Source organism: Rosa rugosa, chromosome 5 (assembly GCF_958449725.1).
Source record: "Rosa rugosa chromosome 5, drRosRugo1.1, whole genome shotgun sequence".
NCBI lineage: Eukaryota > Viridiplantae > Streptophyta > Magnoliopsida > Rosales > Rosaceae > Rosa > Rosa rugosa.
This window is the reverse complement of record NC_084824.1, coordinates 21,323,232-21,466,748: the sequence shown is the minus strand read 5'-3', so window position 1 is coordinate 21,466,748 and position 143,517 is coordinate 21,323,232. Positions and strand designations below refer to the sequence as shown.

At 40.1% G+C, this 143,517-nt stretch overlaps 10 protein-coding genes, 3 long non-coding RNA genes and 1 pseudogene across 32 annotated transcripts in view; 2 read left to right on the top strand and 12 right to left on the bottom strand.

Annotated features, from left to right (window-relative positions):
- Positions 1–3,963, bottom strand: part of LOC133709833 (putative disease resistance protein RGA3) — a 5,537-nt gene extending 1,574 nt beyond the window's left edge. The window contains exons 1-4 of the mRNA XM_062135750.1: positions 1,769–3,963; positions 1,569–1,670; positions 1,334–1,449; positions 695–813 (exon numbers count right to left, since the gene is read on the bottom strand). Of these exons, the coding sequence (XP_061991734.1) occupies positions 2,261–3,856 (1,596 nt within the window). The 5' untranslated portion in view covers positions 3,857–3,963 and the 3' untranslated portion in view covers positions 695–813; positions 1,334–1,449; positions 1,569–1,670; positions 1,769–2,260. The remainder of the gene's footprint in view (positions 1–694; positions 814–1,333; positions 1,450–1,568; positions 1,671–1,768) is intronic.
- A 1,156-nt stretch (positions 3,964–5,119) lies between these two features.
- Positions 5,120–20,324, bottom strand: LOC133709828 (putative disease resistance protein RGA3). Of its 5 annotated transcripts, none has more exons than XM_062135730.1 (7): positions 19,049–20,324; positions 16,036–18,949; positions 15,805–15,946; positions 15,558–15,694; positions 15,054–15,170; positions 14,024–14,399; positions 5,120–6,910 (listed from the first exon to the last, which is right to left on the bottom strand). In XM_062135730.1, exons 1-3 carry the CDS (start codon positions 20,207–20,209, stop codon positions 15,939–15,941), a joined length of 4,083 nt encoding a protein of 1,360 aa, XP_061991714.1. In that variant the 5' UTR covers positions 20,210–20,324; the 3' UTR covers positions 5,120–6,910; positions 14,024–14,399; positions 15,054–15,170; positions 15,558–15,694; positions 15,805–15,938. The 5 variants fall into 5 exon arrangements, with proteins under 5 accessions (XP_061991714.1, XP_061991710.1, XP_061991712.1 ...); XM_062135726.1 differs by having other exon boundaries at positions 15,606–15,694; XM_062135728.1 differs by having other exon boundaries at positions 14,024–14,108; positions 15,606–15,694.
- A 27,379-nt stretch (positions 20,325–47,703) lies between these two features.
- LOC133709830 (putative disease resistance protein RGA4) lies at positions 47,704–55,217 on the bottom strand. Of its 4 annotated transcripts, none has more exons than XM_062135734.1 (8): positions 53,698–55,217; positions 51,116–53,594; positions 50,915–51,016; positions 50,685–50,798; positions 50,052–50,157; positions 49,176–49,333; positions 48,957–49,017; positions 47,704–48,466 (listed from the first exon to the last, which is right to left on the bottom strand). In XM_062135734.1, the coding sequence occupies exons 1-3, from the start codon at positions 54,847–54,849 to the stop codon at positions 51,009–51,011; spliced, it is 3,639 nt and encodes a 1,212-aa protein (XP_061991718.1). In that variant the 5' UTR covers positions 54,850–55,217; the 3' UTR covers positions 47,704–48,466; positions 48,957–49,017; positions 49,176–49,333; positions 50,052–50,157; positions 50,685–50,798; positions 50,915–51,008. The 4 variants fall into 4 exon arrangements, with proteins under 4 accessions (XP_061991718.1, XP_061991717.1, XP_061991716.1 ...); XM_062135733.1 differs by having other exon boundaries at positions 50,685–50,795; XM_062135732.1 differs by having other exon boundaries at positions 50,915–53,594.
- Positions 55,218–63,263: 8,046 nt separating this feature from the next.
- LOC133711353 (uncharacterized) lies at positions 63,264–67,526 on the top strand. Its single transcript, XM_062137486.1, has 2 exons — positions 63,264–64,049; positions 67,419–67,526. Exons 1-2 carry the CDS (start codon positions 63,264–63,266, stop codon positions 67,524–67,526), a joined length of 894 nt encoding a protein of 297 aa, XP_061993470.1.
- Positions 67,527–68,401: 875 nt separating this feature from the next.
- On the bottom strand, positions 68,402–71,202 carry LOC133709834 (uncharacterized). The gene is made up of 3 exons (XR_009846389.1): positions 70,981–71,202; positions 70,764–70,825; positions 68,402–68,665 (listed from the first exon to the last, which is right to left on the bottom strand). It is a non-coding gene; the product is annotated as an uncharacterized LOC133709834 (long non-coding RNA).
- Positions 69,656–70,232, bottom strand: LOC133708367 (uncharacterized). The gene has a single exon (XM_062133823.1). The coding sequence runs from the start codon at positions 70,139–70,141 to the stop codon at positions 69,755–69,757; it is 387 nt and encodes a 128-aa protein (XP_061989807.1). The 5' UTR covers positions 70,142–70,232; the 3' UTR covers positions 69,656–69,754.
- Positions 71,203–72,797: 1,595 nt separating the features above from the next.
- Positions 72,798–74,809, bottom strand: LOC133711352 (disease resistance protein RGA2-like). Its single transcript, XM_062137485.1, has 2 exons — positions 72,904–74,809; positions 72,798–72,805 (listed from the first exon to the last, which is right to left on the bottom strand). The coding sequence occupies exons 1-2, from the start codon at positions 74,807–74,809 to the stop codon at positions 72,798–72,800; spliced, it is 1,914 nt and encodes a 637-aa protein (XP_061993469.1).
- A 7,954-nt stretch (positions 74,810–82,763) lies between these two features.
- On the bottom strand, positions 82,764–84,401 carry LOC133711351 (putative disease resistance protein RGA3). Its single transcript, XM_062137484.1, has 2 exons — positions 83,244–84,401; positions 82,764–83,141 (listed from the first exon to the last, which is right to left on the bottom strand). Exons 1-2 carry the CDS (start codon positions 84,399–84,401, stop codon positions 82,764–82,766), a joined length of 1,536 nt encoding a protein of 511 aa, XP_061993468.1.
- Positions 84,402–85,865: 1,464 nt separating this feature from the next.
- On the bottom strand, positions 85,866–88,927 carry LOC133708343 (uncharacterized). Its single transcript, XR_009845762.1, has 6 exons — positions 88,739–88,927; positions 88,508–88,649; positions 88,289–88,377; positions 87,742–87,858; positions 86,712–87,087; positions 85,866–86,216 (listed from the first exon to the last, which is right to left on the bottom strand). It is a non-coding gene; the product is annotated as an uncharacterized LOC133708343 (long non-coding RNA).
- A 12,819-nt stretch (positions 88,928–101,746) lies between these two features.
- On the top strand, positions 101,747–102,542 carry LOC133710647 (uncharacterized). The gene is made up of 2 exons (XR_009846789.1): positions 101,747–102,316; positions 102,486–102,542. It is a non-coding gene; the product is annotated as an uncharacterized LOC133710647 (long non-coding RNA).
- Positions 102,543–104,287: 1,745 nt separating this feature from the next.
- Positions 104,288–127,224, bottom strand: LOC133709831 (putative disease resistance protein RGA3). Of its 13 annotated transcripts, none has more exons than XM_062135737.1 (12): positions 127,013–127,224; positions 123,445–123,559; positions 115,465–115,600; positions 113,694–114,617; positions 110,958–112,213; positions 108,379–110,853; positions 108,176–108,280; positions 107,944–108,065; positions 106,571–106,884; positions 105,770–105,902; positions 104,936–105,094; positions 104,288–104,867 (listed from the first exon to the last, which is right to left on the bottom strand). In XM_062135737.1, exons 5-7 carry the CDS (start codon positions 112,119–112,121, stop codon positions 108,245–108,247), a joined length of 3,675 nt encoding a protein of 1,224 aa, XP_061991721.1. In that variant the 5' UTR covers positions 112,122–112,213; positions 113,694–114,617; positions 115,465–115,600; positions 123,445–123,559; positions 127,013–127,224; the 3' UTR covers positions 104,288–104,867; positions 104,936–105,094; positions 105,770–105,902; positions 106,571–106,884; positions 107,944–108,065; positions 108,176–108,244. The 13 variants fall into 13 exon arrangements, with proteins under 13 accessions (XP_061991721.1, XP_061991726.1, XP_061991722.1 ...); XM_062135742.1 differs by having other exon boundaries at positions 105,779–105,902; XM_062135738.1 differs by having other exon boundaries at positions 104,936–105,902; positions 127,009–127,224.
- LOC133711349 (pentatricopeptide repeat-containing protein At1g12775, mitochondrial-like) lies at positions 125,156–127,002 on the bottom strand (annotated as a pseudogene).
- Positions 127,225–134,860: 7,636 nt separating the features above from the next.
- Positions 134,861–136,398, bottom strand: LOC133708226 (uncharacterized). The gene is made up of 2 exons (XM_062133685.1): positions 135,303–136,398; positions 134,861–134,991 (listed from the first exon to the last, which is right to left on the bottom strand). Exons 1-2 carry the CDS (start codon positions 136,336–136,338, stop codon positions 134,867–134,869), a joined length of 1,161 nt encoding a protein of 386 aa, XP_061989669.1. The 5' UTR covers positions 136,339–136,398; the 3' UTR covers positions 134,861–134,866.
- A 1,717-nt stretch (positions 136,399–138,115) lies between these two features.
- On the bottom strand, positions 138,116–140,330 carry LOC133710544 (putative disease resistance protein RGA3). Its single transcript, XM_062136645.1, has 2 exons — positions 138,846–140,330; positions 138,116–138,742 (listed from the first exon to the last, which is right to left on the bottom strand). The coding sequence occupies exons 1-2, from the start codon at positions 139,995–139,997 to the stop codon at positions 138,224–138,226; spliced, it is 1,671 nt and encodes a 556-aa protein (XP_061992629.1). The 5' UTR covers positions 139,998–140,330; the 3' UTR covers positions 138,116–138,223.
- Positions 140,331–143,517: the final 3,187 nt, after the last annotated feature.

Sequence of the window (143,517 nt, the reverse complement as noted above, 5' to 3'; positions counted from 1 at the left end):
TGAAGGTAAGAATTTTGGATAGTTTACAGTTGTTGAGTTGAAAGGGATCTCAAAAGTTTACAGTGGATTTAAACAAAAATCCAAGCATCTAGGATATGAATGTTAACTTTGGCATCTATCCAGATTATTGTAATACAAGTAATCTCACAATTGGGACCCCTTGGCATAACTTCATATAGATGGTGAATACCAAGAATTTCAAGATGCAGTAATTTGGTGAGGTCCCTGCTAGATTGAGTGGCAAGTAGTTTTTCACACCATTGCTGGAGGGATCACTATTGTCTGACAACTGCAAATGAATGAAGGTCTGAACTGTTCTGGCAAATACTTTACTTACAATAAATGCCATTGAACATCTCTCCCTCAACCCAAAATAAGAACAATAATGTTCATCCTTATCAATGTCTTTTTTGTTTACACTAGAGGATGAACTTCACCATCACAAAAACTAGTACTTATAAAGGAAAAGATTAATAGGACACAAAACATGAGGATAACTGATAATTTAAATAACTAGATGAGAGCGATAGAGGGAACAAGAACCCCTATCACAAAAACTGGTACTTACAAAGGATAAGAAATAATGGGACTCAAGAAATGAAGATAACCGATAAGTTAAATAACTAGATGAAAGTGATACAAGGAACAAGAACATACACAAAGTACTCATTTGAGAAAGATACTTACAATCTACCTTTGTAATATTAGAAGTCAGCCACTCATGTCAGCTGTCCTCATCTTTTGTTTGCATACCTTCCACTTTAGGTGGATACTTCTCAATTTCTCACTCTCATAGCTGATGCTGATTAACACCTGAGACAAAGAAAGTATAACAGGTTACAATGACTATACAACTTATGAATATAAACCGAAGCAAAGTAATTAAGCAATCATCCTAGTGGGGTGGCATCAATAAATTCCAAGTTCATTAAACATCAGAAGAAAACAATGTTGTGGAAACTTCTTTATCAAGTCACTGCACCACTGATTTCAGATAACTCTGTCAGCAGCTAAAAGAAATCCAATCCTTGTAAATTTGTAAAGGAGAGTTACTTAATATTAAATCATCAGGGAATGAAAATACAAATGGGAATCGAGGAATTGACTATTAATCAAACAGGGTATAGATATATTTTTATTTCATTGCAAGTCTTCCATAAAGAATGGAACATGGCATCCAAACCAGCACAGCATTTCATGGAAAAGATGTCAAATTCTAAGTTTATAACAGAGTAAAATGATTTCTAATAGTATGTCTATACTCCATGAGAGAGTAAATATGATATAACTAGATTGAAATGATTAAAGTATATTTTTCCAGTATCATGGTCACCTTATCTTCAATGAAACACAGCAGACAAGCCTTACATGGGAGAGGTGATTGAACTACTGGGACTGGATCATCACCTATTCAGCATCATTTGATGTTCCCGTCAAGTATGATAGAGCCTGCTACGATATAATTTATGCCAAGAGGAAAAAGTACGATTGGTTAATGCATTACTGGTTAAACTCCAGTGAAAAAAGAAATGTGAGGAGAAGAAAAGATGGTGCTTTGAAAAGCTTACCCTGCTTTAGGGATAAATTTCTGGCAATTGGGAATTGATTAACCTTGTAATGTGAACAGACATTCTAGTTCAGTATGGCAGGCATTCCGTAGCTTCATAACACTGAGTTAAGAAAGATGAAAAATGAGACATAATAATAAATAAATTTGTAGGAAAAAAGAAAAGAAAATGAAAATAGATTGATTTGGTTAAAAAATTACAGTAAACGGCTGGGATGTGAGAAATCTTGGGCCATTCTGGGCCAGTCTCCTTGGTGCATCTTTCCTTGAGCAGGGGACATGAAGAAATGTCGAGGTGCTTCAATTTGGTGAGGCTTTTCATAGCATTTTGTGTAGGTAGATACTTGAGATTCTCACAATAATTGATGCACAGAGACTCAAGAGATGTAAGATTTCCCAACCACTCAGGAAGAGCTTCTAGTCCGATCAAATTTTGTGAATCATGTGGTGGTGGAAGCTCCTCCCACAACGGACCAATATGCAATTCCTGAAGAGAGGTGCAGAATTGGAGCCCACTCGGTAGGCTTAATAATCTCTGACAATTACGAATCGTCAACTTACGGAGAGATGTGATGCCCTGTGTGATTGGAATTGATGTTAGATTATAACAATGCACTAGCTCCAATTCCTGAAGAGAGGCGCAGTAGTTGAGCCCACTTCCTAGGCTTGACAATCCCTTACAATATACGAGATTCAATTTCTGGAGAGACGTGGAAAACGACTCGGAGCATTTCTCAATTTAGGACAGTTACTGAGATGCAACTCATCGAGGCAAGGAAATACCACGACTTCTCCTTCAGCTGATATCCTCGGTGCTTCCGTCCATTCAATGAGATCTTTGCACCCCCAGATGGATAGTGTTTTCAGAGCTGGAAATAAAGTTGTGCTAGTATCACTATAACCATAAAACTCAGCTCCCACACGTGTCAGCTTATACATATTAATTTCAAGAGATCTTAAATTAGGTAGATGGCCGAGTGTTGGGATTCCTTCACAATTGTTACAGCCAGCTAATCGAATCTTCTTCAAATTTTGGAGATCCGTTATCCATGACGGAAGTCTAGCACCCATGAAATTCACAATCTTCAAGCTTTGCAAATTAAGATGAGGTTTCAAGCCATCTAGTACATCCGTCTCATTGTCATTAGGTGGCCTACGGTCTGTCCAGTCACATGTTAACTTGCTCAAGTGACTCTTCTCCGCTAAGCAAGCATTCTTTGCTTCTTCTCCATCCCTTACATGTTCTATCTTCCAAATATATAAGTGGCCTCTCAAATGCTTCAACCCACCCAACTCCTCGATTGCAGGACCAGTCCCCTTGCCCACATTAAAACAGGGTAATTTGGTCCCCTTACCCACATTAAACAGAGGTAATGTTTGGATTTTAGTTAATCGCCCCACAATTCCAGCCTCAAATTTCATTGTGCTGCCATCTTTATAAAGATGCCTCAAGTTGATCAAATTTTGAATCTCCTTTGGACATTTTTTAAGATACCACGGTAATCTCAGTGTTTGGAGGTTATAGAGCTTGCCAATAGACTTTGGCAGTGCTTTGATTTTTGTATGGGAAAGATCTAGATACCTCAAGTGCTTCAACTTGCTAAGTGAATTTAGCGATTCCTGGTTCTCTGCCTCCCTCAAGTGCTTCAACTTGCCAAGTGAATTTGGTGACTCCTCGTACTCTGCATGACAGAAACTTAAGACCCGTAAAGCTCTCAACCTTGGTAAAATGATATTAAGGACCTTGACACTTGAAAAGAGTGAACGTAGTCTGGAAATACTTGTTTCTGGAATCCTTTTTAGTTCCGAAGTCGGAATCCGTGCAACATGTCGAATCTCATGACCATCCATCTCATGATTGAGGTCTGGTGTCAAGCTCTCACACTTGGATACTTCTATTGCAAGATCATGCACAAGATCGTGCATCTTGGATTCGGTGATAACGCCATCCTCATCCTTTTCAGCATCCTGAAACAAGGAGCTCTCCAGTAGAGCAACAAAATACCTGCTGCCTATATCCTCCATTTCAATCCCCTGGCTTTGGAGATCATGAGAAGGACGGAGAAAACCTTGAGCCATCCACAGTTGGATCAGGTTATCTCTTTCAATTGAGGAACCTCTTTTGAGCATCGAGCAATATGCAAAACATTGTTTCAATGGTGATTCCAAATTGTCAAAACTCAACCTCAGAACTGACATGATCCTGCTATCGTTTTTGTTTGATGATACTTGCCATATTTTACTTTCCAGAATTGACAACCATTCGTCGCTACTGTTCTTAGAACGCATCAAGCTTCCCAAAACCTGCAGTTATTTAAGATCCAAATTTTAGCATAGCTTCATCTATATATACCAAATAGTTCATCGACACATTGAATAATCAATAAGGTGATCGAAAATACCGTACCTTTGCTGCCAATGGACACTTTTTGGCAATTTTCCCCCCGATTTCCTCTAGTTCTGAAGGTATCAGAGCATTAGGATCCGCAAATGCTCTATCCTTCAATATGGACCAACATTCATCATCCGATAGAATCCCTAGATCGCACCTAGGAAGTGTTTCCATTATGGATGCAACCTTGGCACTACGGGTGGTGACGATCACAGAGCTTCCCTTGGCAGAATTTAGTTGCGACAAACAACCCATCAACTTACTCCAATTATCACCTTCCTCATTCCAAACGTCATCAAGTACAAGAAAATACCTTTTGTCTTTCAACTTCTGCTGGAGGCTTTCCATCAATGCTTGCTGATTTGAAGAGTCTATTCCCGTCACGCCACATGATTGCACCATTCCATGTAAAATTGAGTTGACATCAAAAATATTAGATACATACACCCAAAACGTTGTATCAAAGTACTTTTTCATTTCACCTTCTTTCAGTTTGTTGGTAACTGAGCGAGCCAAAGTTGTTTTACCTAGGCCTCCCAATCCTACGATAGCCATCACCGAAGGAATATTTTCTTGATTGTGGGAGGTGGTCAAGGTTGCAATTATATCTAACACAACCTGATCCCTTCCAACAATTTTTGCATCTTTCCTGGTGAATTCAATTATCTCTGGGAATGCCGTTGTTTCCCTGTCCCGCCTACGTTGACTTGCTGCTGCACCTCCATTTGATCTGCCGTGTCCCACAATGGCTGCTTGCTTGTAGAGATCATCCAAGGAAGTGTTGATGTTGTAAATCTTGCGTGCCATCTTGAGACGAGATACAACATGATTGTTGCAGAAGAAGCCGAGTATCTTCTTATCCAGGCTTGTCTCCTTTATAACGATCCGATGAACTTCATATTCTATTTCATCAAGAATATCGTCTGCATTATAAGCTACGCTTATAAGCTTCTTCATCCAATTGGCCCTTGCCCGCAGTTCCGAATGTTCAGGTTCATGAGAAGCATCTTGGATTATATCTCCAATCAGGGTTGAGGTTTCTTTGAGCTTATGTATCTCTTTGCGGAACCCCAAGACGATATCGAGTCTCAATTGATCAGTAGCGAGTGCAGTCACCTTACTCACTACTTCGCCGGCAGCGGATTCAAGGATAAACATATTTCCGGGGTTTTCAAAATCACTCTCAATCTCAAGGGTCGATCAGGCAGGCGTAGTGAGTTCCAAGTGTTTTTCTTGTAAAAGCTATAGCTGGACTGTTGAGAATAGATGCTGCGTATGGTTGGCTTGGGATCACTTTGCCTTCACTCCATGTCAGCTATAGCTTTATGAAAGAACAGTACACTATTCTATTGGGGATAGCTTTATAAAAAATTTGAGTTATCACTACTCACTACCTATGTAGAATTCTTCACGTCTGTCTGTATAGAACATATTAGACTTGCAGCACAGGCAAAGAACCAAGTGAACCCACCCTTACAAGACTTGGGTAGCTTAGATACCTATTTCCAATTGTATTCCCAAGTTAACAACTGCTCTTCTTCATTAAGCAATGATTAACTTTTTGGCTAGGTAAGAAAGGGACCAAGTAGCAGTTATTCTTGACTTGGAGAATCAAATATGCTAGAGATGCAGAACACCAAGTTGTAAACTAACTTGACTCCAAGAAAAAGAATAAAGCCCCCATTTTTTTCTCAGATTTTGAAGAGTTCCAATGTCCATATTCCTCAAACTTGGGGCAATTTTGGTGATTGCATAAACCAAATTTAGAGGTTACGTGTGCTTGATCGTTAAATAATTTAGCTGTAAGTAATTGGAGTGTCCTATATTACCCTGAAGTTTTGAAATTTTGAAGTCTAGAACCATTAAATTAGCTCTGAATACACCAAAAAAGAATTATCTCAAATAATCTAACTGATAGCCTATGTAAGAGGGAAAAGGATACATCCGAGGCAGAAGTAGGGAAAAGATGACGGAATGCTTCGATCGAGGTGTCATATACTTGGTGTGGTCAAACAGTGACCCCATTACATGTATGTTCCAGATTATGCATCTCCTTTGAATCGGTTCAAGCAGGCCAAATCAGTCAATTCTAGAGATAAGTCAGTTGCACCAATACTGCAGCTGGAACTTCCACTACATATCTTTATCAAAAACTAGAGATGTCTCAAGTTGATTAATCTTTGCACTTCCATTGGGAACTTCTTTAGATTTTTGGTACTGTATGTACATTCTCAATATCTGCGGGTTATAGAACTTGCCAAAAGACTTGGGGAGAGCTGTGATTTTTGTCTTGAAAATTCGATCCATCAACTTGCCAATAGAAATCAACAACTCATCAATATCAGCCCCATATAACTGTAAGCCACACAAACCTTGAAAATGCTATCTTCTGGGACATTGTCATTCGACAATAGTGCAAAATCTCCCAACACTTGTTTCTCGCTTGATTTCAAGTGTTGAAGTAGGAATCCCTGAAACATGTTGAAGCTCAGTTGTATACCGCCTCAAGCTCTCACATTTAGACACAGTATTCTAATACACTATCAAAATAACCACTGCATGTATCCGCCATCTCTTGATTAGTTTTGTCAAGCAATCTTTCTGCCAATTAATCCAGAGTTGGATCCAGTTAGCCTTGTCTATTAACTTTTACAAACACTGAGCAATATGAAAAACATGGCGATTTCAAATTTTCAAAACTCATCTTCAAAACTGACATTTTGCTTTCCTATGCTCCTGGCAATTCTGAGATCTCACTTTTTTTTCTTTTTCTGACCATTCACTTGCAGTATTCTAGAAACCATGCATGCTTGACTAAATGGCTTATCCAAGATGCAGATGGAGTTTGTTCTCAATATAGCGCAAAGTTACCAGACTTCGCAAGAACCAAACCAAACAGCAGCCACCTGAGATCATTTTGGATGCTCCAATTCCTTGATCTTTGAGACAATCTGAGTAATAAAGGAGAGGAGTCAGAGCGGACATTAGGTAAAAAAATAATAATTGTTGAAGGAATATCGATTTAGTGTGCCTTATCAAACTAGGAGTAGCAATAGGGGAGAATGTTCTAGATTTCCCAATCCTACACGGATTGGTATTCCTTGTAACATTAGAACTAGTACTTTGTAATCCCTATATATAGGGCTCCTATTCTCAATAATAATACACACTTCTCTCATCAATCTCTCTCAATACCAATATACTTAAACACGTTATCAGCACGACTCTAGCCACAAAAACCGAAACCAACTATTCTGCCTACCTGCGTGCCTACTTCCCCAGCAGCCCCTAGCCCGAGCTAGCCAAGCCTTCGCTGCAGCCTGCTCCTTGCGCGCCCAGCGCTACACGCCCCTGCGCTCCGTGCTGCCCGCCTACGCGCCCGTGCGTCTGCAGCCCCGCGTCGCTGCACTGCTGCTCCTACAGCTCTGCCGCACATCTGCTTTCCCTGCAGCATCTACTGCCCCTGCAGCACCAACGCACACCGACTGCACCTTTCCCCTTTCCTGTGCACGTCCGTCTGTTTGCAGGCTCCGAAACATCTAGTTCGGAACCTCGGATCAAAATCTTTTCTTCATCAAAGTTGTTCATCTCTGTCTCTTCCATCTGACCTCCGAATTTCAGCCTTATCGGAGTTATTTTGAGACCAGTACAACAATCAAAGTGAAAACTGTTCAGAAGAGAATTTGCTCCGAATTTCAACAAGCTTGACCTTATAAACATTCGCTGCACGCCTCTACTTGGATTGCTTCGCTCCATCACGCCTACATCGACACGCACGTGATCCAAATACATGTAAGTATTCAAAAGAGTAAGTTTTGAAGTTCCTATAATTCGGAATTTATATTTCTTCTTCTTTTCTCGGGGACTTGAAAACCTCCCTTCTTCTACATCCCACCTTTCTTATAACGTGGGTTCGATCATTGAAAAGCAGAATCGTGGGGATTCACGCAATTAACGAACTAAGAGCGTTCGTAAGATTTCGGACTAAGAGCGTCTGTAAGCATCGATTTACGACCATACAAACATCATTGTTTCGGTCTAATCCAATCATTCTTGGAAATCGATTTCTTGGTAGCATAGCTCGGAAATCTTATTAGTTTTTGTGGAAGCATTGACTCCGAAACTAACTTGTCCCTGTTTCATCTTTCAGGATGTCAAACATGAACAAACTCGATTTTGTTTCATTGGATTATGCAGGCAAAAGGTACTTAATTTGGGTCACTGATGTCGAGATCCACCTTATTGCCCGTGATTTATTGCATACAATCCAAGAGCTTTGTCCTATAGAAACAGCTCCAGACCCTCAAACTGAGAAAGATAATTCCAAGGCACTTGCCTTCATGAAACGTCACATGGATAGTGACCTACAGTTTGAGTTCATAAATGAGGATAGCGCCATAAAGCTTTGGCATGCGCTTCGCGAACGATATGGCAATGTTCGTGACTCCATACTTCCGAATACAGAAGCAGAATGGAAAGATCTTCGCTTCTCTAAATTTGACACTGTCATGCAATTTTATTCGGAAGCTCTCAACATCAGAGCAATGATGCATCTTTGTGGAAAAACAATCACAGAAGACCAGTTGATTGAGAAAACCCTCAATACCTTCCCCGTCTATGCTATGAGGTCCTCTGACTTACTCCGGACTCATGTAAATGCAAGACGGATCACAAGTTTTCAACAGCTTATTGAAGCTATGGCCACTACTGAAAGACGTGGCAATGAACTTGTGCAAAGAAGATTTGATAGGCTTCAAGATAGCTATCAAGAGCATCGTCCTATGGCTAGAGAAAGTCGCCACCGACGTCATGATCCATACGATCGAAATGCTCAAGAAGGTAATCGCTCAAGGCGAAAATCCCACGACCGTAGGAGGCGTGATTTTGAGGGACATAGGGTTGGAAACCATGGAGCCAACGTTGGCCATGGGCACCACTTTCCAACGCCACCAGTCCTAGGGACTATGCATATTGCGCCAATGCGCCTCAATCAAGGGAGAATCCCTCTTTATGGTGTCTATTTCTGATATGGAACGTCTGATCAATGAACCTGAATTTGCAATGTACCTACGAAGGTAGTCGCATCAGGGTGATCAAGACATCGAGTTCACAAAGACTTTAACTCTGGCGATGAAGACAAAATGCCGCAGATTTTTATAGTCTTTATTATTTCCAAGAATCATGTAATGGCAATTATGCCTTAAATCAATACAATGACTTATTGTATTAACTCTTTCCCTCTAGGCGTACTCAAGAGTAATTGTGATGTCTAGGCAAGGTTTGATATGAGAGAACGGTTTTAAAAGTGAGCAACGCTCCACCAAAATCTCGCCTTACCTTACCTGGTCACAACTAAATTGAAATTACCGAACGGATTGAGTGACTACGATTTGTCTACGGTTTGATTTTTATATTGGATTAGATTTTGGTCAAGAAACTTTGATGTAATCATTGGCTATTATTAATAAAGTATCGATTTATTTTTCATGTCATGGACATATTTTTTCGAACTTTATTACTTCAAAGATATAAGAGCCAATGGTTTTCATGTGGAAACATATTGTGAGAATGGACAAGAGTTCCTTTGCATCAGCTCTAATGACTACGGACATAAACGAGTCTTAGAGAAACTTATGTGTCGCTCTAGTGGGTTGTATGCAACCACTATTCGAGTCATTGAATCCAACCATGTCATGAGAGATGATTTATGGGATTCCGACACATATAGGCTTTGGCACGACCGTTTGGGACACCCAGGTCGTGACATGATGATCCGTATATTAAAGACTTCACACGGACATCCCTTTTTCAGAACGAAAAGAAGTAAAACTCGGTTTTTGGACACCGAATGAGCCCCTGCGCCTCACGGCGCCGTTCACCCCCAAATCCGGCCATCCTTGGCCGGCGCCACCTTCCCCCTGCGGCCTCAAGGTGGCATTGACGCCACCAAGGCTCCTTTGTCTCGAACTTTTACTTCTAAAGTCACTTGTGATTTTGTGGCTCAACCAAAATCCTCATTGGTTGCTTCTAAAGCCCATCATTCGTTCTGCAAAGCCTGCTCTTTAGCAAAGTTAGGATCGAGACCATCCTATGCAAAGGACACCAAAGAAAATATACCATTCTTGCAAAGAATCCAAGGTGATATTTGTGGACCTATTCAACCATCATGCGGACCATTTCGATATTTTATGGTATTGGTTGATGCATCGACACGCTGGTCACATGTCATGCTATTGTCCACAAAGAACGCTGCATTTGCTAAATTCCTAGCACAAATAATTAAGTTACGGGCTCACCACCCTGATCATCATATTAAGTCTATAAGGTTAGACAATGCTGGGGAGTTTACATTAAAAACTTTTGATGAATATTGCATGTCCATTGGGATTGATGTTGAACATCCAGTTCCTCATGTTCACACCCAAAATGGTCTCGCAGTAGCCGCCATTAAACGACTACAAATGGTTGCTCGAGCATTGGTGATGCGCACCAATCTCCCTATTTCTATTTGGGGCTATGCAATATTGCATGCAACTGTGCTTATTCGTCTGAGGCCCACTGCCACTCAACCCTTCTCTGCGTCCCAGATGGTTACTGGGTATGAGCCTGATGTCTCACACTTACGCATATTTGGGTGTGCAGTTTATGTGCCTATTGCGCCTCCACAGCGCCCCAAAATGGGTCCTCAACGAAGATTAGGCATTTATGTTGGATATGATTCTCCAACGATTATCCGCTACATAGAACCCTTGACAGGCGATCTCTTTACCGCTAGATTCGCGGATTGTCACTTCGATGAGACAGTCTTCCCGTCGTTAGGGGGAGATAAGAACATCAATGTTCAACAGGAACGACAGGAATTGTCGTGTTCTGTCCCCACTCTGTCTCATCTTGATCCCCGAACCGCACAGTCTGAAATTGAAGTGCGGAGAATTCTCGATCTTCAGAACGTAGCAGAATCGATGCCTGATGCGTTTTCTGATATCGCTAAAGTGACGAGATCACATATACCTGCTGCAAACGTGCCTACAAGGATTGAAGTCCCTAAAAGTAGAGGACATGACGCCATCTCAAGAATGCATGAGCATGGCGCCAACGTCCCATCTCTCAATGATGGTGACGTTATGGCTAGGCCCACGGCTCCTGCCAGGAAGCGCGGGAGGCCCATAGGTTCGATGGATTCTCGCCCAAGAAAGAAAGCGAGTTTGGCACAAAATAATCCATTAATCATCGATGTGAATAATCCATCTCATGAGAATATTCCGGATTATGGTTATGTCCAAGAGACATCATTGGGGGACGCTCCAATGCCAGAACCAACTCCAGAGAATAGAGAGATCTCCATAAATTACACTAGTGTCCATGAGATGATGGATAGAAATTCTATGGCGATTGATGATGCATTTGCATATCATATTGCAAAAGGAATTAAAGAATATGATGATATCGAACCTCGCTCTGTTGAAGAATGTCAACGAAGAGCAGATTGGCCTAAATGGAAAGATGCGATCCAGGTTGAATTGGATTCACTAACAAAGAGACAGGTATTTGGGCTTGTAACTCAGACACCCCCAAGTGTAAAGCCTGTTGGCCATAAATGGGTCTTTGTTAGAAAGCGTAATGAGAAAAATGAGGTGGTAAGATATAAAGCCCGCCTTGTGGCGCAAGGTTTCTCACAACGCCCTGGAATCGACTACGAGGAGACATATTCTCCCGTAATGGACGTTATAACTTTCCGCTACCTTGTCAGTTTGGTAGTTTCCGAAAAACTTGACATGCAGCTTATGGATGTGGTTACAGCATATCTCTATGGGGATCTAGATTCATAGATATATATGAAGGTTCCATATGGACTTCAATTACCCAAATCAAGTGGCTCTAAACCACGGAGCGCGTTTTCAATAAGATTAAAACGCTCACTATATGGATTAAAACAATCCGGACGGATGTGGTATAACCGTCTAAGTGACTACTTGATTGGGAAGATATATATTAACAATGAAATATGCTCATGCGTGTTCATTAAAAGAACAAGTTCCGGATTTGCAATCGTAGCAGTTTATGTCAATGACATGAACCTAATTGGAACTCTAGATGAGTTGAAGGAAACTGCTAAATACTTGAAATCCGAATTTGAGATGAAAGATCTTGGGAAAACACGGTTTTGTCTCGGTTTAGAACTCGAGCACCGTAGTGATGGGATTTTGATCCATCAGTCTGCATATACTCAGAAGGTCCTAAGGCGCTTTAGTGAAGATAAAGCGAAGCCTGCGAGTACTCCCATGATCGGCCGTAGTCTTGAGCCCGGAAAAGATCCGTTTCGTCCAAGGGATGAGGACGAAGAACCATTAGAGGCCGAAGTGCCTTATTTGAGTGCAATAGGCGCATTATTGTACTTAGCTCAATGCACAAGACCAGATATCTCATTCGCAGTGAACTTGTTAGCTCGACATAGCTCTGCGCCAACACGCCGCCATTAGATTGGTGTAAAGACCATTTTTCGATACCTAAGAGGTACGATTGATATGGGCCTATTTTATCCCTACAGAGAGAAGAGGAATGACGGAAGAATGGGATCGGACCCCATTAGGCATGGAGCCACCGTCCACCATGACAAAGTGGCCGGCCATATTGCCGCCAACGCCGCCACCAACACCAAGGGTGGCCGGCCTCACTCTACTCCCTTCCATCAAAACGACAATGATGGGATTTGCTGATGCAGGGTACCTCTCTGACCCTCACAAAGGTCGCTCCCAAACTGGTTATGTCTTTACCATGGGAAGCACTGCGATATCTTGGAGGTCTACGAAACAGACCCTTGTTGCTACTTCCTCGAATCATGCAGAGATTATTGCTCTACATGAAGCCGTTTGTGAATGTATATGGCTAAGGTCTGTGATTCGACATATTCAAGGAAGTTGTGGTTTGAAGTCTACCACAGATGAACCTACATGCATTTATGAGGATAATGCAGCTTGTATTGAACAAATGAAGTTAGGTTTCATCAAAGGCGACAACACCAAGCATATATCACCTAAGTTCTTTTATAATCAGCAACAACAATCACTTCTAAAGATTGAAGTGAATCAAATCCGATCAGAGGATAATGTAGCGGACTTATTCACTAAGTCGTTACCTAAATCCACCTTCGAGAAACATGTGAAGAGCATCGGATTGAGAAAGTTATCCGAACTCCCACGATTGTAGCAATCAGGGGGAGATATCGACATCAGGGGGAGTTATGATGTCTACATGTTCGATCTCAAAGAGTGAAGGACGTGTTGTGCTCTTTTTGTCCTTCGACCAGGGTTATTTTTATCCCACAGGGTTTTTGTTATCTGGCAAGGTTTTTAACGAGGCGACGGATGAAGCGTCACCACCAAGTTTGAAGCGGCACAAGGGGGAGTGTTGAAGGAATATCGATTTAGTGTACCTTATCAAACTAGGAGTAGCAATAGGAGAGAAGGTTCTAGATTTCTCAATCCTACACGGATTGGTATTCCTTGTAACATTAGAACTAGTACTTTGTAATCCCTATATATAGGGCTCCTATTCTCAATAATAATACACACTTCTCTCATCAATCTCTCTCAATACCAATATACTTAAACAATAATAATAATCATGTGATTCCCCAAAACGACTAGAACAATGATCAAAAAAATTTATGCAAACGAACATAGAAGAAAGCAGTAAGTCGACCTAAAAGAAATAGCTTGCACAAGAAAAACTTAATCAAGGTTTTACCTTAGATAAATGAATGGTATCAAAAGGTGAATCAATATTGTACCACAAAGTGCTACTTGGAAGCAGATGATTGCAAAGATTGGCAATACAGAGAATAGTTGAAACTAACAAAAGGTAACTGATGGTACATTCTATTTTGCTAAGTTTAATATACAAGATGCTTGGTACTTGAAAGTTTATGAAACACTTGACTACTAAAAAGGAGAAGAAAAAGAAAAACCTGTTAAAAGAGGGAAAATAAAAGGAATAAAACAGAACATGAGACAGCATAACATTCAAAGAAACAAATACATGCATAAGATGGAGAACTGAAGTACCTGAACTTAGTTCGCACCAGGTCTGGCTAAGCTGTTCTTCCATTTGATCAGGATAGAGAGGTCTTGTGAGATATTACAAATGATGCTAAAACAAACGGGAAAAATTGTAGCAAGTAAATAGCATACAGAGCAGAGTACAATGCATTTGAAAACTTGTGAATCAAATTAAAGAGGAACACCAGGAGGGAAGAAGAGGTAAAGATTTGAAAAGCTTAACATGATTTTAGGAACTGGTTGCATTTAGAACATGAACGGAAGTAATCATGCACAACTGAAATTTCAAACACTCAATGCACATGTTTCCCCTGAAACTTCAACCCCAGGAAGGTGTTACAACTGTGCTACTTTAGGGAGGTGTTAATGCTTCAATGTAGACCTGATTTCGAAAAGATGATTTGCCAGTGCTGAGGAAAAGAAAGAGAGAAGGATGAACAAGTTTAATTCTTTTGAATAATGCTTCAAACAGCTTTTCCATAACAAAGCAGTCACACACTTGCTACACTGAATAGTCATGAAGGAAGAATTGTGGATAGTTTACAGTGGATTTTAAACAAAGATCTGAGCATCTAGGATACAAATCTTTACTTTGGCATCTATACAGATTATTGGAATACAAGTAATCTCACAATTGGGACCCCTAGGCAATATATGGTGAAAACCAAGAATTTCAAGATGCAGCAATTTGGTGAGGTCGCTGCTAGATTCAGCGTTAAGTAGTTTTTCACATCATTGTTGGAGGATTCACAATTGTCTAACAACTGAAAATGATTTAGGGTCTGAAGTGCTCTGGCAGATACTTTACCTGCAATAATTGCCATTGAACATCTCTCTCTCAACCCAAAATAAGAAAAATAATGTTCATCCTTATCAATGCCTTGTTTGGTTATACTAGAGCATGAACTTCCCCATCACAAAAACTAGTACTTATAAAAGAAAAGAAATAATAGGGCACAAGACATGAGGATAACCGATAAGTTTAACTAGATGGAACTGATAGAGGGAACAAGAACTAACACAAATTACACTCTACCTTTGGAAAATAAGAAGTCAGCCACTCATGTCGGTTGTCCTCAGTGCATCTTTTGTTTGCATAGCTGCCACTTGAGGTGGATACTTCTCATTCTCATAGCTGCTGCTGAATTAACACCTGATACAAAGAAAGTATAAAAGGTTACAATGACATACAACTTATGAATATAAATTGAAAAAAAAAAAAGTAATTAAGAAATCATCTTAGCAGGGTTGTATAGATAAATGCCAAGTTTATTAAGTGTCATAAACGAATGAAGAAAACAATGTTGGGGAAACTTCTTTATCAAGTCACTGCACCACTGGTTTAAGATAACTCTGGATGCAGCTAAAACAAATCCAATCCTTGTAAAATTGTAGAAAGAAAAGTTACTTAAATTTAAATCAGTAAGGAATGATAATGCAAATGGCAATCGAGGAATTGACTATAAATCAAACAGGGTATTGTTATATTTTTATTTCACTGCAAGTCTTCCTTAAAGATTGAAGTATATTTCTCCACTACCATGCATGGTCACTTTATCTTCAATGAAACACAGCAAATAACTCATACATGGGACTATGGGAGAGGTGATTGAACTATTGTGACTGGATCTTCAACCACTCAGCTTCATCTGATCTTCCCATTAAGTATGATAGAACCTGCTAAGATATAATTTATGCCATAGGTAATGCAATGGAAATCTGGTTAAAAATCTAGTGAAAGAAGAAATTTGAGAAGAGAAGAAAAGATGGTGGTTTGAAAAGCTTACCCTGCTTTAGGGATAAATCTCTGGCAAATAGGAATTGATTAACCTTGTAACTTGAATGAAATCAATCGATAATACATTTTCCTCTTGAAATATGACCAGGCATTCTAGTTTAGTATGGCAGGCATTCCGTAGCTTCACCAAACTGAGTTAAGAAAGATGAAAAATGAGACATAATAAGAAAGAAATTTGAAGGAAACAAGAAAATATAAAGAATTTGGTCAAAAAAATTACAGTCAAGTTCTGGGATGTGAGAAATCTTGAGCCATTCTGGGCCAGTCTCCTTGGTGCAACTTTCCTTGAGCAGGGGACATCCCTCAATGTAGAGCTTCTTCAATTTGGTGAGGCCTTTCATAGCATTTAGTGTAGGTAGATACTTGAGATTCTTGCAAAGCCAGATATGTAGAGTCTCAAGAGATGTAAGATTTCCCAACCATTCAGGAAGAGCCTCTAGTCCTATAAACTTTCCTATCCAGAGAGTTTTTAAAAAAGTAAAGTGCTGAATTTGTTGGGGCAGAGACTTGAGCTTAGGCCACCCCACCAACTCTAAGCTTTCAAGTTGTGAATTATGTGATGGTGGTGGAAGCTGAAAATCAGGGAAGGCGTCCAGCTCCTCCCAGAACAAACCAATTTGCAGCATCTTCAAACGAGTGAGGCGGTGAAATCCTATGGGCACATATTTGAATTTCCCACAATGACATATCAACAACTGACGGAGATTAGGTGGAATAGATTCTAGATTACAACAATCCTCCTGTATAGACAAATACTCAACAACACCCGTAGAGACTTCCGCCGGTTCATTCGTTGAGTCCGGGTGGTCGCACACATATGATACTGAAATGGATACTAGACTAGAGCAACCAGTTATACGCAGATGCTGAAGAGAGGTGCAGAATTGGATCCCACTCGGTAGGCTTAATAATCTCTGACAACGAATAATCCTCAACCTCCGGAGAGATGTGATGCCCTGTGAGATTGGAATTGATGTTAGATTGTGACAACCTTTAATCTCCAATTCCTGAAGAGAGGTGCAGTAGTTGAGCCCACTTCCTAGGCTTGACAATCCCGCACATCCTTGAATCCTCAATATCCGGAGAGACGGCGTGCCCTGTGTGATTGGAATTATCTTCAGATTTGGGCAATAATATATATGCAACGCCTGAAGAGAGGTGCAGTAATCGAGCCCAACCTCTAGGCTTGATAATCCCGTACACCTCCAGATGTACAATTCACGGAGAGATGCAATGCCCTGTGCGATCCGAATTGACTCTAGGCTGTGACAACGAGTTATTTTCAACTCCTCAAGACAAGGGAGCGTGTCAGATACATCGAGAGCAATACAAGTCAACTCATCACAATTAACTATCTGCAAATATGTGAGACTCTTGTTATTGTTCAGGATCCCTTCTGGTAGACAAGTTAGTCCCTTTACATGATCTATATAGAGATTGGTGAGAGTGGTAAGCTGAGTGCTTATATTTTCTATTGGCATGTTGTTGTCCATTTCGTCTATCCACAACCTCTTGAGACGTGGAAAACGACTCGGAGCATTTCTCAATTTGGGACAGTACCTGAGTTCCAACTCTTCGAGGCAAGGAAATACCACTACTTCTCCTGATATCCTCGGTGCTTCCATCCATTCAATGAGCTCTTGGCACCCAAGGATGTATAATGCTTTCAGTGCTGGAAACAAAGTTGTACTAGTACCATAAAACTCAGCTCCCACACATTTAAGCTTTTTCATCCTCTTAATTTCAAGAGATCTTAGATTAGGTAGATGCCCGAGTGTTGGGACTCCTTCACGACTGCAACAATTGAGTAGTCGAATCTGCTTCAAATTTTGGAGACTCGTTATCCATGACGGAAATCTCACACCCATAAAATTTTCAATCTTCAAGCTTTGCAAGTTACCATGAGGTTCCAAGCCACCTAGTACATAAGTCTGATTTTCATTAGGTAGTAATGAACTAGCATCATCTAGTACATCCGTCTGATTTTCATTAGGGGGCACGTGACTACCTAATGAACCATCATCTAGTACATCCGCCAAGCCATCGTCTGTCCACTTAAATGTTAGCTCACGTAAGTGATTCTTCTGCACTAACCTAGCATTCTTTGCTTCTTCTCCATCCCTTACATGTTGTAGCCCATCAATAATTAAGTGGCCTCTCAATTGGTTCAACCCACCCAACTCCTTAATTGCAGGACCTCTCTCCTTACCCACATTAAAGGAAGGCAGTGTTCGGAGATTAGTTAATCGCCCCAAAATCTCAGCCTCAAATTTCATCCCCTCACCAAAATAAAAATGCCTCAAGTTGATCAAATTTTGAATCTCCTTTGGACACTTTTCGAGATCCCAAGGTAACCTCAATGTTTGGAGGTTATAGAGCTTGCCAATAGACTTTGGTAGTGCTTCAATTTCTGTATCGGAAATATCTAGATACCTCAAGTGCTTCAGCTTACCAAGTGAATCTGGCAATTCCTGATTCTCTGCTTTTTGGTCTAACAACTTCTGATTCTCAGTCTCACAAAAACTTAAGACACGTAAAGCTTTAAACTTTAAGAAAATAGTATTAGAGACCTGGACATTTGAAAAGAGTGAGCGCAGTTTTGAAATTCTTGTTTCTGGCAACCTTTCTAGTATTGGAGTAGGAATCCATGCAACATGTCGAATCTCATGAGCATCCATCTCATGATTGAAGTCTGGTGTAAAGCTCTCACACTCGGATACTTCTATTGCAACATCATGCACAAGATCATGCATCTTGCATCGGGTGATAACACCATCCTCATCCTTTGTAGCATCTTGAAACAAAGAGTTCTCCAGTAGCGTATCAAAATACTTATTGCCTATATCCTCTGTTTCAATCCCTTGCTTGCTTTGGTGATCATGAGAATGATGGAGAAAACCTTGAGCCATCCATAGTTGGATCAAGTTATCTCTTTCAATTGAGGAACCTTTCTCGAGCATGGAGCAATATGCAAAACATTGTTTCAATGGTGATTTCAAATTGTCAAAACTCAACCTCAGAACCGGCATGGTCCTGTTATCCCCTCTGTTTGATGATACCTGCCATATTTTACTTTCCAGAATTGACGACCATTCGTTGCTACTATTCTTAGAACGCATCAAGCTTCCCAAAACCTACAGTTGTATGATTTTCAAATTTTAGCACAACTTAATCTATCCCTATCAAATAGTTCAACAACACATTAAATAATTAATAAGGTGAAGGTACCGTACCTTTGCTGCCAATGGAAGACCAGCGCACTTTTTGGCAATGTTCCGTCCGAGTCCCTCTAGTTCTGAAGCTATTGGAGCATTAGGATCTGCAAACGCTCTATCCTTCAATATGGACCAACATTCATCATCCGATAAAGTCTCTAGATCACACCTACGAAGTGTTTCCATGATTGATGCAACCTTGGCGCTACGGGTGGTGACAATCACAGAGCTTCCTTTGGCAGCACATAGTTGCAACAGACAACGCTTCAAATCATCCCAATCATTAGCATCCTCATTCCAAACGTCATCAAGTACAAGAAAATACCTTTTCTCTTTCAACTTCAGCTGGAGCCTTCCAATCAATGCTTCCCGACTTGAAAGATTTGCTACAGTCGCGTCATCATATGATTCCAGCATTCGACGTAAAATTGAATTGACATCAAAAGAATTAGATACATACACCCAGAATGTTATATCAAAGTACTTTTCCATTTCACCTTTCAGTTGCTTGGTAACTGAGCGAGCTAAAGTTGTTTTACCTAGGCCTCCCAATCCCACAATGGCCATCACCGAAAGAATATTTTCTTGATTGTTGGAGTTGGTCAAGGTTGCAATTATATTTGACACCACCTCATCCCTTCCAACAATGATTGCATCTTTCAAGGTGAATTCATTTTTCTCAAAGAATGAGGTTGTTTCCCTGTCCTGCATACCTTGACTGGCTGCTGCACCTCCATTTGATCTGACGAGTCCCACACCGGGTGCTTGCTTGTTGAGATCATCCAAGGATGTGTTGATGTTGTAAATCTTGAGTGCCATCTGAAGACGAAATACAACAGGATTGTTGGAGAAGAAGCCAAGTATCTTCTTATCCAGCCTTGTCTCCTTTATAACGATCCGATGAACTTCATATTGAAGTCCATCCAAGATATCTTCTGCATTATAAGTTACACTTATAAGCCTCTTCATCCACTCAGCCCTTGCCCGCAGTTCCCGATCTCCAGGTTCGTGCGCAGCATCATGTATGATATATCCCATCTGAGTTGAGGATTCTTTGAGCTTATTCAGTTCCTTGCGGAACCCCCAGACGATATCAAGTCTCAACTGATCAGTAGCAAGTGAAGCCACCTTACTCACCACTCCTCCGGCAGCCGAAGTAAGGAGAGAGAGTACAAACATCTTTTCCGGGGTAAGAGTCTCCCTCTCAATCTCAATGGTGAATACTAATCACACAGGCCGAGAGCGATCAAGTAGTCTGTTGTTCTATCCTTTTTTCTAAGTCAACAGAAGATTCATAGAAAAGGTCCAAAGGCCAGAGAGGTAATGGAGGGTCCAGCCGTCCAGCAGAGGCACAAAATAATTGAAATTCAATTATTGGTTCCAACACTTGATTTTATTTATTTAATTTTTTTTTTAATCTTTACTTCTGCTTTCTTATTTCTAACACCATATACTCATTAGGTATGTAATGGTTTCAGTTTTGCATAAACCAAATCTAGTGGTTACTTGGGCTTGATGGTTAAATAAATTAGGAGCAGGTAATCTAACTGATAGCATATATATGAGTTACCCTGTTACATGTATTTTTCAGGATTATGTATCTCCTTTTAATTGCACCAAATCTAGTGGTTAGTTGGGCTTGATGGTTCAAGCAAGCCAAATCAGTCAATTCTAGAGATGGTGCAACTCAATACTGCAGCCGAAACTACCACTATATTTCCTTATCAAAACTGAAGATGTTTCAATTTGATTAATCTTAGCACTGAACTTTAAATTTTTAGTACCGTACGTACACTCTCAATGTCTGCAGGTTATAGAGCTTGCCAAAAGACATTGGGAGAGCTGTGATTTTTGTCTTGAAAATTTGACCTATCAACTTGACAATAGAAATTGACAACTGCTCTGTATCAGCCCTATATAAATGTAACCCATGCAAAGCTCTAAACCTTGGAATGTGTTATCTGCAGGGACATTGTCATTCAACAATAGTAAGCAAAATCTCCCAACAGTTGTTTCTCGCATGATTTCAAGTGTTGAAGTAGGAATCCCTGAAACATGTCGAAGCTGATGCGTATGCCACCTCGAGCTCTCACGTTCAGACAGTCTACGGAAGGGATTCTAATACACTATCAAAAAACACCTGCCTGTATCTTCCATCTCTTGATTACTTTTGTTAAGCAATCCTTCTGCCATCCAGAGTTGGACTCTAACTATGAATAATATGTTGAAATTTAATATCCAAGTTGTTTCAATATGTTATGGTTGTTGCTTTATTGTCTAAAGGTTCAAGTTGCTCTAGTAATTTTGACATCTTATATCCTTGATGTGTGACGCAAATATATATGACAATTGACAAAGAAAAGAAAAAGAAAAAAAATAAGAATTCAAATACAGCATGCAGATTCAAAATGAAAATGTTTAATGGTACATAGCTTTGCCACTGATGGTACGCCCGCACACGTTTTAGCAATCAACCTTCCAATTTCCAATTGATCTGAATCTATCAGAGAACTACTACCACTTGGGAATGTTCTATCCATCAAGATGGACCAACATTCTTAGTTGAATAAGTTTCAAATCACACATATGACTTCGAAATGTTTCAGTGATCAATGTGACATTGGAAATGCAGGTACTGACAATTCCCATGTTTACCCGAACGGATCTGAGTATTAACAAACAACTCTTCAAATCGTTCCAATTTTTAGTCTTATCATTCCAAACATCCTCAAGTATGGGAAAACCTGACAACTCTAATTGAAGGTGCTGAAGCAATCCCTGCTGACCTTCCACCCCTGCCTTTGCTCAGTTAAGTAATCCTCAGATCCGTCTTAACATTGAATTGAAGTCAAAAGTCATACATAAACACACCCTTATTTTTATTAAGGGTTATTATCACAAATGGTATCTGAACTTATCTTCTATTTTATCGATGGTACCTGAACTTCAATTTTGATCACAACCAGTACCCGAACTTTTCGATTTCATTTTAAATGGTACCAAAGGCCACATTCCGTCACTATTCCGGTCAAAAAAGCCAAATCTTAAAAATAAAAAAACAAGTTCAAGGCAAGTCTATTACCAAAAAATCATCACTATATATGATTGCAACCCTTGAAATCATCAAAAATCATCACTATGATTGCCTCCCATGCCGTTTTTAGTCGGAATAGTGACCGGAGGTGGCTCTAGGTACCATTTAAAATGAAATCGAAAAGTTCGGGTACTGGTTGTGATCAAAATTGAAGTTCAGGTACCATTGATAAGATTGAGGTATAGTTCAGGTACCATTTGTGATAATAACCCTTTTATTAAAGTGCAGTACCATCTTCTTCATCTGCTTTGAACTACTAGTCTCTGAAAACCTCATATTGGAATCCATCTGAGACATCATCAGCATCATGGGCAATCGAAAGCTTATTCACCCAGTCTTCCAATGCCTCACTTCCATCTTCAGGTTTCTCTGCAGCATCATGAAACACTTTCCAATCCAGTATAAGGATTCACCCAGTTTCTTCAGTTTTTCTGTTAAGCCTCAGGCAAGGATGAATTGTTCCAATGCAAGGTTACTTTAGCAAGTATTCCCTCAACAGCAAAAGTAAGCAGAAGGTCTACAAGCCATCTCTCCTTCTCTTTGCAACAGAAATACTAAATTTCTAAACTGTGACACAGACACAGACCAACTGTTTCTCTCTTATAACCAAGGTAAGAATTTCAATTTATAAAGTGAGAGATGTAGGCTTGACAATGTTGCCTTTTATAGAACTAGAAACTTCAATTTCATAATTGAGGATCGTTTCCTGCGCATTCACATGGCACAAGCATTATAAGCAACCAGACCATATTGTTCAATTCATTAAGTTGATGTATGATCATTATATTATGGAGGAAGATGCCTGCAAGCTGTTAAGGCATAAGCAGTCAAGTCACTGTTTAATCCCTTTCATTTCTAGGGTTGACAATTTTATATCATGATCATATATTATAACAATTGCAATAAGAATGCAGGGGAGGTGCCAACCTAGGAATTTCAGTCATATCTGTTTAGAATGGGTTACTGTCACACTCCTAATAAGAATCATATGTCAAAGAATCTCACTTAATTATAAACAAAAAGTAATTAAAAAGTATTGCAAATCACTACACCAGTGGAGTCGTTTTATGTTTAATTTACTCATAATGTTTTAGCAACTAACATCACCTTGCAATGAAGCAGGGTTCTTCCTCATCCTAATGTAGTCCCCTCAAAACAGTTTATTTTCTAGCAAATATAAGATACAAACTGACACTTTCAATCTATACCAATAGTTTATTGACAAATTCATATATAGTGTATACAATGAATGCTTCACAAACAGGGTATCTGTTAAATCGTAATAATTCAACAGAAATATCAATGAAAAATTCAGGGTTCATAAAACTTCAGCCTAAACATTTCAAAAAAAAAAAAAACTTCAGCCTAAGATAGCAAAACCAAAGCATTGAGAGATAGGACATTAAGTACACTTATGTCACAACGAAGGTCTACAGTATTAGTCATCAATAATCTTTAGCCAGTGAAAGACTGAATTGGGCAATAAGCATCACAATCCACCTAACTCTCTGCTTCAAAAATGAAGCGCCACCCATGACAAATTTAAAAACACAGCACCAAAAGAGTTTCAAGGAAAATAACCTGAAGATGATGAGAAACCTCTATGTTGTCCATATCTACTTCCAGTTCCAAAAACCAGACAGAGCCAGGTCCATGAACAGCTCACATTGCAAAATTTTCAAGAACAAATTTACAAAAAAAGCTAAGCGAGAAGCCCAAAACAAAAATCAATAAATATATCAGAATGTCCTGAAGATAAGGGAAGGGGCAAGAAGGATTCGCTTTTCACTTTATTTTGCGAACCAATTTAAATTCCAACGCTTAGATAGAAAGTCAAGAATGAAAAGTATGTCAGTATATTAGTTTCTAGTGTAATCATATAACTAAATGAATTATGGTAAATACTCAATAGTCTATAAGCATTTCCTATAAAGTAAAATGTAACCAAAGTATCCTAAATTCAAAACCCAGAAATCAATATCAAATCAACTTTTGAGTATTCAAGACAACAAAGTCACTAATTACAGCCACGCTTTACCACCTGAAAACAAAATCCTAAAGTATAGCTAAGAAACTGCACCACAAAACCAGAGCTACAACACGGATCATAAATGAAGGTTACTATAAAGCTGGAGGATCAGAACTTGAAAATGCAATTCACTGAATGTTCTTGAAAAATATTAGGGACGCAACAAGGGTGTGGGTGAGTTATATCATATAGGATATAAGAATAAAATTTACAATGGCATAAGAATGTTCTTGATGTTGTAGGAGAATAGAACTGTGTTTATTATTGATAATAGGAGCCCTTTAAATAGGGAGTTACAAGGTACCAAAAAGGTAATAGAATCCGATTACAATTGAATACCTAGAACACATTCCTATTACAACTCTAAACCCTAGTTTGTAGAGGCACACATTATGTCGATATCCTTCAACACTCCCCCTTGTGCCGCTCAAACTTGGTGATGACGCTTTGATTGTTGCCTCGTTAAAAACCTTGCCAGGTAACAAAAACCCTGTGGGACAAAAATAACCCTGGTCGAAGGACAAAAAGAGCACAACACGTCCTTCACTCTTCGAGATCGAACATGTAGACATCATACCTCCCCCTGATGTCCATATCTCCCCCTGATTGCTACAATCATGGGAGTTCGGATAACTTCCTTAATCCGATGCTCTTCACATGTTTCTCGAAGGTGGATTTTGGTAACGACTTAGCAAATAAGTCCGCTACATTATCCTCAGATCGGATTTGGTTCACTTCAATATTTAGAAGTGCTTGTTGTCATTTTGATGGAGGGGAGGAGGAGCACGGAAGGTGGCATTTTGCCTTGTGGGGTCCGATCCCACACTTCCGTTATCTCTTTTCTCTGTAGGGATAGAACAAGCCCATATCAATCGTACCTCTCAAATATCGAAAGATTGTCTTTATACCAATCTAATGGCGTTGCGTTGGCGCGGGGCAATGTCTAGCCAACAAGTTCATAATAATTGAGGTGTCCGGTCTTGTATTGTGCTAAGTACAATAATGCGCCTATTGTACATAAGTAAGCACTTCTGCTATTAACACGTCTTCGTCATCATCCCTGGGACGAAACGGATCCCTTTTAGGGCCAAGACTACGGACGACCATGGGAGTGCATCTTTGACTTTATCAAAATGCCTAAGCATCTATTGACACGGTATACAAAACCGTGTTCTCCCAAGGTCCTTCCTCTCAAACTCGGATTTCAGGTGTTCAGCGGTTTTTCTTAACTCACAAGGGTTCCAATTATGTTTATCAACATAAACCGCGACAATTGCAAATCCGGAACTTGTCATGGAAACGCGTAGGCATAGTTCATCATATCCCTTCCCAATCAAGTAGTCACTTTAGTGAGCGTTTCAACTTCGTTGCAAACGCGCTCCGTGGTCTAGAGCCACTTGACTTGGGTAAATGAAGTTCACAAGAACCTTCATTATATTCCGTATCTAGATCCCCATAAAGATACGTAGTGACCACATTTGTAAGCTGCATGTTCAGTTATTTGGAAACTACCAAACTGACAAGGTAGTGGAGTGCAATGACATCCATTACGAGAGAATATGTCTTCTCGTAGTCGATTCCAGGGCTTTTTGTGAGAAGCCTTGCGCCATAAGGCGAGATTATCATCTCTTTTTCTCATCACGCTATTTAACGAAGACCTATTAATGTCAACAGGTTTTATGTTAGGAGGTGTTGGCATCTCAGGCCCGAAATCCTTCCTCTTCGTTAGTGAATCCAATTCAACCTGGATCGCATCTTTCCATTTAGGCCAATTTTCTCTACGTTGGCATTCTTCAACGGAGTAAGGTTCGATGTCATTGGTCTCAATAATTCACGTCCCCATGTACACTAGTGTAGTTCGTAGAGATCTCTATATTCTCAGGAATTGGTTCTAACATTGAGGCATCCCCCAACGATGTCTCTTGGACATAACCACAATCCAAAATATTCTCATGAGACGGATTTTGAGTATCAATGATCAATGGATCAAGTTGTGCCAAACTCGCTCTCTTCTTAGGGCGAGAATCCATCGAACCTATGGGTCTCCTACTCTCTCTAGCGGAACCCATGGCCTATGACGCCATTATGCCACCTTTGTGGCGTCACCATACCACCATCCATAGTGGTGTTGCCGTACCCATCTTCTGGGTGGCACCATGTCCTCTTGTGGGGACATCAATCCTTGCAGGCATGTTTACAGCAGGTATATGTGATCTCGTCACTTTTAGGGGATCAAGATGAGACATAGTGGGGACAGACCACGACAATTTCTGTCGTTCATGTTGAACATTGACGTTCTAATCTCCCCCTAACGACGGGAAGACTGTCTCATTAAAGTGACAATTCGCAAATCTAGCGAAATAGAGATCGCCTGTCAAGGGTTCTACATAGCGGACTTATAGTTGGAGACTCATGTCCAACAAATATATATATGCATTCGTTGCAATGACTCATGTTGATGCGCTGTGGCGGCGCAATTGGCACATGAACCGCACACTCAAATATGCATAAATACGAGATATTAGACTCGAACCCAGTCACTAGCTGTAACGCAAATAAAAGTTGAGTGGCTGCTATGAGTCGTAGACGAATTAGCATAGCTGCATGCGATATTGCATAACCCAAGCGGAAATATTGGTGCGCATTACCAATGTCCGGGCTACCATCGTAGTCGTTTAATGGTGGCTTTTCCGCGAGACCAATTGGGTGTGTACATGGGAATACGATACTTAATATCAATATCCAATGATATGCAATAGTCATCGAAAATTGTCGATCTAAACTCTTTAGCATTATCAAGTCAAATTGACTGAATCGGATGATCTGGGTAGTGAGCCCGTAGCCATATGTTATGTGCTAGGAGTGTAGTATAAGCAGCATTACGAGTGGATAATGGCACAACACATGACCAGCGTGTTTGCGTATCAACCAACACCATAAAACATCTATACGGTCCGCAAGTTGGTTGATCAAATCCATAGAATTCCCTTAGATTCTTTGTAAGAATGGAATTATTTCCTCAATCTCCTTTGCATAGGATGGTCTCAATCCTAAATAACAGGCTTTACAGAACGAAACATGGGCTTTATAATCAACCAATGAGGCTTTTGGTTAAGCCATAATGTCACAATAGACTTGAGAAGTAGAGAGAGGAGTTTATGGCGTCAATGCCATGTATTTGCCGCAGGGGGTAGGCGGCGCTGGCCATGTATGTCCGGTCTTTGCACAATCATGGCGCCATGAGGTGCATGTGCAGCTCCTCGAACCAATTCTTGGTTCTTACTTCTTTTCGTTCTGAAAATGGATGTCCGTGTAAAGTCTTTAATACATGGATCATCATGCCAAAGCCTATATGTGTCAGAATCCCATAAGTCGTCTCTCATGACATGGTTGGATTCAATAACTCGAATAGTGGTTGCATACAACCCACTAGAGCGACACATAAGTTTCTCTAATACTCGTTTATGTTCGTAGTCATTAGAGGTGATGCAAAGGAACTCTGTCCATTCTCATAATGTGTTTCCACATGAAAACCATTGGCTCTTATATAATAAAGTTCGAATTAAGGTATGTCCAAGACATTAAGTAAAAGAATTGACACTTTATTAATAGCCAACGATTACATCAAAGTTTCCAAAATCTAATCCAAAATAAAATCAAACTAAGACATATTGTAGTCACTCTATCCGTTTGGTAACTCCAATCAAATATGACCAGGAAAGTAGAGAGAGATGTTGGTGGAGCGAGGCTCTCTTAAGTACCAATAATCTCAATGACTTTCCTACACATCATATTTTATTGGGTCCGCCACATAAGAAAGAGTTAATACAATTGTCATTTATTGACTAAGGCAAATTGCCATTACAAAAGTTCTTGGAAAAATAAAAGGACTAATCTAATCAAAGTCTGCTGCATCCTTGTGCACTTCATCTTCAGCTTTGAAGTCCTCTATGGTGAGATTGACATCTCCACCATCTTCTTCTTCTTCTGCAAGGTACACTTCTTGCTCTCTCAGGTCCCTGTATGCCCTGTATCTTTCAGCTAGTTCCTCACTTGCCTTGCATTGCTTGAACCAATGCTCAATTGATCCACATCGATGACACTCATCATTGTGGTTGCCTCCCTTTAATTGAGGTGCACGTTGCGGGCGTTCCCTAGGAGGGTTGGTGCCACCACCACGACCCATGGCGCCACCATTACGGCTAGGGATACCACGACCTCCTCTCCCAAGTGTGTCATTACCACCACGTGTATCCACACCAAACTTGCGGTTTCCTTCCTGGTTAGGGCGGTTATATGGACCCATACGTCCATCATATCCCTTATTCATAGGGTTCCGCTCCTTGCGCCCTCCTTTGGGTGCATTATAATTCGCCTCATGAACGCTCTTAGTTCCAATGGGCCTTGAATTATAATTCCTCACGAGTATGTTATCATGTTTCTCAGCTACAGATATAATATTGATAAGCTGATGAAACCTCGTGATCCGTCCGGCATTGACTTCAGTACGATATTGCTTTGATATCACAATGGCTGAAACGGGGAAGGTGGAGAGAGTCTTCTCAATTAGCTCTTGCTCTGTGATAGGTTTTCCACAAAACCTCAACATGGATTGTATGCGAAGAGCTTCTGAATTATATTCAGCAACAGACTTGAAGTCAGCAAAGTGCAGATTGTTCCATTGAACCTTCAAGTCAGGGAGGAGGGAATCTTGGACATTGCCAAAGCGCTCTTCTAGCGCTACCCATAGCTCTCTTGCATCCTTGATCGACATATACTCCAATCTGAGTGCTTTGTCCATATGACGTCGCATCAAGATGACTGCTTGAGCATGTTTTGCAGGTGTTGGGATGAACACAAGATCCGGGTTAGGTGCCTGGATTATGGGCAATATTCCCTTTGAAGTGAGATGGTTCTCAACATCGGTTACCCAGCTATGGTACTCCGAGCTTGTTGAGTCAAGCATGGGAAAGTCGAGCCTAGGTTCATTCGACATCCTGAAAATAAGAAGAGAAGATATATTAGTTTCGGAGCTAAACTTCCACGAAAACTAAAATAATAAGATTTCCGAGCTATGCTACCAAGAAATCAATTTCCAAGAATCTCTTTTGGATTAGACCAAACAATGATGTTTTTAATATGGTCACAATTTGATGCTTACGGACGCTCTTAGTCCAAGCATTGTGAATGCTCTTAGTTCACACGAACACTCTTAGTTCGTTTAATTACGAACACTCTTAGTTCGTTTAATTACGAACACTCTTAGTTCGTTAAGCGTGAATCCCCACAATTCCGCTTTGTTAAATACTCAAAATCATTTGGCAACATATATTCCAATATTTGCAGAAAATAAAAGGAATTTAAATACAAGAAAGCAACAACCTTAATTATAAAAACTTACGTGATTGTTCTTGGCTTGAGGACACGCGCGTGTTGATGCAGGCGTGTAGCTAAATTAGGATTGCTGGAATCTGGTCAGAAATTGGCAGTTGCTGGGCTGCCTTCTCCCTTCCTTTTTTTTTCTTCCTCCCTTTTTTTTCTTTCTTTTTTTTTCTTTCCGGGCCCAGCCCTTCTCCTTCCTTTTTTTTTCTTCCTCCTTTTTTTTTTCGGGCCCAGCCCTTCTCCTTCTTTTTTTCTTTTCGCGTCTTCTTTCTTCCTTCTGGTTCTTCTCCTCTGTTTTTCTTCGTTCGGTGTTGCGCGGCTTGAGGTGGCAAGTGTGGGCAGGGCCGAACTGGGCAGGATGTGTGCAGGGCCGAGTGGGCGGGCGGACTAGGCAGCGCGGGCTACAGTGGAGGCGGCTGGAGGGCTGTAGGAGGGCTACAGCAGGCAGGTGCGCAGCAGGTCGGCAGGGGACGTGCGGCAGTGGGTTGCAGGCTTGCGGTAGGCCGGCAGGAAACAGTGCGGGCAGCAGGGGCTGCAGTGGGCTGCGGCTAGGCTGTTGGGGTGAGGCCGGTGTGCGGAGCTGCAGGGCGAGTAGCAGGGGGCTGCAGGGAGACCGGCAGGAGGCTGCAGAGGGAGGTTGGCTGGAGGCTGCGGCAGATTTTGGTCTTTTAGGGTTTTAGGGTTTTTTTTTTCTTTTCGGCTAGGGTTAGAACTCGTGCTGATAACGTGTTGTAGGAAAATAGAATTGTGTTTATTATTGATAATAGGAGCCCTTTAAATAGGGAGTTACAAGGTACCAAAAATGTAATAGAATCCGATTACAATTGAATACCTAGAACACATTCCTATTACAACTCTAAACCCTAGTTTGTAGAGGCAATTATGTCGATATCCTTCAACACTTGACATTTTTTATGCAGGAGACAGCAATATGTCCTGATCTACATGGTCATAGGCCTTCTCAAAATAAATTTTGAAAACCAATCCTTCCTCGCTCTTATATCTAAGTGCCGCCGCAACCTCATTTGCAATTAAAACTACGTCTAAAACCTGCCTAAGTGTAGGCCCCTTGAGATTGTGAAATAGTATCATTAAGCAATTCCCTCAGTCTTTGAAACAATCCTTCAGCAATAATTTTGTACAAGCTTGAAACTAAGCTAATTGGACCTGATATCCCTTAGGGATCATACGTACATATGTTTCATTGGCAATATCATTAATTATACCATCTTTGCAAAACTCTGAAAAATCACATAAAATCTGCTTTTAAAACCCTACAGTGCTGATACATGGCTCAAGAATAACCATCAGGACCTGGTAACTTTACTTTGCCACAATCAAAATCGGCTTCCTTGTTTCCTTGTTCTGCAACGGCCTATCCAACCAACTAGCTTTCCCAATCATACTTAGTATTACGTTTTTTAACAAAAAAGTAATTAATTGATCCTCAACAGTTCTCCCCTCATCTAAGGTGAAAGAATCATCAGTATATTCTAATCTTTCATTAGAATTCTAATTTTTTTTCTGCCACTTACACTTCATCAAACATTCTTGAATTGCCATCACCGTCTCTAGCCCATGGCACTTTCGCCTTTTGCCTCCACATCATCTCTTCCTTGAAAATCGCTCTCCAAAAACTTCCATTCATTGACAATTAATTTTATCACTTCCAATTTTCTCATGAACTTGTTAGCTTCCCAACCTTGAATCCCCCCACTCTTCCACCATTCTTTGAAACAGTTTGGAGGAGTTCTACTCCACAAATACTTTCAAACCTAAAAGCAGTCGGACCCTTTCTTAATTGGTTTGAATCCAACTGAATAGGATAGTGAACTGAAGGTTACGAAGTAAGAGCTATTTGCCTGACATGGGGAAATTCCTCCTCCCATTTGTGGAATTTGCAAAGGAGCATCAAGGAAAATGTCACCAAAACAAAAATAAAATAAAAGATATGATACTAGAGATGAAAGTTCAAGCCAAAATTGAAATGCAAAGACTTATTATTTCATTGCTTTTGATATTGATAACATACATATTGACAACACACATGAACTAAAACAAAACTACTATATCCATGAGTACATGGCAGCAGCAATGAGGATCGAAATAGATGAGGCAAAAGTAGATAAACTACTAGATGCATTAGGTAGACGGTACACAAGTAATTACATTAAATTTTGGACAAAGAAAAGCACATCTGAAAGCTGTAGTTCTGACTAGCATCCATATTTGTAGTCATCTTGAGAAGACTGCAACTTAACAACCATCTACACATACATGGAGTACATTATCTGTGTTCAGGACTGCAGAGTCTTTATTCTTATTATTTTTTTCCATAACGATCCAGCAACTAACATCGCCTTCCAACAAAGCATGGTGCTTCTTCATCTTAACGCAGTCCCCTCACCCAACAGTTTATTTTCTAGATATATTACCAACTGAAACTCCTCCAGTCTCTACTAACAGTTCATTGAATAAACATATAAAGTGTACACAATGACTTCACAAACAGAGACCATCTGTTAAAGCTCCTAATAATCTCAAGACAATCATCAATAATAAGTTCAGGATTGTGATGAGAAAGTTGGGTTCATAAAACTTCAGACTAAGATAACGAAACCAAATCATTAAGAGATAGGACATATAGTACACCATGTATGTCCTCAGCAAGGCTTATAGCATTATAGTATTAGTTTATATCACCGATCTTTAGCCAGTGAATGACTGTGAACTGGACAATAAAAGTCAAAATTCACCTAACTCTAATTCAAACAATGAAATGATACCCATGACATATTTGAAAACAAAGCACCAAAAAAGTTCAAGGAACATAACATGAAGAGGAATGGGCGATTGGGATTAGAAACCTGGATACGATCACATGACTTCAAATTCCTGAAAACCAAAGAGCGATTTGAGCAACTCAAAACTCAAACCACCTGCGCCTACCACCAAGTCACTAACACTCTCACAGTCTCACTTACTGGCCTTTCTGAGCTGCAAAATTTTGAAAAATAATATAACAAAGAAAACAAAACGAGAGGCCCAAAACAAAAATAAATTGAAAATAGCAGAAAATCAGGAAAATAGGGGAAAGGGCTTGAAGGGTTTACTCTGGGACCAGGTACGAAGGTGAGTCTGATGAGATTGTTTTTGCTTTTTCTACTTTTTTTTTTTTTGGGTTAAATATTTTATTGATCATGAGATACAATAAAAGAAGACAAGAGCTCCACATCAAGGAGACCTGACCCAAACATCAAGAACCAGAAATCTACACCAAATATAATTACTTGTTGAAGGAATATCGATTTAGTGTGCCTTATCAAACTAGGAGTAGAAATAGGAGAGAATGTTCTAGATTTCCCAATCCTACACGGATTGGTATTCCTTGTAACATTAGAACTAGTACTTTGTAATCCCTATATATAGGGCTCCTATTCTCAATAATAATACACACATCTCTCATCAATCTCTCTCAATACCAATATACTTAAACACGTTATCAGCACGAGTTCTAACCACAAAGCAAAAACCAAAAACCCGAAAACCTTTTTCACCAAAACTGCCGCAGCACCTAGCCCCTTGCTAGCCCGCCTGCTCCTGCAGCCCTCTCGGTCTGCCTACCTGCGTGCCTACTGCCCCAGCAGCCCCTAGCCCGAGCTAGCCAAGCCTTCGCTGCAGCCTGCTCCTTGCGCGCCCCTGCGCTCCGTGCTGCCCGCCTACGCGCTCGTGCGTCTGCAGCCCCGCATCGCTGCACTGCTGCTCCTGCAGCTCTGCCGCACATCTGCTGTTCCTGCAGCACCTACGCGCCCCTGCGCACGCATCCCTACTGCCCCTGCAGCACCAACGCACACCGACTGCACCTTTCCTCTTTCCTGTGCACGTCCGTCTGTTTGCAGGCTCCGAAACATCTAGTTCGGAACCTCGGATCAAAATCTTTTCTTCATCAAAGTTGTTCATCTCTGTCTCTTCCATCTGACCTCCGAATTTCAGCCTTATCGGAGTTATTTTGACACCAGTACAACAATCAAAGTGAAAACTGTTCAGAAGAGAATTTGCTCCGAATTTCAACAAGCTTGACCTTATAAACATTCGCTGCACGCCTCTACTCGGATTGCTTCGCTCCATCACGCCTGCATCGACACGCGCGTGATCCAAATACAAGTAAGTATTCAAGAGTAAGTTTTGAAGTTCCTATAATTCAAATATTTCTTCTTTTCTCGGGGACTTGAAAACCTCCCTTCTTCTACATCCCACCTTTCTTATAACGTGGGTTCGATTCTTGAAAAGCGGAATCGTGGGGATTCATGCAATTAACGAACTAAGAGCGTTCGTAAGACTTCGGACTAAGAGAGTCCGTAAGCATCGATTTAACGAACTAAGAGCGTTCGTATGCTACGGACTAAGAGCATTCGTGAGCATCTATTTTGACCATTCAAACATCATTGTTTCGGTCTAATCCAATTGTTCTTGGAAATCGATTTCTTGGTAGCATAGCTCGGAAATCTTATTTATATTAGTTTTCGTGGAAGCATTGACTCCGAAAATAACTTGTTCTTGTTTCATCTTTCAGGATGTCAAACATGAACAAACTCGATTTTGTTCCATTGGATTATGCAGGCAAAAGGTACTTAATTTGGGTCACTGATGTCGAGGTCCACCTTATTGCCCGTGATTTATTGCATACAATCCAAGAGCTTTGTCCTATAGAAACAGCTCCAGACCCTCAAACTGAGAAAGATAATTCCAAGGCACTTGCCTTCATGAAACGTCACATGGATAGTGACCTACAGTTTGAGTTCATAAATGAGGATAGCGCCATAAAGCTTTGGCATGCGCGTCGCGAACGATATGGCAATGTTCGTGACTCCATACTTCCGAATACAGAAGCAGAATGGAAAGATATTCGCTTCTCTGAATTTGACACTGTCATGCAATTTTATTCGGAAGCTCTCAGCATCAGAGCAATGATGCGTCTCTGTGGAAAAACAATCACAGAAGACCAATTGATTGAGAAAACCCTCAATACCTTCCCCGTCTATGCTATGAGGTCCTCTGACTTACTCCGGACTCATGTAAATGCAAGACGGATCACAAGTTTTCAACAGCTTATTGAAGCTATGGCCACTACTGAAAGACATGGCAACGAACTTGTGCAAAGAAGATTTGATAGGCTTCAAGATAACTATCAAGAGCATCGTCCTATGGCTAGAGAAAGTCGCCATCGACGTCATGATCCATACGATCGAAATGCTCAAGAAGGTAATCGCTTAAGGCGAAAATCCCACGACCGTAGGAGGCGTGATTTTGAGGGATATAGGGTTGGAAACCATGGAGCCAACGTTGGCCATGGGCACCACTTTCCAACGCCACCAGTCCTAGGGACTATGCATATTGCGCCAATGCGCCTCAATCAAGGGAGAATCCTCTTTATGGTGTCTATTTCTGATATGGAACGTCTGATCAATGGACCTGAATTTGCAATATACCTACGGAGGTAGTCGCATCATGTTGATCAAGACTTCGAGTTCACAAAGACTTTAAATCTGGCGATGAAGACAAAATGCCGCAGATTTTTATAGTCTTTATTTTTTCCAAGAATTATGTAATGGCTATTATGCCTTAAATCAATAAAATGACTTATTGTATTAACTTTTTCCCTCTAGGCGTACTCAAGAGTACTTGTGATGTCTAGGCAAGGTTTGATCTGAGAGAACGGTTTTAAAAGTGAGCAACGCTCCACCAAAATCTCGCCTTAACTTACCTGGTCACAACTAAATTGAAATTACCGAACGGATTGAGTGACTATGATTTGTCTACGGTTTGATTTTTATGTTGGATTAGATTATGGTCACGAAACTTTGATGTAATCATTGGCTATTATTAATAAAGTATCGATCTATTTTATCTCATGTCATAGACATATTTTTCGAACTTTATTACTTCAAAGATATAAGAGCCAATGGTTTTCATGCGGAAAAGCATTGTGAGAATGGACAAGAGTTCCTTTGCATCACCTCTAATGACTAAGGACAAAAAAGAGTCTTAGAGAAACTTATGTGTCGCTCTAGTGGGTTGTATGCAACCACTATTCGAGTCATTGAATCCAACCATATCATGAGAGATGATTTATGGGATTCCGACACATATAGGCTTTGGCACGACCGTTTGGGACACCCAGGTCGTGACATGATGATCCGTATATTAAAGACTTCACACGGACATCCATTTTTCAGAACAAAAAGAAGTAAAAATCGGATTTTGGACACCGAAAGAGCACATGCGCCTCACGGCGCCGTTCACCCCCAGGACCGGCCATCCTTGGCCGGCGCCTCCGTCCCCCTGCGGCCTCAAGGTGGCATTGACGCCACCAATGCTCTTTCTACTCCACATTTTACTTCTAAAGTCAATTGTGACTTCGTGGCTCAACCAAAATCCTCATTGGTTGTTTCTAAAGCCCATCATTCGTTCTGCAAAGCCTGCTCTTTAGCAAAATTAGGATCGAGACCATCCTATGCAAAGGACCCTAAAGAAAATATACCATTCTTGCAAAGAATCCAAGGTGATATTTGTGGACCTATTCAACCATCATGCGGACCATTTCGATATTTTATGGTATTGGTTGATGCATCGACACGCTGGTCACATGTCATGCTATTGTCCACAAGGAACGCTGCATTTGCTAAACTCCTAGCACAAATAATTAAGTTACGGGCTCACCACCCTGATCATCCTATTAAGTCTATAAGATTAGACAATGCTGGGGAGTTTACATCAAAAACTTTTGATGAATATTGCATGTCCATTGGGATTGATGTTGAACATCCAGTTCCTCATGTTCACACCCAAAATGGTCTCGCAGAAGCCGCCATTAAACGTCTACAAATGGTTGCTCGAGCATTGGTGATGCGCACCAATCTCCCTATTTCTGCTTGGGGCTATGCAATATTGCATGCAACTGTGCTTATTCGTCTGAGGCCCACTGCCACTTAACCCTTCTCTGCGTCCCAGATGGTTACTGGGTATGAGCCTGATGTCTCACACTTACGCATATTTGGGTGTGCAGTTTATGTGCCTATTGCGCCTCCACAGCGCACCAAAATGGGTCCTCAACGACGATTAGGCGTTTATGTTGGATATGATTCTCCAACGATTATCCGCTACATAGAACCCTTGACAGGCGATCTCTTTACCGCTAGATTTGCGGATTGTCACTTCGATGAGACAGTCTTCCCGTCGTTAGGGGGAGATAAGAACATCAATGTTCAACAGGAACGACAGGAATTGTCGTGGTCTGTCCCCACTCTGTCTCATCTTGATCCCCGAACCGCACAGTCCGAAATTGAAGTGCGGAGAATTCTCGATCTTCAGAACGTAGCAGAATCGATGCCTGATGCGTTTTCTGATATCGCTAAAGTGACGAGATCACACATACCTGCTGCAAACGTGCCTGCAAGGATTGATGTCCCTAAAAGTAGAGGACATGACGCCAACTCAAGAATGCATGAGCATGGCGCCAACGTCCCATCTCACAGTGATGGTGACGTTATGGCTAGGCCCACGGCTCCTGCCAGGAAGCGCGGGAGGCCCATAGGTTCGATGGATTCTCGCCCAAGAAAGAAAGCGAGTTTGGCACACAATAATCCATTAATCATCGATGTGAATAATCCATCTCATGAGAATATTCCGGACTATGGTTATGTCCAAGAGACATCATTGGGGGACGCTCCAATGTCAGAACCAACTCCAGAGAATAGAGAGATCTCCATAAATTACACTAGTGTACATGAGATGATGGATAGAAATTCTATGGCGATTGATGATGCATTTGCATATCATATTGCAAAAGGAATTATAGAATATGATGATATCGAACCTCGCTCTGTTGAAGAATGTCAACGAAGAGCAGATTGGCCTAAATGGAAAGATGCGATCCAGGTTGAATTGGATTCACTAACAAAGAGACAGGTATTTGGGCCTGTAACGCAGACACCCCCAAGTGTAAAGCCTGTTGGCCATAAATGGGTCTTTGTTAGAAAGTGTAATGAGAAAAATGAGGTGGTAAGATATAAAGCCCGCCTTGTGGCGCAAGGTTTCTCACAACGCCCTGGAATCAACTACGAGGAGACATATTCTCCCGTAATGGACGTTATAACTGTAGTGACCCGAGAGGGGGTCCCACAGCGCCGCGACTCCGAGCCAATGAGGAATCGACATGTCACGAATGGCATCTCGATAGCTCATCAACCCGAAACCGCAAGGCCTTTTGAGTTTAGGTTGTTGGTTTACAAAACACTTTCTTGGACAAATCATTCTAGCAACCTAACAACACATTTTCAAAAGCGGAATTCGAAATGGGCTAAGAGTTTTGGGCTTGCAATCGGAGCCCAATGTGGAAAATAAAACGGATCACTAAGTAACTACTAGAATGGGAGACGCGCCCCAGGGTTACGGGTCTCCCGGAATTTTTGTAAACGAGTAGGAAATAAGTAAAAAGTAAATAAACTAGCTACTACAAAATCCGATTAAGGACCAAAACCTTCTTTTGATAAAACTAAAGAGAAATGCGCCAAGCCGTGCCATGTGCCTCCCCTGTACGCTTCCCGACCACATGCTCGAAACCTGCACACTATAGTAGGGGTGAGCTTTCGTCCTCGCATGCCCAGTAGGGGCCGACCCAACCATGCTAGGTTTGAAAAATAATATACTTGAAAATATTACTACATAATATTGTGCACGTTTATTGAAAAATGCTTTAAGAAAAGTGGCAACCACAAACATTTGTTTTCTTTTATAAAGCATATGCAGTATGCTTCACACAATTTGGAGCTCCGAGATACTTACCTGCCGGCTAAAGTAAAATAAATCAGTGACCGATCTGGTTCGTCCTGAGTAAGAGAACCAGCCAACTACTTTGTAGTCCTTGTGACTACAAGTAGCGAAAGTGTCCATTTCCTGGCTCTGAGTCTCCTATGACTGGTTCACTGTCTGTACTTACCTTTCCCCGACAAACATAGGAGCACAGCCCCCTCCGGAGGTTCACGGTTATCGACACCGTGGGATCCCTAGGAATCAACGCGTCTAGGTCCCATTCACTTTCAGGTCACAAACATACAAAGGGTACAGTATCTCAACATGCAAGTCTAGCCTCGGTTTTCGCAATCAACAATTATCAGCTCTGAAAACACATGTATCACGAGGCATCGACTGATGAACAGCCAAAAACGTTCTTGCAGGCAACATACTATCATAGTATAGCATTCCACATATACTGAAAAGCCTCTAACAAGGAAGGGACAGCTCACCCTACCTGGAATTGGAGTGCTTGCCCACATTCGGGTTCGTTCCCGACTTTCGATCCTTTATCCAAATCCAAGTGCACACGCTCGGTCCTTTATAATAAAATTAAACCAATAAGTAACTTGACTTCATTATAACTCAACTAACCGAGCAACCAAAACATTTACTTAATTTCCTTATAATCCATCGGATTATCCTTTAATCGAACAATGATCTAGAACTTGTGTTTATAGAATTCTCTTTTAGTTGATAAATTCTATTATCCATTCCCAAACAATCCAAATCCAAATGATATAGCATTTGAATTATACTTAGCACTTTCACCTTCATTTCTTTACCCTTTTTACCTTAAGAAAACAAATGGCAATTTCCATTCCCGAACAATTCATTTAACATAATAAGCTCATTCGGGATATGGTGGTCACACTTCTTCCCATATTAAAATTTCGGTCAACCGGTTTGACCTCATTTTATTTAGCGTTTAAACCCTAAGTAATTAAATAGCAACCACCATTCCCGAATAATTTCATTATACGATAATTCCAGGATATGGTAGGTTTGGAATATTTCTATTCACGGACTATTAATTCACTTATCCAAAACCGGTCCATTCTTATTTTACATTTCGACGTTGATAAAAATTCATCCTTTTAATTCTCAAGACAATTCTCCTCTATTCAATAAGCCAATTCATTCCAAGTTTCCAACATAACTCAAACAACAAGTACCACTTTCGTTTCTAATATTTCACATAACCATGACTTCACCGAGTACACACAATATACAGCAAAATCATATCCAAATACCCAGACCCTTACCATTCTTCTTTTCCAAATTGGGAATCAAGTCGTTGCTGCTGCAATCCACCATCGACAACAGTTTCAACACCTAACGAGCATAACAAAATTAACAATCCATCTCTTCACCAATACTTGTATTCAAAACATAACTTGTGAGCACTCCTTACCCTCTTTCAGTCGTAATCAAAACTGACGCAGTGGCTTCCTCGTTTCCAAAACTCTCAAAACTGCAGAAATCCATAACCTCACACAATCCGGAATTCAAACGATAGAGTTAGGGTTTTCTGTCCAAATCAAACTACAGGATTCAAGTATAGGGAGGTGTGACGAAATTACCTAATCGTGACGACCTGGGGGTATGGCAACACGAGCGGCGGAGCTGCAGTGGCTCACGTGCTGCCGCCGGCGCGTGTAGTGCGTGCGGAGGCTCTGGTCAGAGTTAGAGGTCGGGGTTATCGGGTTTTGGTCAAGGGGAGAGATGCTGACTCCATGTATGGTGGTGGTTGGGCTCGTTTCAGACTGGAGATCGGAGAATGGAGACATGCAGAACCTCGAGTTCCGGCGAGCTAGCACAGCGTTTCCTGGCTTCGGTGGGTGGCGGAACTTCTGGGTTTTGCTCCTCGTTGCTTGCTGAGTCAGGCGGCGGCGTCGTTGTGGCGAGGTGATGACCGGAAATCAGAGGAGGCCAAGGAGCAGTGGCGTCGCTGCTTCGAGGAACCCGTGCGGAGGCTGGAGGCGATGCATGTCGACGGTGAGACTCGGGCTTGGGTCGGTTTTGGGTGCGGCGTCGATTGGTGGTGGCGGTAACAAGAGCTGGTGGCCGGAGATGGAGTTTCCGGCGCTGGCAGAGGGAGAAGGTGAGAATGAGAGAGTGAGGTCGGGGAGAGAGAGAGGGTGCGGCCGAGAGTGAGGGAGAAAATGAGAGTTTAGATGTTAGGGTTTTCCACTTTTCCTATTTATACCCATGAGTGTGGAATGACGGTTTCACCCTTAAGACAAATTACGGAACTCTCCTAGCTTACTGCTTTCCGTTTTTGGGCTCGTAATCTTTCTTTTCTTCGTTTTTCATCGAGAACTTCCTAAATTATTTCTCGACTTCGTCCTAGGCCCAAACCCGATCTCGTGAAAATCCAAAATCCAAAACTTTGTTACAACTCAATTTATCATCTTCGAAAATTCAACAAACTGTCGCCTCACTAAACTTCTGTAACCTTCTGGCCCAAAACGAAGGACTCTGGCCCAAACTTAAATCATAAGGCCCAATAGGTGGTCTTGACACCAAAACAATTTCCAAAATCGATTTCTTCATTTAAATCACCTTGCGAAAATCTTAATGGCGAAAAATTACATTCTAAAAATTAAACAAAATTTTCGGGGGCCCACAATAACGTTCCGCTACCTTGTCAGTTTGGTAGTTTCCGAAAAACTTGACATGCAGCTTATGGATGTGGTTACAGCATATCTCTATGGGGATCTAGATTCAGAGATATATATGAAGGTTCCAGATGGACTTCAATTACCCAAATCAAGTGGCTCTAAACCACGGAGCGCGTTTTCAATAAGTTTAAAACGCTCACTATATGGATTAAAACAATCCGGACGGATGTGGTATAACCGTCTAAGTGACTACTTGATTGGGAAGGGATATATTAACAACGAAATATGCCCATGCGTGTTCATTAAGAGAACAAGTTCCGGATTTGCAATCGTAGCAGTTTATGTCGATGACATGAACCTAATTAGAACTCTAGATGAGTTAAAGGAAACTGCTAAATACTTGAAATCCGAATTTGAGATGAAAGATCTTGGGAAAACACGGTTTTGTCTCGGTTTAGAACTCGAGCACCGTAGTGATGGGATTTTGATCCATCAGTCTGCATATACTCAGAAGGTCCTAAGGCGCTTTAATGAAGATAAAGCAAAGCCTGCGAGTACTTCCATGATCGGCCGTAGTCTTGAGCCCGGAAAAGATCCGTTTCGTCCAAGGGATGAGGACGAAGAACCATTAGAGGCCGAAGTGCCCTATTTGAGTGCAATAGGCGCATTATTGTACTTAGCTCAATGCACAAGACCGGATATCTCATTCGCAGTGAACTTGTTAGCTCGACATAACTCTGCGCCAACACGCCGCCATTGGATTGGTGTAAAGACAATCTTTCGATACCTAAGAGGTACGATTGATATGGGCCTATTATATCCCTACAGAGAGAAAAGGAATGACAGAAAGTTGGGATCGGACCCCAAAAGGCAAAATGCCCCCGTCCATGGAATGGCCGCCGGCCATGTTGCCGGCGCCGGCGCCGCTCATGGTGGCCGGCGTCCTCCTATCTCCCTCCATCAAAACGACAATGATGTCTTGATGGGTTTTGCTGATGCAGGGTACCTCTCTGACCCTCACAAAGGTCACTCCCAAACAGGTTATGTCTTTACCATGGGAAGCACTGCGATATCTTGGAGGTCTACAAAACAGACCCTTGTTGCTACTTCCTCTAATCATGCAGAGATTATTGCTCTACATGAAGCCGTTCGTGAATGTATATGGCTAAGGTCTGTGATTCGACATATTCAAGGAATTTGTGGTTTGAAGTCTACCACAGATGAACCTTCATGCATTTATGAGGATAATGCAGCTTGTATTGAACAAATGAAGTTAGGTTTCATCAAAGGCGACAACACCAAGCATATATCGCCTAAGTTCTTTTATAATCAGCAACAACAATCACTTCTAAAGATTGAAGTGAATCAAATCCGATCAGAGGATAATGTAGCGGACTTATTCACTAAGTCGTTACCTAAATCCACCTTCGAGAAACATGTGAAGAGCATCGGATTGAGAAAGTTATTCGAACTCCCACGATTGTAGCAATCAGGGGGAGATATCGACATCAGGGGGAGTTATGATGTCTGCATGTTCGATCTCGAAGAGTGAAGGACGTGTTGTGCTCTTTTTGTCCTTCGACCAGGGTTATTTTTATCCCACAGGGTTTTTGTTACCTGGCAAGGTTTCTAACGAGGCAACGGATGAAGCGTCACCACCAAGTTTGAAGCGGCACAAGGGGGAGTGTTGAAGGAATATCGATTTAGTGTGCCTTATCAAACTAGGAGTAGCAATAGGAGAGAATGTTCTAGATTTCCCAATCCTACACGGATTGGTATTCCTTGTAACATTAGAACTAATACTTTGTAATCCCTATATATAGGGCTCCTATTCTCAATAATAATACACACATCTCTCATCAATCTCTCTCAATACCAATATACTTAAACATTACTTAGCTGTAAACAAAAAACCATAAAAGACTATGCTTACATGAATTCTGCCAAAACGGGAGCCCACAAAGCGCCCTAGGCTCTTCCACTCTTACACCTCTATAATCTCCCAAAAAAAAAAAAAAAAAATCTATTTCTAAGCACCCAAAAGACCAGTAATACCCTGCAATTCCATAGAACTCTAGCCATCTTTCCTTTGCCAAAGCCAAGATACCTTGCATTTAACAAAGAAAGACTCCCTGCTGGAATCTCTGAACTCAAACCAGCCTCCATATACAATCTCAATGATATGCAATTTCACACTGCACAAAAAGACATCCATACTCTCTCCCTTCATTTTACATATGACTCACCAATAGGGAGAAAAACAAGAACTTGGCCTTTATTGAAGCATATCACAAGTACTAACCCTCCCATGTGCCACCAACCAGCCTTAGGTGGAATCTTTGCCTTTCATGTAAAACTTGCAGGCAAGAAAGCTAGAACCGAATTATCATCAGTCGATTCTGCAGAAAGATTGACAAAAGAAAGTTCCAGAAGACTCCAACTTCTTTCTACTCTTATGACCTTGGAATCTTCCAAAGTGACTCTTTTAGAACACCAATGGTGAAGATAACTTCCTTACCTCCTCAGCATCCGACAAGATTTATTTTGCCACCTAATTTAATTTTGAAGCTTAGGTAGAATATAATTATACAACTAAAAGATTAAGAGTCGATAGTCTTAAAAGCATTTCATTTATAAAAAAAAAAAAAGGTAACCCAAAGTATCCAAAATTCAAAGCCCAGAAATCAATATCAAATCCACTGAAGTCACTTCCATTTATAAGCATAAGTCCATCCTCGCCCACATTTTGAGCATTCAAAAAAACAAGGTTCTGAATACATCCACTTGCCAATGTAAGTACCAAGAGGGGGTTCAAACTACAGACACATGGGAGCAAACAATGGGCCTGACCATTCCTACTACCCTCTCGATGCTGAAAGCAATGCTGGAAAGTGATTAATAGCCATAGAATGAAAGAAAGCAAATAACCTTACAAGTTGCATGGAAGAATGGATCATAACAGGTTGAAACATCACTTCCTTCTAAGATATCCCCTAGACATGCAACAACAATATGGTATTTCTTTGAGCAAAGCTTATTAACCAAAAAATAACATATACCTTCTCCAGTACAGAACCGACACTAAACATAAAGTCCAAAACATGTAAAGAATCATCCAACCTATCCCTTTGTGAGAGACAATGAATCAATCTCCAAAAGGTTCTCTGCCCTGCTTTTAGCTTATTGCTTAGCATCAGTACGAACCATTTCATTCCCTCTGCAACATCACCTTGATCACACAATTCATCAGTGATACAATCATGGCTGCCGGAACTTGTTTCCCAACCTATTTTCTTCATATCATTCCACAAACATTTTGCTTCTTCTACTCTTCCACCCGACCAATTTTCAATAAGTGGGACATAAGAGTAAGCTGATGGCTGTAAACCGTGAGTCAGGAACTCTCTGAATAAGTTCATACTCTCAGCTATCTTAGCTTTATTGCAGAAACCTTGGATTAGAGTATTGTATGTTATCACATCACGAACAGTATACTTCTCGGGCATTTCTTCAAAGTTCAGACAATTTTATATGCCCTCATCAGTCCTTCCATGCAAACAAAGCCCTTACATCATTCTGTTGTAACTGACTGGTTTCTTCACAACCTTTATCACACATATTGTTGTTCAAAATCCTGGCCTGTTCAAATCACCAATCTTTCCAAACCCATGAATCATGGTATTGTTAATTTGTTAGCATACTCATTTGGATAATATCCCTTGTCAATCATCTCAAACCATAGCTTCCTAGCTCCTCGAAGCCAACCCATCATACAAAGACCATGGATCATGGTTATATAGATGACAATATCTGGAGCATAGCCTCTAACCTTAAGATCATTTGAAATTCGGAAACCCTCAAACACCTTCCCTCTCTTGCACAACCAATTGATTGCCTCCTGAAATGAGAACTTTATCAGAGACACAGTTTTTGATTCGGACACTATAGTATATTCTTTCTCCTTAGTCCTTACAGTCCCCGGAGATCAATTTATCGAAAGCAGCATTCCAGGGACTATTCCATCTTGCAAAACCTGGTAACGAAGTCCATACCCTTTTGAAACCTCAATATCATCACAAAACGCTTAAATCCAATACCCCCACAGTCTCAACATCAACATCAGGTACAACTCCACATTCTACCCTCCCAACCTATGACACCATGACAGAGCCACATAGGCACATAACAAGTAACAGGCACACTCCAGCCTCTTTCGAACCTATAAAACACATCAAGAAAAGCTTTTGCAGCATTGCAGGCCTTAGCCTCCTCAAGAGGAAATGGGATCAGGCTAAACCCCACATGAAGCTAGAAGAGCACATTTTTTTTGGTGCTTCAAAACCTCAGAGAAATTAAGAAGAGGGTACTCAGAGGAGAGAGTCTTCTTCAACCCACCTGGGCTTTGTTCTAAGAATCTTACAAATTTGTTGAGCAACTTGTGTAAAGTTAGAATCTTTGGTTTCTGTTGTAAGGTATCTGATTGGGGTTTTGGCGGAAGAGTCTTAAGATTGAAGATGAAGCTCTGGTCATGAACTATGGGTCTTCCTAGCTCTAGCTATAATTGCAAGTTGTGTATTGAGAATGGAAATTAAGCTCAATATCATTGAACAAATGGTGAAAAGAAGAAAAGATTAAAGCATGAGATCTTACTTACAGTGGGATGGGCTTTCAGCTCTGGTCGTCAAGAAGAACGAGTTTGAGCTCTACCGTCTCTACTACTCCGACAGTTGGAGACAAGAATCTACAATACCGACTTCGAGCTTAAGAATTCAATCTCAAGGGTGAATGAATGGTACTGATGTATTGTGTGAACTGGACGTTGGGCATGGTTGGCATGGGCCCAGAGTACTACAAAATTTATACTACAAAATTTCTTTTAAATTATCGAAATTTCTTACGCATTATTATACCCAGTGTGGTCTGACCGTTACATGTATGCATCTCCTTTCAATTGGTTCAAGGCTTCAAGCAAAGCCAAATAAGACGTCATTTCTGGAGATGAGTCAGTTCACTCAGTTGCACCAATCCTGCAGCTGGAACTTTCACTACATTTCCTTATCATCAAAACTGAAGATGTCTCAAGTTGAGTTATCTTCACAGTTCCATTGGGAACTTCTTTAGAATTAATTGCAGCTAAATGTTTGAGAGGGCCGAGGATAGTAGAGTGAATCGTTGTCATATGGGCTTCAGTTTTTCATATAACACAACCATTATGTGCATTTTTATGGTAGAAAGAGTTGGTAATTAGAGCATTGTATATATCCATCATAATCTTGAGTGTTCTACAACTAGTAGAAATTTATAGTGGAACAAAATGTCACTTGTTCTGAATCTCTAGTAGCCTAGCTTATCCTTTATTCTATATTTTATCGTAGCAGTTAAAGAAAGACATCCAAATAATCCAAGTTGGAAAGATTATTCCATGTCATGGCACTAGTGCTAGCTTCGCCTAGTAAATCTTAATGACGGGGTTCAGTCCGGTGAACCAGCCGTTTGAATATGCTCGATCATTCTATTCTATCTTATAGGTCCTTTAAAAAACAAATCTAATTTGGAGGTAAATAGTTTGTTAATCTAAAACTCATATATTTTATCCCTTCCAAGGATTCCAAGTTGAAGGAACCATTGCTGCAAATGGCGAGGAGATGTGCTCATACAAGTCACAAATGTACTGAGGAACTCAACCACTATGATTTGACTATGATTCGAAATAGACAACAGTTATCGCAAACTGTGAGCACATTCATAAACACATACTTCAGCTGCATTATGCCTTTTGAATATACTTATCTTCTTCGTTTCCCTAGCATATGCCCAAAAGAAAACCTGAGTCCTGCTTGAATTTACTGCAGTAGTCCAGCCCGTGCACTACAGTCTCACCAGTTTGCACTATTCAAATCATTTTACCAGTTTGCACACCAGATCTTCTTTGTTAATAAGTTACAAAAGAAAAGGATATCATTCACAAAACATATGGTATATCCAGAAAGGGACAAACTTGTAACCACGTTTTAGCATACCATTGACAAAAAATATAGTCAACTTCAACAAAGAACAAAGCCACAAAGTGTTTACAGAGAATACAGTCACAAGAATTAGAAGCAATCTAAATGCCATTATGTCTTTTTAATGGTATAACAAAATGTAGTATATCTCATGTAACAAGGCACTTTTCAGTGGCATTCCAGTCTCTAAGATACCCTTCATCCATTTAACCAGGTTTTCTAGTTGCTCCAAGTCCAAAATTGCAGCTTTTAATGTATCAGAGCTCATTGAATCTAAAACTGTGCATCAGTTTTCATCCTCCTTAAGGATCTAAAATTTTAATCTCTGTCTAACCTGATTGTTGTTCTACCCTTTTCATTTACTGCATCTTTACCACCTGGAGCAACTTGGTATTCAAAGAAACCAAGATTGCATCTGAGTGAAAGGCTAGAGCGATTCGGATATCAATTTTTATTGGCTTTAAAGAACAAACCATGCAGATTATTAGATACAATGTACAAAATTCAAAATGAGTGAGGCAAGCAATCTTGATGATAATTAGAACCACTTTCAGAATGATTTACTTTATCAGTTCTGATTTATTTCACTTGCCCTTATATATGGTAAACAGCAGAAACTGTTAAAAGAAAGAGCAAATGTGAAATCAAATAGAGGGAAGATTAGTTGTATACTTGTATCCCTTTATTACATGCTTGGAATTTTACCAATTCGTATTCCTAGCCCAAGTTCGCACCCATTTTATTAAGAGAAAAATCTAGAATCATACAGAACACCACAATCAACAAAGAGGCAACGTTTTAACGTGATTCACCCCAATTTGTCCACGGCAATAAGCCACAAATGTCAAAATAAAATGTTCTTTGTTATGTAATCTCGCACTTTCTCTCAACCATTCACAACAGAGAACCGGCCCCAATTACACCCAAAGCTCACAAACACTTTTATCTCAGTTCTCTCCATGAAAATTATCAACCAAGAGACTAACGCTCAAAGAACATAAGAATATTTTAGACTACAACAGCTGATGCCATTTTTGCCTGGATAATTGCTCATATCTCAGAAATATGGCTTGATACTTGAAAGTATGACAAGTGCCGAGATGCTCACAATAAGCTGCAAACCATATATGAGTAACTCATACACAAGCCCACCGTATCAAATTGTCCAGGTCCTCCAGGACTTGTTTGTTGCTCCATTCGTTAAGCTTTCATGGAAACACCAAGACAGCACAAAAATGCGAAATCCGACAGGAGGTTCTTCATATAGCTCGCAGATAATAGAAGGCTTGTTTCCTAGAAACCATGCAAGCTTGACTAAATGGCTTATCCAAGATGCAAGAGTTTGTTCTAAATATAGGGCAAAGTTACCAGCCTTTGCGAGAGCCAAACAAACTGCAGCCACCTCAGATCAGGAATTTGGTGCTCCAGTTCCTTAATCCTTGGGACAATCTGAGTAAGAGAGGATAGGAGTCAGAGTGGACATTGGGGGGGGGCATGTAATTCCCCAAACCGACTAGAACAAATTGATCAAAAAATTTATCCAAACCCACATAGAAGAAAGCATAAAATCAACATCAAAGACATGGTTTGCAAAGGAAAAACTTATCCAGGGTTTTACCTCAGATAAATGAATTGTATCATTATGTAAACGTGAATCATTATTGTACCACAAAGTGCTACTTGGAAGCAGATGATTGCAGAGATTGAAAATACAGAGAATAGTTGAAACTAATAAAAGGTAACTGAAGTTACATTCTATTTTGCTAAGTTTAGCACACTAGATGCTTGATCTTGAAAGTTTATGAAACACTTGACTACTAAGAAAGAGAAGAAAAGAAAAACCCATCAAAAGAGGGAAAATAAAAAGAATAAAATAGAACATGAGACAGCATTATATCCAATGAAACGAATACGTGCATAAGATGGAGAACTGAAGTACCTGAACTTAGTCTGCACCTTGTCAAGTAAGCTGTTCTTCCATTTGAACAGGATAGAGCGGCCTAGTGAGAAATTACAAATGATGCCAAAACAATTATAAAGCCAGCACTGTAGTAAGTAAATAGCCTATAGAGCAGAGTACAATGCATTTGAACACTGGTGAATCAAATCAAAGAGGAACACCAGGAGAGAAGAAGAGGTAGGGGTTTGAAAAGCTTACAATGATTTTAGGAACTGGTTTAATTTAAAACATCAATGGAAGTAATCATGCACAACTGATATTTAAACACTCAAGGCACATGTTTCCCCTGGAACTTGAACCCCATGAACATCCCACTGTGCTAGTTTAAGGAGGTCTCTCATAGCTTCAATCCAGACCTGATTTCAAAAAGACGATTTGTCAGTGCTGAGGAAAAGAAAGAGAGAAGGATAACAAGTTTTGCTTCTTTTATTAAATGCTTCAGACAGCTTTTCCACAAAAGAGCAATTACACACTTGCTACACTGAATAGCTGTGAAGGAAAGAATATGTGGATAGTTTACAGTAGTGGAGATGAAAGGGATCTGAAAGTTTACAGTTTATTTTAAACAAAGATTTGAGCATCTAGGATATCAATGTTAACTTTGTCATCCATCCAGATTATTGGAATACAAGTAATCTCACAATTGGGACCCCTCAGCATAACTTCACATAGATGGTGAAAACCAATAATTTCCAGATGCAGTAATATGGTGAAGTTCCTGTTAGATTCAGCAGTAAGTAGTTTTTCACATCATTGTTAAAGGGATCACTATTGTCTGACAACTGCAAATGAATGAGGGTCTGAACTGTTCTGGCAAATACTTTACTTACAATAAATGCCATTGAACATCTCTTCCTCAACCCAAAATTTATGTAACATCCTTATCAATGACTTTTTGGTTATACTACAGGAGAACTTCACTATCACAAAAACTGGTACTTACAAAGGAAAAGAAATAATGGGACACAAGAAATGAAGATAACCGATAAGTTAAATAATTAGATGAAAGTGATACAGGGAACAAGAAGTATATACACAAATATTACTCATTTGAGAAAGATACTTACAGTCTACCTTTGGAATATTAGAAGTCAGCTGTCCTCATCTTTTGTTTGCATAGCTTCCACTATAGGTGGATACTTCTCAATTTGTCATTCTCATAGCCAATGCTGATTAACACCTGAGACAAAGAAAGTATAACAGGTTACAATGACCATACAACCTATGAATAAAGTGAAGCAAAGTAATTAAGCAATCATCCTAGTAGGGTTGCATCAATAAATTCCAAGTTCATTATGTGTCATAAACATCAGAAGAAAACAAGGTTGTGGAAACTTCTTTATCAAGTCACTGCACCACTGGTTTCAGATAACTCTGTATGCAGCTAAAAGAAATCCAATCCTTGCAAATTTGTAAAGGAAAGTTACTTGATATTAAATCAGCAGGGAATGAAAATGCAAATGGCAATCGAGGAATTGACTATTAATCAAACAGGATATAGATATATTTTTATTTCATTGCAAGTCTTCCTTAAAGAATGGAACATGGCATCCAAACGAGCACAGCATTTCATGGAAAAGATGTGAAATTCTAAGTCTATAACAGACTAAAATGATTTCTAATAGTACGTCTATCCTCCATGAGAAAGCAAATATGATATAATTAGATTGAAGTGATTAAAGTATATTTTTCCAGTATCATGGTCACCTTATCTTCAATGAAACACAGCAGACAAGCCGTACATGGGTGATTGAACTACTGGGACTGGATCATCACCTATTCAGCATCATTTGATGTTCCCGTCAAGTATGATAGAGCCTGCTACGATATAATTTATGCCAAGACGAAAAAGTAGGATTGGTTAATGCATTACTGGTTAAACTCCAGTGAAAAAAGAAATGTGAGGAGAAGAAAAGATGGTGCTTTGAAAAGCTTACCCTGCTTTAGGGATAAATTTCTGGCAATTGGGAATTGATTAACCTTGTAATGTGAACAGACATTCTAGTTCAGTAAGGCAGGCATTCCGTAGCTTCATAACACTGAGTTAAGAAAGATGAAAAATGAGACATAATAAGAAATAAATTTGTAGGAAAAAAGAAAAGAAAATGAAAATAGATTGATTTGGTTAAAAAAATTACAGTCAACATCTGGGATGTGAGAAATCTTGGACCATTCTGAGCCAGTCAACATCTGGCATGTTTCTTTGAGCAGGGGACATCTTATAGCAACGAGACGCTTCAATTTGGTGAGGTTTTTCATAGCATTTTGTGTAGGTAGATACTTGAGATTCTCACAATAATAGATCTTTAGAGCCTCAAGAGATGTAAGATTTCCCAACCACTCAGGAAGAGCTTCTAGTCCGATCAAATTTTGTGAATCATGTGGTGGTGGAAGCTCCTCCCACAACGGACCAATTTCCAGATGCTGAAGAGAGGTGCAGAATTGGAGCCCACTCGGTAGGCTTAATAATCTCTCACAACAAAGAATCGTCAACCTTCGGAGAGATGTGATGCCCTGTGTGATTGGAATTGATGTTAGATTATGACACTGCCGAATCTCCAATTCCTGAAGAGAGGTGCAGTAGTTGAGCCCACTTCCTATGCTTGATAATCCCTCACAAGCCCGGATCCACAATTTCTGGAGAGATGGCATGCCCTGTGCGGTTGGAATTGAAACCAGTTTAGGGGAAACAGTTATCACCAACTCCTGAAGAGAGGTGCAGTAATCGAGCCCAACCTCTAGGCTTGATAATCCCTCACACCAAGAGATGTTCAATTGACGGAGAGATGCCATGCCCTGTGTGATCCGAATCGACTTTAGGCTGAGACACCACTCTATCCTCAACTCCTCAAGAAGAGGGAGCGTGTCAGATACATCAACAGCAATACACGTCAACTCATCACAAAACCTTACCTCTAAATGTGTGAGACTATTGTTATTGTTCAGCATCCCTTCTGGTAGACAAGTGAGTCCCTTTACATGACTTATTTCGAGGTAAGTGAGAGTGGTAAGTTGAGTGCTTATATTTTCTATTGGCACGCTGTTACCCATTTCATGCATCACCAACCTCTTGAGACGTGGAAAACGACTCGGAGCATTTCTCAATTTAGGACAGCACCTGAGATCCAACTCTTCGAGGCAAGGAAATACCACAACTTCTCCTTCAGCTGATATCCTCGGTGCTTCCGTCCATTCAATGAGATCTTTGCACCCCCAGATGGATAGTGTTTTCAGAGCTGGAAATAAAGTTGTGCTAGTATCACTATAACCATAAAACTCAGCTCCCACACGTGTCAGCTTATACATACTAATTTCAAGAGATCTTAAATTAGGTAGATGGCCGAGTGTTGGGATTCCTTCACAATTGTCACAGCAAACTAATCGAATCTTCTTCAAATTTTGGAGACCCGTTATCCATGACGGAAGTGTAGCACCCATGAAAAACTCAATGTTCAAGCTTTGCAAATTAAGATGAGGTTTCAAGCCATCTAGTACATCCGTCTCATTGCCATTAGGTACCTCACCGGGTGTCCAGTCACATGTTAACTCGCTCAAGTGACACTTCTCCGCTAAGCAAGCATTCTTTGCTTCTTCTCCATCCCTTACATGTTCTAGCTTCCTAATATATAAGTGGCCTCTCAAATGCTTCAACCCACCCAACTCCTCGATTGCAGGACCAGTCCCCTTGCCCACATTAAAACAGGGTAATTTGGTCCCCTTACCCACATTAAACTGAGGTAATGTTTGGATTTTAGTTAATCGCCCCACAATTCCAGCCTCAAATTTCATTGTTCTACCATCTTGATAAAGATGCCTCAAGTTGATCAAATTTTGAATCTCCTTTGGACACTTTCTGAGCCGCCTCGGTAATCTCAATGTTTGGAGGTTATAGAGCTTTCCAATAGACTTTGGCAGTGCTTTAATTTCTGTTTGGGAAAGATCTAGATACCTCAAGTGCTTCAACTTGCTAAGTGAATTTAGCGACTCCTGGTTCTCTGCCACACAGAAACTTAAGACCCGTAAAGCTCTCAACTTTGGTAAAATGATATTAAGGACCTTGACACTTGAAAAGAGTGAACGTAGTCTTGAAATACTTGTTTCTGGAATCCTTTTTAGTTCTGAAATCGGAATCATTGCAACATGTCGAATCTCATGATCATCCATCTCATGATTGAGGTCTGGTGTCAAGCTCTCACACTTGGATACTTCTATTGCAAGATCATGCACAAGATCGTGCATCTTGGATTCAGTGATAACGCCATCCTCATCCTTTTTAGCATCTTGAAACAAGGAGCTCTCCAGTAGAGCAACAAAATACCCTCTGCCTATATCCTCCATTTCAATCCCCTGGCTTTGGAGATCATGAGAAGGACGGAGAAAACCTTGAGCCATCCACAGTTGGATCAGGTTATCTCTTTCAATTGAGGAACCTCTTTTGAGCATCGAGCAATATGCAAAACATTGTTTCAATGGTGATTCCAAATTGTCAAAACTCAACCTCAAAACTGACATGATCCTGCTATCGTTTTTGTTTGATGATACTTGCCATATTTTACTTTCCAGAATTGACAACCATTCGTCGCTACTGTTCTTAGAACGCATCAAGCTTCCCAAAACCTACAGTTATTTAAGATCCAAATTTTAGCATAGCTTCATCTATATATACCAAATAGTTCATCGACACATTGAATAATCAATAAGGTGATCGAAAATACCGTACCTTTGCCGGCAATGGAAGACCAGCACACTTTTTGGCAATATCCCTTCCGATTTCCTCTAGTTCTGAAGGTATTGGAGCATTAGGATCCGCAAATGCTCTATCCTTCAATATGGACCAACATTCATCATCCGATAGAGTCCCTAGATCGCACCTAGGAAGTGTTTCCATTATGGATGCAACCTTGGCACTACGGGTGGTGACGATCACAGAGCTTCCCTTGGCAGAATTTAGTTGCGACAAACAACCCATCAACATACTCCAATTATCAGTTTCCTCATTCCAAACGTCATCAAGTACAAGAAAAAACCTTTTGTCTTTCAACTTCTGCTGGAGGTTTTCTATCAATACTTGCTGATTTGAAGAGTCTATTCCCGTCACGCCACATGATTGCACCATTCGATGTAAAATTGAGTTGACATCAAAAATATTAGATACATACACCCAGAATGTTGCATCAAAGTACCTTTTCATTTCATCTTCTTTCAGTTGCTGGGTAATTGAGCGAGCCAAAGTTGTTTTACCTAGGCCTCCCAATCCTACAATAGCCATCACTGAAGGATTATTTTCTTCATTGTGGGAGTTGGTCAAGATTGCAATTATATCTCTCACAACCTGAACCCTTCCAAAAAATTTTGCATCTTTCTGGGTGAATTCAATTTTCTCTGGGAATGCGGTTGTTTCCCTGTGCCGCCTACCTTGACTTGCTGCTGCACCTCCATTTGATCTGACGAATCCCACGCCATCTGCTTGCTTGTAGAGACCCTCCAAGGAAGTGTTGATGTTGTAAATCTTGCGTGCCATCTTGAGATGAAATACAACAGGATTGTTGCAGAAGAAGCCGAGTATCTTCTTACCTAGGCTTGTCTCCTTTATAACGATACGCTGAACCTCATATTCTATTTCATCCAGAATATCGTCTGCATTATAAGCTACGCTTATAAGCTTCTTCATCCAATTGGCCCTTGCCCGCAGTTCCGGATCTTCAGGTTCATGAGAAGCATCATGGATTATATCTCCAATCAGGGTTGAGGTTTCTTTGAGCTTATCTATCTCTTTGCGGAACCCCCAGACGATATCGAGTCTCAATTCATCAGTAGAGAGTGAAGTCACCTTACTCAGTACTTCTCCGGCAGCGAATTCAGCGAGAAACATCTTTCCGGGGTTTTCAAAATCACTCTCAGAGAGTGTTCTAAGTAGTCTCTTACTCTCTTGTTCTTGTAAAAGATATTGCTGGGCAATAATGGATTGTTGATGAAAATAGATGCTCGGACAATAATGGTTGGCTTTATGCAAGCTGGGCACTAAGCCCCAAGTTTGAAAATTATGCCAGCATTAACTCCATGAAAGTAGGTCGGTAAAAGTGAAGCTTTGAAAATTATGGAGGAGCCCGCTGAGATTCCTTCAAGCATGATTGAAATTATTATGGACAAGAGGAAATAAAGGTAGAGTTGCCTCAATGGCCCAATTGAATCGACAACACTTTAACCGTAAACCCTAAATCCATTGGAAATTACACAAGGGTGCCAAATTATTGAAACACCCCCCGGGGGCCTCCAAATGTGATATGAAAATATGCAAGTAGGCCAAAACTAGGGGCTTCAGGTGTCTGAAACGGTTTCAATATTTCTAATAAGGCAATTTTGGTGATTACATGAACCAAATTTAGAGGTTACGAGTGCTTGATGATTAAATAATTTAACTGTAAAGTAATTAGAGTGTCCTATTTAGCTCTAAGTTTGTTTGTTTTGCTCAAAATAGACTACAGTGCTCGAAGTAGTCCGTCGGTTTTGTAAAAGCTTCTGTAGGCCGTAATAGACGGTTGAAATTAGACGGTGGGCATGGTTGTCGTAGGACCCCCTGTGCATTCATTTTTTGCTAGCTGTAGCTTTCTGCATGTACCTATGTACCATGGTACGTAAAAGTGAAACTTTGAAAATTAAGGAGCTCGGGTTAAAAGTTTGGTGAGAAGTTTGGTGGACAAACTTGAAAGTTGGGTGAACCAAGAGTAAATCATTGGTAGCCAAGCCATAATTGAATCAAGGGCGACAAAAAAGCTCAGAATCACGTGGACGACGACTGACGAACTTACTACGAGTTGTAGTAGTCTGAAGGACCTAGTCTGAAACTCTGAATTCTGAAATCGCTATTGATTTGATGCTGCTGCTACTGGAGTCATATCTGCAACAGTAGCTTCATGAGTTCTTTCTTACTCGTCTCCATCATAATTTTCGATTTTCGACATCTTTAATTTACTCTCAAATTTTTCTTCCCCCTCTCATTGCTCAAAATCTAAAATCATGTAAAATTCTATTGGGTAAATTTTTATTAGGTCAGAAAGGTATAAATTTCTCACAAAAACAAAATGACATGGTCAAAATAGCGGTATAGTAAAATAAAAAAAATTGAAAAATTTGAAGTATATTTAAAAGCTATTTAAAAAACAAATTCTAAAAATATTTGAAGTCTCACCATTAGAAATGAAAATATATAGAGCTGTTTTATTCATCCAACCAGTACCACTCAGGGAGGCAAATTATTTCCCTATATTCTTTTCGGTTGTTATTGTCATCTCTTCTTTTTAGCCCTCAATTATTTCAGTGGATGACCCATGGGTAAATGATTTCGAAATTGATATGAAAAGATGCATGTAGACCAAATTTGGGAATTTAACCACAGAAAAAAGACCAAGCTTATTGACCCAATACTACATAGAGAATATCCATAAATTCATTCTACATTAGAGAACGCGCCCTACGCGCGGAGAAAAAAGAAAAAGCAAAGTGTGCCTTCTCCCGGCCGAACGCCACCGGCGCTCCAGCCGCTGCGTTCCGGTCCGGGAGAGGATAGTGGATCTGAGTCCGTCATGGACAACGTGGGTTGCTCCCTCAATAATCCAAGTCTGAGTGGAAGAGGAGATGATGCCGGTTTCTTGTCTGTGTTCGCTGGTTTCCGAGGGGAGTTACGGCGGCGGTTGGAAGGATGGTGGGTGGTGCTATGAGGTCTTCGTCGCTGGGATCCCATATTCCCGTTCTGGCTGGTGGAGCGGACTTGTTGGAGTGTGTTTGGCTCCAGTTTTACATGAGCTAGGCAACAGTCTCTTTTCTTGCTTGGGCGTGCCAGCACCGTTCGGGTGCGGTCGTCGAGGGTGTCCCTTGACCTGACTTCTTCTGAGCGACTGTAGACGAGGAGAGCACCAACCTCGTCGCGGGATTCTTTGTGCCTCGTGGTGAGAACTACGGCTAAGCTTCTTCTTGTTTACACAATCGATACTCGACTTTGTAGATCGAGCAGAGCGAAAATCACCGGGAAGTGTGGAGAACTTGCTAAAGCGTAACTTTAGCTTGGCTGGTTTGCGAGGGCGTTACCCTTGCTTGGCTGGTTCCGTAACCTTTTGTGGTCGCGGCGCTACAGTCGGCTCCCGAGGAGACTAGGACCGAAGTGCTTTGACATAGGGTTTGGCGGCACTGACAGTCGGCTTCCGAGAAGACTAGGACTGTAGTGTGATCACCGATTAGAAAAGAATGAGTATGCTCCGGGGAGGCTTGGATAATCGTAGAGATTAATTGGTTGATTGGCGGTCTATGTAATTTCGTTGTAGCCTCTATATATAGGCTTCTCTGTAAGTTCCTAGTCCTCAGAAGAATGTAGAATATTCCATTCTGGACCATATATGCCTGATCTGTAGATACTTTAACTTCCTAATTTCTGGCAGATCCCACTGTCAATTGTTTAATTGATCAGGATATACTAAAATTAGGAGTAAAGCTAACTCCTCATTGGATGCGTGCCTGTTGGGATATGGTATTTAAACCTATCCCCGCGAGTGCGCTCCATAAAGCTGACTCCTCATTGGATGCGTGCCTGTTGGGATATGGTATTTAAACCTATCCCCGCGAGTGCGCTCCATAAAGCTGACTCCTCATTGGATGCGGGCCTGTTGGAATATGGTATTTAAATACCCATCCCCGCGAGTGCACCCTATTAATGGCTGTCTCCTCATTGGATGCGTGCCTGTTGGGATATGGTATTTAAACCCATCCCCGCGAGTGCGCCCCATTAATGGCTCACTAATGTAGTCATAATGAGGGATTCCTGTTTTTCTGCGATAAAAGGTGATCGTGTGGCCCTAGATGCCCATTTCTTTATTTGCAGGGAAACCTTCGTTGTCTCCTTCAATCGTCATGTGATCAAGAAATTTGATGATCGTGGTTCTTAATGCCGCGGGTACTGGGCTCTGTTTTAGGCTTGTGTGAGAATCCTCATTAGGCTCTTGGCGTGATATGTAATGAGTCCTTTTGGTTTGGGCCGTGTGGTGCAACCCATGGTGCTTGTTTCTCTTGAACTTAGCCCATAATTACTTTTGGGCTCAAACAGAGTGGGTTGGAGTCGATGTTGGGATCGACTATGCTCAGATCCGATTGGAAACTTCCGATCTGGTTTGGGATGCTTGGTTCCGATCCGGTGATCGTGGTGGCTGGGCGGGCTGGGGGTCCTTGTTGGCTTTTGGAGAATGTTGGCCAGAGGGAGAGATGGCCCGCATTCGCTCGGTGCTCGGCCAGGGACGAAGGTGTCGCCGTTGGTGGTGGGACGGTGCCGGATTTGCAGGCTGGATGCTGGTATCACGGTCTCTGCCGTTTTCCATTTGGTCTTGGGCTCGTTGGTAGTTGGGCCTGGGCCTGGGCTAGCTAGTATTCGGCCCCGGTCCAGTGTTACATTTATGTTTTATTGTTTTGCTTGTTTTTTTCAATAAGTCTCTATCGAGTGCAGGTAGGAGTTGGTGGGCTTGGTCCCGGTATGTGCTTGTCGTGTGCCTGGTCTGCTCTAGGTTGGAGGCTAGTTCCTTGCTTTGGCAAATGGTCGCTCTCTCCTGGTTGCAGTAGTGAGTCTGCTCTAGGTTGGAGGCGAGTTCCTTGCCTTGGCAAATGGTCGCTCTCTCTTGGTTGCAGTAGTGAGTCTGCCCTAGGTAGGCGGCGAGTTCCTTACTTTGTCAAATGGTCGCTGCTTCCTAGTGGTATGGTGAAACCTAGTGTCGCTGGATGTTTTGTCCAGTGGCAACATGATGGGAAAGCTGTACGTATGGAAATTATGCTAAGCTGTATTCGAGTTGCAGACCAAGTTATCTTTCCGTCGTGTCACCGCTGTGTGACTTATGTCAAAGCAAATAGATACGCCAGTAGTGCGCTCTTTGCTAGTTTGTGCCTATCTGAATCCATGTTTGTAGTTGAGGCTCCTGTTATTATCGCAGGAAGTTCTCTTGATGTTCTTTATTTTTTGGGGTTTAGGTCTCATGTCCCCCCCCATGTATTCCGTTGTTTCACTAATCTAGGCTTGAGGGCAGCCGCACCGGCCCTTATTTCAAAAAAAAAAGAAAAAAGACCAAGCTTGGGGCTTTTTTTTCACTCTTTTTTTGGATTGATCGTTGTATACCAAATGTTAGGGGTCATCATGGGCCGGGTTAGGGCTGATCCTACCCTAAATTTTAGGGCTTAGGGTCGGGCTTAGTCAAAGTCAATAAAATTTAGGGCCGGATAGAGTCGGGCTAGGGCTTAAATATGCTAACCCTTACTCGCCCGAAAAGCCCGATTCCCTAGAGCCGGGTCAGGCCGACCTTCCTAATAGGGCTAAATAGGGCCGAAAAGGGCCTTATTTTTTTTAACATAATTTTTTTTTCTTCTCAAAATGTGGCTAAATGGTTATATAAGTAATACAAGACTCATTGTTTTTTATTGATCATATTTTATATATATATATATAGGAATTAAGTTATAACATTTATTAATATTAGTTAAGGTGGTTATATTCAATTAACTATCTCTCTAAATCTCCCAATATTAATTGTTGTGTAACAAAGAAAATAGAAATTAAAGAAAACAAAGCTCACAAAATCAATTATAAAGAAAGAGATAAATTGCATATTATAGAAAATAGAGAAATGATTCACACGCAATGTACGTGTGTTTCTAGCCCTAATTACCTTGAAATTAGCGAATACTCAAGCATTATTTCGTATTATTACTTTGTTTTCTTCATTTGTAGGAAATTATGGTCAAGAGAGGAAAAAGACGAAAGAAGTAGCGAATTTGAGCAAAAAATCAACTTCCGACTAAAGGACAAAAAGTCAAATGGTTGACCATCGGGTCAACCAAGTCAACTTGGCCCGATAGCATGAAGTCCAAGGCCCAAGACCAAAGAAGCACACAAGTGAAGACCCAAGCCCATTTGTATTACATCTTTGTATTCAAATTTCAAATTCAAAATTGATGTAATAACAATAATAATTAGTGGATCACACATCACACATGTGGATGGATGAAGATATTTATTTGTGTTCACACTAGGCACACACTCACTTACATTTTTACCCTCCGGTTTTCTTTTTATTTTCCAAAATGTTTTCTAATCTCCTAATTCTCTACATTTTTATTAGGTTGTTTTAGTCTTTTCATTTTACCCTTTTTCTACTTGTTTTTGAGCCCTTGGATCTAGGGTACAAGTCTAATCTTGACCCTTGAACCCAAGGGGGTATTTAAGCACCTTTGCACACACATTTCACAAGCTTAATACCCATTTTTCTTCACCCTAGGCCTTTTGGCCGAATTTGGGACTTCTCTCCCTTCTCATCTCCTCTTCTCTTCTTCATCCCCCATTCTTCACATGTAGGCTTGCACAAGGAGGAGGCACACACATCTCCGGTATCTAGACCACCATCTCTACACCATGGCTTCATAAGGGTAGCAAGAGAAGCCATGAAGTTATGGCAATAGCTAGTGACAAGCTTTGCCTTAAATTTCATGGATTTCTCCTCTCTTTCCCTCTTCTTTCTCTCTCTTATTTCTTGCTTATGGTGTTGTTTGATGTGTATTGATATATACTTGTGTGTGACCTCTCATGGTTTTAGGGTTTTGAAACCCAAGTTTAGTTTTATATGGTTTTGTTGAGGAATTAATAAAATTGATGTTTATTCATATGATTTGTGTACTCTTGCTTTAATTTCTTCACTCTAGACGTATGGTTTAGGTTTTCCCCTCCTTAATCTATGTTTGGTGTGTTGGAATTGGAATATTAAATTGGGGAATTTATATTTCAATTTAGATTATGGCATGAGTATGGTGGAATTAATTTGCCCATTGCATATCTCTATTTCCATTTGGATTTCTTAGATTGTGGTTCTCAAGTCACCCAATTTTGAGTATTATTACCCTTGATTGTCGAAATAGTATTCGGAATTGTTGGGTAGGGTAATTGTTATCACAAGTACTCTTTTCGACCTTATTATTTGTGGTGATGGTTGCTAGAGTGTGTTACAATCGATTGTCGAAACCTAAAGCATTTAGTTTTGAGCACTTATGGCCCTAACAAGGCATAAGGTTTGAGACTAGTATAGGGTAGCCAAAAACTAAGTATTCTTTCTTCTTCTTGTTTTTGCTTAGGGTTTGACTACTATTTTATGACAATCAATTTAGCTTTCTTTTCGACCTCTTAATGCTAAATGGAAATCCGACAAAACATTTGAAGCATCATTTGAATTAATCATCATCATTCCATGTGATTTTAGATTTGTGTGGAGAACCTTGAATTCCATGGTGACCCTTGATGCGATGCATCCCATCCTTCTATCTATCTTATTTTTATGTCGTAGTTAGTTAGTTTATTTATCATTTATGAAAATCCAAAAACATTGTGACTTTCCCACTACCATTCATTTGTAAATCCATGTGGGTGTGATCATTACAAGCACTTTTGTGTGTTTCACGGCCCTATCTAGGCCTTGCTTGGTGCAAGGCCGTCTATGTGACTTTGTGTGATGCAAAGTCATGCTTGAATGAGGCTCGGTGCCTTGTTTAGCATTTTTTTTTAGTTTTATTTGTTTGTGCAAGTGATTGTCGGTGACCTAGAACCATAGGATTCTTAGCTAGCTCGTAATCCCCGAGGTACGATAAACCGGGACGTAAATACTTCCCATCTTTGATGACCGTGTTGATTGTTACGCGATAGGCGAATGAAAAACGCTCAAATCAAGAAACATAATTAAAAAATAGAAAATTATTAGGGCTTATTCGGGTGGGCTTCATTTTCATGGCCCATACCCTACCCTATTTTAGAAAGGGTCGGGCCGGCCCGCCATAATGTAAGGGTCGGGTCGGGCTTCGGCCCTACGGGCCGGGTGGGTTTAGAGCCGAAGGGCCAAATCATGACCCCTACCAAATGCTTTCTAGACCTAAAGACTCATCCGCAAGAAATCCGGAGAGCTAATAAGGAATTGCAGCCTCTCCCATAGTCACATTTATAATTCAGCAATTACACTAAACCAATCTAGTGTTCGAACACAGAATGTGAGGGGTCCATATCTGAAACGTTACAGTGGGGGAACTCACTGCAACCACTGAATTGCTGAACCTGTTAGTGCAATGTTTATTTGATTGGCATTTCCTTAGCGCAACAACCAAGAGTCATGTTTTCATGTAATAACTTTCTACTCTTGGATCCTTAGAAGAATGGAATGCTTCAAGCTTCAGGCACAACTCTCATCAATCAGGTATGTCTTGCATACATGTGCATGCTTGTCAAGTGGTTAGGACTGAACTTGTCTTTAAATCCTACTGTAGGATGCGAAAATCTTTTCAATCCTAATGTACTGATATGCGAATTTTTGGAAGGTTTTATCTAAAGCATTCAAACTTTCTTAAATTGGTTTATGGGATTTTCCTTTCAAACGTCTGATTTTAATCTATGGATAAAAACCTCTTTTAAAAAGCCTTTCCGTAGTAGAAACCCTAGGAGACCCTAGTTCATTCATATCTTAAATATATATGTGTTTTTCACGTTGTTAGGGTTGGGACACCACAATAGAAAACATATATCTGCTACGTTTATAAAGAGCTTTCTGATCTTTCATCCTCAGAAAGTATTGAGCCAAAATTGTTGAGAATTCTTCATGAGCTGTTCCTTGTTTAGCTCTTGAAGGACTATCAAATCCCAAAACTTTTTCTGTCAAAAAGTTTTCTGGTTTTATGCTTCATGTGTGTTGGTAGTTCATGCATGATTTGTGCCTTGAGGTGATTGACAACCGAGGTGAGAGTTGTGCCATCTCAAGATTGACAAATGAGAACAAGGTCGCTGATTTGGAAGTAGCAAAGACGAGGAGACACCGCTGCCCACTAGATTGGTTCTAGTAGATGAGTTGTGTAAGATCTTTATGTACTTTCATATTCATATAGTGGATTGTTCACCGGCATAGTGCCCGCAGTTGTTTACCTCTTTGGAGGGTTTTACTGCGTCAACAGATCTTGTGTTATGTGTAATGAGTTTACTTTGAATGGTTTGGCTAATTGAGTAAAGCATAATATCGTCAGACTTATTGAGATTGATCTGCAGTTTCGTTTAGGATTCAAGTTGTGTTGCTATCCTGTATTAAGATGCGAACTGGCCTGCACTCCTAAGACTGATTCCTAAGTTGACATATTGATAAGTTCCGTTAGTTGGGAAATACATATCCATTCTGTAATTACAATTGGTACCAGAGCAGGTCACTAGACGGACTTAGTGAGATCCTTAAAGGAAACAGAATGGAAGGTATAAGTGATCGTGCAGCTGGGTCAACAAGTCACCCTCCGTTTCTTGATGACAAAACCAACTATGCAGCATGGAAGGCTAAGATGAAAGCTTTTTTGTGGGCAAAGGATGTAGCTGTATGGGCTGTTATTGAAAGTGGTTGGGAGTATCCAACTAAGACTGAAAAAGTTGACACAAAAGAGATTGGAGAGGGCAGTTCTACTGTTGAAGCCAAAGTTAAGAAGTCGATGAGTGAATGGACTATAGATGAGAACACCAAGAGTACAAATAATAAGAAAGCATTAAACTCTATCTTCGCAGCGGTATCCTTTGATAAATTTCAGCTTATTTCTCATTGTTACTCTGCAAAGCAAGCATGGGATATTCTTCAAGTTACTCATGAAGGCACTACAGCTGTTCGAGAATCCAAGCTTCAGCAACTTATCCAGCAATTTGAAAATATGAAGATGGGTGATGATGACAAGTTTGCTGATTTCTATGCTAGGCTCAATGTTGTTGTGAATGGTTGTTTCAACTTAGGAGATCCCATACCTCAGCACAGAATAGTCAAGAAAATACTCAGGTCTCTTCCTATGAAATATCATTCCAAGAAGATAGCCATTCAAGAGTCGAAGGACCTGAATACCTATAATCTGCAAGAATTGATTGGAAACTTAACCACATATGAGATGGAACTCCCTGATGAAATGAAGAGCAAAAGCATAGCTCTTAAAGTGAAGAAAGACATTGAAGATGAGTCAACAGATGAAGAGGATGCTGATGAAGATGAAATTGATCTTGTCACAAGAAAATTCAGAAAATTTCTCAAGGATAGGAAATCCAAAAGAAGTGAATCAAGGTTTGACTCAAGCTCCAAGAATACAAGAATAAAGGAAAAGCCGGGTAATAAGGTTTTAAGGAGATTGTCTTGAAATGAAAGCAAAGCATGAAGGTGTAGAAACATGGAAGTGATGATGATCTATTAAAGAGATTGTCTTGAAAAATATATCCAAGGAAAAGAAGAAAAGCATCTAGCTTTCTTCATGTGGGTAGGAAACATGAGCATGTGAATATTGAGCTGGTTTTAGGTCAGTTTCTGCCCCTTTATTCCTTCAATTATTTCTCCAACAAGACTTCAGAATGAGCCTTCGACTTCTTCATAAAAAATGTTCGACTATGAGTGTAGATCATCCTGACAAATTTTCAGAGCTTTATTCCATGTGGTTGGGCTGGAAATGCTGCTGGACCTCTTACAGGTCCAGTTTTCCAGTTTTGCTTCTGTAGAAAATTGGACTGATTGTTTGAAGGCCTTCCACTCAAAACAATCCCTGGCACTCTTCATAAGAAATGATCCTTGGGCTGTCTAGAATGGATATGCAGAGTTTCAGCTCATTTCAAGTTCATTTGGTCAGTCTGCCGCCCCTCTTTCCTTGTTTAGCTCGGTTTCTCCTAGCCGAAGTAGGAAAATGTGCTAAAGTTGACTTTTCATGTTTCCATGTTTCCATGCTTCCATAGTAGGCTTTATTTAGCCTCTAAATATATATTTCGAACTTGTTGACAATATATAGCTTGAGCCACTGACATTGGCTCAATTTCTCCAAGACGTGCCTTGTCTGGCCAAAATGTTCATTTTGGGTCCAAACAGGGTGAACTTGCTCTTAGTAACTGTTTGAAGGGTGGGAAGGGGTTGGGTTTATTAAATAAATTTTAAAAAAAAATATTTGAAGAAAATCAAATGTAAATAATAGTTTCAAAAAAAAAGTCAAATGTAAATAATTGTCGACAGTGGTCATACACATTTATACCTTCTACCAACACTAAATTATTGGTAGCAAGCCATAATTGAATCAAGGACAACAAACGCTCAGCATCACGTGGATGACGACTGACCAACTTGTAGTCTTGTAGTAGTCTGAAATCGTTCTTGATTTGATGATGCTACTGCGCGCTTGAGTCATTTTTGCAACAGTAGCTTCATAGACCCACCCGAATGAGTTCTTTCTTGCTCCATCTCTTCCATAATTTTTCACATCTTCAATTCTCCCAAATTTTTCTTCCCCCTCTGATTGCTCAAAATCTAAAATCATGTAAAACTCCATAGGGTTATATTTTTATTAGCTCAGAGCCTCACACAGGTATAAATTTCTCACAAAAATAAATTGACATGGTTAAAACAGCGGTATGGTAGAAAAAAAAACAATACAAAATGAAAAAAATTGAAGTCTATTTAAAAACCAAAGCCTACGAAGTTTGAGACTCAACCATTAGAATTTAGAAATTAAAATATGTAGAGCTTTCTATTCATCCAAATAGTACCACTCAGAGAGCCAAATTATTGCCCTCTCCTCTTTTTAGTTGTATTATTGCTCTCTCCTCTTTTTTACCCTCCATTATTTTGATGAATGATCCATGTATAATGAATTAATGATTTCAAAATTGATATGAAAAGATGCAAGTAGGCTACACTTGGGGATTTGATAAAAAAAAGAAGAACAAAGTAGTTTTTTTTTTTTTCCATTCTTTTTGGATTGATCGTTGTCATAGATGTTGATATGTAGATGTTAGGAAAAATTTTAAGAATGATATATGAAATATCGGTCACTCCGAAGTTCGGTACATCAGGTTTCAAAGAATTAAGATCGGTACATGAAGTTGCAACCCAAACCAAAATTGGTACATGCCGTTACATCCTCCGTTAGTTAGTGTGATTTTGGTCAAATTTGTAAGGGCAACTCCGTCTCTTCAAGGATTGACAAAAAAACAGAAAACAAATTGCAAAAGAAGAAGAAGGAATAAGAAGAAGAAGAAGGAGGAGGAGGAGGAGAAGGAGGAGAAAATCAAATTTGGGTGTCCAAATCACCTTGATATTGGGGAGGAAGAAGGAAGAAGAAGAAGAAGGAGAAGGGATACCCAGATTTGGGTGTCTGAATTAGAGAGAGAGAGAGATGAAAAACTCAAAATTACTTTTAAAGAATAATTGCATAGCTTTAACAGTGTTATTGACGTCATGTACTAAAAGTGTGTCGGGATTGTAACTTTATGTATCGATCTTAATTCATTAAAACCTAATATACCAAATTTCGGAGTGTCCCATATCTCATGTACTGTTCTTGAAATTTTTTCTAAATGTTATTAACTCACGTTTAGACACCTCTATGAAAAGAGTTTTTTAATACACTATCATAATAACCACTGCCTGTATCTTCCATCACTTTGATTACTTTTGTGAAACAATCCTTCTGCCATGCTATTTATTTCAAAATCTTTTATGAATAGCAATATGTAAAACATTGTTCGAAGAAGGTGATTTCAAATTTTTTTCAAAACTGACATTTTCCTTTCCCTTATAAATAATTGTCGACAGTGGTCATACACATTTATCACCTTTCACCTGTGTGGCATCATTGAGAGAAAGGTACAAATTTTTGGCAAGAGAAAGAAGAGATTGGTGTCCGGAATATGTGCTACGATGGCTATCATTTAAGTTAATTGGACAGAAAGAAACATAAGATATTTTAAAGATGAGAGGGAGGAGGAGCTGGATAAGTTGCAGGATAGGGTACGATTCCCGGCTCCTTTGCGGGCTTAAGTTTCTTGACTTTCCTCAGAGTTCATAAGTTATTCATTCTTTGCTATTTTTTCCAATTCGAATGCAACTGGTCTTCGGTTTCAAATTATATGGTTTATTTCCTGTGTCCGTCGTCTTAGTTTTGGGTAGCTAATTTTGTTGGGCTGGCTCTCTATCCACTACTCTTGACGTTCTTTCAATTATTAATTATATTCTGTTTCCTAGCAAGGGGGTGGGGGGCCACTTAAATGATATATATCCTAAAAGAGTCACTGTACCATTTTTGGAACTCAACTTAACCGGGATGAAGAACTAGCTAGCTATTGGATTAGAGAAAATTTGAACAAATTTTATTGGAAAAGTAATAATAAGTACAGCAAAGGGTCAAAGGGAAGGTGGACCAGAAGTCCACAAAGTAGATAACGAAGAGATAAAACTTTGCTCTAAGCTAAGCGTTACTCAAAACAAAAAAAAAAAAGCAGAATAACGATTGTGGGACAACACCCCACCCCTCTACAAAAGCTTTTCACTACATCCCCAGAAAACCTTGGCTTTCTTCCCTTTCCCATTAACTCTAGCTCCCTTAAATAAATTCTTCCAGAGAGGAGTACAGGTATTTGTCATCCACAATATGGGATGGGATCCAAATTCAAATCCCCTTTCTCTTAACTGGTTAATGAAAGATAAGAGAACTAAAGAAGATAAGTAGTTGAGATTGGATTGCAATGAAGGGTGACCACCTATTGGAAAAGAATGGGAATGAAAGAGAGCAGTTAATCTCTATAGAGGGCTGCAGCAAAATGGTCAAAGAAAATAAGAATATTTTAGACTATAGTCTAATAGCCTTTAAATCATTTATTTAAAGGCTACCACATATGGTGTTCTTGTTACTTCTGTCGTGTGTGTAGATATATGTAGGTTGATCAAACATACTTTGATTCTTGGTAGCCAAAAAATAAATAAATTGTTACCATATGTGTGTGGGCTATATAAACATATTACATTTGCATTTATAAATAATTTATTAATAAATGATTTAAATTCGATTCAAAGGTGTAAAAATAAATAAATTGTTACCATATGTGTACAAAGAATATTCTTTGTACACATATGGTAGCTACCACAGCTAATGCCATTTTTACCTCGATAATTGCTCAAATCTCATAAATATGGCTTGATACTTGAAAGTATAACAAGTGCCGAGATGCTCACAAATAAGTTCCACAACCATATATGAGTAACTCATACACAAGCCCACGATACCAAATTGTCCAGGTCCTCCAGGACTTGTTTGTTGCTCCATTCTTTTTTCTTTTTTTTGGAACCCAGCCTAGCTGGGAGGCTCAACCCCACGCCCGGTTCCATTTATTATATTAATAGTAGAATTTTGCAACGGGGGGGACATAAAACCTGAACCCCGTGCTACAGAGAAACAATTACAATAATCCTCGTAAGGTGTGCAAGCCTATGTGCAACACCATTTGCTTCACGAAAAATGCGAGCCAGAAACACTAGCAAGGTGTGCAAGCCTATGTGCAACACCATTTGCTTCACGAAAAATGCGAGCCAGAAACACTAGCAAGGTGTTTGTTGCTCCATTCTTTAAGCTTTCATGGAAACACCAAGAGAGCACAAAAATGCGAAATCTGACAGGAGGTTCTTCATATAGCTAGCAGATAATAGAAGGCTTGTTTCCTAGAAACCATGCATGCTTGACTAAATGGCTTATCCAAGATGTAGTTTGTTCTCAATATAGGGCAAAGTTACCAGCCTCTGCGAGAGGCAAACAAACAGCAGCCACCTCAGATCAGGAATTTGGTGCTCCAATTCCTTAATCCTTGGGACAATCTGAGTAAGAGAGGAGTCAGAGTGGACATTAGGAGAAAAAAAAAAAAAACATGTAATACTCCAAACCGACTAGAACAAATTGATCAAAAAATTTATCCATACCCAAATAGAAGAAATCATTAAATCAACATCAAAGACATGGTTTGCAAAGGAAAAACTTATGCAGGAAAAACTAAGCATTAAATTTAAATGCTCATTTACCCAATTTTAGCTTAAAATTTGCCCACTTGCTCCACTAACAGTTTTTTAACCCCATTTACCCAAAACACTCTAAGGGATTATTTCCCCTTTACCGAATTAATTCTTTTTTTATTCTTTTTATTTATTTTTGGGACTTTTTTGCCCTCCCCTTCTTTCTCACTTAGAGAGAGAAGTCATCCTCCACCTTGCTTGACTCTGGTGGCCGGCCGCGGTCTCCGGTGACAGGTGACCGGAATCCGACAACCAGTCACCGGAATCCCGAATCCAACTGCCGGACTGGTGACCGGATTCTGGCGTCTGATTTTATTACCCCCCAATAATCATATTATTGCCCTCCAGTAACAAGTTCATTGGGGATCAATAATTAGTGAAAAATGAAGATGTTTTTAATTTTGAATGTTTTAGTAGGTTTATCCAAATAAATAATCTTATTATTCCCCTCAATAATCTTATTATTACCCTAATAAACATTTTATTGCCCCCCAGTAATATTATTATTGCCTCCCAATAATCTTATTATTGCCAACCAAATTATAATAAATAAAAAAAGGAAAATGTCTTTTTTCTCAGTGTGTGACAAGTCTTATTCTCTGGCTCTCTCACTTTTAGATTAAAAATGTTATAAGTGCATGATCAAGTTACTTGTTTTAAGAAAAGAACAGAAAAAAAAATATCTGTAGATTATAGGAACTATATACATGATGAAGAAGTGAAATATCTGTAGCTATTCACAACCCAAAAAAAAAAAAAAATTCTGCAACAACCATAAATGCAAACAAACAGAATTATTGCAAAGCATAAGAACTAAACGCTTTCAAAATCTTTAAACCATAATCAAACACCATTCGAATTGTATAACAACATCTCCCTACAAATCCAGTTTCTCATTCAAATAGAAGAAACCAGAGATTTTTTCATCTTAATCTTCCTTACTTGAGGCGGCACAGGGTTGCAATTCAATCCAAACCCGCATTGCGGACACTCGTAGAAATTGTCAATTGGAAACGACGCCGAAGCGATCCCCACCGAGAAATCCAGGTCGTCGCCGCTCCGAGACACCTCAACGATATTGAGCCACAGGAACAAGACCTTGACGCTGACTCCGGTCAGGTCCTTGAGCCTGTTCTCAGAGATAGTGCCGGTGATGGTGGACTTGTACTTGAGCTGGTACGAGCCTTCGACCGCGAAGCTACATGCGCCGTCGAAATAGGCGGCCCACTTGCCGGTGCTCAGGTCAAGGTCGTAGCCGGTGATGCCCTTGGGGAGAATCCCCATCGGGAAGTTGAAGTTTTGGATGACGTCATAGGCCGACCGGCTATCGTCATCGGCGACCGCGAAGGAGAACGGTGAAAGGAGGACGAGAACGGCGAGAATGGCTGGGAGACTTGAAATTGAAAGAGGAGAGAGAGAGAGAGAGAGAGAGAGGCATGCTTTTAATTTTATAATGAAAATTTATCTAAAATAGTTTTTTTTTTTTTAAATGGGTAAGTGGGCACAATAATCTCTTGCTGGAGTAAGTGGGCAATTTTGATGTTGAAATTGGCTAAGTGGTCACGGCCCTTAAATTTATCCATACAATAGATAAATGAATGGTATCATTATGTAAAGGTGAATCATTATTGTACCACAAAGTGCTACTTGGAAGCAGATGATTGCAGAAATTGAAAATACAGAGAATAGTTGAAACTAATAAAAGGTAACCGATGTTACCTTCTATTTTGCTGAGTTTAGTATACAAGATGCTTGATACTTGAAAGTTTATGAAACACTTGACTACTAAGAAAGAGAAGAAAAAGAAAAACCCATCAAAAAGGGAAAAGAAAAGGAATATAATAGAACATGAGACAATATTATATCCAATGAAACGAATTCATACATAAGATGGAGAGCTGGGTACCTGAACTTAGTTTGCACCATGTCAAGTTAAGCTGTTCTTCCATTTGAGCAGGATAGAGAGGCCTGGTGAGAAATTACAAATGATGCCAAAACAATTAAAACGCCAGCACTGTAGTAAGTAAACCTATAGCGCTGAGTACAATGCATTTGAACACTGGTGAATCAAATTAAAGAGGAACACCAGGAGGGAAGAAGAGGTAGGGGTTTGAAAAGCTTACAATGATTTTAGGAACTGGTTTAACTTAGAACATCAATGGAAGTAATCATGCACAACTGAAATTTCAAACACTCAAGGCACACGTTTCCCCTGGAACTTGAACCCCATGAATATCCCACCGTGCTCGTTTAAAGAGGTCTCTCATAGCTTCAATGCAGACCTGATTTCAAAAAGATGATTTGTCAGTGCTGAGGAAAAGAAAGAGAGAAGGATAACAAGTTTACTTCTTTTATTAAATGCTTCAAACAGCTTTTCCACAAAAGAGTAATTACACACTTGCTACACTGAATAGTTGTGAAGGAAAGAATTTGTGGATCGTTTATAGTTGTGGAGGTGAAAGGCATTTCGAAAGTTTACAGTTGATTTTAAACAAAGATCTGAGCATCTAGGATATCAACGTTAACTTTGGCATCCATCCAGACTATTGGAATACAAGTAATCTCACAATTGGGACCCATCAGCATAACTTCACTTAGATGGTGAAAACCAATAATTTCCAGATGCAGTAATATGGTGAGGTTCCTGCTAGATTCAGTGGTAAGTAATTCTTCACATCATTGTTGGAGGGATCACAATTGTCTGACAACCACAAATGAATGAGGGTTTGAAGTTGTCTGCAGGTACTTTACTAACAAGAATTGCCATTGAACATCTCTCCCTCAACCCAAAATAAGAACAATAATGTTACATCCTTATCAATGTCTTTTTGGTTATACTAGAGGATGAACTTCCCCATCACAAAAACTAGTACTTACAAAGGAAAAGAAATAAAGGGACACTAGAAATGACAAAAACTGACAAATAACTAGATGAAGGTGATACAGGGAACACGAACATGCACAAATTACTCATTTGAGAAAGATACTTATAATCTACCTTTGGAACATTAGAAGTCAGCCACTCATGTCAGCTGTCCTCATCTTTTGTTTAAATAGCTTCCACTTTGGGTGGATACTTCTCAATTTCTCATTCTCATAGCTGATGCTGATTAACACCTGAGACAGAAAGTATAACAGGTTACAATGACTATACAACTTATGAATAAACTGAAGCAAAGTAATTAAGCAATCATCCTAGTAGGGTTGCACCAAGAAATTCCAAGTTCATTATGTGTCATAAACATCTGAAGAAAACGATGTTGTGGAAACTTCTTTATCAAGTCACTGCACCACTGGTTTCAGATAACTCTGTATGCAGCTAAAAGAAATCCAATCCTTATAAATTTGTAAAGGAAGGTTACTTAATATTAAATCAGCAGGGAATGAAAAAGCAAATGGCAATTGAGGAATTGAATATTTATTAAACAGAGTATAGATATATTTTTATTTTAATGAAAGTAGCTTCCTTAAAGAATGGAACATGGCATCCAAACCAACACAGCATTTCATGGAAAAGATGTGAAATTCTAAGTTTATAACAGACTAAAATGATTTCTAATAGTATGTCTATACTCCATGAGAGAGCAAATATGATATAACTCGATTGAAATGATTAAAGTATATTTTTCCAGTATCATGGTCACCTTATCTTCAATGTAACACAGTAGAGAAGCCGTACATGGTTAAGGTGATTGAACTACTGGGACTCGATCATCACCTATTCAGCATCATTTGATCTTCCCGTCAAGTATGATAGAGCCTGCTATGATATAATTTATGCCAAAAGGAAAAAGTATGATTGGTTAAAGTGAAAAAAGAAATGTGAGAAGAGAAGAAAAGAGCTTTGAAAAGCTTACCCTGCTTTATGGATAAATTTCTGGCAATTGGGAATTGATTAACCTTGTAACGCAAACAGACATTCTAGTTCAGCACTTCAGCTTCATCCCACTGAGTTAAGAAAGATGAAAAATGAGACATAATAAGAAATAAATTTGTTGATAAAAAGAAAATAAAATGAAAACAGATTGATTTGGTAAAAAAATTACTGTAAACTTTTGGAATGTAAGAAATCTTGGGCCATTCTGGGCCAGTCTCCTTGTTGCATCTTTCTTTGAGCAGGGGACATCCTACAGCAACGAGGTGCTCCAATTTGGTGAGGTTTTTCATAGCATTTTGTGTAGGTAGATACTTGAGATTCTCACAATGCCAGATCCTCAGAGCCTCAAGAGATGTAAGAGTTCCCAACCACTCAGGAAGAGCCTCTAGTCCCTTAAAAAATGATATGTGGAGTTCTTTTAAACAAGTAAAGTGTTGAATTTGTTGGGGCAGAGACTTGAGCTTAGGCCACCCAAACAACCATAACTCTTCAAGTTGTGAATTAGGTGGAAGCTGAAAATCAGGGAAGGCTTCCAGCTTATGCCAGAACGGACCAATTGTCAGCTCCTTCAAACGAATGAGGCGGTGAAATCCTCCTGTGGGTACATATTTTAATTTGCCACAATGACATATCAACAACTGACGAAGATTAGGTGGAATAGATTTTACAGTATGGCAATCCTCCTCCTGTAAAGACAAACACGCATCAACACCTTGAGAAATTTCCTCTGGTTGATTAGTTGAGTCCGGGTGGTCGCACTTCACATGTGATACTGAAATCGATACTAGACTAGAGCAATCCTTTATATAGAGATACTCAAGAGAGGTGCAGAATTGGAGCCCACTCGGTAGGCTTAATAATCTCTCACAACAAAGAATCGTCAACCTTCGGAGAGATGTGATGCCCTGTGTGATTGGAATTGATGTTAGATTATCACAAATCTTAATCTCCAATTCCTGAAGAGAGGTGCAGTAGTTGAGCCCACTTCCCAGGCTTGACAATCCTTTACACTCTACGAGATTCAATTTCCGGAGAAACGGCATGCCCCGTGCGGTTGGAATTGAAACCAGATTAGGGCAACCCGCTATACTCAACTCCTGAAGAGAGGTGCAGTAATCGAGCCCAACCTCTAGGCTTGATAATGCCTCACAATAGCTGATCTTCAATTGACGGAGAGATGCGATGCCCTGTGTGATCCGAATCGACTCTAGGCTGGGACAACCATCTATCCTCAACTGTTCGAGGCAAGGAAATACCACGACCTCTCCTTCAGCTGATATCCATGGAGGAAATCTAGCACCCATGAAATTTCCAATAGTCAAGCTTAGCAAGTTAGCATGAGGTTCCAAGCCATCTAGTACATCCGTCTGGTTTTCATTATTAGGTACCTCATTGTCTGTCCATACAAATGTTAACCGACTTAAGTGACTCTTCTGCACCAAGCGAGCCTTCTTTGCTTCTTCTCCATCCCTTACATGTTCTAGCCCAATAATAATTAAGTGGCCTCTCAATTGGTTCAACCCACCTAACTCCTTAATTGCAGGACCTCTCTCCTCACCCACATTAAAGAAAGGCAATCTTCGGAGATTAGTTAATCGCCCCAAAATCCCAGCCTCAAATTTCATTTCCTCACCAAAGTAAAAATGCCTCAAGTTGATCAAATTTTGAATCACCTTTGGACACTTTTTAAGATTCCAAGGTAATCTCAATGTTTGGAGGTTATAGAGCTTGCCAATAGACTCTGGGAGTGCTTTGATTTTTGTATCAGAAAGATCTAGATTTCTCAAGTGCTTCAGCCTGCTAAGTGAATATGGCAACTCCTGATTCTCAGTCTCACAAAAACTTAAGACACATAAAGCTCTAAATTTTGGAAAAATGGTATTAGAGACCTCCCCGATATTTGAAAAGAATGAGCGCAGTCTTGATATACTTGATTTTGGCATCTTTTCTAGTATTGCAGTAGGAATCCGTGCAACATGTCGAATCTCATGATCATCCATCTCATGATTGAAGTCTGATGTCCAGCTCTCACACTTGGATACTTCGTTTGCAAGATCATGCACAAGATCATACATCTTGCATTGGGTGATGATAACACCATAGTCATTCTTGTTTGGCTCCAATTTTGCTGCAGCTGGTCAACAGTCTCTTTTCTTGCGCGGACGTGCCAGCACCGTTCGGGTGCGGTCGTCGGGGGTGTCCCTTGACCTGACTTCTATCAAGCGATTGTAGACGAGGAGAGCACCAACCTCGTCGCGGGATTCTTTGTGCCTTGTGGTAAGGACTTTGCTGTAGTTTCTTCTTGTTCACACACTCGATACTCAATATTGCAGATTGAGCAGAGCGACATCACCGGGAAATGTTGAGATCTTGCTAAAGCGTGACTTTAGCTTGGCTAGGTTGCTAGGGTGTTACCCTTGCTTGGCTGGTTCTGTAACCGTTGTGGTCGCGGCACTACCGTCGGCTCCCGAGGAGACTAGGACCGAAGCACGTTGACAGAGGGTTTGGTGGCACTGAAAGTCGGCTTCTGAGAAGACTAGGACTAGGAGTGTGATCACCGGTAAGAGAAAGAGAAAGAGAGGGAGAGGAGTTGCTCTTAGAGAGGTTTGCTCTAGAGAGAACTTAGATCATCTTAGAGATGTTGTTGTTGAATGTGAATGGGTGTGTTAGAATGAGAGGAGAAGGTGTTTATATAGGGAAGAAAAAGAAGAGTGAAATGATGAGTGGAAGAAAAATAATGAAAGTAGATCTAAGTTCACTTGTAAAATATGGAAAAGATAGAGAAAAGATGAAATGAAAGCAAAGCATGAAGGTGCAGCAACATAGAAGTGGTGATGATCTATTAAAAAGATTGTAGAAGAAAAATATATCCAAGGAAAAAGAGAAAAGCATCTAGCTTTCTTCATGTGGGTAGGAAACATGAACATGTGAATATTGAGCTGGTTATAGGTCAGTTTCTGCCCCTTTATTCCTTCAATTATTTCTCCAACAAGACTTCATTATATGCCTTCGACTTCTTCATATGAAATGTTCCACTATGAGTGTAGATCATCCTGAAAATTTTTTAGATTTTTATTCCATGTGGTTGGGCCGAAAATGCTGCTGGACCTCTTACAGGTCCAGTTTTCCAGTTTTGCTTCTGTAGAAAATTGGGCTGATTGTTTGAAGGCCTTCCACTCAAAAAAAGCTCTGCCACTCTTCATAAGAAATGATCCTTGGGGTGTCTAGAATGGATCTGCAGAGTTTCAGCTCATTTCAAGTTCATTTGGTCAGTCTGCCGCCCCTCCTTCCTTGTTTAGCTCGGTTTCTCCTAGCCGAAGTAGGAAAATGTGCTAAAGTTGACTTTTCATGTTTCCATGCTTCCATGCTTTCATAGTAGGCTTTATTTAGCCTCTAAATATATATTTCGAGCTTGTCGACAATATATAGCTTGAGCCACTGACATTGGCTCAATTTCCCCAACACATGCCTTGTCAGGCCAAAATGTTCATTTTGGGTCCAAACATTGCCCCCCAGACCTCGAAGTCAAAAGTCCTCGTCTTGACTGAAGAGGTCTTGAATCAACACTACTCTTATAATGTCGTTGCTTCAAAGTCGTTGTTCCAAAGCCACTTGTATTGGCTTGACTGTTTCCATATAGGCCTCTAAATAGGCCATAAAGCTTGAATGCCACTACTGAATTGCCTTTGGCATGAACTGACGCTTCCTTTGCCAACTTTATTGCCCCCCATGGATCTGGCGAAACTTGGGCAGGTTGTAGGAGATCAGAACTTTAGCGTGCCCCCCATGCGAAGGAGACTACTTTTGATCGCGAATGAGGATCCTTCTCTTCCTTGGTGGTAGCTTCGCCTTGTGTATAGCAACATGTATCTGCCTTGTTCGCGGGCTCTCTGTTGAGAATGCAACTGCTGCAAAAGAAGCCCAACTCGATGAACCTTTGGCTGCTTCTGAAGAAATGGGCCGCAACCTGGCCCATCTCAGAGAACGGGCCACTCAGGCCGAAGCAAGTGCTATTGCGGCGAACCTTCGCGTGGAGGAACTTTGCTTGAAATTGAGCTTTGCGGGCCAATCTCTGTAGGCCCCCTCGAAAACCGTTCGGTCTCCTCACATACTGTTAATCCCTTCTTTTCCGAGATTTAAGGCATTAATCACTCGTTGAAAAACAACAGTCGTGAAAAAATAATCTTGTGAAAAGAACAGTTACCTCCTCGAAAACCGTTCGGTTTCCCCACATGCTATTAATCCTCTAATAATAGCTAATTCCTCAAAAACCGCTCCTCACATGCTGCTAATCCCTTTTTTTCTTGAGATTTGGAATCACTAATCTCGATTTATTGACATCGGTTTTGAAATAGAGCTTCATTCAAGGGTGGGGATTTGCCTGAATTCCCTATAAATAGTTGTATTTCGGGAAGGGAATACTCACAATAATTTTTCTGAAATATTCAAGAAATGGCCTTTCAGTCCTTGCTTCTTTTTCTCCTTCTTCACAAATCTTCCCCTCATAAAATGACCTTTAGCCTCTAAATTTTAGGCTTTATGGCGTAATCTTAAGCCTGGGTTAGGCCTCATGGCGTAATCTTAGGCAAACCCTTGTTTCGTCCTTCTAGGAGTCTGTAACAACAATGCCAGGCTTCAGATTGGTTTAGAAACGCGAGGGGGCTCCGAGTGTGGGATCTCCGGTCATGTAAGATCATTTTTTGGGAAAATCCCATACGCGGAGCGAAACGGAGAAAGGGAGGACGGCCACTCTGAGGTTCGTCTTTCCTCCTCTGTTTTCTTCCTTCTGGACCCGGCCGTGTTGTGCCCTCCAGATGGAAGGGGCTTTGGTTCTCACCTCCTTCTCCCCCTTTCTCTTCTTGATAGAATCTTGGAGGGATGAGAAGGGATGGACTCTTTGAAGGAATGGGTTCAAGCTACATAATGGCTGTTCCTGTACTTCACGTCCAGCTAATGGTGGTTACCAAGGCTAGAGGGGGTGCAGAGACTCAAGCTGATATTCGGTTCCTTCACTCTCTGCCCCTCCAGGAGATAATGGCGCGGCTCAACCCGACGTTGGATTCCATAGCTGCTTCCAATTGAGGGGGCTTGGAGGCTCCATTTTCTTTCACTGAAGTCTGCCTTTCTCATGGATAATGGCTTTGGCCAAGCCTATGTTGTATTCCTCTGCCGCTTCCATGTAAAGGGGTGCGGGGGCTCTGTTACTCCTCTTTTTCCTTCCCTGAAGTCTGCCCCTCCTTGGGATAATGGCGCGGCTCAACCCGACGTTGGATTCCATAGCTGCTTCCACTTGAGAAAAGATTCAGAAGATATCGGAAGATTTCTGTTTTGTATTCTAGCCACTTTTGGCTTTGTAATGAATGTACTGCTTTTGGCCGCAAAGCCACTTTATGAATACAATAATATTATCTTATCCTGATATTCAAATATCCGTGAGAAGCTGAGTCAACGTGTGTCTCGCAAAGCCCCAAATATAGGCCCCCATAGTTGTATATTGAAAATAATATGATCTTTTAAAATATGCTCAGCGTCAAAAAGAGCCTCGCGGCGAGGGTTTTGAGAAAATATGTATATTTTGGATCCACTTGCTGGCTCCCAACTCAAAACTCTTAGCGCCAATAACTCCTTCTTTTCTGAGATTTAAGGCACTAATCACTCGTTGAAAAACAACAGTCGTGAAAAATAATCTCGTGAAAAGAACAGTTACCTCCTCGAAAACCGTTCGGTTTCTCCACATGCTATTAATCCTCTAATAATAACTAATTCCTCAAAAACCGCTCCTCACATGCTGCTAGTCCCTTTTTTCCTGAGATTTAGGGCAACTTTAATCACGCTTTACTGACATCGGTTTGACTCTTTAACCATCCAGCAGGTGGAAATGCTTTTCCGAGACTGTCCGTCCAAGGGTGGAGATTTGCATGCCCTGTTCCTATATCTTCCTCCACAATCTCCAATCCCAAAACCATTTCATCAACTCCAATATTTCTAACAGCAATCTTTCTTAATTACTTGTCACCACCATTCTTCAATTCTCGCATTCTCTCAATCCTTCACCAATGGAACCAAAAACCCAGCAACCAACCGAGGATGGAGGAAGTAACAAAGCAGCCGGGAGTAGTGCTAACATGCTTTGTAGGCGGAACAGGTGGAATCCCACTACAGATCAGATAAGAATCCTCAAGGAGCTTTTCTACAATAAGGGAGTTAGGTCCCCAACTATAGAGCAGATTCAGAGGATCTGTCTCCAGCTGAAATGGTACGGCAAGATCGAGTTCAAGAACGTCTATTTTTGGTTCGTGAACCAAAGGGCTCGGGAGAAGCGGAAGAATAGGTCCACTTCGGATGTTCATGTGCCCATGCAAAGATCAGGGCTTGTTGGTGATGACAATGGTACCAATTGCAAACCTGAGGATCAGTATATTAACTTAGAATCTTCTGCATCTGCTTCTGCTTCTTCAGCTGGTGTGATTGCTTTTAATTGGCAGATGGGGAACTATGGTGGTTATGGATCTATGAACATGGAGATTGAAACCCTTCCTCTGTTCCCCATGCATGGTGAGGACATCTTTGGTAACATGAAGACTACTTCCGATGGAGGTGGCGGTCACGGTGGTGGCTCTCACATTTCGCTTGAGCTCAGCCTTTCCTGCGAGGGCAAAGCTGGAAAAAGTTTCTGGAGCCGCTGACTCGGCTTAGTAGCTTTGCGAGTGTAGGAACACTTAGAATTGCCCCTTAAGAGTTGTATTAATGATTTTTTTTTTTTTTTTGGTTATAAGTAGTTGAATTCAATAAGACAATGTGAATCAAGGTTTAGACATGCGGCCCAAGTATAGTCGCCTAGACACAAATTTTCTTTCAAATCCTTTGGGCAACCTTACTGAAATGGCCAGATGGGGGAGGGCGAACAAGAGAGGCAGAATCCATTTTGGCATGAGCTACTCCCACATAGTGGTTTAGGCCCATTTGCACGCACTTCTGGATTCAAGAACCTGTCATGAACGTTGTCCCCTTTCTAGACACAATTTCACATAGGCTATACTTACTAAGATGAGAAAAGTCATAAGTGTGAAGACAGTTCAACAAGTGTTAATAAAAGCCGCCCTTAACCTTAAGGGACATGAACTAGGCACCAATAAGGAGTTTAGGCCAATATTAACAAAAGAGACTTCACCTATTCCGTTATGATTCACAACCCCTTTACCAAATTCAACTTTTTTTTTTTTTTTTAATGAAAAGAAAACGAAAAAGTAACAGAAAAATAAAAGCAAAGAAAGAAAAAAAACTAGCAACACCCTGTTTGGCTAACCTCTAGAAGACCACGGGGGAGGCCATCTATGCTTCATTCCAAGCTCCGATGTATCAAAATTTGTAGGGTAAAAATCCCTCCTGTGAGAGCTCATAGGAAAAGAACAAAGACACTTCTCGTTGAAGAATTTGGAGGAATTTGGCTCGTGAGAGGGGTAATCTTGCCCCCCAAGTATCTTTGTTGGTTGACGAAGCATGATCTTCAATTGCACTTTTGGAGATGAAGATGTTTCAAGATCGGCTTTGTCGCCAACTACCATGTCATAGAACATGGTGTCTTTCGAATAAGCCACGAATTGGCTTTTGCATTTGACCACTTGCTGGTCTAAATTTTCCACATCAAGAGCTTCACTTGCTGGATAATTGTAAACAAGAGTTAACTTGTATTGATGATACTCAAATTTACAGTCACGAAGGATAAATTGGCCACTAAAATAATTTTTCTGGCCATTCTTGCAAGGTGGGTTGCAAATGTATCCTCCATGTATATCAAAGCCACCGCTTGGCCTTGAAGAATATATGAAGAACTTCAAGTTGAATTGATTAATAAAGCCACAAATTGGCTTCTGTAGACCACAACTTAATTGATAATTAAGTTGGCTCTGATTTTGATCACCTTCACCAAGACGTCCAGTAGCAGAGTCACAATTAAAATGATCATGAACTTGCTTCTTTTGATCAAAGGGATGATCATGGGCCACATCTTGCCCCCCATGCATCTGATCAGTGGCCACGTATTTCGCTTGATCAGTGGAGAAATCAGATATTTGTTCAGAGACAACTTTCTTGTCCGAAGAACAATCTTGTTGATGACCTTCTCCATGCACAGCCTCTGTGTAAGGCTGTGACTCACCAGTGAGACCCTTAGGTTGATTGCCACCTATAGGCAAGTTAGTCTCAGAAATGACCTCTTCGCGAGCAGGTTCTGGAATCGTGAACTCATCAAGCCGTCGACGGTCCTCCGCGAGGGCTTTACTCAGATTCTCATGGTATGCGGTAGAATTCTTTTGAAGGATATCAAGCCGCTCTTCTATGCTCGCATTCTCTGGAATGGGAATGGGCACATAGCCTTCTATCGTCGCCATGACTTCAGGAATTTCTTTTGGTAAAGAATTTCCTCTGGCATCCCAATGATGGTGAACATAAAAAGACTCTGGTGTAGTCCCACTAGGCGTGCCAAAATGTTTGTTTTGAAGCCCGGTGGTTGAATGTCTTCAAGAAAAAAAAAATTCTAACCTTGTCCCACTGGGCGTGCCAAAATGTTTGGCTATGTTTTGAAGCCCGGTGGTTGAATGTGCTTCAAGAGAAAAGCTTCTGATGTCATCCCACCGGGCGTGCCAAAATGTTTGGCTCCAATTTTGCTGCAGCTGGTCAACAGTCTCTTTTCTTGCGCGGGCGTGCCAGCACCGTTCGGGTGCGGTCGTCGGGGGTGTCCCTTGACCTGACTTCTATCAAGCGATTGTAGACGAGGAGAGCACCAACCTCGTCATGGGGATTCTTTCTGCCTCGTGGTGAGGACTTTGCTGAAGTTTCTTCTTGTTAACACAATCGATACTCAATATTGTAGATCGAGCAGAGCGACATCACCAGAAAATGTTGAGATCTTGCTAAAGCGTGACTTTAGCTTGGCTGGGTTGCTAGGGCGTTACCCTTGCTTGGCTGGTTCTGTAACCGTTGTGGTCGCGACACTACCGTCGGCTCCCGAGGAGACTAGGACCGAAGCACGTTGACAGAGGGTTTGGTGGCACTGAAAGTCGGCTTATGAGAAGACTAGGACTAGTAGTGTGATCACCGGTAAGAGAAAGAGAAAGAGAGGGAGAGGAGTTGCTCTTAGAGAGGTTTGCTCTAGAGAGAACTTAGATCATCTTAGAGATGTTGTTGTTGTATGTGAATGTGAATGTGTTGTGAATGAGAGGAGAAGGTGTTTATATAGGGAAGAAAAAGAAGAGTGAAATGATGAGTGGAAGAAAAATAATGAAAGTAGATCTAAGTTCACTTGTAAAATATGGAAAAGATAGAGAAAAGATGAAATGAAAGCAAAGCATGAAGGTGCAGCAACATGGAAGTGGTGATGATCTATTAAAAAGATTGTAGAAGAAAAATATATCCAAGGAAAAAGAGAAAAGCATCTAGCTTTCTTCATGTGGGTAGGAAACATGAACATGTGAATATTGAGCTGGTTTTAGGTCAGTTTCTGCCCCTTTATTCCTTCAATTATTTCTCCAACAAGACTTCATTATATGCCTTCGACTTCTTCATATGAAATGTTCCACTATGAGTGTAGATCATCCTGAAAAATTTTCAGATTTTTATTCCATGTGGTTGGGCCGAAAATGCTGCTGGACCTCTTACAGGTCCAGTTTTCCAGTTTTGCTTCTGTAGAAAATTGGGCTGATTGTTTGAAGGCCTTCCACTCAAAAAAAGCTCTGCCACTCTTCATAAGAAATGATCCTTGGGCTGTCTAGAATGGATCTACAGAGTTGCAGCTCATTTCAAGTTCATTTGGTCAGTCTGCCGCCCCTCCTTCCTTGTTTAGCTCGGTTTCTCCTAGCCGAAGTAGGAAAATGTGCTAAAGTTGACTTTTCATGTTTCCATGCTTCCATGCTTTCATAGTAGGCTTTATTTAGCCTCTAAATATATATTTCGAGCTTGTCGACAATATATAGCTTGAGCCACTGACATTGGCTCAATTTCTCCAACACATGCCTTGTCAGGCCAAAATGTTCATTTTGGGTCCAAACAATTCTCATCCTCTGTAGCATCTTGAAACAAGGAGTTCTCTAGTAGAGTCTCAAAATACTTATTGCCTATATCCTCCATTTCAATCTCTTGCTTGGTTTGGTGACCATGAGAAGGATGGAGAAAACCTTGAGCCATCCATAGTTGGATCAACTTATCTCTTTCAATTGAGCAACCTCTCTCGAGCATGGAGGAATATGCAAAACATTGTTTCAATGGTGATTCCAAATTGTTAAAACTCAACCCCAGAACCGACATGATCCTGCTATCCTCTTTGTCTGATGATACCTGCCATATTTTACTTTGCAGAATTGACAACCATTCATTGCTACCGTTCTTAGAACGCATCAAGCTTCCCAAAACCTACAGTTATTTGAGATTCAAATTTTAGCTTAACTTCATCAATACATATCAAATAGTTCATCTCACATTAAATAATCAATAAGGTGATCGTAGATATCGTACCTTTGCCGCCAATGGAAGACCAGCACACTTTTTGGCAATTAACCTTCCAATTTCCTCTAGTTCTGAAGGTATCGGAGCAGTAGGATCTGCAAATACTCTATCCTTTAATATGGACCAACATTCATCATCCGATAGAGTCCCTAGATCGCACCTACGAAGTGTTTCCATGATTGATGCAACCTTGGCACTACGGGTGGTGACAATCACAGAGCTTCCTTCAGCTGAATTTAGTTGCAATAGACAACGCTTCAAATCATCCCAATTGTTAGCATCCTCATTCCAAACGTCATCGAGTACAAGAAAATACCTTTTCTCTTTCAACTTCTGCTGGAGGCTTCCAATCAATGCTTCCCGACTTGAAAGATTTGCTCCAGTTGCGTCGTCATATGATTCCAGCATTCGACGTAAAATTGAATTGACATCAAAAGTATTAGATACATACACCCATAATGTTGCATTAAAGTACCTTTTCATTTCACCTTCTTTCAGTTGCTTGGTAACTGAGCGAGCCAAAGTTGTTTTACCTAGGCCTCCCAATCCCACAATGGCCATCACTGAAAGAATCTTTTCTTGATTGTTGAAGTTGGTCAAGGTTGCAATTATATCTGACACAACCTGATCCCTTCCAACAATGGTTGCATCTTTCAAGGTGAATTCATTTTTCTCAACGAATGAGGTTGTTTCCCGCTTATCTTTACTTGCTGCTGCACCTCCATTTGATCTCCTTGTCATGCCGAGTCCCACACTGGCTGCTTGCTTGTTGAGATCATCCAAGGATGTGTTGATGTTGTAAATCTTGCGTGCCATCTTGAGACGAAATACAACAGGATTGTTGCAGAAGAAGCCGAGTATCTTCTTATCCAGGCTCGTCTCCTTTATAACGATACGCTGAACTTCATATTCTATTTCATCCAGAATATCGTCTGCATTATAAGCTACGCTTATAAGCTTCTTCATCCAATTGGCCCTTGCCCGCAGTTCCCGATCTTCAGGTTCATGAGAAGCATCATGGATTATATCTCCAATCAGGGTTGAGGTTTCTTTGAGCTTATGTATCTCTTTGCGGAACCCCAAGACGATATCGAGTCTCAATTGATCAGTAGCGAGTGCAGTCACCTTACTCACTACTTCGCCGGCAGCGGATTCAAGGATAAACATATTTTCCTGGGTTTTCAAAATCACTGTCGATCAGGCAGGCGTAGTGTGTTCCAAGTGTTTTTCTTGTAAAAGCTATAGCTGGACTGTTCAGAATAGATGTGCGTATGGTTGGCTTGGGATCACTTTGCCTTCACTCCATGTCAGCTATAGCTTTATGAAAGAACAGTACACTATTCTATTGGGGATAGCTTTATAAAAAATTTGAGTTATCACTACTCACTACCTATGTAGAATTCTTCACGTCTGTCTGTATAGAATATATTAGACTTGCAGCACAGGCAAAGAACCAAGTGAACCCACCCTTACAAGACTTGGGTAGCTTAGACACCTATTTCCAATTGTATTCCCAAGTTAACAACTGCTCTTCTTCATTAAGCAATGATTAACTTTTTGGCTAGGTAAGAAAGGGACCAAGTAGCAGTTATTCTTGACTTGGAGAATCAAATATGCTAGAGATGTAGAACACCAAGTTGTAAACTAACTTGACTCCAAGAAAAAGAATAAAGCCCCCATTTTTTTCTCAGATTTTGAAGAGTTCCAATGTCCATATTCCTCAAACTTGGGGCTTCAGGTGTCCGAAATGGTTCAATATTTTATATAAGGCAATTTTGGTGATTGCATAAACCAAATTTAGAGGTTACGTGTGCTTGATGATTAAATAATTTTTCTGTAAGTAATTGGAGTGTCCTATATTACTCTGAAGTTTTGAAATTTTGAAGTCTAGAACCATTAAATTAGCTCTGAATACACCAAAAAAGAATTATCTCAAATAATCTAACTGATAGCCTATGTAAGACGGAAAAGAATACATCCGAGGCAGAAGTAGGGCAAAGATGACGGAATGCTTTGATCGAGGTGTCATATACTTGGTGTGGTCAAACAGTGACCCCATTACATGTATGTTCCAGATTATGCATCTCCTTTCAATCGGTTCAAGCAGGCCAAATGATCAGTCAATTCTAGAGATAAGTCAGTTGCACCAATACTGCAGCTGGAACTTCCACTATATATCTTTATCAAAAACTAAAGATGTCTCAAGTTGATTAAACTTTGCACTTCCATTGGGAACTTCTTTAGATTTTTGGTACTGTATGTACATTCTCAATATCTGCGGGTTACAGAACTTGCCAAAAGACTTGGGGAGAGCTGTGATTTTTGTCTTGAAAATTCGATCCATCAACTTGCCAATAGAAATCAACAACTCATCAATATCAGCCCCATATAACTGTAAGCCACACAAACCTTGAAAATGCTATCTTCTGGGACATTGTCATTCGACAATAGAGCAAAATCTCCCAACACTTGTTTCTCGCTTGATTTCAAGTGTTGAAGTAGGAATCCCTGAAACATGTTGAAGCTCACTGTATACCGCCTCAAGCTCTCACGTTTAGACACAGTATTCTAATACACTATACCACTGCATGTATCCTCCATCTCTTGATTAGTTTTGTCAAGCAAAATCTTTCTGCCAATTAATCCAGAGTTGGATCCAGTTAGCCTTGTCTATTAACTTTTACGAACACTGAGCAATATGAAAAACATGGCGATTTCAAATTTTCAAAACTCATCTTCAAAACTGACATTTTGCTTTCCTATGCTCCTGGCAATTCTGAGATCTCACTTTTTTTTCTTTTTCTGACCATTCACTTGCAGTATTCTAGAAACCATGCATGCTTGACTAAATGGCTTATCCAAGATGCAGATGGAGTTTGTTCTCAATATAGCGCAAAGTTACCAGCCTTCGCAAGAACCAAACCAAACAGCAGCCACCTGAGATCATTTTGGATGCTCCAATTCCTTGATCTTTGGGACAATCTGAGTAATAAAGGAGAGGAGTCAGAGCGGACATTAGGTAAAAAAAAATAAAAATAATAATCATGTGATTCCCCAAAACGACTAGAACAACGATCAAAAAATTTATGCAAACGAACATAGAAGAAAGCAGTAAGTCGACATAAAAGAAATAGTTTGCACAGGAAAAACTTATTCAAGGTTTTACCTTAGATAAATGAATGGCATCAAAAGGTGAATCAATATTGTACCACAAAGTGCTACTTGGAAGCAGATGATTGCAAAGATTGGCAATACAGAGAATAGTTGAAACTAACAAAAGGTAACTGATGTTGCATTCTATTTTGCTAAGTTTAGTATACAAGATGCTTGATACTTGAAAGTTTATGAAACACTTGACTACTAAAACAGAGAAGAAAAAGAAAAACCTGTTAAAAGAGGGAAAATAAAAGGAATAAAACAGAACGTGCATAACATTCGAAGAAACAAATACATGGATAAGATGGAGAACTGAAGTACCTGAACTTAGTTCGCACCAGGTCTAGCTAAGCTGTTCTTCCATTTGATCAGGATAGAGAGGCCTTGTGAGAAATTACAAATGATGCCAAAACAACCGGGAAAAATTGTAGCAAGTAAATAGCATACAGAGCAGAGTACAATGCATTTGAAAACTTGTGAATCAAATTAAAGAGGAACACCAGGAGGGAAGAAGAGGTAAAGATTTGAAAAGCTTACCATGATTTTAGGAACTGGTTGCATTTAGAACATGAACGGAAGTAATCATGCACAACTGAAATTTCAAACACTCAATGCACATGTTTCCCCTGAAACTTGAACCCCAGGAAGGTGTTACAACTGTGCTACTTTAGGGAGGTGTTAATGCTTCAATGCAGACCTGATTTCGAAAAGATGATTTGTCAGTGCTGAGGAAAAGAAAGAGAGAAGGATGAACGAGTTTAATTCTTTTGAATAATGCTTCAAACAGCTTTTCCACAACAAAGCAGTCACACACTTGCTACACTGAATAGTCGTGAAGGAAGAATTGTGGATAGTTTACAGTGGATTTTAAACAAAGATCTGAGCATCTAGGATACAAATCTTTACATTGGCATCTATCCAGATTATTGGAATACAAGTAATCTCACAATTGGGACCCCTCGGCAATATATGGTGAAAACCAAGAATTTCAAGATGCAGCAATTTGGTGAGGTCGCTGCTAGATTCAGCGTTAAGTAGTTTTTCACATCATTGTTGGAGGATTCACAATTGTCTAACAACTGAAAATGATTTAGGGTCTGAAGTGCTCTGGCATATACTTTACCTGCAATAATTGCCATTGAACATCTCTCCCTCAACCCAAAATAAGAAAAATAATGTTCATCCTTATCAATGCCTTCTTTGGTTATACTAGAGCATGAACTTCCCCATCACAAAAACTAGTACTTATAAAAGAAAAGAAATAATAGGGCACAAGACATGAGGATAACCGATAAGTTTAACTAGATGGAAGTGATAGAGCGAACAAGAACAAACACAAATTACACTCTACCCTTGGAAAATAAGAAGTCAGCCACTCATGTCGGTTGTCCTCAGTGCATCTTTTGTTTGCATAGCTGCCACTTGAGGTGGATACTTCTCATTCTCATATCTGCTGCTGAATTAACACCTGATACAAAGAAAGTATAAAAGGTTACAATGACATACAACTTGTGAATATAAATTGAAAAAAAAAAAGTAATTAAGAAATCATCTTAGCAGGCTTGTATAGATAAATGCCAAGTTTATTAAGTGTCATAAACGAATGAAGAAAAAAATGTTGGGGAAACTTCTTTATCAAGTCACTGCACTACTGGTTTAAGATAACTCTGGATGCAGCTAAAACAAATCCAATCCTTGTAAAATTATAGAAAGAAAAGTTACTTAAATTTAAATCAGTAAGGAATGATAATGTAAATGGCAATCGAGGAATTGACTATAAATCAAACAGGGTATTGTTATATTTTTATTTCACTGCAAGTCTTCCTTAAAGACTGAAGTATATTTCTCCACTACCATGGTCACTTTATCTTCAATGAAACACAGCAAATAACTCATACATGGGACTATGGGAGAGGTGATTGAACTACTGTGACTGGATCTTCAACCACTCAGCTTCATCTGATCTTCCCATTAAGTATGATAGAACCTGCTAAGATATAATTTATGCCATAGGTAGGAAAAATTAAGATTAGTTAATGCAAAGGAAATCTGGTTAAAAATCTAGTGAAAGAAGAAATCTGAGAAGAGAAGAAAAGATGGTGGTTTGAAAAGCTTACCCTGCTTTAGGGATAAATCTCTGGCAAATAGGAATTGATTAACCTTGTAACTTGAATGAAATCAATCGATAATACATTTTCCTCTTGAAATGTGACCAGGCATTCTAGTTTAGTATGGCAGGCATTCCGTAGCTTCACCACACTGAGTTAAGAAAGATGAAAAATGAGACATAATAAGAAAGAAATTTGAAGGAAACAAGAAAATATAAAGAATTTGGTCAAAAAAATTACAGTCAAGTTCTGGGATGTGAGAAATCTTGAGCCATTCTGGGCCAGTCTCCTTGGTGCATCTTTCCTTGAGCAGGGGACATCCCTCAATGTAGAGCTTCTTCAATTTGGTGAGGCCTTTCATAGCATTTAGTGTAGGTAGATACTTGAGATTCTCGCAAAGCCAGATATGTAGAGTCTCAAGAGATGTAAGATTTCCCAACCATTCAGGAAGAGCCTCTAGTCCTATAAACTTTCCTATCCAGAGAGTTTTTTAAAAAGTAAAGTGCTGAATTTGTTGGGGTAGAGACTTGAGCTTAGGCCACCCCACCAACTCTAAGCTTTCAAGTTGTGAATCATGTGATGGTGGTGGAAGCTGAAAATCAGGGAAGGCGTCCAGCTCCTCCCAGAACCAACCAATTTGCAGCATCTTCAAACGAGTGAGGCGGTGAAATCCTATGGGCACATATTTGAATTTCCCACAATGACATATCAACAACTGACGGAGATTAGGTGGAATAGATTCTAGATTACGACAATCCTCCTGTATAGACAAATACTCAACAACACCCGTAGAGACTTCCTCCGGTTCATTCGTTGAGTCCGGGTGGTCGCACACATATGATACTGAAATGGATACTGTAAAACCATAATTACATGCTCACAACATATGCACAACAATCATAAAAGGATCAAGGCTTACCTTCTGCAATTACTGTCATAGATTCCATCTTATGCAACTGCTTAACTCGATCACTGAATGTGGTCTTCTGTTACTTACCAACTTGCTTCTCAATGGACAGAACTTATGCAATAGTCGTGGTAGTAATCAGGGACCAATTCATCTGTATATATATATATGAGACTTAAACCTCAAGAAGCTTCCCATTAAAGCATTCCTTGTCGGTTTAGGTTTCACTGTTAGATTCCTAATGTATCACAACTTGTAGCCTTTCTTGTAGACTAAGCAATGGATTACTATCCTTAATGAATTGATACGCTACTTCATTAAGTCACTAGTATTGATTTACTGTTTGTATCCATGTTAAACTAGGATTGATATTAAGCTAATCATCAATTACTTTATGATGATATGTGTTATGTCCATATTTGATCTTACAATCTCCCCCTTGGACTCATACATATCATGCTCGATGATTTGCACCAGAGAACATCAAAACCTACTTAACTTACTGAAGTGCGCGCCAGATGACAAACTCAAATCGAAAATCCATTCCAACATGGTCAGATCACAGTTACTTATGCAGAGCAAGAAACAGTATACATTTTAACAAAAATGCAGAGTTTCAAAACCACTAACACAAGCTTCTGCAATCCACATATGTTCAACCAGAAGTGATACAATATATGTTAATGTGTATCAACAAGTAAACATATATTAGGTCCTACTTTATGTTTCTTAAACCAGAAACTCAAGCAAATTTACTGAACACTAATGGCTTAAAAATATTGCTTGAACCTTAACATCATGCTATACATGATTTAAGCCATCTGATAGCAAGTATGATATTCAAAACAAGATGATAATTTCCAAAATAAAACAATAAAGCTGTAGCAAAATCATAACTGGAAATACCTCAAAAATTTATTGATAATAATAAAATCTGTCATTACAAACAAGTTGTGATAAACAAAAACAAAAGATCACAACTAAAACACAAGAACTCAAAAAACCTTAGAATTTTAAATGCTCCAACTGGATTAACTCTCTACTGAACCTAAGCATCTAGATTAGCTAAAACTCCAATGCTGGCTGTATGCTTCTGGAATGCTGCTACTGACAATGCCTTGGTGAAGGGGTCTGTTAGCTGTGAATTCGTGTCAATGCTCAAAACAACTATTTCACCATGCTTTACCCTTTCTCTAACACTGTAATACTTTAGATCAATGTGTTTAGAATTATTTGATCTTTTACTGTTCTTGCTATAGAAAACTGCAGCCTCATTGTCACAATAAATTAATCACAAGTGTACCAGCCACAATATGACTTAACACTTTTGTCTGCATCAAGAAATTCTTGATCCAAAGTCCTTCACACACAGTCTCATATACTGCAATAAATTCAGCTTGCATGGTGGAGGTTGAAACTAGAGTTTGCTTCATGGTTTTCCAAGAAACTGCACCTCCTGCTAGCATGTACACATATCCACAAGTTGACTTCTTGGAGTCTGGATAGTTCCCTGCGAAATCAGAATCTGAAAATCCAACGAGTTTCAGATCCTCCACTTGCCTATAAACTAGCATGTAATTCTTTGTTTTCTGCAGGTACCTCAACACTTTCTTCCCAGCTACCCAATGTTCATGGCCTGGATTAGATTGGAATCTCGATAAAATCCCTACTGCAAAAGACAAGTCTGGCCTAGTGCAGACTTGTGCATACATGAGACTTCCTACAAGTCTAGCATAAGGCTTTGACTCCATATTTTCTTTCTCAACATCACTTTTGGAACTTTGCTTCTTGGTTAGTTTATCTCCTTTGGACATGGGGACTTCTCCAGCTGCACACTTCTCCATACCAAATCTCTTCAAAACTTTGGTAATATAATTCTGTTGAGACAAACCAAGTAGTCTCTGTGCTCTATCTCTTTTAATCTCAATGCCTAGTACATAGGATGCTTCTCCTAATTCTTTCATGTCAAAATTCTTTGACAGAAAACTCTTGGTGTCTTTAAGCAGTTTAATGTTACTGCTAGCCAAAAGTATATCATCGACATAGAGTACTAGGAAAATAAAATTGTTCCCAACTGTCTTCAAGTAAACACACTCATCAACAAGATTCTCTGTAAATCCAAAAGTAGAAATCACAGAATCAAATTTCTTGTACCACTGTCTAGAAGCTTGTTTAAGGCCATAAATTGATTTTCTTAACCTGCATACTAAGTTTTCACTTACAGCTTGTACAAAACCTTCTGGCTACTTCATATAAATCACTTCATCTAGTTCACCATTCAAAAAGGCTGTCTTAACATCCATTTGGTGTAGCTCCATATCAAGGTGAGCAACTAAAGCCATGATTATTCTAAACGAGTCTTTTGTAGAAACTGGAGAAAAAGTCTCAGTAAAGTCAATGCCCTCCTTCTGTGTAAAACCCTTGGCAACTAATCTTGCTTTATGTCTCTCTACATTGCCATTTGCATGTCTTTTGGTTTTGAAAACCCATTTACAACCTATAGGTTTCTGATTTGGGTCAGGTTCAACTAATTCCCAAACCGCATTTTGACTCATGGAATTAATTTCTGCTTCCATTGCTAGCTGCCATTGATGAGATTCATTACTTTCAATGGCCTGGTTAAAAGTAGTCGGATCATTGTCCTCTGCACAGTCCATTTCAACTTCTGCTTCTTGCAGATAAACAATGTAGTCACTATCTTCCCCCCCATAAGTTGGTTTTCTTGCTCTCTGTGATCTTCTAGGCTGAGGGTTGACAGGGACTTGATCAGTTACTGGGTCAGTTACTTGACCAGTGACAGTTACTTGGTTAGTTACTTGACCAGTGACATGGTCAGTTACTTGTCCAGCGACAGTTACTTGGTCAGTGACTTGACCAGTGACATGGTCAGTTACTTGTCCAGCGACAGTTACTTGGTCAGTGACTTGACCAGTGACAGGTACTTGACCAGTTACATGGTCAGTTACATGACCAATTACTTGATCAGTTACTTGACCAGATACAGCTACCTGATCAGTTACTTGGTCAGGTACTCGACCAGTGACTTGATCAGTTACATCTTGTTCTAAAGGCAACACTACACTTATATTCTCATCTGACACAATTTCCTCAAAATCTGAGGTTAAATCCTCAAGGTTTGTATTGTGAACTTTTTCACTTAGAAACTTTACTTGATGTGTTTCAAAAATTCTAGGTGAATGATGAGCAGAATATAATTTATAGCCTTTAGATTTATCTGGATAACCTATAAAATAGCAACTAACTGTCTTAGGATCAAGTTTATTCAAGCTTGGATTATAAATCCTAGCTTCTGCATGGCATCCCCAAACATGGCAGTGATGAAGACTAGGTTTTCTGCCACACCAAAGCTCAAAAGCAGTCTTTTCTATGGCTTTGCTAGGTGTCCTGTTGCAAATATAATTTGCAGTTTTTAAAGCCTCACCCCACAGAAATTTAGGCAAACCTGTTGTACACATCATACATCTAACCATGTTCAAAAGAGTCCTATTCTTTCTCTCTGCAACACCATTCTGTTGTGGGTTATAGGGTGTTGTATATTGAGCTTTAATTCCATTGTCTTGCAAAAACAAGGCAAATGGACCCTTTTGTTGGTCGGATTCAGTGTACTTGCCATAGAACTCACCCCCTCTATCTGATCTTACTGTTTTGATTTTCTTTTCTAGTTGATTTTCTACCTCAGACTTAAAGATTTGAAAAGCTTTCAATGCTTGTGCCTTTTCTGAAAGTAGATAAACATAACTGTATCTAGAAAAATCATCAATGAATGTGATAAAATACACATTCCCACAGATAGTTTGATGCCTAAATGGTCCACATATATCAGTGTGTATGAGTTCTAATAAATTTTGGCTTCTATATGCAGTCTTCTTTCTAGTATTAGTTATTTTTCCCTTAAAGCATTCAACACAGTCTGTTAGATCAGAAAAATCAAGTTCATTTAGGATGTTGTTTTTCACCAAAATTTTCAGTCTCTCTTTTGAAACATGGCCGAGTCTTCTATGCCATAAAAATGCAGACTTTTCATTTAGTTTGGTTCTTTTAACACCTGTTAAAGTGCTAGTACTGTTGGTGTTATTTTCAACAAGTAAAATTTCTTGTTGAGCCATTGAACAATTTAACTGTAAATAATCATTCATAATAACACCAGAACCAATTTGAACAGAATTTTTAGAAATAAGAATTCCATCACTATCCATAACAAGTCTACAACCAGATTTTACTAAAAGAGAAACTGAAACCAAATTCCTTCTCATGGAAGGTGCATAAAAAACATTGTCCAGAACTAATAATTTTCCTAATCCTAAATCGAGCTTTAAGGTTCCAATAGCCTTGACTGCCACTCTCATGCCATTGCCTACACACAGGTTCACTTCATCACTTTTTGGGATTCTCCTCCTTATGAATCCCTGCAAAGAATTAGTAATATGAATAGGTGAGCCTGAATCTATCCACCAAGACTGTGGTTCAACATTTATAAGATTAATTTCTAAGGAAAAAACTGTATTAGAAAAAATCTTACCCTTTTTGGCTAACCAATTCTTATAGCCAGTGTAGTCCTTTTTCATGTGTCCTACTCTTTTGCAAAAGTAGCACTTGAACCTGAATGGCCTGTTTTCCTTGGCCACTGCAGCTGTTGAACTCTTAGTTATGGCTTTGGTAGGCTTGAGCTTATTTTGGGGCTTTTTCCTTTTAGGCTTCTCAATGAGGTTAATGGTTGTAGCAGGTTCCTTTTCTTCCTTGATCCTAGATTCCTCATCCACACAGATGGATATAAGTTCATCTAGAGTCCAGTTTCCCTTTTGAGAGTTATAACTGGTCCTAAGATGACTAAAACTGTTAGGCAAGGAATGTAGTGCATAATGCACTACTTGCTCATCCCTAACCCCCATTAAGAGTTCCCTGAGTCTGCCATTTATATTGATCATCTTCATAATATGCTCTCTAACTCCCCCTGAACCCATGTACTTCAAATCATGAAACTCCTTGGTTAGCCTAGCTGCTTCTGCTTTTTCACTTTCTTTAAACTCAGCACCTATGAGTTCCAGAAAATCTGATGCTAGCTCAGGCTCTTCAATACTTCCCCTGACAGTCTTAGACATAGAGGTTCAAATGAGGTTCTTAGCCATTCTATTGGATCTATGCCACTTCTTGTAAAGATCAGTTTCCTTCTTAGTGCTCTTTTCAGTTAACTCTTCAGGTTTGTCCTCAGTGAAGCAATAGTCTATGTTTTCATGCATTCCCATGTAGTTTTCTACGGAGTCTAGCCAAGCTCTATAATTTGTTCCAGTTAACATCAAGACACTGTTCAAGTTCATGTAAGAGTTACCTAAGGAGCAAAACAAAATTCATGTGAGTTCTCAATTTTGTAAAGAAAATAACTTTAAGTTTTCTGTGTTTTATTTAGCTTTAAGCAATCAAAACAAGAACATACAGAAAACCTAAACAAACCATACTTGCATTCATATCAGTCCATAACCAAAAAACAATGTTAAGCAACACTTTTGAGCAGAAGCATAACATCCTGGAGTTATTTATCAATATGCCATGTTCAATGAAAACAAGTTATCCAAAGAAATTTATCCACATCTTTAGATAGAAGAAAAATTTCTAAGTATCCGTATTTATTTTCATCAAGCATGCATACTGCTGTTTTGTATTCTAAAACCATACTTAACCACTTCTTTGGAAGATAAAACTGAAGCATAGTTTTAAAACACAAAACACAATTTCAGTTTTGTTACTCGATCAGGTACAGTTACTTGACCAGTTACACGTACGTGATCAATGTTTTCTGCCAACATCAATGAAGGATGCTTTGTGCATCATAATCACTTATGCCAACAGAAAACCACAAAACATATGAGCTCTTTTACTTTACATTCTATCCAGATTCATCCTTGTAAGAAAATTAAGCTCTTGTATCTGTCAACTTTAACAACGTGTAAACAAAATCTGGGAGATTTTTGTTCTTCATACAATTTTACACAATCACAGATACAATACCATATCATCAATCAATTCAACATGCATATTCAAGCATAACCAAAATTGATTCGATTCCAAGAAACCACAGAACAATCCAGAAATTGTAAATTTCATCCGGTCACCATCTACTCTAGCCTAACGCACGCCGGGAATGCAACTAGGGTTCTTGAGCACAATCAAAAACTCAATTATCATGCTATGAATCGAAATCAATTTCACAGAAAAACCTATTTTTGCTTTTTCCCCAATTTGCTGCTAAAAATTCATAGCGGAAGCGTGAATTTTATAATTAACCAGATGCAGCAGTCGACTTAAGTAACTTACCTTGATCAGGTACCTGACCAGTTACTTGGTCAGTTACCTGGTCAGTTACTTACTTGGTCAGGTACCTGATCAGTTACATGACCAGTGACTTGGTCAGTAACCTGATCAGTTACTTGACCCGTAAAGCAAAAACCCTTAAAAAAAATTTTATGTTTGTTTTGCAAGACCCTAAAACGATTTTTCATATTTGTGAGCCTATGCTCTGATACCAATTGTAAAACCATAATTACATGCTCACAACATATGCACAACAATCATAAAAGGATCAAGGCTTACCTTCTGCAATTACTGTCATAGATTCCATCTTATGCAACTGCTTAACTCGATCACTGAATGTGGTCTTCTGTTACTTACCAACTTGCTTCTCAATGGACAGAACTTATGCAATAGTCGTGGTAGTAATCAGGGACGTCACTACTACAGAAATTGAAACAGACGACGGGCAAAAACTGTCGTCTGATATGGATGCTGACCGTCGTATATCGAGGCGCCGTCTGATGAAGGTCGATTGTAGGGAACCGTCGTGTGAAGGGATCGGCAGCATGTCGGCAGCATGCCGGCAGCCTATCGACAGCATTAGCTGTTGCATGACTGTTCTTCAGACGACGGGCGACTTTAGAAACTGTTGTGTGATTGCAATTCAGAGGTCGCTTTATTTTATGCCCGTTGTGTGATTTTCATTCAGACGACAGTTTTTCAAAGTATCCATTAAAGCATCTGTATATATATATGAGACTTAAACCTCAAGAAGCTTCCCATTAAAGCATTCCTTGTCGGTTTAGGTTTCACTGTTAGATTCCTAATGTATCACAACTTGTAGCCTTTCTTGTAGACTAAGCAATGGATTACTATCCTTAATGAATTGATACACTAATTCATTAAGTCACTAGTATTGATTTACTGTTTGTATCCATGTTAAACTAGGATTGATATTAAGCTAATCATCAATTACTTTATGATGATATGTGTTATGTCCATATTTGATCTTACAGATACTAGACTAGAGCAACCAGTTATATGCAGATGCTGAAGAGAGGTGCAGAATTGGATCCCACTCGGTAGGCTCAATAATCTCTGACAATGAATAATCCTCAACCTCTGGAGAGATGTGATGCCCTGTGTGATTGGAATTGTTAACGTTAGAGTCCGCGGGGGTCTCTAGTTAGTTTTAGAGAGAGAGAGAGAGAACGACACAAGAAGTATAGTGGTTCATTTCCCGCCTTAGCGGGAAACTACGTCCACTTGAATGTTTAACTAGTGTGTTCGGGCCTTGCGGCCCAAAGAGATTACAAAAGATGTAATGGGATGGTGTTTAAGTGGGAGGAGGCATTCCTTTTTGTTTGGACCCAAAATGAACATTTTAGCCTGACAAGGCACGTCTTGGAGAAATTGAGTCAATGTCAGTGGCTCAAGCTATATATTGTCGACAAGTTCGAAATATATATTTAGAGGCTAAATAAAGCCTACTATGGAAGCATGGAAGCATGGAAACATGAAAAGTCAACTTTAGCACATTTTCCTACTTCGGCTAGGAGAAACCGAGCTAAACAAGGAAGGAGGGGCGGCAGACTAACCAAATGAAATCGAAATGAGCTGAAACTTTCCAGATCCATTCTAGACATCCCAAGGATCATTTCTTATGAAGAGTGCCAGAGATTTTTTTTTGAGTGGAAGGCCTTCAAACAATCAGTCCAATCTTTTGCATAAGCAAAACTGGAAAACTGGACCTGTAAGAGGTCCAGCAGCATTTCCAGTCCAACCGCATGGAATAAAGCTCTGAAAATTTGTCAGGATGATCTACACTCATAGTGGAACATTTTTTATGAAGAAGTCGAAGGCTCATTCTGAAGTCTTGTTGGAGAAATAATTGAAGGAATAAAGGGGCAGAAACTGACCTAAAACCAGCTCAATATTCACATGTTCATGTTTCCTACCCACATGAAGAAAGGTAGATGCTTTTCTTCTTTTCCTTGGATATATTTTTCAAGACAATCTCTTTAGTAGATCATCATCACTTCCATGTTTCTACACCTTCATGCTTTGCTTTCATTTCATCATTTCTCTATCTTTTCCATATTTTACAAATCACTTTCATACTCCACTTTCATTATTTTTCTTCCACTCATCATTTCACTCTTCTTTTTCTTCCCTATATAAACACCTTCTCCTCTCATTCTAAAACACACATTCACAACATCAAAACATCTCTAAGATGATCTAAGTTCTTTCTAGAGCAAACCTCTCTAAGAGCAACTCCTCTCCTTCTCTTTCTCTTAGCGGTGATCACACTCCTAGTCCTAGTCTTCTCAGAAGCCGACTTTCAGTGCCACCAAACCCTCTGTCAACGTACTTCGGTCCTAGTCTCCTCGGGAGCCGACGGTAGTGCCGCGACCACAACGGTTACAGAACCAGCCAAGCAAGGGTAACGCCCTAGCAACCCAGCCAAGCTAAAGTCACGCTTTAGCAAGTTCTCCTCACTTCCCAGTGGTTCTCGCTCTGCTCGATCTACAACATCGAGTATCGATTGTGATTTTCAAGAAGCTCAGCAAAATTCCTCGCCACGAGGCACAAAGAATCCCACGACGAGGTTGGTGCTCTCCTCGTCTACAATCGCTTGAAAAGAAGTCAGGTCAAGGGACACCCCCGACGACCGCACCCGAATGGTGCTGGCACGCCCGCGCAGAAAAGAGACTGTTGACCAGCTGCAACAAAATTGGAGCCAACCCTGCGAGGAGTCCCCCACTCCTGGCTATAGACCTCCGGATGGTCGGAAAATTGTTTGATGAGGGGAGCTGCGCGGAGCAGAGGGTGTTGGGTAGTGAGCCCAATCTTTGGTACCCAAGCGTCGGGGTTAACTGCCGGATCAATGGCTGCCGTGGGCTGTGTTAACTAGTCCCTTGCTGTTTTCTCAAAGGAGAAAAGCTTGACTGCAATGCCGCGTAGCAGTCATTGTCATTATGAGGCGTTGCCTTACCGCTTGGCGGTGACCATAGACTCGTAAAGTTTGTACTTGTATGAAACATGACAAATAAATAGAGCGAGTAATAAAATTTTGTTTGAGTGTCCCATACTTATTTAATTTTGCAATTAAATAGAAGCATGGCATGTGCAGCATGTACTTGTAGTGTGGATGCTAATAACATTTTGTATTTTTGTAGGCATGCTTAGAGATCGTTTGAGATTGATAAAAGAAGCATGGCATATCTAGCATGGCATGTCACATACACCGCAAGGCAGCAACTAAATGAACATATAGACATGTGCACTAGTGTGGTAGCCGACATGTGCATGTGTACTAGTAATTAAGATATACAATTAAGTTGGTTTCCAAAAGAAGACAAGCACTGGTGCTTTGTGTCTGGCGGTATGGGACATGCTGTAGTAATTAAGTACTATAATGAAGGCATGCAGTACATATGTGGCTATGTGTGTACGTGTTTGCATATGATAATTACTTAGAGAAAGTAATTGATGTGTCTAGTAGATAGCACTTGTGTCGGTGGGCACATGGAACAAAAGATTGTGTGTGTACAACAACAATTAATCAATTACGCTTTTTGTGAATGACATGTGCAGAGATATGGATAAATGTCCAAAGGCATGGTGAGTGTCCATCTCTGGTAGAGCCTGGACATAGGCACATGTATGTATATGCTATATAGGCATGGTGACACTCCAATTATGGCATTCAAATAAGACTGAATGCATGGGTCCTATCAGGCTATCACGCAGGCACATGTATGTACACATATATAACCGACCGGAGACATGCATAAATGGCAGACCGCGTTGCAGATATGCATAATTTAGAATAAGGACTTAGCTTTTCTGCAGCGGCACCGCGTTGCAGATCAGGCTATGCGACATTGGTGTTGGCGGTGAGGCCTGACTGGCGGTGTTTTTAGCCAGCGGCGGAGCTCCAAAGTTTGGCGGAGCGGAGCCTTTGGCCAGTGGAGCTATTCGTCGGTGGTTAAGCAGAGCTTTTGGCCGGCGGAGGATTAGCCGCTGGCTGTGGTCAGCGGAGCCTTGGCAGAGATGGTTCTCTGGCGGAGAACTCTCGGTGGTGGCTCCTTGGCTTGTGGTTGCTCCTAGCGGCGGAGGACATGGTGCTCAGCGATGATTCTGGTTGGCGGAGCTGCTTGGTTGGTCAGCGGATATTTCTCCGGCGGATATGTTTGTCCAGAAGAGGACGTCCAGCAGAGCTTGACTAGCGGAGAGGCCCAGCGGAGGCAGCTCGGTGGTGCAGTCCAGCGGTGAAGAGGCTTGTGCTGTGAACTTGCAGCAGTGCAGCTCGAAGGGGAAGTTCGGCGGTGCACTTCCAGCGGTGCAGCTCGGACGAGGTTGCCCAGCGGAGCGGTGGCTGGCGGAACTTTGTTTCAGCAGCGGAGCAGTGGTGATGCCCAGCGGAGGAACTCCGCCACTGTCCGGTCAGTGCAGCCCGGCGGAGGCTTCCTGGCGGTGCCAGTGAAGTTTTGGCGGTTCCTAGCGGGGCTTTGGCCGCTGAAGAAGTGTGGCGGAGCGGAGCTTCAAAGGAGGAGGGTCGCTGACGGAGTTTGGCGGGAGAATGTGCCGCCAACTGAAGCTCAGAAGCTTGCTTAGCGGAAGGGAGGTTCCGCTGATGGATACGAGCGGAGCCGCTGAGGCTAGCGGGGCTGGTTGCCGCTGGTAGTTCCTTTGATTGCTGCAGCTGGTGCTAGCGGTGGTGTTTGGCCAGCGGAGCTAGTGGTGGCGGAGCTCTTGGCGCTGTGTCAGGGAGATTTGGCGGACACTTGCCGCTTGTTAGCGGTGTACAGTGTGGCGGAAGATTTTCCGTCGGAGGTTGGCTAGCGATCCGTTTCCGGCAGAGGATGGCCTACTGGAGGTAGCAGTCAAGCTTGCCGGCGGTGAAGCCTTGACTGGCGGAGCTCCTTTTGGCGAGTAGGAAGCTAGCGGATGTTGCTTCTGCTGGGAGTAGCTGGCGGGAAATGTACCGCTGATGATTCGAAGAATGAACATGGGTGCCCAGAGAAGTTTTCTGGTTGTCCATATCAAATTGGCAAATTTTTTTTTTTTTTTTTTTTGTAGGCCAGCGTTGACCTTTGAGTTGGGCGTTGACTTGCCCAAAGTTGGCGTTGACCAGACTTGTTCGGCGTTGACTTGGCCGATGGCACAAGTTGCCGCGAAGGATACGTTAAGATGACTTAACTCAGTGATAAGTGACGAAGCCTTTGTGTGTCGGCTTCCCACAGACGGCGCCAATGTTAACGTTAGAGTCCGCGGGGGTCTCTAGTTAGCTTTAGAGAGAGAGAGAGAACGACACAAGAAGTATAGTGGTTCATTTCCCGCCTTAGCGGGAAACTACGTCCACTTGAATGTTTAACTAGTGTGTTCGGGCCTTGCGGCCCAAAGAGATTACAAAAGATGTAGTGGGATGATGTTTAAGTGGGAGGAGACATTCCTTTTATAGGTGAAGGAATGCCTCTCCCTTTACATTTTCTTAGATGTGGGACAATAACCCACTATTCTAGTCTAGAAATGCCTATTATGGAGGCAACTTGGCAAGGCCGGAAAGGTGGCTTCCCGGCGACGATTTGCGACTTCCGGATACCGTAGCGTAGCTTGAACATAGGGCTACAAGATGCAAGTAGCAGTTGGGCCTCACCATGGCTTGTGGGTGTCCCAAAGAGGGTGTTAATTATGCTTGGTGAGATAGCAAACTAGTGATGCTAGTAGGTATCTACAGGAATTGATGTTAGATTATGACAATGCCCAATCTCCAATTCCTGAAGAGAGGTGCAGTAGTTGAGCCCACTTCCTAGGCTTGACAATCCCTCACATCCTTGAATCCTCAATATCCGGAGAGACGGCGTGGCCTGTGTGATTGGAATTATCTTCAGATTAGGGCAATAATATATATGCAACGCCTGAAGAGAGGTGCAGTAATCGAACCCAACCTCTAGGCTTGATAATCCCGTACACCTCCAGATGTACAATTCACGGAGTGATGCAATGCCCTGTGTGATCCGAATTATCTATTATCTAAAGCCCGTGGACTGTTCACGGCGCTTCACTGTTCATTCGAGCCTCAATTGAATGACGCTTTTGCCCTTCTCTTCTTCTTTTATTACGGGTTGCCATGCTTCTATACGTTTCCAGACGTCTCCGCAACCGACCTCCTCATATTTTTTCCAGAAGTCTCCATCTTGAGGCAATATAGAGAACCACAGTTGATCCTTATTAAACCAAGCGTTGCAACCGACCCCTGCTTCCACCGACTTCAACCTTCGTCTCATCGACTGTATCTCTTTCTCTTCTACTGTGGTCACCGACATCAAGCTTTCTCCATTCAGTCTACACCGACATCGACTCATTTAGCCCTTGCTCTTTTCCCACAATTTCGGGCTGCCATTCTTCTATAAACCTTCTCATTCGACTGTTGCCCGAACAATCCAGAGAAATCAAGAGCGAGTTAGAGGGAGAGAGAAATAGGGTGTGTTAGTTTGCTTTGTACAGAGAGAGAGAGAGAGAGATCGAAGGGAAATTCTCACCTCATCATCTCAGCACGAGGTCAGTTACTTTTCATCACGAGAGTGATCGGAGAGGTACACAAAGAAAGAAATGGGAGAGGGATTCGGGTTTTGACCACAGTCCCCAATTCCCAATTGTTGTTGTTGCTTTTTTTTTTTTTAAATATTTTTATTGAATTTTGTTGTTTCAGTTTTGAATTGTTCTCTTATCCTGATGTGATGTGAATTGGATTTGAATTTGCAGGTTTTTATTTGGTGGTTTGTATCAAATCTCTGAAAGGAAACCAAGGAAGGGAAGAAACAGCAATGAATCCTATACTATGGCACAAAGTAGCTGCAGTCTCTGGTACTACCTTATATCTACAGGTATAAAGGGAGTTAGCAATAGTATGGAGCTGCATACATATTGATGACGGTGAATCCCGCAGCAAAGCGCGGGCAAAATTTCTAGTTGACTCTAGGCTGTGACAACGAGTTATTTTCAACTTCTCAAGACAAGGGAGCGTGGTAGATACATCGAGAGCAATACAAGTCAACTCATCACAATACGGACTTCGAGCTTAAGAATTCAATCTCAAGGGTGAATGAATGGTACTGACTACTGACTACTAACACAGGCACAGAGCCCTTCTTATTGTAATTGAAAGATGTAATGTGTGAACTGGAAGTTGGGCATGGTTGGCAGGGACCCAGCGTACTGACACATCCCACCTGTTTCTGCGTGCTGTAGGAGCTGGCGAAGATTCCTTCAAACCTTAAATTTCAAAATTTCTTTGAAATTATCGAAATTTCTTACACATTATCCATTGGGAACTTCTTTAGATTTTTAGTACTGTACCTACATTCTCAATGTCTCTGCGGGTTATACAGCTTGCCAAAAAGAGTTTGGGAGAGCTGTGATTTTTGTCTTGAAATTTCGATCGATCAACTTGCTAATAGAAATACACAACTACTGAATATCTGCCCAATATACATGCAAGCCATGCAAATTAAGCTCTAAACCTTGGAAAATGCCATCTCCTGCTGGGAGTTGGGACATAGGCATTCAACAATTGTGAGCCGAAATTTCCCAATACTTGTTTCTCGCAAGCTCAAGCGTATGCTGTATCAATCTTGAGCTCTTACAAACTTGTACGTAACCACGTTTCGGCATACCGTTATAGTCAACTTCAACAAAGAACAAAACCACAAAGTGCTTACAGAGAATACTGTCACAAGAATTAGAAGCAATCTAAATGCCATTATGTCTTTTTAAGTGTATAACAAAATGTAGTATATCTCATGTAGTCATGTAACAAGGCACGTATCAGCGGCCTTCCAATCTCTAAGATACCCTTCATCCATTTAACCAGGTTTTCTAGTTGCTCCAAGTCCGAAATTGCATGCAGCTTCTAATGTATCAGAGCTCATTGAATCTAAAACTGTGCATCAGTTTTCATCCTCTTTAAGAATGTAAAATTTTAATCTCTGTCTAACCTGATTTTTACGACCGGGAGCAATTGGCTTCAAAGAAACCAAGATTGCATCTGAGTGAAAGGCTAGCTAGAGCAATTCGGATATCAATTTTAAGCATACATTGGCTTCAAATAACAAATAATGCAGATTATTAGATACAATGTACAATTTTTTTTTTCTCTGTTAAAAAAAGAGGATCAAAGGATTTCAGTACTCCTAACATTATATTGACTCGATCTTAGGTAGTGGGGGCCCTAACCACTGAGCTAACACCACTTCGTCAATACAATGTACAAAATTCAAAATGAGCGTGGCAAGCAATCTCGGTGATAATTAGAACCACACTCAGAATGATTTCACTTGATCAGTTCTGATTTATTTCACTTGCCCTTATATATGTTAAACAGCAGAAACTGTTAAAAGAAAAAGCAAATGTGAAATCAAATAGAGGGGAGATTAGTTGTATACTTGTAATCCTTTATGCCATGCTTGGAATTTCACGATTCGTAATCCTAGCCCAAGATCACACCCATTTTATTAAGAGAAAAATCTAGAATCATAAAGAACACCACAATCAACAAGTTCACCCAATTTGTCCACTGCAATAATCCACTAATGTCAAATTAAAATGTTCTTTGTTAAGTAATCTCGTACTTTTTCACAACCCTTCTCAACAGTGAACCCCAATTACACCCAAATCTCACAAACACTTGATCTCTCAGTTCTCTCCATGAAAATTATCACCAAGAGACCAACACTCAAAGAACATAAGAAAATTTTTGACTACCACAACTGATGCCATTTTTACCTAGCCAAAACTCAGAAATATGGCTTGATACTTGAAGGTATAAGAAGTGCCGAGAAGCTCACAATCAGCTCCACAACCAATATGAGTAACTCATAAACAAGCCCAAAGTACCAAATTGTCCAGGTCCTCCAGGACATGTTTGTTGCTCCATTCATTAAGTTTTCATGGAAACACCAAGAGAGCACAAAAATGCAAAATCTGACGTACATGAGGTTCTTCATACAGCTCGCGGATAATAGAAGGCTTGTTTCCTAGAAACCATGCATGCTTGACTAAATGGCTTATCCAAGATGCAGATGGAGTTTGTTCTCAATATAGGGCAAAGTTACCAGCCTTTGCCAGATCCAAACAAACAGCAACCACCTGAGACAACGAATTTGAGTGCTCCAATTCCTATGAGGGAAGAAGAGGTAGGGGTTTGAAAAGCTTACTATGATTTTAGGAACTGGTTTAACTTAGAACATCAGTGGAAGCAATCATGCACAACTGAAATTTCAAAGACTCAAGGCACATGTTTCCCTCCGAACTTGAACCCAATGAATATCCCACTGTGCATGTTTAAAGAGGTCTCTCATAGCTTCAATGCAGACCTGATATCAAAAAGATGATCTGTCAATGCTGAGGAAAAGAAAGAGAGAAGGATAACATGTTTACTTCTTTTATTAAATGCTTCAAACAACTTTTCCACAACAAAGCAATTACACACTTGCTACACTGAATAGCTGTGAAGGAAAGAATATGTGGATAGTTTACAGTTGTGGAGGTGAAAGGGATCTGATAGTTTACAGATGATTTTAAACAAATGAGCATCTAGGATATCAATGTTAACTTTGGCATCCATACAGATTATTGGATATCTAACAATTGGGACCTCTCACTCAGCATAACTTCACATAGATGGTCAAAACCAATAATTTCCATATGCAGCAATATGGTGAGGTTCCTGCTAAATTCAGTGGTAAGTAATTCTTCACATCATTGTTGGAGGGATCAGTATTGTGTGACAACTGCAAATGAATGAGGGTCTGAACTGTTCTGGCAAATACTTTACTTGCAATAAATGCCATTGAACATCTCTCCCTCAACCCAAAATAAGAACAATAATGTTCATCCTTATCAATGTCTTTTTTGTTTATACTAGAGGATGAACTTCACCATCACAAAAACTAGTACTTATAAAGGAAAAGAATAATAGGACATAAAACACGAGGATAACTGATAATTTAAATAACTAGATGAAAGCGATAGAGGGAACAAGAACAAACACAAATTACACTCTGCCTCTGGAAAATAAGAAGTCAGCCACTGACGTCGGCTGTCCTCAGTGCATCTTTTTGTCTGCATAGCTGCCACTTTAGGTGGATACTTCTCATTCTCATAGCAGCTGCTGATTAACACCTGATACAAAGAAAGTATAAAAGGTTACAATGACTTACAATGACGATACAACTTATAAATATAAATTGAAGGAAAGTAAATAAGAAATCATCCTAGTAGGCTTGCATCGATGAATGCCAAATTCATTAAGTGTCATAAACAAATGAAGAAAAGAATGGTGGGATACTTCTTTAGCAAGTCACTGCACCACTGTTTTAAGATATCTGTGGGTGGAGCTAAAGAAATCAAATCCTTGTACATTTGTAGAAAGAAAAGTTTACTATTAATCAAACAGGGCATTGATATATTTTTATTTGGATTAAATACTTGTTACTCCTCATACTTTTCCCTGAAAAACAGTTTGGTCCCTCGCCTTTTAAATTAAACTGAATAGTCCTTATTCTCTCAAATTCTCATATAACAAGTCCAAAATGATTCGAAATGACTATTATGCCCCTAATTTTCTATTTTTATTATTATTTTTATTTTTTTCTCTATTTTTTTAATTTTTCTCTCCTTTTTTTTATCTTTTCTCTCTCCCTCTCTCCTGGCCGCACAGTCTCTCTCTCTCCCTCGACCTCTCTTCTTCTTCTCTTCCTCTGCAAACACCGGAGAACACCATCTCCGGCCACCATTTCATCACCATCCAAAATTAAACAACACAATTAGGGATTCCTCGACATGAACACCTTCGTAGGTAATCAATCAATCAATCTTCTCTGCTTTTCAATTTTGGTTTGCATCAATCACACTAAGCAAGCTCCTTTCTCGATTCCGATCACAGGTGAGGCGTACGATCAGGTTCGTGAAATGTGCATATTCCTCTTAAACGGCTGATGAAGAGGTCTTGGTGCAGGTCTCGCAAGCCACCTTGCTGTCGGCGTCCTGAGCTAGGCAGGCGTCGAGCATGGCGTCGGAGATCTGGTCGCAGAGCTTGTCTGGGTGACCCTCATTGACGGACTCAGAGGTGAACAAGAAGGTCTCAAGAGCCATTTCGTACAATCTGCAGCAAGATATCACAAATCTCATAAGCAATTCGAACACATAGTTTGGTCATATCAACAAACAGATTGTGTGTTGTGTGCATCTATCAGATCTGAGTGACAGAGATTCATAGTCTAAAGATTCAAACTTTATCAAAATTTTCAAACACCCAATTTCAGATCTACCATCAGTAACAAAACCCAGATCCAATTTTCCAATTTTAAAGAGTTTTCATCACAAAGTCATAGTGTCAACATAAGTTCAATAAAGTCGATCCAAGCAAAATCGAAATGAACCCGGAAACTAACAACTTCAAAAAGGAGCGGAAGCGCACCTGAGAGATAGAGAGGGAGAGTTCGTGAAATTGTGTTGTTTAATTTTGGATGGTGATGAAATGGTGGCCGGAGATAGTGTTCTCCGGTGGTTGCAGAGGAAGAGAAGAAGAAGAAGAAGAGAGGTCGAGGGAGAGAGAGAGACTGTGCGGCCAGGAGAGAGGGAGGGAGAGAGAAAATATAAAACAAGGGGGAGAAAAATTAAAAAAATAGAGAAAAAAAATAAAAATAATAATAAAAATAGAAAATTAGGGGCATAATAGTCATTTCGGATCATTTTGGACTTGTTATATGAGAATTTGAGAGAATAAGGACTATTCAGTTTAATTTAAAAGGCGAGGGACCAAACTGTTTTTCAGGGAAAAGTATGAGGAGTAACAAGTATTTAATCCTTTTTATTTCACTGCAAGCCTTCCTTGAAGAAAGGAACAGGGTATCCAAACCAACACGGCATTTCTTGGAAAAAATGTTAAATACTAAGATGATGACATACTGAAACGATTTCTAATATGATATGATTAGTTTGAAATGATTAAAGTATATTTCTCCGGATATATTTTATGCCATTAAGTATGATAGAACCTGCTAAGATATAATTTATGCCATTAGGAAGGAAAAAGATGTTAAATTCTAGGTTTATAACAGACTAAAATGATTTCTAATAGTATGTCTATCCTCCATGAGAGAGCAAATATGATATAAGTCAATTGAAATGATTGAAGTATATTTTTCAGTATCATGGTCACCTTATCTTCAATGAAACACAGCAGACAAGCCTTACATGGGAGAGGTGATTGAACTACTGGGACTCGATCATCACCTATTCAGCATCATTTGATGTTCCCGTCAAGTATGATAGAGCCTGCTACTATATAATTTAAGCCAAAAGGAAAAGGTAGGATTGTTAATACATTACTGGTTAAAGTGAAAAAAGAAATGTGAGAAGAGAAGAAAAAGACGGTGGTTTGAAAAGCTTACCCTGCTTTAGGGATAAATTTCGGGCAATTGGGAATTGATTAACCTTGTAACGTGAACAAACATTCTAGTTTAGTATGGCGGGCATTCTGTATCTTCAATTCCGGACTGAGTTAAGAAAGATGAAAAATGAAACATAATAAGAAATAAATTTGCAGGAAAAAAGAAAATAAAAGGAAAACAGATTGATTTGGTTAAAAAATTACTGGAAACTTTTGGAATGTGAGAAAATTTGGGCCAGTCTCCTTGGTGCATATTTCTTTGAGCAGGGGACATTCTACAACGGAGAGCTCCTTCAATTTCTTGAGGTTTTCCATAGCATCTTTTGTAGGTAGATGATGGAGATTCTTACAGAACGAGATCTTGAGGAGCTCAAGAGATGTAAGATTTCCCAACCACTCAGGAAGAGCCTTTAGTCCCATAAAAAATGATATCTGGAGTTCTTTTAAACAAGTAAAGTGCTGAATTTGTTGGGGCAGAGACTTGAGCTTAGGCCACCCAAACAACCATAACTCTTCAAGTTGTGAATTAGGTGGAAGCTGAAAATCAGGGAAGGCGTCCAGCTTATGCCAGAACGGACCAATTGTCAGCTCCTTCAAACGAATGAGGCGGTGAAATCCTCCTGTGGGTACATATTTTAATTTCCCACAATGACATATCAACAACTGACGAAGATTAGGTGGAATAGATTCTAGACTAGGGCAATCCTCCTGTAAAGACAAATACGCATCAAGACCTTGAGAAATTTCCTCCGGTTGATTCGTTGAGTCCGGGTGGTCGCACACATATGATACTGACATGGATACTAGACTAAAGCAATTAGTTATTTGCAGATCCTGAAGAGAGGTGCAGAATTGGAGCCCACTCGGTAGGCTTAATAATCTCTTACAATAAGAAATCTTCAAGCTCCGGAGAGATGTGATGCCCTGTGTGATTGGAATTGATGTTAGATTATCACAATGCCCAATCTCCAATTCCTGAAGAGAGGTGCAGAAGCTGATCCCACTTCCTAGGCTTGATAATTCCTCACACCTTTCAATCGTCAATTTCCGGAGAGACGGCATGCCCTGTGAGGTTGGAATTGTCATCAGATTACGGCATTTGGAGATGTTCAATTCTTGAAGAGAGGTGCAGTAATCGAGCCCAACCTCTAGGCTTGATAATCCATGACAACTCCAGATCTTCAATTGACGGAGAGATGCGATGCCCTGTGAGATCCGAACCGACTCTAGGCTGTCACAACCATCTATCGTCAACTCTTCGAGGCAAGGAAATACCACGACTTCTCCTTCTGCTGCTGCTGATATCCTCGGTGCTTCCATCCATTCAATAAGCTCTTCGCACCGAGATATGTATAATGTTTTCAATGCAGGAAATAAAGTCGTGCTAGTACCATAGAACTCAGCTCCCACAACTTTCAGCCTTCTCATCCCATAAATCTCAAGAGATCTTAGATTAGGTAGACGGCCGAGTGTTGGGACTCCTTCACAATTATGTAACCGAATCTTCTTCAAATTTTGGAGACTCGTTATCCATGAAGGAAATCTAGCACCCATGAAATTTTCAATCTTCAAGTTTTGCAAGTTACCATGAGGTTCCAAGCCATCTAGTACATCCATCTCATTGTTATAAGTTGGCCTTCGGTACCATTGAAAAGTTAACTCACTTAAGTGACTTTTCTCCACTAAGAAAGCCTTCTTTGCTTCTTCTCCATCCCTTACATGTTCTAGCTTAGAAATAATTAAGTGGCCTCTCAGTTGGTTCAACCCACCCAACTCCTTAATTGCAGGACATGTCTCCTTACCCACGTTAAAACAAGTTAATGTTCGGAGTTTAGTTAATCGCCTCAGAATCCCAGATTCAAATCCCATTCTCTTATCAAAATAAAGATGCCTCAAGTTGATCAGATTTTGAATCTCCTTTGGACACTTTTCAAGATACCACGGTAATCTCAATGTTTGGAGATTATAAAGCTTGCCAATAGACTTTGGGAGTGCTTCAATTTTTGTATGTGAAAGATCCAGATACCTCAAGTGCTTCAGCTTGCCAAGTGAATATGGCAACTCCTGAATCTCATACCCAAAGAAACTTAAGACACGTAAAGCTCTAAACTTTAGGAACTTGGTATTAGAAACCTGGACATTCGAAAAGAGTGAGCGCAGTCTTGAAATACTTGTTTTTGGCATATTTTCTAGTTTTTGAGTAAGAATCCGTGCGACATGTCGAATCTCATCATCATCCATCTCATTATCGAAGTCTGGTGTCCAACTCTCACACACGGATACTTCTATTGCACGATCATGCAAAAGATCATGCATCTTGCATTGAGTGATAACGCCATCCTCATCCTTTGTAGCATCTTGAAACAAGGAGTTCTCCAGTAGAGTATCAAAATACTTATTGCCTATATCCTCCATTTCAATACCTTGCTTGCTTTGGAGCAAACCTTGAGCCATCCATAGTTGGATCAAGTTATCTCTTTCAATTGAGGAACCTCTCTCGAGCATAGAGCAATATGCAAAACATTGTTTCAATGGTGATTCCAAATTGTCAAAACTCAACCTCAGAACCGACATGATCCTGCTATCCTCTTTGTCTGATGATACCTGCCATATTTTACTTTCCAGAATTGACAACCATTCCTTACTACTACTCTTAGAACGCATCAAGCTTCCCAAAACCTACAGTTATTTTGAGATTCAAATTTTAGCATAACTTCATCTATACATATCAAATAGTTCATCTACACACTAAAAAATCAATAAGGTGATTGAAGACACCGTACCTTTGCCACCAATGGAAGACCAACACACTTTTTGGCAATTAACCTTCCAATTTCCTCTAGTTCTGAAGGTATCGGAGTATTAGGATCTGCAAATGCTCTATCCTTCAATATGGACCAACATTCATCATCCGATAGAGTCCCTAGATTGCACCTAGGAAGTGTTTCCATGATTGATGCAACCTTGGCACTACGGGTGGTGACAATCACACTGCTTCCTTTGGCAGAATTTAGTTGCAACAGACAACTCTTCAAATCATTCCAATTATTAGCATCCACACTCCAAATGTCATCAAGTACAAGAAAATACCTTTTCTCTTTCAACTTCTGCTGGAGGCTTCCAATCAATGCTTCCCGACTTGAAAGATTTGCTCCCCTCACGTCGTCATATGATTCCAGCATTCGACATAAAATTGAATTGACATCAAAGGTATTAGATACATACACCCATAATGTTGCATCAAAGTAACTTTTCATTTCACCTTCTTTCAGTTGCTTGGTAACTGAGCGAGCGAAAGTTGTTTTACCTAGGCCTCCCAATCCTACAATGGCCATCACCGAAAGAATCTTTTCTTGATTGTTGGAGTTGGTCAAGGTTGCAATTATATTTGACACCACCTCATCCCTTCCAACAATAATTGCATCTTTGAAGGTGAATTCATTTTTCTCAAAGAATGAGGTTGTTTCCCTGTCCTGCATACCGTGACTGGTTGCTGCACCTCCATTTGATCTGACGAGTCCCACACCGGGTGCTTGCTTGTTAAGATCCTCTAAGGATGTGTTGATGCTGTAAATCTTGCGTGCCATCTGAAGACGAAATACAACAGGATTGTTGCAGAAGAAGCCGAGTATCTTCTTATCCAGGCTTGTCTCCTTTATAACGATACGCTGAACTTCATATTGTAATTCATCCAGAATATCGTCTGCATAATAAGCTACGCTTATAAGCCTCTTCATCCAGTCGGCCCTTGCTCGGAGTTCCCGATCTTCAGGTTCATGCCCAGCATCATGGATTATATTTCCAATCAGAGTTGAGGATTCTTTGAGCTTGTTTATCTCTTTGTGGAACCCCCAGACGATGCCGAGTCTCAATTGATCAGTAGCAAGTGAAGCCACCTTACTCACTACTTCTCCGGCAACGGATTCAAGGAGAGAGAGTACAAACATCTTTCCCAGGGTAAGAGTCTCCCTCAGAGTCTCAAAGGTGAATACTAATCACACAGGCCGAGAGCGATCAAGTAGTCTGTTGTTCCTCTATCCTTTTTTGTAAGTCAACACAAAATAACTGAAATTCAATTATTGGTTACAACAGTTGACTTGTTTTTTCTTTGTTAAATTCTTTCTGCACCATACAAATTTCTTATTTCTAACACCATACAAAATTTTATACACTTGTCTCTTTCATAGTTTCCCACATGTCCAACTTACTCTCTCAACCTTTATCTCCCCCCGCTCAAGTAAACCGCCAGTGCATAGTTTTTATACTAGCTAAGACAAGGTATTTAAATTACTCCAAGGTATAACTATTATGGTAAATAGTAGTAAAAACAAATAAAATTAAAATTAAAAACCGAAGCAAGTATATTTAAACATCAAAGTCTTAAAATTTTGAGATGAAAAACATATAGAGCTTGCTTGTCATCCAAATAGTACCCTTCACGGTGCCAAATCATTGCCCTCCCTTATTTTTAGCTCTCCTTCATAGGAGATGGATGGCCCAAGTAAGATGGTTTCAATTGACATTTCACATATGACATTGATATGAAAACATGCAAGTAAACCAAACTTGAAGGTTTAGGTACGAAACGGTTTCAATTTTGCATACTTGGGCTTGATGGTTAAATAAATTAGGTGCAGGTAATCTAACTGATAGCATATATAGGAGTTACCTGTTACATGTATTTTTCCAGATTATGTATCTCCTTTTAATAGGTTCAAGCAAGCCAAATCAGTCAATTCTAGAGATGAGTCAGTTGCACCAATACTGCAGCCGAAACTACCCTTATATTTCCTTATCAAAACTGAAGATGTTTCAAGTTGATTAATCTTAGCACTGAACTTTAAATTTTTAGTACTGTACGTACATTCTCAATGTCTGCAGGTTATAGAGCATGCCAAAAGGCATTGGGAGAGCTGTGATTTTTGTCTTGAAAATTTGACCGATCAACTTGCCAATAGAAATTGACAACCGCTCAGTATCAGCCCCATATAAATGTAAGCCATGCCAAGCTCTAAACCTCGAAATGTGTTATCTGCTGGGACATTGTCATTCAACAATAGTGAGCAAAATCTCCCAACAGTTGTTTCTCGCGTCATTTCAAGTGTTGAAGTAGGAATCCCTGAAACATGTCGAAGCTGAGGCGTATGCCACCTCGAGCTCTCACGTTCAGACATTCTACAGAAGGGATTCTAATACACTATCAAAAAACACCTGCCTGTGTCTTCCATCTCTCGATTACTTTTGTGAAGCAATCCTTCTGCCATCCAGAGCTGGACTCTAACTATGTAAATAATATGTTGAAATTTAATATCCAAGTTGTTTCAATATATTATAGTTGTTGCTTTATTGTCTAAAGGTTCAAGCTGCTCTAGTAAATTTGACATCTTATATCCTTGATGTGTGACGCAAATATATATGACAATTGACCCAAAAAAAATAAAAAAAAAAATAAAAGAAGAAGAAGTAAGAATTCAAATACAGCATGCAGATTCAAAATGAAAATGTTTAATGGTACATACCTTTGCCACTGATGGTACGCCCACACACGTTTTAGCAATCAACCTTCCAATTTCCAATTGATCTGAATCTATCAGAGAACTACTACCACTTGGGAATGTTCTATCCATCAAGATGGACCAACATTCTCAGTTGAATAAGTTTCAAATCACACATATGGCTTCGAAATGTTTCAGTGATCAATGTGACATTGGAAATGCAGGTACTGACAATTACCATGTTTACCCGAACAGATCTGAGTATTAACAAACAACTCTTCAAATTGTTCCAATTTTTAGTATCATCATTCCAAACATCCTCAAGTATGGGAAAACCTGTCAACTCTAATTGAAGGTGCTGAAGCAATCCCTGCTGAACTTCCAACTCTGCCTTTGCTCGGTTAAGTAATCCTAAGATCCGTCTTAACATTAAATTGAAGTCAAAAGCCATACATTAACACACCCTTATTTTTATTAAAGTGCAGTACCATCTGCTTTGAACTACTAATCTCTGAAAACCTCATATTGGAATCCATCTGAGACATCATCAGCATCATGGGCAATCGAAAGTTTATTCACCCAGTCTTCCAATGCCTCACTTCCATCTTCAGGTTTCTTTGCAGCATCATGAAACACTTTCCAATCCAGGATAAGGATTCACCCAGTTTCTTCAGTTTTTTTGTTAAGCCTCAGGCAAGAATGAATTGTTCCAATCCAAGGTTACTTTAGCAAGTATTCTCTCAACAGCAAAAGTAAGCAGAAGGTCTACAGGCCATCTTTCCTTCTCTATGCAACAGAAAGACTAAATTTCTAAACTGTGACACAGACCAACTGTTTCTCTCTTATAACCAAGGTAAGAATTTCAATTTATAAAGTGAGAGATGTAGGCTTGACAATGTTGCCTTTTATAGACCTAGAAACTTCAATTTCATAATTGAGGATTGTTTCCTGCGCATTCACATGGCACAAGCATTATAAGCAACCAGACCATATTGTTCAATTCATTAAGTTGATGTATGATCATTATATTATGGAGGAAGATGCCAGCAAGCTGTTAAGGCATAAGCAGTCAAGTCACTGTTTAATCCCTTTTATTTCTAGGGTTGTCAATTTTATATCATGATCATATATTATAACAATTGCAATAAGATTGCAGGGGAGGTGCCAGCCTAGGAATTTCAGTCATATCTGTTTAGAATGGGTTACCGTCACGCTACACCCTACATAAGAATCATATGTCAAAGAATCTCACTTAATTATGAAAAAAAAGTAATTAAAAAGTATTGCAAATTACTACACCAGTGGAGTTGTTTTATGTTTAATTTACTCGTAATGTTTTAGCAACTAACATCACCTTCCAATGAAGCAGGGTTCTTCCTCATCCTAATGTAGTCCCCTCACAACAGTTTCTTTTTTAGCAAATATAAGATACAAACTGACACTTTCAATCTATACCAATAGTTCATTGACAAATTCATATACAGTGTATACAATGAATGCTTCACAAACAGGGTATCTGTTAAAGCGTAATAATTCAACAGAAACATCAATGAAAAATTCAGGGTTCATAAAACTTCAGCCTAAGATAGCAAAACCAAAGCATTGAGAGATAGGACATTAAGTACACTTATGTCACAACCAAGGTCTACGGTATTAGTTATCAATAATCTTTAGCCAGTGAAAGACTGAACTGGGAAATAAGCATCACAATCCACTAACTCTCTGCTTCAAAAATGAAGCACTACCCATGACAAATTTAAGAACACAGCACCAAAAGAGTTTCAAGGAAAATAACCTGAAGGTGATGAGAAACCTCTATGTTGTCCATATCTACTTCTGGTCCCCAAAACCAGACAGAGCCAGGTCCTTGAACAGCTCACAAGCTTCCCTACAGCCAACACTCTCACACATTCTTTAAGGTCTTCTCTGGGCTGCAAAATTTTCAAGAACAAATTTACAAAAAAAGCTAAGCGAGAAGCCCAAAACAAAAATCAATAAATATATCAGAATGTCCCGAAGACAAGGGAAGTGGCAAGAAGGATTCACTTTGGGACCACAAACTTTATTTTGCTAACCAATTTAATTTCCAATGCTTGGATAGAAAGTCAAGAATGAAAAGTATGTCAGTATATTAGTTTCTAGTATAATCATATAACTAAATGAATTATGGTCAATACTCAATAGTCTATAAGCATTTCCTATAAACTATAAAGTAAAATGTAACCAAAGTATCCTAAATTCAAAACCCAGAAATCAACATCAAATCAACTTTTACAAAATCCTAAAGAAACTTTTACAAAACCCAGAAATCAACATCAAAGTTATGAATTACAGCCACGCTTTACCACCCGAAAACAAAATCCTAAAGTACAGCTAAGAAACTGCACCACAAAACCAGAGCTACAACACGGATCATAAATGAAGGTTACTATAAAGCTGGAAGATCAGAACCTGAAAATGCAACTCACTGAATGTTCTTGAAAAATATTGGGGACGCAACAAGGGTGTGTGTGAATTATATCATATAGGATATAAGAATAAAATTTACAATGGCATAAGAATGTTCTTGACATTTTTTATGCAGGAGACAGCAAGATGTCCTGATCTACAGTGCCGCCGCAACCTCATTTGCAATTAAAACGGCATCTAAAACCTGCCTAACTGTAGGTCCCTTGAGATTGTGAAATAGTATCTTTAAGCAATTCCCTCAGTCTTTGAAACAATCCTTCAGCAATAATTTTGTACAAGCTTGAAACTAAGCTGATAGGGCCTGATATCCCCTACTTTTGTTGCTTCTGCTCTTTTTGGGATTATATGTACATATGTTTCATTGGCAATATCATTAATTATACCATCTTTGCAAAACTCTCAAAAATCACATCAAATCTGCTGTTAAAACCCTTCAGTACTGATACATAGTTGAAGAATAACCATCAGGACCTGGTAACTTTACTTTGCCACAATCAAAATCAACTTCCTTGTTTCCTGTTCTGCAAACGACCTCTCCAACCAACTAGCTTTCCCAATCATACTTAGTATTGTTGTATTTTTTGGCTCATTGATACAATCTGAAAATTAGGATGCAGAATTCAAATCCAGGTCTAGAAAGGAAAGAGGTTTGCGCGCAGCTTTTCTATAAGTTCTAGGAAAGTTAGTCTTTCAAGTTCTATTAGGATTTGTATTAAAAGCTTAGTCTATTAGGGTTAGGAATCCTAATCCCATGTTGTATCAGCAGCCTCTATGCCCTATAAATAGGAGCTGCAGTCAGTTTTCTGATATAGAAGACAGAAAGTGCAGAAAACTGAGAGTCAAGGTGATAGAGAGATAAGAACTAGTCTGAGGGGTTTGAGGGGTCTGCAATAAGTACTTGTAAACACCTAAATTCTTCATAGTGCTAGTGAATCTCTCAAGAGAGATCACGAAGTGGACGTAGGCTAAAGTTTTGGCTGAACCACTATAAAATCTGCTGTGTTGTTTCTGTTTTCAGTTCATCTATTTTCTGACTTTGCTTAAGTAGTAAAACACAACGATCCTAAAGGGGGCTTACACAATAAGTGGTATCAAAGCCAGGTTCAAGGTGTTTTGCAATGGTGAACGGCAAAGTCATTGTCGAAGCAGGAGATGTGAAACCGTCCATTAAGCCCTTTAATGGCAAGGACAACTTCACGCTTTGGCAGAGGAAGATGAAGAACGTTCTGGTTCAGCAAGAGGTTGATGAGGCAATTGGAGATAAGCCTGCAACAATGACTGAAGCAGATTATACGAAGAAGAATAAGAAAGCAAAGAGCTCCATTGAGCTGCATCTTGCTGATAATGTCTTGCTTCATATTGGTGAGAATATGACTGCAAAGCAAGCATGGGAGAAGCTTGAAAGCGTCTACAGGGGTAAAACTATCAGCAGCAAGCTACTCTTGAAGGAACAGCTCTTTGGCCTCAAGATGGAGGAAGGGGATGATCTTAATGATCACATATGCAATTTTCAGAATTGCATATCAAACTTGGAGAAGGTTGGAGCAAAGATGGATGACGAAGACACGGCTGTCATGTTACTTCATTCGCTTCCACCTTCATTCAAGCACTTCAAAACCACCATGATATTCAAAGATACTATCACACTTTCTAAAGTGTGTGAGAACTTGGAATCATATGTCAAAATGGACAAAAATGAAGAAAGTTCTCAAGCACGGGGACTTCATGTCCGAGGCAAGGAGAGAGGAAGGTCCAGGAATAGAGGTGGTGGATTTGAAGAAAAAGGCAGGTCTAAATCCAAGGGGAAAGGCAAAGAAAAGAAGAATGGTTGCTTCGAATGTGGTTCACTCGACCACTGGAAAAGGAATTGCAAACAATGGAAGGAGAAAAAGGCGCAGATGTTAGGAGAAAGCTTCAAGTCAGCCAATGTCGTTACTGGAAATTATAGTGACGATGGAGAACTTCTCGCAGTAACAACCAGCTCCGGCGCGCTTAAATATTGGACCTTGGATACAGCCTGCACATTTCATATGTGTGCACACAGAGATTGGTACGACACATATGAAGAGAGGAACACCGGGGAAGTGTTGATGGGAGATGATTCACCTTGTAGAATCATGGGAATCGGAACAGTAAAGATCAAGATGCATGATGGAATTGTCCGAACGCTGGGAAACGTCCGACATGTCCCAAAATTGAGCAGAAATCTGATTTCATTGAGCACTTTGGATAGGGCTGGATTTTGGTATAAATCTGAAAAAGGACAGCTCAAGGTAGGAAAGGGACAAATGGTCTACATGAGGAGTGTGATGCAACTAGATAACATGTATAAACTTACGGGTTCTACAGTGGTAGGTGGAGCTGCAGTTTGTACGGAGGAAGACAAGACTGAGCTTTGGCATAAACGGCTAGGGCACATGAGTCAGAGAGGGTTGCAAGAATTACACAAAAGGGATCAGCTGGAAGGTGTAATGAGCTGCAAGCTTGAATTTTGCAAGTATTGCACACTAGGAAAGCAGACCAAGGTGACGTTCAATATGGGCAGCAGTGAGAACAAATCCAAAGGAGTATTGGACTATATTCACACAGATGTTTGGGGGCCTACACCAACAAAATCAAAGGGTGGAGCCAGATATTTTGTCTCTTTCATAGATGATTTTTCAAGGAAAGTTTGGGTATATTTCATGAAAACTAAAGACCAAGTTTTCACTAAGTTCAAGGAGTGGAAAGCTGAAGTTGAAAACCAAACAGGCAGAAAAATCAAGTGTTTGAGAAGCGACAATGGAGGTGAATATAGAGATAATCAGTTCTTACAGCTGTGCAAGGATGCGGGCATCACAAGACACTTTACTGTTAAGAAGACTCCTCAACAAAACGGTGTTGCAGAAAGGATGAACAGAACTCTCATGGAGAGAGAAAGAAGCATGAGACTTCATGCGGGGTTGCCTGAAACTTTTTGGGCAGAAGCGGTTAATCATGCATGTTATTTGATTAATCGATCACCTTCTAGGGCTATTAACTTCAAGTGTGCAGAGGAGGTATGGTCTGGAAAGCCAGTTGATTATTCCAACTTGAGAGTGTTTGGTTGCAGTGCTTATGCACATATTCCCAGCGATGAAAGAACCAAACTGAAACCTAAGTCCCATGAGTGCTTGTTCATCGGCTTTGAGAAAGGGGTGAAAGGTTATAAGTTGTGGGATATAGTCAACGACAAAAGATTGATCAGCAGGGATGTAATCTTTGATGAGAAGACTATGCCATTGAATGAGGAGGTTAATAGCAAGAAGGAGAAGATGGCTGTTGTTGAAGAAGAAGCAATCAAGATTTCATTAGCTAAACCATCAGATGAAGATTCCCAAGTTCAGGTGGAGCAAATTGAGCAAGTAGGGAATGATCAAGGAGCTATTGAAGAAACAGAGCAGCAACAACAGTCACCAGTTAGGGCTCAGGTGGAGCAATCCCCACAGAGGGGTCGAAATTCCCCTATCCCACAAGCACCTGAGTCATTTAAAAGAAGCATAGCACTTGACAAACCGAAGAGGAATCCAAGAAAGATACAAAGGTTTGGGTTCGAACCGGAAGAAGATGTGAGTCATGCTCTGAGTATAAGTCAAGGAGATCCAACTACTTATCAAGATGCCATAGAAAGCGAAGAACGAGCAGGTTGGATTGGTGCTATGACAGAAGAGATGGAATCTTTGCATAAGAATTCCGTGTGGGAGTTGGTTCCTAAACCCAAAGAAAGAAAACTTGTTGGCTGCAAGTGGGTGTTTAGGAAGAAAGAAGGAATACATGATGCTGATGCCATAAAGTACAAAGCACGTTTGGTGGCAAAAGGGTATTCGCAGAAAGAGGGAGTGGACTATGATGAGATTTTCTCTCCGGTCGTCAAACACACTTCGATTCGGTTATTGTTGTCTATAGCAGCTCAGTATGATATGGAGATTGAGCAGATGGATGTGAAAACTGCGTTTCTTCATGGGGACCTCGAAGAAGACATTTATATGTCGCAGCCGGAGGGTTTTGTCGAAACAGGAAAAGAGGATCTGGTTTGTAGGTTAAAGAAGTCCCTATATGGACTTAAGCAATCACCAAGGCAGTGGTACAAGCGTTTCGACACATACATGCTGAAAATAGGCTACACAAGGTGTCTATATGACTGCTGCGTTTACTACCATGTATTCGAAGATGGGGAGATTATTCTACTACTTTTGTATGTAGATGACATGCTAATTGCATGCAAGGATATGTCGAAAATTCAAGAGCTTAAGAAGAAATTGGGAGCTGAATTCGACATGAAGGATCTAGGAGCTGCACAAAAGATCCTTGGAATTGAAATAAGGCGGGATAGAAAAGCTGGTAAAATTTGGCTTTCACAAGAAAAGTACATTCTGAGGGTACTTGAACGCTTCAACATGGATGGAGCTAAGGTTGTTTCTATCCCATTAGCTGCACATTATCAGTTAAGTGCAAAACAAAGGCCATCAAGTCAAAAAGAGATTGATGCGATGAAGGATGTTCCATATGCAAGTGCAGTAGGGTGTCTCATGTATGCGATGATTTGCACAAGACCAGATTTAGCTCAAGCATTGAGCGTTGTCTCTAAGTACATGTCAAATCCGGGTAAGCCCCACTGGGAAGCAGTGAAGTGGATTTTGAGGTATTTAAAAGGGACTAGGCAGCTTGGAATCATGTTTGAGAGAAAACAAGAAGTAGCATGTGTGGCTGGTTTTGTGGATGCAGATTATGCAGGAGACTTAGATAAAAGAAGGTCCACAACAGGTTATGTTTTTACTTGTGGAGGAGGACCTGTGAGTTGGAAATCAACTCTTCAAGCAGTCACAGCTCTATCTACTACTGAGGCAGAATATATGGCATTAACAGAAGCTTCAAAGGAAGCTATTTGGTTGAATGGGCTAGCAAGTGAATTTGGAATTCACCAAGAAGGCGTGGTAGTGAAGTGTGACAGTCAAAGTGCCATTCATTTGGCAAAGAATCAGGTGTTTCATGCAAGGACGAAACACATTGATGTTCGCTATCACAGGATCAGAGATTGGGTAGAATCTGGAAATATCTTTGTGGAGAAGGTTCACACAAATGACAATGCTGCAGATTGTCTTACCAAGCCCGTTGCTGTAGAGAAGTTCAAGCATTGCTTGAACTTGCTCAGTATCACAACATGCTGAGTTGTGGTGGAGCACCTCCTCACTTGAGGTGCGTTGAGGCAAGAAGAGTCTTGCCAAGGTGAAGGTTCTTGAAGGTTTGTTCGGGATTACTTCAAGAAGTCCAAGACATCCTGAAGGTTGCAGCAATCGTTTTGGTATCAACTCACCAAGGTGGAGATTGTTGTGTTTTTTGGCTCATTGATACAATCTGAAAATTAGGATGCAGAATTCAAATCCAGGTCTAGAAAGGAAAGAGGTTTGCGCGCAGCTTTTCTATAAGTTCTAGGAAAGTTAGTCTTTCAAGTTCTATTAGGATTTGTATTAAAAGCTTAGTCTATTAGGGTTAGGAATCCTAATCCCATGTTGTATCAGCAGCCTCTATGCCCTATAAATAGGAGCTGCAGTCAGTTTTCTGATATAGAAGACAGAAAGTGCAGAAAACTGAGAGTCAAGGTGATAGAGAGATAAGAACTAGTCTGAGGGGTTTGAGGGGTCTGCAATAAGTACTTGTAAACACCTAAATTCTTCATAGTGCTAGTGAATCTCTCAAGAGAGATCACGAAGTGGACGTAGGCTAAAGTTTTGGCTGAACCACTATAAAATCTGCTGTGTTGTTTCTGTTTTCAGTTCATCTATTTTCTGACTTTGCTTAAGTAGTAAAACACAACGATCCTAAAGGGGGCTTACACAATAAGTATTAAGTTTCTTAGCAAAAAGTAATTAATTGATCCTCAGCAGTTCTCCCCTCATCTAAAGTGAAAGAATCATCAGTAGATTCTAATCTTTCATTAGAATTCTAATTTTTTCTGCCTTCATCAAAAATTATTGAATTGCCATCACCCTCTCTAGCCCAAGGCACTTTTGCCTTTTGCCTTCATATCATCTCTTCCTTGAAAATCGCTCTCCTAAAACTTCCATTCCATCAACTTGTTAGCTTCCCAACCTTGAATCCCCCCACTATTCCACCATTCTTTGAAACAGTTTGGAGGAGTTCTGCTCCACAAATACTTCAAACCTAAAAGCAGTCAGACCCTTTCATAATTGGTTTGAATCCAACTGAATAGGATAGTGATCTGAAGGTTGAAGTAAGAGCTATTTGCCTGACATGAGGAAATTCCTCCTCCCATTAGTTGTATGGAATCCTAATAGATGAAAATAATCCTAATGTGGAATTTGCAAAGGAGCATCAAGGAAAATGTCACCAAAACAAAAATAAAATAAAAGATCTGATACTAGAGATGAAAGTTCAAGCCAAAATAGAAATGCAAAGACTTATTATTTCACTGCTTTTGATATTGATAACATACATATTGACAACACACATGAACTAAAAGGAAACTGCTATATCCATGAGTACATGGCAGCAGCAATGACGATCGAAATAGATGAGGCAAAAGTAGATAAACCACTAGATGCATTAGGTAGACGGTACACAAGTAATTACATTAAATTTTGGACAAAGAAAAGCACATCTGAAAGCTGTAGTTCTGACTAGCATCCATATTTGTAGTCATCTTGAGAAGACTGCAACTTACCAACCATCTACACATACATAGAATACATTATCTGTGTTCAGGACTCCAGAGTCTTTATTCTTATTATTTTTTTTCCATAACGATCTAGCAACTAACATCGCCTTCCAACAAAACACGGTGCTTCTTCATCTTAATGCAGTCTCTTCACCCAACACTTTATTTCCTAGATATATTACCAACTGAAACTCCTCCAATCTCTACTAACAGTTCATTGAATAAACATATAAAGTGTACACAATGACTTCACAAACAGAGACCATCTGTTAAAGCTCCTAATAGTCTCAAGACATTCATCAATAATAAGTTGAGGATTGTGATGAGAAAGTTGGGTTCATAAAACTTCAGACTAAGATAATGAAACCAAATCATTGAGAGATAGGACGTATAGTACACCATGAATGTCCTCAGCAAGGCTTATAGAGTTATAGTATTAGTTTATATCACCAATCTTTAGCCAGTGAAAGACTGTAAGCTGGACAATAAAAGTCAAAATTCACCCAACTCTAATTCAAACAATGAAAATACCCATGACATATTTGAAAACAAAGCATCCAAAAACTTCAAGGAACATAACATGAAGAGGAATGGGCGATTGAGATTATAAACCTGGATACGATCACATGACTTCAAATTCCTGAAAACCAAAGAGCGACTTGAGCAGCTCAAAACTCAAACCACCTGCGCCTACCACCAACACTCTCACTTACTGGCCTTTCCTGAGCTGCAAAATTTTGAAAATTAATTTAACAAAGAAAGCAAAACGAGAAGCCCAAAACAAAAATAAATTGAAAATAGCAGAAAATCAGGAAAATAGGGAAAAGGGCTTGAAGGGTTTACTCTGGGACCAGGTACGAAGGTGGGTCTGATGAGATTGTTTTTGCTTTTTCTACCTTTTTTTCTTCTTCTTTTTTTGGGTTAAAAGAAAGAAATTTTATTGATCATGAGTACAATAAAAGAAGACAAGAGCTCCACATCAAGGAGACCTGACCCAAACATCAAGAACCAGAAATCTACACCAAATATAATTACTTAGCTGTAAACAAAAAACCATAAAAGACTGTATGCTTAGTCCAAGAATTCTGCCAAAACGGGAGCCCATAAAGCGCCTAGGCTGCTCCACTCTTACACCTCTATAATCTTCCCAAAAAAAAAAAAAAAAATCTATTTCTAAGCACCCAAAAGACCACTAATGCCCTGCAACCCCGTAGAACTCTAGCCATCTGTCCTTTGCCAAAGCCAAGATACCTTGCATTTAACAAAGAAAGACTCCCTGCTGGAATCTCTGAACTCAAACCAGCCTCCATATACAATCTCAAAGAAAAGCAATTTCACACTGCACAAAAACACATCTATACTCTCTTCCTTCATTTTACATATGACTCACCAATGGGGAGAAAAACAAGAACTTGGCCTTTGTTGAAGCATATCACAAGTGCTAACCCTCCCATGTGCCACCAATGAGCCTAAGAAATTGACCTTCGGTGGAATCTTTGTCTTCCATGTAAAACTTGCTGGCAAGAAAGCTAGAACCGACTTATCATCAGTCGAATCCGCAATTTAATTTCGAAATCTTTGCCACCCAATTTAATTTCGAAGCTTAGATAGAATATAATTATACAACTAAATGATTTAGAGTAGATAGTCTTAAAAGCATTTCATTAAAAAAAAGAAGGTAACCCAAAGTATCCTAAATTCAAAGCCCAGAAATCAGTATCAAATCAACCTAAGTCACTTCCATTTACAAGCATAAATCCATCCTCACCAACATTTTGAACATTCAAGACAACAAGGTTATGAATACACCCACTTGCCAATCTAATCAACAAAACCCTAAAACATAGCTAAGAAAATGACCCACAAAATAACAACTACAACCTGGTTCAAAACAGAAGCACACTCTAACTTTCGTGCCTGAGCAAAAATAAAGCTCGAGGATTATAACCTGAAAGTAAAAATCACTGAACCTTCTTGACAAATATTGGGGAAGCATGAGATGAGGGTGTGGGTGAGTTAAATCATATGTATATAATAAAATTTACAATTGAGTAAGAATGTTCTTGACATTTTTTATGTGGGAGACAGCAAGACAGAAGTGAAGAAAATTGAAATTTTTCATATCATAACATGTAGGAATAAGTATCGAGTTTGAAGAACAGAAAAAAGAAAAACTCATGACTTTCTCGGAACAGGAACAAACATTCTTACTCGGTTACTCATCAATTTCACAGGATTCAACCAAAACAGATGACAAAATCGATAACATGGAAACCAATACTCTAAACCTCCTAACCCTACAATCATTAGGAGGCTGGAAACTCTAGCACATAGCTATGTGAGTACCAAGAGGGGAATCAACTACAGACACATGGGAGCAAACAATGGGCCTGACCATTCCTACTAGGCTACTACCCTCTCGATAGTGAAAGGCTGAAAGCAATGCTGGAAAGTGATTAATAGCCATAGAATGAAAGAAAGCAAAAAACCTTACAAGTTGCATGGAAGAATGGATCACATAACAGGTTGAAACATCAGTTGCTTCTAAAATGTCCCCTAGACATGCAACAACAATATGGTATTTCTTTGAGCAAAGCTTATTAACCAAAAAATAACATATACCTTCTCCAGCACAGGACCTATGCTAAACATAAAGTCCAAAACATGTAAAGAATCATCCAACTTATCGCTTTTGAGAGAGACAATGAATCAATCTCCAAAAGGTTCTCTGCCCTGATTTTGGCTTATTGCTTAGCATCACTACAGACCAATTCATTCCCTCTGCAACATCACCTTGATCACAGAATCCATTAGTGATACAATCACGGCTGCCAGAACTTGTTTCCCAACCTATATTCTTCATATCATTCCACAAACTTTCTGCTTCTTCTACTCTTCCACCTGACCAAGCTTTCAATAAGTGGGGCATAAGAGTAGGCTGATGGCTGTAAACCGTGAGTCAGGAACTTTCTGAATAAGTTCATACTCTCAGCTATCTTAGCTTTAAAACAGAAACCTTGGATTAGAGAATCGTATGTTATCACATCACAAACAGTATGCTTCTCCGACATTTCTCAAAGTTCAGACAATTTTATATGCCCTCATCAGTCCTTCCACGCAAACAAAGCCCTTAAATCACAAGCTTTATCACACATATCCTTGTTCAAGATCCTGGCCTGTTCAAATCACCACTCTTTCCAAACCCATGAATCATGGTATTGTTAATTTGTTAGCGTACTCATTTGGATAATATCCCTTGTCAATCATCTCAAACCATAGCTTCCTAGCTCCTCGAAGCCAACTCATCATACAAAGACCATGAATCATGGTTGTATACGTGACAATATCTGGAGCATAGCCTCTAACCTTAAGATCATTTAAAATTCGGAAACCCCCAAACACCTTCCCTCTCTTGCACAACCAATTGATTACCTCCTGAAATGAGAACTTTATCAGAGACACATGCAGTTTTTCATTCGGACACTTTAGTATATTCTTTCTCCTTACAGTCCCCAGAGATCAATTTATCGAAAGCAGCATTCCAGGGACTATTCCATCTTGCAAAACCTGCTAACGAAGTCCATACCCTTTTGAAACCTCAATATCAACACAAAACGCTTAAATCCAATACCCCCACAGTCTCAACATCAACATCAGGTACAACACCACATTCTACCCTCCCAACCTATGACACCATGACAGAGCCACATAACAAGTAACAGGCACACTCCAGCCTCTTTCAAACCTATAAAACACATCAAGAAAAGCTTTTGCAGCATTGCAGGCCTTAGCCTCCTCAAGAGGAAATGGGATCAGGCTAAACCCCACATGAAGCTAGAAGAGCACATTTTTTTTGGTGCTTCAAAACCTCAGAGAAATTAAGAAGAGGGTACTCAGAGGAGAGAGTCTTCTTCAACCCACCTGGGCTTTGTTCTAAGAATCTTACAAATTTGTTGAGCAACTTGTGTAAAGTTAGAATCTTTGGTTTCTGTTGTAAGGTATCTGATTGGGGTTTTGGCGGAAGAGTCTTAAGATTGAAGATGAAGCTCTGGTCATGAACTATGGGTCTTCCTAGCTCTAGCTATAATTGCAAGTTGTGTATTGAGAATGGAAATTAAGCTCAATATCATTGAACAAATGGTGAAAAGAAGAAAAGATTAAAGCATGAGATCTTACTTACAGTGGGATGGGCTGTCAGCTCTGGTCGTCAAGAAGAACGAGTTTGAGCTCTACCGTCTCTACTACTCCGACAGTTGGAGACAAGAATCTACAATACCGACTTCGAGCTTAAGAATTCAATCTCAAGGGTGAATGAATGGTACTGATGTATTGTGTGAACTGGACGTTGGGCATGGTTGGCATGGGCCCAGAGTACTACAAAATTTATACTACAAAATTTCTTTTAAATTATCGAAATTTCTTACGCATTATTATACCCAGTGTGGTCTGACCGTTACATGTATGCATCTCCTTTCAATTGGTTCAAGGCTTCAAGCAAAGCCAAATAAGACGTCATTTCTGGAGATGAGTCAGTTCACTCAGTTGCACCAATCCTGCAGCTGGAACTTTCACTACATTTCCTTATCATCAAAACTGAAGATGTCTCAAGTTGAGTTATCTTCACAGTTCCATTGGGAACTTCTTTAGAATTAATTGCAGCTAAATGTTTGAGAGGGCCAAGGATAGTAGAGTGAATCGTTGTCTTATGGGCTTCAGTTTTTCATATAACACAACCATTATGTGCATTTTTGTGGTAGAAAGAGTTGGTAATTTGAGCATTGTATATATCCATCATAATCTTGAGTGTTCTACAACTAGTAGAAATTTATAGTGGAACAAAATGTCACTTGTTCTGAATCTCTAGTAGCCTAGCTTATCCTTTATTCTATATTTTATCGCAGCAGTTAAAGAAAGACATCCAAATAATCCAAGTTGGAAAGATTATTCCATGTCATGGCACTAGTGCTAGCTTCGCCTAGTAAATCTTAATGACGGGGTTCAGTCCGGTGAACCAGCCGTTTGAATATGCTCGATCATTCTATTCTATCTTATAGGTCCTTTAAAAAACAAATCTAATTTGGAGGTAAATAGTTTGTTAATCTAAAACTCATATATTTTATCCCTTCCAAGGATTCCAAGTTGAAGGAACCATTGCTGCAAATGGCGAGGAGATGTGCTCATACAAGTCACAAATGTACTGAGGAACTCAACCACTATGATTTGACTATGATTCGAAATAGACAACAGTTATCGCAAACTGTGAGCACATTCATAAACACATACTTCAGCTGCATTATGCCGTTTGAATATACTTATCTTCTTCGTTTCCCTAGCATATGCCCAAAAGAAAACCTGAGTCCTGCTTGAATTTACTGCAGTAGTCCAGCCCGTGCACTACAGTCTCACCAGTTTGCACTATTCAAATCATTTTATCAATTTCATAGTTGTTCTGATCTTTTGTGAAGCTTCACAGTGAAGATGGAGGTCAGCGCTCCATCTGCACTGCAAGAAATGGAGACCTATATTATTATCCACAATAATGCAGTTATAATCCTTAAACTTCAACACCAGATCTTCTTTGTTAATAAGTTACAAAAGAAAAGGATATCATTCACAAAACATATGGTATATCCAGAAAGGGACAAACTTGTAACCACGTTTTAGCATACCATTGACAAAAAATATAGTCAACTTCAACAAAGAACAAAGCCACAAAGTGTTTACAGAGAATAGAGTCACAAGAATTAGAAGCAATCTAAATGCCATTATGTCTTTTTAATGGTATAACAAAATGTAGTATATCTCATGTAACAAGGCACTTTTCAGTGGCATTCCAGTCTCTAAGATACCCTTCATCCATTTAACCAGGTTTTCTAGTTGCTTCAAGTCCAAAATTGCAGCTTTTAATGTATCAGAGCTCATTGAATCTAAAACTGTGCATCAGTTTTCATCCTCCTTATTGATCTAAAATTTTAATCTCTGTCTAACCTGATTGTTGTTCTACCCTTTTCATTTACTGCATCTTTACCACCTGGAGCAACTTGGTATTCAAAGAAACCAAGATTGCATCTGAGTGAAAGGCTAGAGCGATTCGGATATCAATTTTTATTGGCTTTAAAGAACAAACCATGCAGATTATTAGATACAATGTACAAAATTCAAAATGAGTGAGGCAAGCAATCTTGATGATAATTAGAACCACTTTCAGAATGATTTCACTTTATCAGTTCTGATTTATTTCACTTGCCCTTATATATGGTAAACAGCAGAAACTGTTAAAAGAAAGAGCAAATGTGAAATCAAATAGAGGGAAGATTAGTTGTATACTTGTATCCCTTTATTACATGCTTGGAATTTTACCAATTCGTATTCCTAGCCCAAGTTCGCACCCATTTTATTAAGAGAAAAATCTAGAATCATACAGAACACCACAATCAACAAAGAGGCAACGTTTTATCGTGATTCACCCCAATTTGTCCACGGCAATAAGCCACAAATGTCAAAATAAAATGTTCTTTGTTATGTAATCTCGCACTCTCTCAACCATTCACAACAGAGAACCGGCCCCAATTACACCCAAAGCTCACAAACACTTTTATCTCAGTTCTCTCCATGAAAATTATCAACCAAGAGACTAACGCTCAAAGAACATAAGAATATTTTAGACTACAACAGCTGATGCCATTTTTGCCTGGATAATTGCTCATATCTCAGAAATATGGCTTGATACTTGAAAGTATGACAAGTGCCGAGATGCTCACAATAAGCTGCAAACCATATATGAGTAACTCATACACAAGCCCACCGTATCAAATTGTCCAGGTCCTCCAGGACTTGTTTGTTGCTCCATTCGTTAAGCTTTCATGGAAACACCAAGACAGCACAAAAATGCGAAATCCGACAGGAGGTTCTTCATATAGCTCGCAGATAATAGAAGGCTTGTTTCCTAGAAACCATGCAAGCTTGACTAAATGGCTTATCCAAGATGCAAGAGTTTGTTCTAAATATAGGGAAAAGTTACCAGCCTTTGCGAGAGCCAAACAAACTGCAGCCACCTCAGATCAGGAATTTGGTGCTCCAGTTCCTTAATCCTTGGGACAATCTGAGTAAGAGAGGATAGGAGTCAGAGTGGACATTGGGGGGGGGACATGTAATTCCCCAAACCGACTAGAACAAATTGATCAAAAAATTTATCCAAACCCACATAGAAGAAAGCATAAAATCAACATCAAAGACATGGTTTGCAAAGGAAAAACTTATCCTGGGTTTTACCTCAGATAAATGAATTGTATCATTATGTAAACGTGAATCATTATTGTACCACAAAGTGCTACTTGGAAGCAGATGATTGCAGAGATTGAAAATACAGAGAATAGTTGAAACTAATAAAAGGTAACTGAAGTTACATTCTATTTTGCTAAGTTTAGCACACAAGATGCTTGATCTTGAAAGTTTATGAAACACTTGACTACTAAGAAAGAGAAGAAAAGAAAAACCCATCAAAAGAGGGAAAATAAAAAGAATAAAATAGAACATGAGACAGCATTATATCCAATGAAACGAATACGTGCATAAGATGGAGAACTGAAGTACCTGAACTTAGTCTGCACCATGTCAAGTAAGCTGTTCTTCCATTTGAACAGGATAGAGCGGCCTAGTGAGAAATTACAAATGATGCCAAAACAATTATAAAGCCAGCACTGTAGTAAGTAAATAGCCTATAGAGCAGAGTACAATGCATTTGAACACTGGTGAATCAAATCAAAGAGGAACACCAGGAGAGAAGAAGAGGTAGGGGTTTGAAAAGCTTACAATGATTTTAGGAACTGGTTTAATTTAAAACATCAATGGAAGTAATCATGCACAACTGATATTTAAACACTCAAGGCACATGTTTCCCCTGGAACTTGAACCCCATGAACATCCCACTGTGCTAGTTTAAGGAGGTCTCTCATAGCTTCAATCCAGACCTGATTTCAAAAAGACGATTTGTCAGTGCTGAGGAAAAGAAAGAGAGAAGGATAACAAGTTTTGCTTCTTTTATTAAATGCTTCAGACAGCTTTTCCACAAAAGAGCAATTACACACTTGCTACACTGAATAGCTGTGAAGGAAAGAATATGTGGAATAGTATTACACTCAAGAGATGTTCAATTGACGGAGAGATGCGATGCCCTGTGTGATCCGAATCGACTCTAGGCTGTCACAACCAGATATCCTCAACTCCTCAAGAAGAGGGAGCGTGTCAGATACATCAAGAGCAATACACGTCAACTCATCACAATCACTTACCTCTAAATGTGTGAGACTATTGTTATTGTTCAGCATCCCTTCTGGTAGACAAGTGAGTCCCTTTACACCAATTATTGTGAGATAAGTGAGAGTGGTAAGTTGAGTGCTTATATTTTCTATTGGCATGCTGTTACCCATTCTATCCATCACCAACATCTTGAGACGTGGAAAACGACTCGGAGCATTTCTCAATTTAGGACAGTCATTGAGATGCAACTCATCGAGGCAAGGAAATACCACAACTTCTCCTTCAGCTGATATCTTCGGTGCTTCCATCCATTCAATGAGCTCTTGGCACTCGTTGATGTATAATGTTTTCAGTGCTCGAAATGAAGTTGTACCAGTGCCATAAAACTCAGCTCCCACACGTATCAGCTTATGCATCTTAATCTTAAGACATCTTAAATTAGGTAGATGGCCGAGTGTTGGGATTCCTTCACAATTGTTACAGCCATCTAATCGAATCTTCTTCAAATTTTGGAGACCCGTTATCCATGACGGAAGTCTAGCACCCATGAAAAACTCAATGTTCAAGCTTTGCAAATTAAGATGAGGTTTCAAGCCATCTAGTACATCCGTCTAATTGCCATTAGGTACCTCAAGTCAAGTATAACACGATTGAGGTATGAGACTTAATTCACTGATGATTTATTCATCTGATTTACATACGTTTATATAGAATGTTTACAGAACATTTACAGCTATATAAAACCCTTACTCATACTGCTTTCATGTGCTACACTAATGATGTCTACCATAATCATTCCGATCTAGATCTGCACGTTCCATGTTGGCATGCCATGATGATCTTCCATGTTCTGTGATTCCTAGCACATTCATAACAACTCACGCTGACACTCCCCCTCAAGTTGGCGCATAAACATCAACCATGCCCAACTTGCTTAATGAGTCATAAAACGCCTTCCTGGAAACTCCTTTGGTAAGTATATCTGCAAGTTGCTCTTCCGTTGGAACAAAAGGAAAGCTAATAATTTTGGCATCTAGCTTCTCCTTTATAAAGTGACGATCAACCTCCACATGCTTAGTACGATCATGTTGTACTGGGTTCTGTGATATATCAATGGCTGTCTTGTTGTCACAATACAACTGCATAGTACTTTTGAGTTTGAAACCCAGATCACATAACAGATTTCTCAGCCACAACAGTTCACACACTCCGTGAGCCATACCTCTATACTCAGCTTCAGCACTAGATCTTGCCACAACTTTCTGTTTCTTACTCTTCCACGTAACCAAATTACCTCCCACAAAGGTAAAGTAACCTGATGTTGACCTCCTGTCTGTAATATTTCCAGTCCAATCTGCATCTGTAAAGCCACAAACTTCAAGGATGTTGTTGTGTTTAGAAAACAATATTCCCCTTCCTGGAGCTGACTTCAGGTACTTTAAAATTCTCATAACAGCATCCATGTGACTCTCACTTGGGTTATGCATGAACTGACTCACCACACTCACTGCATATGCCACATCTGGTCTAGTATGAGCCAAATAAATCAAGCGCCCAACTAACCTCTGATAGCGAGCTCGATCAGTAAGTACCTGATCTGGATACTCAGCTAAACAATGATTCTGCTCAATAGGAGTATCAAAAGGTCTACAATCCAACAAACCTGTTTCTGTTAGCAAGTCAAGAACGTACTTCCTCTGGCACAGGTAGATCCCTTCTCTCCCCCTGGCTACCTCAATTCCTAAGAAGTACTTAAGTTCACCCAAATCCTTCATCTCGAACTCAGAGGTTAGCTGTCTCTGCAGTCTATCCATCTCAACAGTATCATTGCCGGTGATTACCATATCATCCACATAAATAATTAGAGCTGTTACCTTCCCTTGTTGATGCTTGAGGAACAAGGTATGATCTGAGTTGCTCTGTTTGTAACCAACCTTCCGCATGAATTGTGAAAATCTCCCAAACCAAGCACGAGGCGATTGTTTGAGACCATACAAAGACTTTCTCAATTTGCATATGAAATCACTAGGAGAAGCAACTACATACCCAGGTGGAAGGCTCATGTACACTTCCTCGGCTAACTCTCCATGAAGAAATGCATTCTTGACATCAAACTGTCGGAGTGGCCAGTTTAAGCTAGCAGCAAACGAGAGCAGAACTCGAATAGTGTTCATCTTGGCAACAGGAGCAAATGTTTCATCGTAGTCTATACCATACGTTTGAGTAAACCCCTTTGCTACAAGGCGTGCTTTGTACCGATTCACTGATCCATCTGCATTATGTTTCACAGTAAACACCCAACGACAACCTACAGCCTTCTTGCCTTGTGGTGACGGCACAAGTTGCCAAGTATTGTTCTTCTGCAACGCCTCCATCTCTTCCTCCATTGCCTTCCTCCACTTTGGATCCCCAAATGCATCCTGCACTCTGTTAGGTACTGATACAGCAGATATTTGATTCACAAATGATTCATATGACTTAGACAACCTCCTAGTGGACATATAATTGGTCACTGGGTATTTAGATTTGGCAGTAAGAGTAGGTTCATATCTTTTGGCTGATTGACCTCGGGTGGTCCTATTTGGTAACACATATTGCTCAACATTAGGCTCACTATTGCTAGTACCAGTGGATGGACATACCTCAAATGGGTGATCTTCAGTACCAAGGAGATCTTCAGTACCAGGGAGTTGTGGGTCAGGGGTAGAAATGATAGCAGGAGCTTCTGTTTCTGGAGGTGATAAGCTGATGCTCTCAACTGGATCAGTCAAAATACCTCCTACCTGTGCGACTTCTTCTCCGCTTCCTGATTCCTCCCCCTCTCCATGATACAGCTCTTCAAAAAATGAATTCTCCCCCTGAAGAGCTGTATCTGAGGGGGAAAAATAACTCATGTCCTCAAAGAAAGTAACATCCATAGTGACATAGTATTTTCTGGTTGGTGGATGATAGCACTTGTACCCTTTCTGATAACCTCCGTAGCCCACAAATACACACTTAAGCACTCGGGCATCCAACTTAGACCGCTGGTTTTTAGGAATATGGACAAATGCAACACAACCAAAGACACGAGCTGGAAGATTATGAAATGAAGGTAAGGAGACATGAGATGCAAGAACCTCAAATGGAATTCTTCCCTGAAGGACACTAGATGGAAGACGATTGATAAGATGAGAGGAAGCATTTACAGCATCGCCCCAAAGATACTTAGGCATATGAGCACTAAAGAGAAGGGCACGAGCCATATCAAGTAAATGACGGTTTTTCCTTTCAGACACTCCATTTTGTTCTGGTGTTTGTGGACATGTGGTTTGGTGAACAATCCCATGGGTTTCAAAAAATTCTTGGAAAACATGATTAACATATTCCCCCCCCATTGTCAGAACGAAGGACTTTAATGGTGCCATGGTATTGTGTTTGAATAAGGGTACGAAAAGTTTGAAAAGCTGGAAATACTTCATCTTTGGTTTTAAGAAGAGCAACCCATGACAATCTCGTACAATCATCAATAAATAACACAAAATATCTCATACCGGACACAGTGGGTTCTCGAGAAGGTCCCCAAACATCAGAATGAATCAACTCAAAAGGAATAACACTTTTATTAGAAACACTAGGAGAATAAGTAGCACGATGACTCTTGGCCAAGACACATGTTTCACAATGTAAAGCACACTCATCCACACCAATAAACAGAGTAGGCATGGTTTTTCTCATAAGACTAAAAGAGGGATGCCCTAAACGGCGATGCCACAACCAAATTTCACTTAGCTTATCAGAACTCGAAGTCAATGCGGCGCGAGACTGTACTCCTGGTTTCTCTCCTGCGTATGTCTGATCCAGATGGAACAACCTGCCCCTCAGATACCCCCGACCGATTATCTCCCTGGTGAGAAGATCCTGAAAAATCACATACATAGGATAAAAGGTTACGGAGCATTTAGACTCAGTATTCAACTGGAGAACAGATATCAAATGGTGAGACAAGTCAGGCACATATAACACATTATGAAGTTCTATGGTGGGAGTAATACGAACTGACCCTGACCCTAACACAGGAAAGGCCTCACCATTGGCATTGGTTACATAGGACACTGGTGGGGAAGACAGTTCAGTAAAATATGATTTGTCATAAGTCATATGATCGGAGGCACCGGAATCAATGATCCATGTATCAGAACCAACAAAGTTAGAAACCTTTAAAGCCATACCAATTTTACGTCGACCAGCTATGGAGGCTGTAGGAGTAGCTCCACCTGCTGTATGATGATCTTGGCCAGCCACTCCATAGAAATCCGGTTCTTGGACCAATTGAACAGCAGCTGCTTTCGCCTTAGGATGATAACCTTGCTTTTTAGGTTTAAGGTGTGGATTCAACTTCCAACAAGTTTCCTGAACATGCCCAAGGTTGTTGCAATAAGAACATTGAGGACGAGGGCGGTTGGTGAAGCCTTGTGGGAAACCTTGTTGATGAAGTGGGGCTGAACTCTGCTGCTGAAGGAAAGGTGCCGGTGACTTGGCCTGAATAGCTAGGCTAGATACTTCAACCTGTGCATGTTTGATACTCTCCTGCTGAGACTTATCCTTGCGGATGTATGTAAAAGCTGTGTTCAAACTAGGAGGGTCTGTCATTCTGAGCAATTCTCCCTTGGCACTGCTATGCTTCTCATCAAGCCCTCTCAGGAGTACATGTACCCTTTCTAGCTCCTTTTCCTTCTGGTACCACACAAGATCTTCCTGATTCTTGATTTTGCAAGGACGCTTCTGATCAATTTCAGCCCATACATTCTTCAACTTGGTGAAATACACAGCTATTGATTGCCTATTCTGTTGCATACTTGCAGCTTTGCACATTAATTCATGAACCTGTATAAAATCAGACTCATTTGTATATAGATCCCCCAAGGTCTTCCATATTGCTTCAGCAGTCTCACACCCTTCCACCAATTGTAGCACATCATCAGTCATGGCTTTGAATAAGATTGCCTTCACAGATCCATCATCATCCTCCCACTTAGTATAGGCATTCACATCCTCGTCACCAGGAGTTTCAGTTGTTCCAGTCACATGCCCTATCTTGTGTATGCCACGAAGATAGACGGACATAATCTTCTTCCACGTTCGAAAATTGGTACCATTGAGTTTCATACCCCCAAAAGAACCACCGTCTGAACTTTGGACAGAAACTTCAACTTTCTGGACCTCATTGATCTTGGCACTCTGACCTTCTTTTTCATCACCACCCATTGCAATAATATAGAAGGAATATCACACAATCACAGAGTATGCAGCGGAACAGATCGTGCAATAATAATAATAATAATATTATTATTATTATTTTTTTTTTTTTTTTGCACGGGTTAAAAAAAAACCTAAACCTCAGACCAATTGTGGAGTTCTGGTCCACAGGAAACTGAAGGCCGAGTCTGGGGTCGAGTCTGAAACCGGCGAGTGAAGGAGATCAGTGGGTTCTTCAAGGGCGGCGCCGGTGAGAGGAGAAAGCCGATCTGATCTGCTTTCGAGTTGGGTTGGTCGATCTGGAGGCTTGAGTTACCGATCTCGAGAAGGAACACAAGATGATCGGTGGTCGATATGGAGGCGAGTAAGGGTTTAGGAGCGGCGCCAGTGAAGCTGCGCGGCCGGGGAGAGGATGAAGCAGATGAAGCCTTGCTCACGGGTCTGATGCAGGAGCTCGGGTCTGATGCAGAAGCTCGGGGCCGACGGTGATCTGGAGATCGAAGAAGACCGACGGTGATCTGGGCTTGCTCACGGGTCTGATGCAGAAGCTCGGGGCCGACGGTGGTCTGGAGTCGGGAGAATTCCGTGGAGACTTGATCACCAAGAACGGGTCTGATGCTCGGGTTATGGCAGAAGCTCGTTGGAGAGCAAATCCGGATGGAAACGATCTGGAGATCAAAGTTTTACTTTGGGTGCCCAAAGTAAATCGTTGGGTCTGGTGAGAGGTGACGACAGGAAGCTGAGGTTTGAGATGATCTGCAGGTCTAGGCGGTGCTGCAGTTTGCTGAGGTTTGAGATGATCTGCAGGTCTAGGCGGTGCTGCAGTTTGCTGGGTTGGATGAGTCCGATCTTGGGACAGATGAAGGATGTCGATCCGGAAAGATGAAGGCAGACGAGAAGCCGATCCGCTTGGATGAAGGCTGCCTGCTTAATGGATGCAGAGAGCAAATTGCTCTGAGATGGGTGTAGAGAGCAAATTGCTCTGAGATGGGTGATGAATGATTGCAGGCGAAGATCGGTCTGGTCTTGAACAAAGAATTAAGGAGACAAAGTCCTTTCGGATCTCTGCTCTGATACCAAGTCAAGTATAACACGATTGAGGTATGAGACTTAATTCACTGATGATTTATTCATCTGATTTACATACGTTTATATAGAATGTTTACAGAACATTTACAGCTATATAAAACCCTTACTCATACTGCTTTCATGTGCTACACTAATGATGTCTACCATAATCATTCCGATCTAGATCTGCACGTTCCATGTTGGCATGCCATGATGATCTTCCATGTTCTGTGATTCCTAGCACATTCATAACAACTCACGCTGACACCTCACCGGGTGTCCACTCACATGTTAACTCGCTCAAGTGACTCTTCTCCGCTAAGCAAGCATTCTTTGCTTCTTCTCCATCCTTTACATGTTCTAGCTTATAGATAATTAAGTGGCCTCTCAAATGCTTCAACCCAGCCAACTCCTCGATTGCAGGACCAGTCCCCTTACCCACATTAAACCGAGGTAATGTTTGGATTTTAGTTAATCGCCCCACAATCCCAGCCTCAAATTCCATTGGCAGGAATATGTCATCTTGATAAAGATGCCTCAAGTTGATCAAATTTTGAATCTCCTTTGGACACTTATTGAGCCACCTCGGTAATCTCAATGTTTGGAGGTTATAGAGCTTTCCAATAGACTTTGGCAGTGCTTTAATTTCTGTTTGGGAAAGATCAAGATCTAGATACCTCAAGTGCTTCAACTTGCCAAGTGAATTTGGTGACTCCTCGTACTCTGCATCACAGAAACTTAAGACCCGTAAAGCTCTCAACCTTGGTAAAATGATATTAAGGACCTTGACACTTGAAAAGAGTGAACGTAGTCTTGAAATACTTGTTTATGGAATCCTTTTTAGTTCCGAAGTCGGAATCCGTGCAACATGTCGAATCTCATGACCATCCATCTCATGATTGAGGTCTGGTGTCAAGCTCTCACACTTGGATACTTCTATTGCAAGATCATGCACAAGATCGTACATCTTGGATTCGGTGATAAAGCCATCCTCATCCTTTTCAGCATCCTGAAACAAGGAGCTCTCCAGTAGAGTATCAAAATACCTGCTGCCTATATCCTCCATTTCAATCCCCTTGCTTTGGAGATCATGAGAAGGACGGAGAAAACCTTGAGCCATCCACAGTTGGATCAGGTTATCTCTTTCAATTGAGGAACCTCTCTCGAGCATCGAGCAATATGCAAAACATTGTTTCAATGGTGATTCCAAATTGTCAAAACTCAACCTCAGAACTGACATGATCCTGCTATCGTTTTTGTTTGATGATACTTGCCATATTTTACTTTCCAGAATTGACAACCATTCGTCGCTACTGTTCTTAGAACGCATCAAGCTTCCCAAAACCTGCAGTTATTTAAGATCCAAATTTTAGCATAGCTTCATCTATATATACCAAATAGTTCATCGACACATTGAATAATCAATAAGGTGATCAAAAATACCGTACCTTTGCTGCCAATGGAAGACCAGCACACTTTTTGGCAATTTTCCCCCCGATTTCCTCTAGTTCTGAAGGTATCAGAGCATTAGGATCCGCAAATGCTCTATCCTTCAATATGGACCAACATTCATCATCCGATAGAATCCCTAGATCGCACCTAGGAAGTGTTTCCATTATGGATGCAACCTTGGCACTACGGGTGGTGACGATCACAGAGCTTCCCTTGGCAGAATTTAGTTGCGACAAACAACCCATCAACTTACTCCAATTATCACCTTCCTCATTCCAAACGTCATCAAGTACAAGAAAATACCTTTTGTCTTTCAACTTCTGCTGGAGGCTTTCCATCAATGCTTGCTGATTTGAAGAGTCTATTCCCGTCACGCCACATGATTGCACCATTCCATGTAAAATTGAGTTGACATCAAAAATATTAGATACATACACCCAAAACGTTGTATCAAAGTACTTTTTCATTTCACCTTCTTTCAGTTTGTTGGTAACTGAGCGAGCCAAAGTTGTTTTACCTAGGCCTCCCAATCCTACGATAGCCATCACCGAAGGAATATTTTCTTGATTGTGGGAGGTGGTCAAGGTTGCAATTATATCTAACACAATCTGATCCCTTCCAACAATTTTTGCATCTTTCCTGGTGAATTCAATTATCTCTGGGAATGCCGTTGTTTCCCTGTCCCGCCTACGTTGACTTGCTGCTGCACCTCCATTTGATCTGCCGAGTCCCACAATGGCTGCTTGCTTGTAGAGATCATCCAAGGAAGTGTTGATGTTGTAAATCTTGCGTGCCATCTTGAGACGAGATACAACAGGATTGTTGCAGAAGAAGCCGAGTATCTTCTTATCCAGGCTTGTCTCCTTTATAACGATCCGATGAACTTCATATTCTATTTCATCCAGAATATCGTCTGCATTATAAGCTACGCTTATAAGCCTCTTCATCCAATCGGCCCTTGCCCGCAGTTTCCGATCTTCAGGTTCATGAGCAGCATCATGGATTATATTTCCAATCAGAGTTGAGGATTCTTTGAGCTTATGTATCTCTTCGCGGAACCCCAAGACGATATCGAGTCTCAATTGATCAGTAGCGAGTGAAGTCACCTTACTCAGTACTTCTCCGGCAGCGGCTTCAGCGAGAAACATCGTACCGGAGTTTTCAAAATCACTCTTAATCTCAAGGCAGAGAGTGTTCTAAGTAGTCTTTTGTTCTTGTAAAAGCTATAGCTGGGCAATAATGGATTGTTGATGAAAATAGATGCTCGGACAATAATGATCGGCTCTTATGAAAGCTGGGCACTAAGCCCCAAGTTTGAAAATTATGCCAGCTTTAAATCCATGACAGTAGGTCGGTAAAAGTGAAGCTTTGAAAATTATGGAGGAGCCCGCTGAGATTCCTTCAAGCATGATTGAAATTATTATGGACAAGAGGAAATAAAGGTTGAGTTGCCTCAATGGCCATAACTTTAACCGTAAACCCTAAATCCATTAGAAATTACGCAAGGGTGCCAAATTATTGGAACACCCTAAATCCTAGAGGTTACGTGTGTTTGATAGTTAAATAATTTAGCTGCAAAGTAATTGGAGTGTCCTACTTAGCTCTAAGTTTGTTTTTTTGTTTGTTTGTTTTTTTTTTTTAGTTCGCTCAGAATAGAGTCAATAGACTATAGAGTGTTCGAAGTAGTCTGTCGGTCTTAACGGTTGAAATTAGACGGTGGGCATGGTTGTCGTAGGACCCCCTGTGCTTCACTTTATGCTAGCTGTAGCTTTCTGTATGGCCCGTTTGGTTAGCTGGAATGTCAAAATTGGAAAAGGATTTATTTTCCTTTCTAGACGCATATAGAATGGAATATGATTTGGTATTTCCATGTGAGTGTTTGGAATATTACTAGAAATTAAATTTTGGAATTAATTTTTCATTTCTATTGTAGTGTTTGGTAAGTCATAAGAATGAAATATAGAATTATAATTTTCAATAACGCCCTTTTACTAATTAAAGTACATCAATTTATAAGGAATATTGGTGGGGAATATAAATTTTTGGAGGGATAATTAATGTAATTTTGCCTTTGACAGTGGGAAATGGAAATAGAATACCACCCATGACTAGGTAATTCTATTCAGGCTTTATGAGGGAGTCAATTTCCAGTCAAATCTTATTTTTTATTTCATTTCCAATCTTTAATTACAACCAAACAGCACATCTGAATGGAAAATGAAATTAATTCCCATTCCATACCATGATTTCCTGCCATCCAAACGGGGCCTATGTACCGATGTACCATGGTACGTAAAAGTGAAACTTTGAAAATTAAGGAGCTGGGGTTGAAAGTTTGGTGGACAAACTTGAAAATTTGGTGATCTAAGGCCATGTTTGGTTGGTGGAAAGGAAAAGGAATCATTTTCCTTTCCTTTGGGAAAGTGAATCCTGAGGGGGGAGGAACCAATTTCCTCCACTTTTTCCTTTCCTTTGGGAACCATTTTTCCTTCCTTGGCTGTCCCAAACGCAGGAAATGAAAGTGTTTCCTTTCCCGATGTCCAAATTCTGGGAAACAAACATGGCCTAAGAGTAAATTATTGGTAGCCAAGCCATAATTGAATCAAGGACAACAAAAAAGCTCAGAATCACGTGGACGACGACTGACCAACTTACTACGAGTTGTAGTAGTCTGAAGGACCTAGTCTGAAACTCTGAATTCTGAAATCGCTCTTGATTTGATGCTGCTGCAGCTGGAGTCATATCTGCAACAGTAGCTTCATGAGTTCTTTCTTACTCGTCTCCTCCATTTTCGATTTTCGACATCTTCAATTTACTCTCAAATTTTTCTTGCTCCTCTCATTGCTCAAAATCTAAAATCATGTAAACTTCTATAGGGTAGATTTTTATTAGGTCAGAAAGGTATAAATTTCTCACAAAAACAAAATGACATGGTCAAAATAGCAGTATAATAAAATAAGAAAAATTGAAAAATTTGAAGTATATTTAAAAGCTATTTAAAACACAAATTCTAAAAAAAATTGAAGTCTCACCATTAGAAATGTAAATATATAGAGCTGTTTTATTCATCCAACCAGTACCAGTCAGGAAGGCAAATTATTTCCCTATATTCTTTTCGGTTGTTATTGTCATCTCCTCTTTTTTGCCCTCAATTATTTTAGTGGATGACCCATGGGTAATGATTTCGAAATTGATATGAAAAGATGCATGTAGACCAAATTTGGGAATTTAACCAAAGAAAAAAGACTAAATTTGGGGCTTTTTTTTTTCACTCTTTTTTTGGATTGATCGTTGTATACCAAATGATAAATGCTTTCTAGACCTAAAGACTCATCCGCAAGAAATCCGGAGAGCCGATAAGGTATTGCAACCTCTCTCATAGTCACATTTATAATTCAGCAATTACACTAAACCAATCTAGTGTTCGAACACAGAATATGAGGGCTCCATATCTTAAACGTTACAGTGAGGGAACTCAATGCAACCACTGAATTGCTGAACCACTTAGCGTGATTAGCAAATTTAGGTCCTTAGGTGTACATTTCATACAAGGTAATTTCAGTGATTGCATAACCAAACTTAGATACAATACATAACATACATAGAAGTTATTAACTGTGTGGTGGTGTGGTAAATGTCATAGACGTACATTATTATCTCCCTTTTAGACACTCCTACAAAAAGAGTTTTCTAATACACTATAAAAATAATGCCTTCTGCATCCAAAGTTGGATTCAGTTAGCCTAGTCTATTTCAAAATCTTTTGTGAATACAAAGCGACATTAACAACATTGTTCTAAGAAAGGTGATTTCAAATTTTCAAAACTGACATTTTCCTTTCCTTTGCTCCTGGCAATTGCAAAACCTCGCTTTTTCTCTCCAATTTCTGGCCATTCACCTGCAGTGTTTCTAAAACGCATCATGCCTCTAAGACCAGTTGAAATAGAAGTTGGAATATAGAATTATTCCTACGTAATCAATGGGGAAAAGCAATAATAATCCATAATGAAAGTTGATGCCCCACTGGAAAAATATTATCGTGCATTTTATTATTTAAATTTTTTCCATCACTTTTTGTCACCCCAAATTTGAAAATAAAATAACCCTCAATAGGACGCAGTCTCTTCTGTATTATGAGTTTATGACCACTCTAACTTAAATAGGATATGTTATGTAGTTTCTTCATTTACCTTACTTATATATTCAAATGACCTTCATTAAGAATTTTTCCATGTCCCTGTGCACACCTAAACCCATAATTCTCAAGTTTTCACTTATTATACCCCTGCCTCCCAACTCTCTCCCTTAGTAACTGTTTGAAGGGTGGGTAGGGGTTGGGTTTATTAAATAAATTTTTAAAAAAAATGTTTGAAGAAAATCAAATGTAAATAATACTTTCAAAAAAAAAAAATCAAATGCAAATAACTGTCGACGGTGGTCATACACATTTATCACCTTTTAGTACCAACAATAAATTATTGGTAGCAAGCCATAATTGAATCAAGGACAACAAACGCTCAGCATCACGTGGATGACGACTGACCAACTTGTAGTCTTGTGGTAGTCTGAAATCGTACTTGATTTGATGATGCTACTGCGCGCTTGAGTCATTTTTGCAACAGTAGCTTCATAGACCCACCCGAATGAGTTCTTTCTTGCTCCATCTCC

Coding starts and splice junctions, on each gene's coding strand:
- LOC133709828 (XM_062135730.1), bottom strand. CDS start 20,209: ATGTTTGTACTCTCTCTCCTTACTTCGGCTGCCGGAGGAGTGGTGAGT. Junction 18,950..19,048: donor GTCTTCCATTGGCAGCAAAG/GTACGGTACCTT, acceptor ATACAACTGTAG/GTTTTGGGAAGCTTGATGCG.
- LOC133709830 (XM_062135732.1), bottom strand. CDS start 54,849: ATGTTTCTCGCTGAATTCGCTGCCGGAGAAGTACTGAGTAAGGTGACT. Junction 53,595..53,697: donor GTCTTCCATTGCCGGCAAAG/GTACGGTATTTT, acceptor AAATAACTGTAG/GTTTTGGGAAGCTTGATGCG.
- LOC133711353 (XM_062137486.1), top strand. CDS start 63,264: ATGGAAGGTATAAGTGATCGTGCAGCTGGGTCAACAAGTCACCCTCCG. Junction 64,050..67,418: donor ATGAAGATGAAATTGATCTT/GTCACAAGAAAA, acceptor AAATTCTTCCAG/AGAGGAGTACAGGTATTTGT.
- LOC133708367 (XM_062133823.1), bottom strand. CDS start 70,141: ATGGGGATTCTCCCCAAGGGCATCACCGGCTACGACCTTGACCTGAGC.
- LOC133711352 (XM_062137485.1), bottom strand. CDS start 74,809: ATGTATGATCTTGTGCATGATCTTGCAAACGAAGTATCCAAGTGTGAG.
- LOC133711351 (XM_062137484.1), bottom strand. CDS start 84,401: ATGTTTATCCTTGAATCCGCTGCCGGCGAAGTAGTGAGTAAGGTGACT. Junction 83,142..83,243: donor GTCTTCCATTGGCGGCAAAG/GTACGATATCTA, acceptor AAATAACTGTAG/GTTTTGGGAAGCTTGATGCG.
- LOC133709831 (XM_062135738.1), bottom strand. CDS start 112,121: ATGTTTGTACTCTCTCTCCTTGAATCCGTTGCCGGAGAAGTAGTGAGT. Junction 110,854..110,957: donor GTCTTCCATTGGTGGCAAAG/GTACGGTGTCTT, acceptor AAATAACTGTAG/GTTTTGGGAAGCTTGATGCG. Junction 108,281..108,378: donor TCACATTCCAAAAGTTTCCA/GTAATTTTTTAA, acceptor TTCTTAACTCAG/TCCGGAATTGAAGATACAGA.
- LOC133708226 (XM_062133685.1), bottom strand. CDS start 136,338: ATGGGTGGTGATGAAAAAGAAGGTCAGAGTGCCAAGATCAATGAGGTC. Junction 134,992..135,302: donor AGCTGGTCGACGTAAAATTG/GTATGGCTTTAA, acceptor GTGATTTTTCAG/GATCTTCTCACCAGGGAGAT.
- LOC133710544 (XM_062136645.1), bottom strand. CDS start 139,997: ATGTTTCTCGCTGAAGCCGCTGCCGGAGAAGTACTGAGTAAGGTGACT. Junction 138,743..138,845: donor GTCTTCCATTGGCAGCAAAG/GTACGGTATTTT, acceptor AAATAACTGCAG/GTTTTGGGAAGCTTGATGCG.